The following is a 138,031-nucleotide window of genomic DNA, read 5'->3' as shown; positions in this document are numbered from 1 at the left end:
TGTGTTTTAGGCTACTGAGAGAGTCATCATGGATTATTTGATTATTCAGTTAAACTGGCCATAAATTTACCATAACCATAAAACCTTGGAGTTGTGATTGATAAACAGCTGACTTTCTCAGACCACATTGCTAAAACTGGCCGGTCCTATAGATTTTCTTTATTCAACATCAAGAAGATCAGGGCCTTTCTTTCAGGAAATGCTTCACAACTCCTTGTTCAAGCTCTTGTTTTGTCCAGGCTGGACTATTGCAAGCCAGTCTTCCTGCCAGTTCTATCAAACCTTTATAATTAATCCAGAACGCGGCAGCAAGATACATTTTTAATGAGCCGTCAACACTAGTGCTAGTTTCAAAAACATAACATTTTAAAGCATTATTATATTATATTATATTATATTATATTATATTATATTATATTATATTATATTATATTATATTATATTATATTATATTATATTATATTATATTATATTATATTATCATGCATGAGTAGTTAATGCACAATGTCCTCATTTTATTAAATTAGCATTCAAAACTTCTAATTATAATGTATATGAATGTAAAGGTAAAGTGTTGTTTGGTTCTGTAACTGGCCACTATATTTTTTAAATTCTTCACCATTTTTAAACCTTTTTGCCTCATTTTAAATGGTCCTGCGGTGTGAAAAATGACTTTTCAAGAGCACAAATATTTAATGTCTTCTCTCCGTTAATATTGACTCATAAAAGCTGCAGAATAATTATGCAAGAATTAAAGAAACACTGCTGTAGATGGACTATAACACGTCACACTGCAGGTGAAATACTCCCACGTGTATTTAATTTCGACAGCACACAATGACATTTACACACATAGAGTTTTAAAAATGGCGAGAATTACAGAAATAAAGTTTTGTAATAATATAAAAGTAAAAACAAAAACGGAACAGGCGCACGTACTAAGTGAAGCTGGCAGCATGAACAGAAGCTCAAGCTGTTTTCATGACTGACATTGACTGACTGTCTGAAGCTAAAGTGTGTGTGTGTGTGTGTGTGTGTGTGTGTGTGTGTGTGTGTGTGTGTGTGTGTGTGTGTGTGTGTGTGTGTGTGTGTGTGTGTGTGTGTGTGTGTGTGTTTTTGTGTGTGTGTTTGCACCACCTGCTCCCCTGATACCAGAAGAGCGTTTGCAGAGATGGAAAAGCTTGCTGCTGCACTGACACGTTTATATTTCTCCTGTCATCTGCTGGCAGAGGAGCACGAACACGTGGCGTCTTTTACTGAAATGACCTTAGTTTGCTAAATGACCGTGTGAGTGCATGCAGTTACCTGCCATTTAGCACACACTTTTGATTCGGTGTGACTTTCAGAGCATTAATTACATGCCATGACTATCTTTGTCTCGCGTAGCCAGACATTTGACTTTTCAGCATGAAGTCAGGTTCATACTGCAGATTATTCAGGTCGGGAACTGCCCGCATGCTGCTGTTTTGTTAGTTTCATGCCTTGAATTTGCTTCTGTGAGCATGCAACAACAAATTCATCTTTTAAATGTCTTTTCAAACCAACTAGTTCAGCTGATAATGGGTGAGTTTTAAAAATATAGAGGTCACGTGTTACAGTTGTCATTTTACTGCCAAAATTGGGAAGTTATTTCTCTTTATTTACTTTTTATTTTCTATTTTTTTTTTTTATTGTTATTGCTATTTCTAACAATCCAGACCTTTTTTTTTCCAGACCTGAGAAATGTGAGTTTATATCTTGCAATTGCAAGTTTGCATCAAGTTTACATTCTGACTTTGTTTCTCCAAGCTCTACGTACAGTATGCTCTTGTCTAAACTTAAAGGGGGAAAAAAATCAGGATTGTGAGATATGAACTATGAATTCTGAGAAAAAAATGGGCAGAATTGCGAGATGTAAATTCTGAATTCTGAGAAAAATGGCATAATTGTAAAATGTGAACTCTGAATTCTGAGGGGGAAAAAAAAGCAGGATTGCAAGATGTAAACTCCAAATTCAGAGGCAAAATGAACAATTACAAGATGTAAAATAATTCTGAGAATAAAAAAGTATCATAATTGAGAGATATAAACTCAGAATTCAGAAAAAAGTTAGAATTGTGAGATAAACTTGCAATTACGATTTTTTTACTTGCAAGACTTGTAAGATTGCAAGTAAAAAACTCACGATTTAAAAACAAAATTGAACATTTTCTATTTTTATTCCGTGGCTGAAATAAGCTTAAATAGTGATTAATAAGGATTAATTCACTGTAAAAAGTGATTTTTTGAACTTGTAAATAAAGATAGCATCAGTTAAGTAAATTTTACAAACAAATACTATTTTGTCTTTTTACTTCAAAATATCACGTTTAATTCAATAAGCTACTTGAGGTTTCGTTTTTATTTATTTTACTTAAATACATAAGTAAATTCAAATGGAACTGCCTAAGAAGAAATTTAAGTTAAAAAACTAAGTAAAAGTATATTTTACTTAGAACCGTTTGTTATATTTACAAGGATTGTTTAAGTAAATATCAAAGTTATGATCCCATATTTCCCATCATGCAGTGGGGCATGAATAATTAAAAATGTACACTGTTTATGGTTGCTTTTGTTGTTAGTTGTTTAGTTGTTTGTTGTTTGTTTTAGTAACATACTGTTTTGTGACACCTGGAGTTCATTTTCTACTCAAAATGACCCATTCATACTCAAACACTATTCACTGATTGTTACCGTCATTGTGTGTGGTGTACCAAGTATTGAGGTCTCTGTGTTCATTTAACTATTCATTTTGTTGAGTAGGCATATTATATTAAAAGGATAACAGCCTGTCTACATGCTTACTTGCATGTTTGCAAGTGAATCACATGCTGTAATAAAATGATGGTCTTCAAGTGTGGCCTTGTTAAAGTAAATTGTATAAACTTGCAGATTTTATTTAATTCAATGTTTGAGTTTTACTTAAAATATATGACTGCAAAAGAAGGAAAAATTTGTACACTTTTTTACAGTGATAAGCATTACATAATGTAAAATTTACAAACAAAGAGTCAACAAAATTAACTGGGAATTTCCAAGTAAACAACTTAAATATGTCTAATTAAACTTACTAATAATTATGTTTAGGCTTTGACTTGGCAAATGTTTGTAAATTTACTAGCCTTTTCTGAGTGAAAAAAATTTCCAAAGTTTTTTTAAGTAAATCCTACTCCACATTTTTTACAGTGTACAAAAGTCTTTCCAGTGAACTCAAATGGTGTGTTGAGAGGGTAACAAATGAACGATCTTATGACGTCGGAGATGTACCTGAAGACACATCAGCGTGCTAAAAGAAGCTCAAACAGGACAAACGAGAGCTGAATGAGATCACAAAACTAGAGCAGAAAGTGGAGCAAAAAGTAGAGCTATGCCACGACAAAGCCGAGCGCAGAATTCCCCGGCTGACCGCTTTCCCACTGAAGCGGCTTGACGAGAACGCTGACCATCAGCCTCGGAGACTAACACACCGCCGCGTGAGCTATCGCACGGCAGCTCTTGTGTTTTTCCTTGCGTTTGTCATATTTTCTGATTGAAATGCAATACTTCTTTTTGAGGTGCTGATTACGAAAATAGTGTCTGTTTTGCTCGAGCATGTCAGACTTTCTCACAAAATATAATGCATGGTTGTGGCATTTTTGCTTTTGATAATAATTTATGAAGTAAAGAAGTCTTGCATGCTCTTGAAAAAAAACCTGCCACAAACACACATGTCCCTCTGAGCAGATTATTTGTTCAGTTCTCACATTTTCATATTTATGACATAATTTTGTTAGAATTATGGCCAGTGACAGAAGAAATTGCAAACATGATCCAGATGTTTTCTGCAGCATCTGTGGCTGATTTAATACATCCATACAGTGACAGAAAATGACAGATGTTGTGAAAAAGTTTATTTATCTATAAACTTGTGTTAATGTAAAGTTCTTGGACATTAAATGGAATATTTAAACATATTTCCACTTAAATTATATATTTACAATACTTTAGAAAATGTTTGACATAGGACTGCATTTGTTTTAATGCACTTATCAAAACAACAAATGCTGTCAAGTCAAAAAAAATAAATTTATGTTTAATGCACTGTGTGGTCAAAACAACAAATATATACTGTATGTAGCCTAGCTTTAGTGCAAAAAAAACAAATAAATTTAAACATTTTTATTATTATTATTTTTTTTTTTTCTGTTTTTGTTCTATTTAATGCTATGACAGATTTCTCTATAACCCAGTCCTGCATCTTTACAAAACAAGAATTAAGAAGATTTTTTTTTTTTTTTTTTCATTTTTATATACATGTAAAATTAGAAAAATCTTCATTCTTGTTTTGTAAAGATGCAGGACTGGGTTATAGAGAAATCTGTCATAGCATTAAATAGAACAAAAGCATAAATTAAAATAGTAAATGCAACAAATTGGATTTATGCACCTGTCTGGAAAAAAAGCAAAATTATTTTTGCACAAAATCAAATCAAAGCAAAGAAAAAGACATTGAAACGTAACTGTTTGTGACAGTATAATGAGGCCATTTCTTGCTGCTCGGTAGAAACATCTTTTATTAAAAATATAGCAGTGTAGGAATGTCATATATTAGAAAACCATTATAAAATATTAAAATGCAATGAAAAACATGCAATATTAGGCTTGCAGGGAAGATGACTATGGTTTGAGTCAGTAATGTGATTTTTTTATAAATGTAAATGTGTACAGTATATTGGCGTGTTAATTTGTCTATGGAGGTTTTGTGCATTGATTATGTATCCAGCAAACCTAAAATTAGAAATTCCTAAAAGAAAATTATAAAATTCAAAATAAAAATATATCTAATTAAACTTAAACATATATAACTCCTTTAGGGAACTCAAACAGTTTTGTGGTGTTTAGAGTCTCTCCACAAGTGTTTTCAGTCTTTCTGTTCTCTTATCACTCTTGGGTTAATAGACCATAGATATAATGTGTTGTTTAATGGTCTGTTGGGATGTTTTGCAATATTTTCATTCTTTTCTTTATGATTTCTTGGCAGAACCTCACTAATTACTGCATGAAGTCATTTATGAGAAATGCTCATCAAAGCACAGACTGTTTTCGTAACCCTTCATTTGGTTTATTTGAGCGATCTGACATGCAATTACAGACTCATTTCAAAACATCCTATAGTGATCATTATTGTTTTGATCTGTTTTAATTATGTAAATGCATTAATGACGTGCTCTATCGATCTAAGCATAAAGCTTAAAGTCTTTAAACAGGTTGATATTTGACTCTTTCGTTTGTCAGAATCAGACGATAGCAATCTGAAGTCTGGCATCCTAATTAAATTGTTTCATCTCAGCAACATTTCTGATCAAATGCCTGTCAAATGATGATTCATGTTCTGGTCAATTAAACAACCACATGATCCATGAATTGACTCAGTCGAGTAATAAATGTGTGGAGATATAAGCTGAAGCACGGGGAAGCACGGTTCTGAAATTGAATCATGCAGTTGAAATATCGTAGGGAGTAATTTAATACAAGACTGAGACAAAGTTGTATCTGGGTCAGCAATGTGACAGTTTTTACTGGATCTGTTTATTTATTAAAAAAAAAAAACATTAAAATGCAACCCACTATAGACAGTGACTTGAATCCACATCTTTTACAATGAACACATTGGACCCTATTTTTTCTGCATTGCATTTGTTTTAATAAAATCTTTTTTTAATATATATTTTATTTTTTATTATTTAACTTATTTTGGTTGTAGCTAATTATGTTATGTAGTATTAAATTATTAAAATTACCATTGAAAAGTTTGGGGTCAGGATGATTTTTAAGTACTTAAATATTAAAGTTAATACTTTTATTCAGCAATGATGCATTTAATTGATCATAAGAAACAATAAATCCTTTACATAAAAAAAACCTTTCTATTTGTCTATTTATCACACTTCAGCATCAGTGTTTCTTCTGGACCTATTGATTTAATTAATAAAATACATTGAAATGCAATCCATACAGACAATGACTTAAATACATCTCATTTAGGATGGACATAATAAGGACCTTGAATAATATGTTGGAAGATTTTACAGGATTATTTAAGAGGACTTTGTCTCTGCTTTATTTATTTATTTACTGTGTTCAGCAGGACTCGATTTCTCATCGATCTTGTATTTCTTTTTTGTATTGATCTAAAATGGCAACCTTCTCAGAAAATGTCTCTAAAGAGTTTGTTCAGAACGTCTGTCTTGGCTTGGCTAAATAATTTGCGGACGGACAGAAGGTGTGGTGGATATTGACAGGTGTGAGTATTTTAGACCGAGCGTCTGTCCTTCACTTAGAGGCGTATTGATCGACTCGGCCTTCAAAGTCTTAAACGAACAAGCTAATGAAACGTTGACCTTTACGGGGAAAGGTCAGGAGAACAATGTGCGATCTAATGGTCAGACAGTCATTTAAACAGCTCAGAGATTTATTTTAATGTACAAAAACACCTTGTTTTTTATTTTTGCATTCTTAAATCTTCAGGTCATAGGTTGTAATATTTCTTGGAAAAACTATAATTACTTTTAACTGGAAAACCATTTAAACATCAAATACAACCACAGTAAGAACGAGAAATTCTGAAATACTGACTTGATGTTCTTTCTAGTTCAATGATAGACTGATTCTTGATTATATGATTAAACAAACAACATTTAGGCTTCTGTAACAATAATGCAATTTCTTTCTGTGAATTCTTTTCTGTGAATCTTAATTCAGGAACTTTTCTTAGCAAATACTGATATGCATTTGATTGTGATTAATTTAATTTATTGCATATCCCTTTATTTAATTTTTAAATACCTCTTTGATTTTTGATTTTAATTTATTTTATATTATTTTATTAAAATTAAAACTAATTTAGTGATGTAATTTTAAAATATTACAAACATAATTTATATATATATATACATATATTACACATAAAAACTAATTTAGTGATGTAATTTTAAAATATTACAAACATAATTTATATATATATATATATAAATAAACATAAAATGTTGGATCATGTATTTCAAGTAAACATTGTTCTTTTGAACTTTCTACTCGTCAAACAAATCCTAAACAAGATGTTTATCAGGTTTTTGACAACTGTTTTCAACATTTATAATAATCAGAAATGTTGGATCATGTGGAAGACTGGAGTAAATTCAGTTTTGATAACAGGAATAAATTACATTTTATAATACATTCATATAGAAAACAGCCATTTTAAATTATAATAATATTTCACAATTTTACTGTTTTTACAGTATTTTTAATCAAATAAATCCAGCCTTGGTGAGCAGAAGAAAAATTCTTATAGACCCCAGTCTTTTAAACTAGTGTTTTTGATGTGTTATTATAATATATAATAGTGACATGCACTTCAGTGATGTTTCAATGCCGATTATATGATTTTCCTGCTAAATATCACTATCCTGAAGCCTCTCAGTAAATCTGCAGCATGTCTTTGTAGTCATTCAAACACACAACAGTGTGTCCAGTGTGTGCAAGCAGCATTACATTAACATGCTTTAATCTGCTCCAGGCTTTTTGGAAACAAATCCAGCCAAAGCTTTAAAAGCCCAGCCCTTTATTCGCACTCGCTCTCTCACTCATATAGTCGAAAAGTCTTTAAGGAAGCCTCAAATGCTTAATCTGACAGATTTATTACAGAGCGTGTATACATAATTGTGCGTTTATTCCTGTATAAACCAGCAATTATTTGCAGGGCCACATTCATGACAGTCGGGATGTCAAATAACATCCTCGTGTCACGCAGAAAGACGTCAGCGTCAGAGAAACCCGCAGGCAGGAGGAAAAACACTAAGTGTTCACGGACAGCAAGTAGGACGCTTTGGACACTTTCCTTCCTGCATACAGTACATGTTGAATGGAATGACAAAACACAAGCAGGTGTTTAGTTCAGTTCTACATTCATTTCTTTCAGCATATGGTTTCTCTGATATATTCTCTTATTTATTCACACTTCTCACATTGTATTCTAGGTTTGCTTTACGTTCTCTGTTCATGTTCTCCTAATTGAATTCAAGCTTAACTGAACAAAGCGCAGATATCTGCAATCCTGGAGGCCCTGGACTCTTCCTGTGATAAAACATTGGCCTCCAGTTTTGAGTCCAGCTGTTGAGGAGAGATAAGACGTCATACAGAGAAAGTAATGCCCTGAAAGAGATAAAGCACCTGCGTTTAACCTTAAATTGACTGGGAACAGCATCTCTAACACATTTAACATCTGTAATGTGACACGTTTACGACTGCTTAGCAAATACAATGCCATTCAAAAAGTAAAAACTGATTTTATATATATATATATATATATATATAATATATATATATATATATATATATAATATATATATATATATATACAGTACTTTTTAGCTTTATATTAATGAAAGAATCCTAAAAAAAAATTGCTTTGTGATTTCCACAAACATAAATTACATTTTAAAATATATTTAAAAAGAAAACAGTACAATTTTAATAATATTTCATTGTTTTTACTGTATTTTTGATCAAATAAAAGCAGCCTCGGTGAGCATTAGATTTCTTCAAATCAAATAAAAAATAATTACAAAAAATGTTCAACCCTAAACTTTTGAACAGAGGTATGAATAGTCAAATAAACAAATAAAATACAATAAAAATTAAAGATTTTTTTTTTTTTTAATATATACTCTATTGTGGTGTGATTAACTGGTATTATTTTATGAAGTACAGGGTTTTCTTTCAGAGTTGGAGAGAGTTATTAAATTTTGCAGAAAGACTATAAAAGCAATTTGTTTTTTATAACATGCACTGATGAATTAAACATAATGAAACATTTATGTAAGTGGAGTCAGTATAGATGCACGTTGTTTAATATTAAAGGTGCTGTAAGAGACATTATGAATTTCTCTTTCCCACTAAATAAGACCCCGCCCACTCTCTCCAAGCCCCGCCCTCCACACGCACATCTAAATGACTGACAGCTGAAGAGCGTCTCAAAGTCTTCTGATTGGCTAAACATCCTGTGGTCAGATTGTGTCACAGATGTGATTCCTCACGACAAGTAGAGACAAGTCTGTGTGTTATTCCATAAGAACATGGCTTCCAGCATCTTTAATATGCCAAAGGGACACATACGCTTGACATACTGAGAAAACTCTGATTGCTGCGTAACCCCAAGATGAATATTCCCTCATTATTCTGTAGCATTTGTATGTAAAATGTCTGCTTTTATTATCCCTCGGCCTCTCAGCACCTCTGCCTCTCTCAGTGTTTTCATGGCTCCTGAAGCAAATTCAATTTATGTGCTAATTAGCCTGGACAACTTCAATTAAAGCATCAATTTGCGGCCATTTCCACTGCGAGAGCGCAAACAGCAGACTGAACACGACGGTCACATTCAGATCTCAAAGCGTCCTGTAACCATGAATCTGAATGATCAATATCAGATATTTCACATTGTGTAAACATATTCTGCAAGCATAAGCGATATCAGAGATGTATTCCTGTTTGCAGAGAGCTTGTTTCTGCTGGTCGGTTGCTCTTAAACATAAAGTCCTTTGTTTGTTTTGTTTCATGACTATGTCATTTCTTTCAATTAGAATTTAATGCCTTTTTTAATACTGCACCTTTAAGAGTTCTTTATGTAAATGACCTTTGATATGACTGGCTGAACACAAAGGTTTTTATGCTGCTTGGTCATTTTAGTATTATTCATATACTACCATAGTATTTATTTATTTATTTATTTATTTATTTATATTTTGAATAAGCATTTGTTTTATATTTTCAGTTTTCATTTTATTTTTAATTTGTTTTAATCATTTTTATTTCTACATAGGCTGATTTTTTATTTTTTTATTTTTTTTTAATCTAATATTTAGATTTCAACATTTCAAGTATTACATAATATGTGACCCTGGACCACAAAACCAGTCTTAAGTTGCACTTATATATATTTATATTATATATATTGTATATTTGTAGCAATAGCCAAAAATACATTGTATAGGTCAAAACCATCGATTTTCCTTTTATGCCAAAAATCATTAGGATATTAAGTAAAGATCATGTTCCATGAAGATATTTTGGAAATTTCCTACCGTAAATATATCAAAACTTCAGTTTTGATTAGTAATATGCATTGCTAATGACTTCATTTGGACAACTTTAAAGATGATTTTCTCAATATTTAGATTTTTTTGCACCCTAAGATTCCAGATTTTCAAATAGTTGTATCTCAGCCAAATATTGTCCTCCTAACAAACCATACATCAATGGAAAGCTTATTTATTCAGCTTTCAATTATGTATAAATGTCAATTTCGAAAAATGTACACTTAACACTGGTTTTGTGGTCACATATAGTAGTTTTAATACTTTTAGTAATTATCACAACGTGCTGAGAGTATAGAAAATCGAAAGATTTCAGAATGAATCAGTTTAACATCAACAAATCTTTCTGTTTCAAAAGATTTCTGAATATTACACTTTACAGAGAACATCAGCTTCTTATGTCTTGTGTTCAATTATATCTCTTTGCATGCATTTTTCTGATATTTTCTTATATATCTCTAGTTTTACAGCTGCTATAGTTCAGAGTGTTTGACCTAAGAGTACCAGGAACTAGGATGTTCTAATGAGGTTTATTTATAATCATGGGAGTATGGTTTTAAGAGATGCTAATACACTCTTTCCATTATGGACATTAGCATAGAAGCCTTGAAGTGTTTTTGCTGTGCTGTTGTCCTCCAAACAGACCTTTAGCTGGTAAACGTCTTATTGATAAATATGCATGTGGTGATCGAGGCTGAACAGTAAGAGATGATTGTACACTGCTCTCCTACACAGATGTTTACATGCTTAAATTGACATTTGCTGTTTTGGTTGTTTGTTTTTTCAGTTCGATAAATATGTATTTGAGTTCACCCTTTTCTGCCATCGATGCAAGGCCTCTGTTATAGCTGAAAGCTTGACAGATTGGAAAATGTGAGGCAAATCTGTCCCAAAGTAATACATACAAAATTTGTATAACCCTGAAAACTAGCACAATATAGAGCTAGTGGATATCTATTTTTTTTTTTTTTTTTTTTTTTGTTACTTTTTGAACACACTGTAGAACACATTCTTCTGATACCTGCCAGAAATAAAGTGTGCATGACATAGTTCTCATATTAAAGTCAAATTAAACTTAAACCAAAAATGTTTACTCAGAGTTTACCCAAAAATAACATTATGCTGAAAATGTGCTCATCCTCAGGCCATCAGAGATGTAGATGTGTTTGTTTCTTCATCAGATTTGGAGAAATGTATCATTTCATCACTTGCTCTCCAGTGGATCCTCTGCAGTGAATGGGTGCCGTCAGAATGAGAGTCCAAACAGCTGATAAAAACATCACAATAATCCACACCACTCCAGTCCATTAATATTAATATCTCGAGAGGCCAAAAGCTGTGTGCCTGTATGAAACAAATTCATCATTAAGACATTTTTAACTTCAAACTGTTGCTTCTGGCTAAATTATAACACTTTGTTATTCAGTGAAAAAGTCATCTGGTCTGAATCAGGAGAGAAATATGCACAGATCAAGCACTGTTTACAAGCCAAAACTGTTCTAAACAGCTCTAAACAAATATGTGGGTGGATTTTGATGTTTAAGGACAGGATGTTTACTGTGGGAAGATTTATTATGGATTATAGACTCATATTTTAGCCAGAAGTGATGGTTTAAAGTTATAACACATTATTGGTTCTTACACACATGCAGCTTTTGGCTTCACATGACATTAACTGATGGACTGGAGTGATGTGGATTATTGTGATGTTTTTATCAGCTGTTTGGACTCTCATTCTGACGGCACCCATTCACTGCAGAGCATCCGTTGCTGAGCAAGTGATGGAATGCTATTTCTCCAAATCTGTTCTGATGACGAAACAAACTTATGTACATCTTGGATGACCCGAGGGTGAGCGAACTCTCAGCAAATCTTCATTTTTGGATGAAGTATTGCTTTATCCTGCAGCTAGTTCAGTGCTGTCATCCAAACTCTCGTGTGTTTGACGTCTGTCGAGCTGGAGGGAGTGAATTCATTTGACTAAAGCTTCCACTGCTGTGATGTTTATGTGTCAACACTGCGCCAGTCATTTAGAGGACGTGGATGTCACAAATACAGCATGCTAAGCCTTATTAAATCATGCCCTGCCAACACACACACACACACACACACACACACACACACACACACACGCAAACAAGCAAATAAACCAGTCAATACACTGTCAGGCCAAAAACTCAATTAGAGGCAAATCATATAAATGCTCCTCTCATGTTTGTCTCTTCTACTCTCAGCTGACATAAACAAATGTACTTAAATGGCTTCCTTGTCATAAACAGAATTGTCATAATAAACTATCTTATATAATATCACTTAATCAGAATAAGGTTGTGTGATTTTACACTGTGATTTTGCTATACCGTCTGTATTATACAGATCAGCATGTGCAGCAATGCAGTATGGGGCATGAATATAAAATGCATCTAATGCATGGTCACAGGTGCGTGTATATCAGCTCCTTGAATGTGCATCATCCAGTTTTGAACAGAGTTTAAACTATACGTTTTATAATGTTAGTTTAGCTGTTTTGAGCTCAAGTGTTTCATAATATGAAGCTGGTTTTGCACCATCAGACTTCATTCATTTGTTGGGAATAATCAGATCTTTCAGTTTGTCCTTCAAGATCCAAACAAAAAGAGAATACAATTAATGAAACACTTATTAATTCACTGGATTAAACAAAAATAGACTTTTAGGACATGATTATTATTTTTTTCTTCAAAAATAGCTGTATTATGCAACTCAGACTCGTTGGAGATACATGCCAGTGGCAAAATTTCTGTAAAATATGTTGCTTTTTGTATGTTTTGCAACACTTTCAAAATGAAATGTCCAGTCAAAGGCTCTAAATGCCTTAAATGCCAGTTTATGTATTACATTACCATGTGCTAATGCCTATTTTCAGATAAGTGAATGAAATACTTTACCAATTAAAGGTAATTCTTCTTGAATGATTATTTTCTATTTTTATTGGGATCATCGTGAGCAAAAGATCAGATTATTCATAACAAATAGATGCTAATTTTCCAACCGTAAAACTAACATTATAACAGATAATGTGTTTATTCTTTCACATATTACTAATTTAAAGCAGCCCACTGAACACAGTATAAACTGAGTATCAGATTCACAACCGGTTGACACATTTCTACACACTTCATACGGCCGAACCAGCTCTAATACAGAGAGCTTTATAATGGAGTGTGTTTTTGTTGAGTGCATGTGAGTCTGAAAAGCTTTGGCTGAGTCTACTTTCGGTTCACATCTGTCATAATGGTGCTCCCTCAATCCCTACAGCTGGGACACACTCCAGAGACCTGCGGCGAAACACACACACACACACACACACACACACACACAAGAGAGTACAGTTCTCTTTATCCACTTTTGTGTGCGTCCCGGTAGAGTATAAAGCTGCTGTGTGTGTTTGAACCTCAGAGGGATGTGGCTTTGTTTGTCCCCTTTGACCTGGCAGTAATTCTACAGTACAAAACACTCTTTTAGCCCCCTGGATGGTAAATGCACTCAGCTGAAGTACTAGCTCATGTCATTCTAAAAGACGCTTGTGAGAGCAAAAATAGAGAGAGAAGGATGTTTGGTGTATTTAACAATTGCAACTTAATGTTGTTGTTGTTTTTTGCATCAGATTATTGTTTGAGTTCATGTCATGCACTAGGATTAGTGGAGAATAACAAGAGACCGGATTGATAAATCTCATAAGAACAAGTTAAATTTCACCCCAAACTTCCAAAGAAAAGCAAGTTTGCTTACTGTAAATTGAATCTACTGACAAAACAATCATCATGCACTGTTCAGTTTTGAGATTGTGGGCTGTTTTGCTTTTTTGTTCAAACTAGTGGAAAGAAAACATCCAAAGTACACATTTAAGTGTTTATTTTATTACTTTATCTATTTGCATCTGTAGATTTCGATTATCATATATATATATATATATTATGTATATGTGTGTGTGTGTGTGTGTGTGTGTGTGTGTGTGTGTGTGTGTGTGTGTGTGTGTGTGTGTGTGTGTGTGTATTATTAACTACCAAAATTACTAAATGGAAATAAATAAAAACTAAAATAATTTGAATCATTAAAAAAAAATCAAACCTTAATAGTAATATTAAAAAGAATAATAATAAAATGGCAAAAGCACTTTTCTAAAAATAAACCTAAAATTAAAATGAAAACATAAAAAATAAAAGCTGATTTAAAATATTAATAAAGACATAACCAATGCTAAAATGTTGGTTCTAATGTGATAATTAGGAAGATTTGCAGTTTAGTTTTAATACATGTTCTAATCCCTAAATCCTTAGATCCAGATGTTTAGTGGAATCGTTCTGCACAGTTTCTACTGACTCTCCATTTTTGAACATTTTCAATCAAAATCAAAAAATAAAAAAAAAACAAATAGCAATAAAAACAAAAAAACAAAAACATATCCGTTGGTACTTGTGTTTGTGGCCATGCTGCTTGTTTTTGGTAATCAGGCTCTTTGTATTGATGAGCTGTAATTGCTGGGAAACCTCATCTCGTTTAATTACCTTTGCATCAAACAGGAAACAGATGTTGAACACAGACAGAGAGGATGGAGACTCTGCTGATTGTGATTTTCTATATGCAAAACATAATTCCTTTTTTCTTCCTTTTGTTTCAGGTGTGATTTTGACATTTTGACATACTGAAAAGAAATATATTTTTTAAGCTGTTTGAAATATGTTTTACAATAAATTACTATTTCAGTCTGCTTCAGAAATGTCATGTTTAATTCAGTGTGTTCCCTGCTGTTTCTTTGTAATTATTTGTGAGATTCACTAGCAATTTCTTAAAAAAAAAAAAAAAAGTGAAAATTGTTTTCTACACCAATTTTTGGTGCATCTTCTTGGCTGAAATTATGGATAAAAATGCTTATGTTTCATCAATAACCTCACATTATACAGTGTGCATTAACACTGTTCTACTGTAAGCATGATTTGTGTGAGTACAGTGCTGACAGACTGTTGGCTGCGGCTGACCTTTAGCTCTCTGTGTCGGAGAGAGTCAGTCGCAGCGCATCACATCACATCAGTCGAGCCCACAGAAACACCGACTGCACATCCCAACACCATTAAACTCAGAGCACCTCTCAACCTGCCCTGAGTGAGCCGTCAGTCAGTCAGTGCTGCCACAGCCCTCGCTTGACCTTTATTACAGCCGCAGCCAGGAAACCAATACACAACGCTCTTCAGTCCATACACACTTCACACAGAGGGATTTATTCTAATGGGAGTTCTTTACCTGAACTTATATGCCATGTGTAAGATTATTAAGAAATGAGCATATGTTTTTATATATATATATATATATATATATATATATATATATATATATATATATATATATATATATATATATATATATATATATATATATATATATATATATATATTCAGCATTTCATATCTATCTCTCCATGCACAATATCTTCAATTTACAAGATTTTAAAGGCCATATAGCGAAGACCGAATTGGACACATGCTAAACGATTCATCTGTTATAATTTAATTAATTAATTAATTCAATGGAGAATATCACAGAGACTTGAGAATGGATTTGGATCAGTAAGAAACCACCTAGCAACCACAGAGCAATACCCTAGCAACAAAGTGTGTTTCTATATATATATATATATATACATATACTTACATACTGTACACACACCATGCGATGGTAAAATGTGACAACCAGATTGTGATATATATTTTGTATATGCAAAGGGACTGTGAAAAAAATGTAGAGAAAAACATTTTTTTTTAAAAAAATTGTAAAAAAAAAAAAAAAAAAAAAAAAAAAACAATACAAAAATAAGTTTTAAATAAAATAAATAGAATGATCAAAATAAAAAAAAAAAAATTATTGGTACAAATTGGGAAAATATACTTTTAAATTGTGTGATGGGGATCCCTTACTCGAGGATAATCATACTGTATTTGATGATATATGTAATATAAAAAATTGAAAACCAGTTTTATAATATCAATTTTACTGTTTTGAGCTTTGGTAAAGTGTTTCATGATGTGAAGCTTTTTTTAAATAGATTAATTTATTATTAATAATCTGATATCCAGGGTTACTAAAACTGAAACCATTTTTAAACCAAATGTTATCTGAAATAAAGTAAACGTTAACTGAAACAAACTGTTCCAGAGTAACATTTCTCATTTATATGTAGTTTAAACTTGAACTAAAAAAACTAAAAAAAAAAAAAAAAAAAAAAAAATATAAAAAAAAAAAAAAAAAATATACTAAAAAAAGAAATAAATAATAAAGTAAACAACAACAAAATCACTGAAACTGTCCCTAACATTAAAATGAACAGAAAATACATTAAAACATATTTAATATATATCAATATATCAATCTATATTAGTATCTCAGTGATACTAAATAACACTGAAATCAATCGCCGGAATTATTATCCAGTTATTTTTACATTCAGTTACCGTAAAATAAAACTCATACTGTGATAGATTTCTACTATGAAGGATAAAAGTCCAGAGCTGAAGTGATTGTTCCAGCATGGATTGAGACAGATGATTTTCTCCTTGTGTTTTGTCATGGACTCATTCAGCACATTGTAGAACTAACAGCATTATCCTCAGCTCACGCCTCTCAACAACTGATCCGAGTCATTGTACAACTCGACAACAGTGATGTCTGTTTGCTGCAGTAAGATGACTAATGGAGAGACTGTGCTGCTCAGATTTTACTCAGACACTCGCGCTCCATCAAACTATAATAGCAGTTAACAGTGAGGCGAAGCAGCTATGTTTCAGTCTCTGTGACAGTGGCTTTAAGGTCTAACATGTTGAATTCTCTCCTGACTCTTTCTTGGTGCGTTTGATGGACCGTCCTCACTGAGAAGCACCATCCATCTCTGCGGTTATCAGTGTATAACAGTCCTGTCTGCAGCTGCAATTATGAATTTATGCATTCATTTATGTATAACTGGATACAAGAGCGATGCAGCCTCACTCTAAAACATAGCATTTGTTTAGCTTTAGTTCTGCACTTTTGACTGAATGATTGACTGACTGAGAGATTGATGCAATTATGCATTTATGTATGCATTCAATTATTTATGCATTATTATTATTTAGTTTTTGTTTGTATATTTATGCATTTATGTATGCATTATTCCATAGATGTTTTTTTATAATTATTAATGCCTTTCTATTGGAGAAAATGCCCCTAGTATATGCATGTATGCAGTTATGTTTTTTTACAAGCACTACAGACTCAAATGAGAAGAACTAATGAGTCTCATTGCTTTAAAATTTGAACTAAGGACAATAAAAAGGTATTTACAGAGTTATTGCCGTATCAACCGCTGTTGATACTTTTATGTTATTATTGCATTAACACATCTAATTTGATCAAATGCATTTGAATATGTGAACCTTAACAGTGGCAGATCATGTTTGGAGAAACTAGGGTCAGAAGAAACTTCAACTCAGTGCAGACTGATAATTGAGGACTGCCTAATTTTGCTCTGTGTTGTGTCAGTCAGTCTGTGGCTTAACTGGTAGATGATGGTGCTAGAAACCCAAAGTCATGGTCCTGGGCTTGATTCCCAGAGAATGTTCGTACTGATACAATGTAATGCTTGAACAGGAGTCGCGCTGAATAAAAGTGCCTGCCAAGTGCACAAATGTAAATGTCACGCTGGCACTGCTTCTATCCTCATTAAGCGTGTGAGTCAGCCGTCAGCATGTGTAGGTTAAACTCCAGCAGCAGTTGGATGTGGATTGGCTGGCAGCAGGAGCGGACATGTGGTCTGCTCTCTCCAGAGCTCAGTGTTTAAACCCATTGTGAAGAGCACAAGCTGCAGCTCATCACGAGTCTCATGATTCCTCAACACGCTCAAGCATGCATTGCTCAATAATAATAAAATCATTTTGTTATTTAGTTCATTTTATTTATTTTTATATTAATTTTTAATCAACTGATTATCTTTTCATTGCACACCAAAATACATGTGTATGCCAATGCATACTATTAGTTTCAGACCTACTAAGTGCAAGGATGGTGATATTTTTGACCAGGATGAATTTCAGCACACCAGACTTCAGTCAGTCCCAGCAGTGTTGCCGGCTGTATTATACACAAGATGAGACTCAGTCACACTCTGGTTCAGACTCCATTTTGGTTCATGCCCCACGGGACGCCTGCAGAACGCAGCTGTAACTCTAGAGATGTGGGACAGAGGCAGCTTTTGAGGATACATCCCTCACTATTGTAGAAAAACCCTGGAGACCTGATGCATGAGTACAGAGCACACAATAAAGACCAGAGGAGTGCAGAATGATGCATTGCCTCAGACAGATACATTAAGAAAGAAGAAGTCGAAAGCAGAAGGGGAAGCTCATTATAATAATAATAATTATATATTAATAAATATAATAATTTCATGGATATCTGAATCAATTGCTGCACAATTATCTGTTATTGTGAAATAATATACTTTTACTGGCTGGTCTCTATATTAAGTCAACAGCATGTAAGGCATAATGATGTTTAACACAAACATATTATTTCAACTCATCCCTCCTTATCTTAAAAAAATGGAAAAGATAGAAATGGAGGTAATGTTGAGGCACATACAATGTAAGTAAAAGGGCAATTTTCTGAACAATTTTAAAGCAGAAATGTAAAGCCTATAAATTTATAAAAGCCCATAGAGTCCATAATCCATAATAATCCATCCCCTGTTGTCATTGTCACATCAAAATCCACGCACATATTTGTTTAGAACAGTTTTGGACTGTTTTCACTTATAAATGGTGCTTGATCTGTGCAGATTTGTCTCCTTGTGGATTATTGTGATCAAATTTTTAAAATGAATAATTTTGGAATAAATAAAATACATTTTGGTATAAAGAGGCCATCACATTGCTTTTTAACTCATATATGTATGTCTACTAAACCTTAAGCTATAGTAAGTCTCTATCTGGATGATCTTTTCTTTCAGCATTCCCCCACAACTCCTAATAGTTCCGGGAACAAGTGCACTGAATGGCTGGTTGCTGCTCTCTTTGGTAAAGTAGGGCATGTGAGAGCCTGGGGACGCGCAGGATTAATGCACTAATTCCATTCATGCACTATTCAAAACGGCAAAGGTGCTTTCATCAGTAATCTTCTGAGCAGAGCGGTGGCCCAAAACTCCCTCACATTATGCCGTATCATCACAATCCATCATTTCATGCTCACGGCCGCTGATAGGAGCCACTTCTCACAGCTCTTCACAGCTGAAGATGTTGTGGGACTTTATGTGGGCTTCCTGCTGGTCTTAGACACACCCGAGATCCTCCAGAGGACGTTCAGCGGTGTTATAGACCATGAAAGGGCTTTTATCCCTTTAGTGTTACCCTGGGTTTCATTTAGTAATAACTGTGTACAAGAACAGGACGTGCCGGGGAAAGTTACTTTTGCATTGCAGTATTGCGTTACTCCCTTTAAACAACTACTTAGTTACTTTTTATAGAAAGTAATATGTTACTTTACTTTTGTATTACTTTTTCTCATCTGGCCTGGACTGGTTTGTTTGCTTTTAATATAAAAAGTTATATTTTTGGCAAATATAAAGGGAGGAAATGTAAATTCATGTTTTCAAACAAACCTTTCAGCTGTGCTGCCATTCTGGATTGCATGAAGAATATGACGCAGGAGAAGAAAGTTCAACACAATAAAAAAAGAGAATGAAACAGAAATGTTATGTTTATTTAAAGTCATTTTTGGTTAATTCGTATGGTTATATTGGATCATCAAACGTCAGCAGCAAAGACATTGATTAATAAAATGGGATTAATTACAGAAAGGATATTTGTGCTATTTAACATTTTGCAGGTTTGGTTCATATTCTGAGTTTGCGTTTCACTGATTTTATTAATTTTGAAGAAAACTTGCATGCACAGTTTCATGCATGCACAAATTCTTAATTTAGTCAGTCATTTCCCTTTTGAAATATCTAAAATCCTTGCATTTTAGATAGCAATACTGAATAAAATATTAAGACTTTATATATTATATTCTGAAAATAAATGTATTTTGACTTATTTTAAGTGTAAACAATTTTTAAAAACAAGTGAAAATGTTATTATAATATTAACATACTGTAGTAAAGACACAGAAAACAAATTGCAATATCTTATGCATTGTTTCTTTTCAGATAAATGTATCTTGTTTATAGGAATTTTGTACTTTGATTGGAAACGAGTAAAATAGTTGTTTTGAAGAAAATGTGAGTGCTTGATATGGCAAATGTGGTTGCTAGGCAGTTGCTAGGGTGTTCTGGGTGGTTGCTAGGGTGTGGTTTTTTTTTCCCAGTTAATTGTTTGGTTAATATTTACCTTATGTTTGGTATATGTTTACTTTATTTTCACTTTTGCATTTGCACGTCTTTGTTGGTTACTGATAAATATGCAAAGCTAATGTCACACAGCTATACTGGATACTGGAGCATGGTTTGCAGGTGGACAAATTTCCCATGCAATGGATAAAACAACTATGAATGTGTCATTATGAAAGCCTTGTGATCAGCTCTGCATTGTGCAGTTGTGCTGTATATAGATCTGGTTGTTGAGACCTCGTCACCAGAGCTGAGTCACGCAGCAGGAAGATGCCGCCGATCCTGGGCTTTATTCTGCTTAGTCACTGCTGCTGTTAAACATGACAGACTAACATCCTCCTGATGCCATGTGACCAGAGATGGAGGTCTTTTCCTCTCTTTCTCTGCCCACGATCCTCTCCAACATTACTGATTTACGAGATCATAAACACTGCTGAAGGGAACCCAGCGACTCACAACTACAGGCAATTTGGTTGATTAAGAGTTGGCAGAGATGGATGGAAGTCAGCCAAAAACAACAGCACCACTATTTAATGAAATATTGACACAGCTTCAGAGAAGCATTGATCTTTGTTTGATGGCTACGGTACTTTGTTTAAAGTGCTTAACTGGTCTTTGAAATTAAAACAATTACTATTTATTAATTTTTGATTACTTTCATCCAGGGTGGTGGAAATATTTGGATATTTATCCATCATTTACAATCCACGCTAGCCTTAAAGGGATACTCCACCCTAAAATGAAAATTTTGTCATTAATCATTTACCTCCATGTCGTTCCGTTCGTCTTCGGAACACAATTTAAGATATTTTGGTTGAAAACCTGGAGGCTTGTGACTGTCCCATAGACTGCCAAGTAAATAACAGTGTCAAGGTCCAGGAAAGGTATGAAAGTCGTCAGAATACTCCATCTGCCATCAGACGTGCAATCTGGGTTATATGAAGTGACAGGAACACTTTTTGTAAGCGAAGAAAACAAAAATAACGACTTTATTCAATAATTCCTTTGTCAACAGTCTCCTCTGTGTCTCTCCATATCACCGTATGCTGTGTGTGCTCTTCTGTGTCATCCGCGCCACAAGGATGCGCTGTTTCTACTTGTTATATCTGTTTCTGAAGACGACTTTCATACCTTTTATGGACCTTGACACTGCTATTTACTTGGGAGTCTATGGGACAGTCTCAAGCCTCCCAGTTTTCATCCAAAATATCTTAAATTGTGTTCCAAAGAGGAACAAAGCTTTTATGGATTATTAACAACAACATGGTAATAAATTAATAACAAAATTTTCATTTTGGGGTGGAGTATCCCTTTAAAGGTCCACCCAAAAAATACAAATAATTAACTTCAATCTTGACCTTTTCTTTTCTATGTAGTCCGTATGACTCTATGCACTTTCATTATATGGAAAACATTATTTTTTTTTTTCATTTAGAATTTCTCTTCACAGATTTTGTCTTGAATATACATATAGATTGTTCACCCAAAAATGATCCTCTGTATCCTCTGCAATGAATGGGTGCCGTCAGAAGACACATTTTTATGTGCTATTTCTGAACTGTTCCGTTAAAAGCGAGCAGTCAGATATGCAGGTGCTGCATTTCATTTTTCAGTGGGACTCTGTGGGGTACTGTTTGTGCAGACCTGCTCCTGAACAATGATGTCCTCTGGGTTACGCTGTATTTGCTCTGAACACATGTGTGGACAGATACCACAAAACAACACGCTCACTGAATTCTCTGAGAAAATACTGCTCTTTACTAAACTAAGCATCAAAAACAGCTTATGAATCTAAAAGGTGTTTATGAAATCATGAGCATATTAGCATATGCCACATTTGCATATCAACACCTATTCAGTATTCAGCAAATTTTCCCGCCCTGACAGCTATGCTGTGTGAAGTCTTAAAGGTACAGTAACAGCCGGTTTCATTCAAGAAATTCATTTTGATTATAATAATATTTCACAATATTTAATTTTTTTACGGTTTTTTTTTTTATCAAATAAATGCAGCCTTGATGAGCAGAAGAGACTTTTTTTCAAAAACATTAAATAATCTACTGCCCCCAAAATCTTGAATGCTAGTGCAGCTTTCCAACACTGCTAATAATAATAATAATTCAGTTTTTGCTCATGCATATTAAGAATCAGTGTTTATACAGTCACGTTGTTGGATAATCGCTGTGTGGTGAATATGAAATTGCTATTTAATGATAATTGTTTATGATTCAGGCAGACTGTAGTTTGTGCTGATTTAACCACCGAGTCGCTCTATGACAGGAACCGCTATAATTGTCATAAATGTGTCCCTGTGCACCTTATGGCATCTACCGGGCTATGATAATTGAAAATAGCTGTGACCGTGCTGCTGGTTTCAATTATAATTTGGAAGCAGTAATTGTCTTTATTAGCTAGAAAGTCTTCAAGTGAGTTTATGCCACGATAAGGTGCTGAGAAGAACAAAGGCTCTTGGGATACTGGATAAATGGGATTGACCGCGAGGGAAGGATGACCCATATCTCTTCTGCCAGCCACGAATGCAGTCGAGGCCTTTAAACAGCATTAAATCAGCTCAGATGCAGCGGGACGATAGCAGGGCTGCCCGGCAGCACGTTTAGTGTACTGTGATCTCTGTAGGGTTTATATCTCAGCGGTCTGAGCTCACAGCTGCTTACAGTACAGTCTATATGAAGTATGCTGTACGCAGTTATTAGTCAGAGTGAAGTCTTCATCATTGGTAGGTCTTGTGTTGTTAGTGTTAGACTCATGAAGTGATGCTCAGTGTCATGTGATCCACACATCACTTTAAGCCAAAAAAAAACTTCTGAAAAATCCATGTGCATGCTGTGCTCTTTTGGTATTTCTGTGAATATTGAAAAGTTGCACTCTTAAAAAAAATAAAAAAATTTAAAAAAATAAAACACTGAATAAACATTTTGTTTAAAATACAAAAAATTAAATAAATAGTAATGATGTTGTGCAGAAGCAATTTGAAATTAGTTATCTAACAATCATATTCAAATATTCATACTGTGCTCATTTCTCCATGTGATAATAAGGAAATGTTTCAGTTTTTAATACTTAATAGCACTGCACAATTAATCGAAAAACTGAAATCACAATATGACTTACTATGATTATCAAATCACAAAGACTACAGTTTAATTAATTAAATAAATAATTGTGCTACTTGTTTTTAGTAATAGTAATAATAATAATTATTATTATATGGCTATAGAATAATAATTATTACTTTATTAGTAGTATTATTAGTATATTTTATATGGCTTTAAAATAATAATGATAATAAATATTATTATTATAGCCATATAAAATATATATTATCACTACACTACTAATAATAATAATATTTAGTATTATACTGATATATAATAACAAAATTGTGTTCAAATTATGCTGTCCTACAAACAACAAACCTGCAACAAAATCTGTTTTATTTATTACATTTTAAAAGCACAGTCACTATTTTATTTATTTGTTTGTTTGTTTGTTTTGTATTATTTCTAGAAAAATTCCAATCAGATGTTTTTTTTAAACATGCAGCCATGCTTTCTCATAAACCAGTTTAATAAGATATCTATGAATAATTCATTCATAGGGTGACATCCTGAAAACTTGCATGCATGACACATCAACTTCTGATTCAGCCAGTAGTGTGAGGTTTTTTTTATTTTATTTTATATTATTATTATTATTATTATTATTATTATTATTATTATTATTATTATTATTGTTATTATTGCATTACTTATTATTATCATTGCATTACTTTTTAATGTTTGTTTGTTTTTTTGTTTTTTTTTATTCATGTGGTCCAGAAACATTAACAACTGTTCTGCCCATGTAGGTTTGAATCCAGGTTGTGTTTTCTGATCAAAAAGGCTGAAAGAAAATTTATAAAAAAAATCAATAGGCTGTAATATGGTTGAGTGGCTGTTCTGGAGGGACAGAGACGATGTTTATCCATCTGACTTTGAGTTTAGAAAAGAGCCATCTGGTTTGGAATTAGAAATGATGAATAGTCGTATATGCTGTTAAAAATAGTTTTACATTAATACTAGCTTCACATTAATAGTCTCTGTCAGTAGGCTGATTCATTCTCCTCTGGTTTTGTCTTCCAGCTTAACCTGGAGTCAGTCTGATCTGGGCTTGTAGTGATCACATATAATCCCTTTAGAGACAGCAGAAGAGACCAAACAACATTTCAGCTCTTCATTTCATCTCTCTCCCTCTCATTCGTTTGCTTTTTTTCTTAAATGCTAGAGCTACTATTAATCTAAACCCGCCAGTCTGCAATATTCTCAGTCTTCTGTGACAGACTGACATGCATTCTAAATGAGATTACAGCAGAATATCTTCAGAGTAAATAGATATTTTCCTCTTTTGTATTCAGAATGCTGTTTATTCTTTATCCGAAGGAAATTTGAGAACATACTCTTAGATGTAATTTTGTGTCTATTCTCATCTATAAAGACCTTCGACCTACAGCATAAAATGGGTCAATAAGATTTTTGCATGCATTAAATTGATCAAAAGTCATTTATAATGTTACAAAAAATTGATGGTTTCCATAAAAATATGACGCAGCGCAACTGTTTTTAACATTGCTAATATTCAGAAATGTTTCTTGAGCAGCAAATCTGCATATTAGAATGATTTCTGAAGATCATGTGACACTGAAGACTGGAGTAATGATGCTGAAAATACAGATTTCATCACAGCAATCAATTATAGTTTAAAACAGTTTTAATAAAATGTAGCAATTTTACTGTATTTTTAATTAAATAAATGCAGCCTTGGTTCTTTCAAAAGCATGAAAGATTTTACCAACCCTAAACTTACGCGTCAATCAAAAGCCAGTTATACCAAAATAATAGACCAGCATGCAAAACTGATGAATGTGTGTAGAAGTCAGCAGTTCTTGATCAGGATATCTGAGCTGTGGGGTGAGAGAGATGAAATAAGACAGCCAGACAGACAGGATCGGCACAGCCGGCCAGGGTTGTATTATTTGTTCTTGTCCTATAGGTATCAGGATTTTGAACGCACCGCAGGCCAGGAACGACTCGACTGATATCTCTGCAGGCACCGGAGGCCAAATTACAGACCAGAACAAAGAGATTCTGGAGGGTGCGTGTGAGTCGGGCAGCAGCTTTGTGATTTATTCGTGATATAACTAGAGCCTTAAACAGGACAGAAGACAGAAGTGGGTCTGTTTCTCAATATATCGAGGGTCATAGAGAGACTGAAGGGCCACTTGTGGTTAATGGAGGTCAGGTGATCTATTAGGATCATTCAGGTTCTTTTTGCACCTGGAGGTGACAGCGGCTTGATCTTTGACCACAGGGCTAGAAGTGAGAGCTGGTTCTTATTTTAAAAGTTTTTTTTTAATGATATTTGGTCCTTTTAATGGTTCTTGTGTGTCTGCATTGATTCCAATGGAACATTATTCTCAAATAATCTGTTGGTGTTTGCTGTACTGTTACTGATTCATGTTTGATTGAATGTGATGAGAGAGAAAGGTTGGATGCCACATATCAGTTACTTTTTTTTATAAATTCTTGCAATTCAAAAATGAACATTTTGTCATAATTTATCTGTACAAACCTGTGTGATTTTAAATTTTTCTGCAGAACACAGATGAATCAATGCAACAATTTTTTTTTTACATTTCTTCCTCCGTTTTGTCATATTTCCAGTACAAATATTTAAACATTTTATATCAAGAAACATTTACTTTAGAAGTAAAATTACATAACATAAGCCTTAATATTTATCAAAATTAAGTGAGTTATGCTTAAAACAAGAGAAAAAAATGCTATTTGGGTAAAAAAAAAAACATTTGTTTTTTTCCTTTGGTAGATTTTTTTTTTTATTTTTTCTTGTTTTATGCTTAAGCTCACCTAATTTTGATTAATATTTAAAAAAGAAACAGAACTTAATATTTTGCTTTCCAAATAAATGTATCTTGACTTAATGTTTAGGTATTTGTACTGGAAAACAAAATTATTAGAAAATCACTCTTTACAGTCAATATACACATTAAATATACTTGTTATATATAATGGCACAAGGTGTGTGCACAAAATAAAACACCACACATTTTTCATAAGGATGTGAAATGGTTTGGGGGAGTAAATACTCATTTTTGGATGAATTATATGTGTAAATGCTGAGAGTTTTGTTGTAGTTAAGGGTGTTGCTCTTACTGAAATCCTCATCCATCCATCTTGAGATGTCAGTGAGGTTAGTGGGCTTCTCTTTCATAATTGCAAACATAGTGGCTCAATGTAGGTCTGATGTGTATGAAAGAACCCGAGAGAGGAGCCTAAACCCTAATAGCACTAGTTAAACCAAAAACCTCAGAGATCTGCTGGTTTAGAGACGGTGATCTGCTGCTAGTTCCGTGATAATTAGAACAAACGAATACAAAAAAGGTGGTTTTAGTCCTTCCAGAGCAGTTTAAATGGTCAGAATCTGACAATATCTGACATCTCTTAAGCTGAGCACAGATTCAGGACAGGTGTCACTGAACATCTGAAGCCTGAAGGCGCAGATTGTTTGCAGTTTATTTCAAGTTCAATAAAGCGCTGTATCCTGACGGAGCCGAGTAATGCATGTAGAAAGAAGTGAGTCGCTGAACTCTCACGCTTTTCTTGCCACTTTCAGACAAACAGGACCTTGCGGTTCTGCTTTAATAAATCAAGACGAACCCTTAAACATTTTCACAAGATGTGACAACTGTCATGAAATATTCAAATGCACTACATGCATATATGTGTGATCCTTTCAAAGATTCATTCTGTGGCCATTCATGGAAAGAAACCAGACCTTTTAATGGTTGCAAAAAATATATATATATATATTAAAATATAGATAGTATTTTTTCTCGCCGCTGCCGTCGTAGAGCATGGCCTTAAAACGTCAGAGCAGAGGCTGTGCTGTTCTCCACAGGGCTTCATGTTTGTAGCATGAACATGAGATCATCCATCATGCCACACACAGCAGGGCTGTTCAAGGCTTTAGAGAGCGGCGTTTTGAGCCCAACTCAACTAGAAACTTTCATCTGAAAACATGAACTCCTTTAGGGGACATCCTCAATGGGAAAAGTGGTGCATTAAAATGTAAATGACATATTATTTAAAAAATGCAAAGGTTTTTCCTTTAGTGCAAGGGTGTTTCCTCAGTAAGTTGATTTTTTTGAAGTTGTAAATAGGGATCATTGAAGTAGGTTTTATAATTAAAATACTGTTTCTATCTCTCTGCCACCAAAAAGTCATGCGTGTCATTTCTTTGTAATAATTTGTGAGATTTACTAGCAATTTCAGAGTTAAAATTCAAAGTAAATTAATCCTACACAAAATTGTTTTCAGTATAGTCTCTGGGATCCAGAAAGACTGGAAGCTGAAAGCAGAGAAATGACAAACAGCTTTCCAGCCCTGCTCGCTCTAGTCTCATTCAAGCAGACTAAAGAATCAACAAAGCGGATGCGAGAATAAAAATAGAAAATGCAGCAATTAAAGCAAGCTAGAAGCTGTGTGTGTGTGTGATGTCTTGCCTGCGATTGTCTTCTCACATTGACCCTGTAATCATTTTTGCATCCGTGACATAATTAAATCTGTGAAATGATTGATTGGATTAATTAGGAATGTAGTAAGAAGGCAATTATAAATTGGTAAGCAATTGTTTCTCTCTTCTGTCCGTGCATGTGTTATATTTGATGTATAAGTTGTGTTTGGAGTCTATTATGGCCTGATATGTTTCTCTTATCATTGCACACTTTTGTGTTTTGCTCTCATTCTTTAAAAGAAATGTTTGTCGGGTTACCTAGAAATGTGCTTAATGTGGTAACATCTAAAGTAACTGGTTGTATTTAATGTTGTTGAAAGATTGTGAAAATGTTTTTGAAAGAAGTCTCTTCTGCTCACCAAGGCTGCATGTATTTGATCAAAAATTGTGAAAAATAGTATTATTTAAAATAAGTGTTTTCTATGTGAATATATTGTCAAATGTAATTTATTTCTGTGATGCGCAGCTGTATTTTCAGCATCATTACTCCAGTCTTCAGTGTCACATGATCTTCAGAAATCATTCTAATATGCTGATTTGCTGCTCAAGGAACATTTCTGATTATTATCAATGTTGAAAACAGTTGTTTTGTTGAATATTTTAAATTTCAGGATTCTCTGATGAATAGAAAGTTCAAAAGAACAGCATTTATTTAAAATAGAAATCTTTTGTAACATTATAAATGTCTTTACTGTCACTTTAGATTTAATGTGTCCTTACTGAATAAAAGACCTGTATTTGGAACTTTTAAATGTGAACCACAAAAGTGTTTTCAGAAAGTATATCAAATTATTTTTTGTCATTGATGACAAGAAGTAGATCTCACAGCCATTGTTGTGTAGCGCAGCAGTTCACTGAAGTGAGAGTATGTGATTTTCATGTTTATTAATATTGTTTTGTATATAATCCCATGAATATGGATGGTTTTGGAGACTAATCTTCAGCACACAAACATGTATTTATTACTCAGACGCCATGTTGTCAGGTCATGAAACTTCACCCGTGAATCTTTAAAGGCATTGTGGTTTTGCATTAAATATGCATGAAGGTGAGCTCATAGATAAACCGGTAAATACTGACGAGATTGACATGATTGTATTCACATTACATATCCATAAAACATCCAACCCATCCCATGACAGCAGCATGTCTTTCAGGACAAACAATTCAGTCATTTCTGTATCAGTCACCTCATGAATATGATCTATATTTGTTCTGCATATGCTAATGACTTGCTTTGTTTTAACAGGAGATTTCACCTGCTGGTTTTGGCGCACAAAATTAGGATGACCTACAAATGTAAGTATGTTTTTAGTAACTCAGCACACCTTATATCATTGATATACTACTAAATGTTTTATAAAAAAAAAATTGGAGTTAGTTTTTATTGTTATATTTTCTGTTTTCGTTTGAATTTTTAGTTTAAATCTTTTTGTTAAAATCATTTTGTTGTATTTGTTTTAATATTTTCTGTGTGTGTGTGTGTGTGTGTGTGTGTGTGTGTATATATGTATATGTAATGTATATGTATGTATGTATATGTAAATATGTGTGTGTGTGTGTGTGTGTGTGTGTGTGTGTGTGTGTGTGTGTGTGTGTGTGTGTGTGTGTGTGTGTGTGTGTGTGTGTTATTTTTATTTAAGATACATTGGTGCTAGCAAAAAGAAAAGAAAAGTTTGATCAACAACTGTCTTTTGGTTGCCCTGAGTGAACTTTAAGCAGCTTTGGTTAAAAAGTTTTGCTGATCAGCATCTTCTGTCCTTTGCGTTCTCCTGAATGTCGTGTCCTCGGCTGATGGTGTACGCTCCATAGCACACGTTTGCATTAAAATTGTAAATTTCTACTTTAAAATTCAGATGCTGCTTATTAATTTCCACAGTGAGCACATTATGCAAACATGGCCTCTTTGAAAGAGCTCATTATTATCTCAATGAAATAATTGCTTTGACCTTGTATCGTATTACATCATTAAGCACTTGAGAAATAAATGAGCTTTTTGCTCAGTTGCTCAGTAAGATGATCCTCGTTTTAGTGTTTTATTTTTAATTTATTTTTTGAGAAACTGGTTTGTAAAAAGGAACCTTTTTATGCACAGTGTTGTGCACTAACTAATTAAAAGTAAGCACTTTTTTTTAAGTACAAATCCTGGTTTACATAATAAATAATAGTTTAGCACTCAAATACATTGCAAATATGGAAACACTGAATTGGATTTGTGCCGAATGAGATTAGGTAGACTGTTTGCTTTCAGTAAATCAGTTCATTTTGTATACTATACAATAATGTAGTTAACTAGCTTTAAAAGACAGGTTTTAGTAGATCAGTTTGTTCAGATGGTTCACTAAACTGATTCAAAAAACCTTTACTGATTCATATCTGAGTCATCACTCAATAGCGTTCCCAAAAGTCACTCTAAAAAAATCTAAAATGAAATGTATGTATATAAATGTAAAAAATAAACATTCAATTTATATAAAAATAAAAGATTATATATTATATATATATTTAAAAAATATATATAGATATATATAAGACCAAAAATATATATATTTAAAATAACCTAAAATGTACTTGTGGTAACATTTAAATATTCAAGACCAAAAATATTGTTGAAATATTATGTATTTGTCTATACTACAAAATTTGGGGTCATCCAGATTTTATCATGTTTTTGAACGTCTCTTATTTTACCAAGTCTGCATTTATTTGCTCAAAAATACAGTAAAACACGGTAATATTGTGAAATATTATTACAGTTAAAAGTTTATTTACATGTAATTTGTTTCTGTGATGCAAAGCTGAATTTTTAGCAGTCATTTGAAATAAAAATATGAAGATAATACATATTTAAATAAATATCTGTGCACATTGTATTAATAAATACTGACATTCATATAAACATATGCATAAATACTGTTGTTTTAATTGCTGCTTGATTAAATGTTTTTATTTTCACTGTGTTCATAGTTCATGCTGACACCCTACTTGATAATCTTAAAAATATTGCCCACTGTTAAAAAACTTTGTATAATTTTTGTTAGTAGCTTTTCATGCACCTACTTTATCAAAGGATAACTACTAGTAAAAAATAAATAAAATTAAAAAAACACACAAACAAACACACACACACACACACACACACACCCTGTGGTGCAGATGCAGAGATATGCTTCATGCACAGAGCAAGCATGCTGTAATTAAAGGATTTCATGCTGATTTTGACATTTTGTTCCAACATTAAAGGAGGAAGACGTTTTTTCAGCATCTTTGCACAGACCTGGTCACACTCGATCAGTCTCATGTCAGAGAAGCAGAAGAATATAGAAAGCAAAAGCAGTCTGTCTGGTTATTAGGAGAGCAGTACACATTTTCTAGTCTGCAAGAAACGCTTCACTTGAAGTAGATAATGAGCTAATAACACATTTGACCATCTCTGACACCGTGTTCTTACCAGGCGATAAAATCTCTGAGTTAATGAGTTTTTGTTTTAGACCAGCACAGGTTATTGGTCAGTCGCTTTCTAATTTCAGTGGCGTTGCTTTGGCTTGCTTCAGCTTGTGTTGTTCTCGCTCGTGTGAATGTATATGAAATATCAAATATGCTCTGATTGGCTGTGAATGTTTTACAGATGTAGCTGTAAGCGTGTGGCCTCCTCATGTAACTGTGTATTACTGTTGTGTTAATGTTTGTGTGTGAGAGAGAGCTGTGGAAATAGGGTAAAAGCAGCACTGCAGAATGTAATTAGGGCAAGGTTATTGTGAGACTTTCTCAGGGACACACACTGATACCACCCACCTTCAGCTGAACACAACCTCTACTCACACACATATTGTGTGGGGACATTCCATAGACATGATGGATTTTATACTGTACAAACTGTATTTTCTATCCCTTTACCTTAAACCTACCCCTCACACAAAACTTTCTGTTATTTTAGATTTTTTTAAAAATTCATTCTGGATGATTTGGTGTCTACTTTACAACATCAGACTATTATGTCCCGCACTCACACACACACAAAAACACACTGTGAACACACACACACAAACAAACACACACAGTTACAGTTCTTGTTCGAGCCTCTCATCACATTCAATCACAGATCTTTTCATACGGTCTCATCTCAGTCAATCAGAGATACATTCAATCCACCCACCTACACCCACATCCATCCATCTATCCAACCAACCTATCCATCCATCTATCTATCCATCTATCTATCTATCTATCTATCTATCTATCTATCTATCTATCTATCTATCTATCTATCCATCATCTATCTATCTATCTATCTATCTATCTATCTATCTATCTATCTATCGATCATCTATCTATCTATCTATCTATCTATCTATCTATTTATCTATCTATCTATCGTTCTGTCGTTCTATCATTCTATCATTCAATCATCTATCTATCTATCTATCTATCTATCTATCTATCTATCTATCTATCTATCTATCTATCTATCTATCATTCTGTCGCTCTAGCATTCTTTCATTCTATGTATCTATCGTTCTATCTATCGTTCTGTCACTCTATCATTCTATCTACCAACCATCTATCTATCTATCTATCTATCTATCTATCGTTTTATCTATCTATCTATCTATCTATCTATCTATCTATCTATCTATCTATCTATCTATCTATCTATCTATCTATCATCGATCATCGATCATCTATCTATCTATCTATCTATCTATCTATCTATCTATCTATCTATCTATCTATCTATGTGTCTGTCTGTCAGGTTTTTTGTGATGATGATGATGATGGAATCTTAATGTTCTTGTCTCATATCGATGGATAGATGGAGTCTGGGGGAAAGCGAGTGAGAGAAAGTGAGAAAGAGGTGTGAGGGCGATTTTGTGTGTGTGTGTGTGTGTGTGAGTGGGGTGGTGAGGGGAACAGATGGTTTCCTCAGTCTGACTGAGATGTTTCTCTGGCAAATCAAATTGTTTTTTTTTTTTTTTTTTTTTTTTTTTTTTTTTTTGTGTGTTCAATCCCGATGAAGAAAAGTGTTCTGTTGAGGGTCATTTGCACAACCTGTGATCAGGATCTATCTAAGAATGGCTTTTTCCGGCACCAAAAACAGCAGATGATGGAACACATTGACACTTCAATCCCGATGAAGAAAAGTGTTCTGCATGTTTTGAGACAGATGTAGAAACTTGACTTCATATAATGAATTTAAATTCAGACATCTCAACATGACTTCAGTGTCCAAACACAATTTGACGTCACTGTATTTGTATTTAGATGTGAAAATAGATACTTGTCACTGCATGTCTGACTTTCTTTTACATCTTCATCTTCGCCGTCTTCCTCTAGGACAGTTTTGCTTTGATTTGAGGTGCTCCAGCACCATGTTTTGCCTCTTGGCACCCCCTGCTGTCAGAATGAGTGAGCAGCTGTTCTCAGGCCCTTTGGATAAAAAGAAGAAGCAGAGACCTGCTGTTGCGTATTTAAAAAAACTGAGTGTTGCATTTTACCTGTGCAGTGTGTGTGTGTGTTGCATCAGAGCCCACCTGTGCTAAACACACCTCACACTCCACAGCAGATGGTGACGCTCAACCAACAAGTCTGAAAAATATGGCCTGTAGACTAGAGTTAAACATTCACACTAACAATCTGTGACACTGTTTTAATTCTCCGGTGAACAGAGGTGTGTGTTTGACAGCAGCATCACAATAATTCATGTTTACTGGAGTCGGAGCTGAACACAGATGGGATGAACAACACATGATCAGAAACACACACAGATCAATGCACAGGGCATACTTCACTCCAAAACCAAAGGAGAACAAATAGAGAATCAGATTTTGCATAAAGAAATTTGGACATTGGGACATTTTTTTCATGCACTTTTTCCCATTTCCTTCTTTTCTTCAACACAAAATGAATAAATTATTATTATTATTATTATTATTATTATTAAATTGTGAAGTGTTTATAGATTATGGTATTATGTAGATATTTTAAAATCTATTGTTCTATTTCTATATTACAGTTTTTACTAAGGCTTCATTATCATATAATAATAATGCAAAAAAAACTTTACGAAGTTAAAATCATCCTTTTCATTTGGCAATTATTATTATTATTATTATTTTTTCAGAAATGAATCATGTGAGATTTACACTTGTAATTGGTCTATATCATCTTGAGGTGGTTATGTCAACAACAAAATAATAATAATAATAAAATTGGATTCATTTAATTGTTCAGCAGATATAAATTTTAGATGGCTCACAGTAACTTAAATAAATGCTAGTAAAACCTGACATTTGACAACACAAATGTCTGGTTGTAGGTCTGATTCTAAACTTAATCTAAATTTAACTAATCTTCTAAATCTAAATGATTAAACTGTGTTTTGATATTAACCACCAAATCTATTGTATCCACAGCTTCAGCAGACAATTTGGTCATTTTCTCCACTTTTCAAAAACTACACTGAAAAAAAGAAAACATTTAGTGTATGTTTGGTGTTGGTTTTCACATTAGAAATTACATTGAATAACATTCACAGCAACACTGAATTAAACATGAATTTTTAAGTAGAAAGACTGAATTGTATGTTCTTGTAAAACATGCTTCAGTAATTTTAATCCTGTCTTATTTACAACTGTAAAAATTAATTTTTTCCATTGTACCTAATAATGTTGCATGCAGACTAATGCCTAATATTTATTTTTTGTTTCAAGTATGTTTATGTAATTTTTCTTCTTTACATATTTTTCTATGCATGACAGTATTTTTTTTTTGCAGTGTAAGTGTGTGTGTTTTGCATGAAGCAGCACACAGTTTCATGTTAAGCTCTTTTATTTTCGTGGTCTTCTGAGATTTAGTGACCTTTTCTCTGCTGTTCGATCATCTGCGGCTCCCGTGGTTGTTTTTCAGATGAAATCACGTCCCTCTCACAGGAAACATGTTGCTTTGTTTGTGTGTCCCGCTGATGGGCGGCTCTGCTTCCACGGTCACGTCTTTGTTTTTCTGTCTCTCTCGTGTCTCCTGCTGTCTGTGCCGATCGCTGTCTCTGGCTGCTCTGAGACTGAGACAGGACTCAGGTCTGTGTGAAGTTAAAGCCGGTCTCCTGAAAGCAGGTTTAGCAGGAGCGTGAGCAGGTGACGAGTGGCACAGACGGTCTGGGCAATCAAGCGGTTCAATCCGATTTACCTCCATGAAGCCCGTCTGTGAGCGCAATCCTGGCATGTGATGAGAGAGAGAGAGAGAGAGAGAGAGAGAGAGAGAGATGGCTTTTGGAAAAATTGTGTCACGTGTCGTATCACAATCATTGTGATTGCTAAAGGAAGAATAACAATCAAAATGGACACTAAATGATTAAAGTAAGACTTCTATCTTATAAGAGAACATGTACCCTTCTAAAAATAAATCAAGTTTTAAACATAAATCAAAAATTTATTACGGTTTATATTTAAAACAAAACAAATAATCAGACATGCTTAGAAAAATAAACTTAATCCCATGCATATTCTCTCAAAATAAGTCTTATTATTTCAAACAGTTTTGCTTTTCGAGTAACTTCGTCTTATTTTAACAATGTTTATATATTTTAGTGAAACATAAGGACAAAAAGTAAAGAAAAAACACAAATCACATTGAATATCTTGATTGTTTCTTCTAGACAGCAATGAGATTAAATTGAGAGAAATTTTGAATTCTCCTCCTCAGATGTTTCTCCCTTTAATTTCATAATGAGATAACGTTATTATTCAAATAATTTATTATAACTTAATTTATTTATTTATTCATTTGTTTGTTTATGTTAAAGTAATGCAAAATTCTGTGCTTAATTGTAAAAATTAAATATGTGAAATATGACCTTTCTTCATAAGATTCAACAATAATTAAACAAAAGTAGGCCTAGTCATCAATAGAAGATCCCCACATTGATATTAGCATGGTTTGTGTGTGTGTGTGTGTGTGTGTGTGTGTGTGTGTGTGTGTGTGTGTGTGTGTGTGTGTTGTGTGTGTGTGTGTGTGTGTTTATATGACAGGTGGTAGAAGGGTTTCTGGGTCAGTAATAAATGCTGAACACATGCTGTTCATTCTCTCTTTTTTTATTTGCTTTATTAGTCATTTAAAAGTGGTTTGAGAAACAGGAGCCTGTGTTCCAGCACCGTGTGTGTGTGTGTGTGTGTGTGTGTGTGTGTGTGTGTGTGTGTGTGTGTGTGTGTGTGTGTGTGTGTGTGTGTGTGTGTGCTGATAGGAAAATGGCAAAGTGCAATGCAAATTTTGCTTGTCAAGTAGACATGCTTCTGTCATGTAAAGAATTATGTACAGCTTTCCGTTAATCATGCGTGTCATTCTGTGTGAGAATTTCCATGACTGAAAACGTCATGCTAGTCTGTCACACAAGACGAATAATGTTTGAATGATAAAAACACCCAGTAACCACAAATTCTATAAAATATCTTATAAATTTTAACTTCAAAAAAGTTGAACTGCAAAAAAGTCTTTCTTACTCAATATTTGTCTAGTTTTCCTGTAGAAAAAAAAAAATTAAGATGCACTTACTTTTTTCTGAAACGTGTTAAAATTAAGTAAGCTAAAACTAAAAAAAAATAAATTAATTAATTAATTCAGATGGAAAACAAGTTTATTTTTACCCCATTGGAATTTTTTCAAGACTTATGTGAATTTTGCTTCTCAGGTAAATACATTTCTATTTAAGAATGTTTAAATATTTGTCCTGGAAAACAAGACAACAAATCAAAATAAAAAGAAATTGATTGTAAATTTCACAAATAAATGTAAATTCAAAGAAAAAAAGTCAGAATTGTTTGATATTTTAGTATTAGTTAATAAAAATACAACTGTTCATTGTTCTCATATAAGCTCAGGTCCATTAAATAATATTAAGATACAACTTTTATTTTAATAATGTATAAAGTAAATGTTGAAATGCACATGAAGACTAATATGAAGATTAATAAATGCTTAAGGAGTATTTTTAGTTCGAGTTAACTGATCAAACCATGAACAAATGAAACCTTAATGTTTAAACATGCTCTAATAATCTTTCTTTGATTGCGACTTCACTTTTTCTCCTGCTGTTCTCCAGGGTTTCTGTTTCTTCCCGGTGGGCTCATGCTCCTGATCTAGGGTGGGGGGGCATCGCCCCGTTCTGCCATGAAAGGCTACACCCCCCAGCGCACCCGTTACCTGTCCAACTGCGAGCCGCCCCGTTCTCCCAGTCCCCGGGACCCTCTGTACCCCCCCTCCGATAGCTCCCCGCGACCCTGTCCAGCACTGCCCACGTTTCTCTCCCCCAGCAGCCATGGACGAGCATTGACGGACAGCCCGTCTCCCTCACTCCACACCACTTTCCCCGTCGCACCGACTGCCTGATGCCCGCTCCTCAACAGCAGATGTCCTCCAGCAGAACCTTCCCACCCGGATCCACTACAAACTCCTCGCACTTCGATCAGGGCGACTCGGGTCCTGCGGCACGACAGATAGGGGATCGGGGGAATCAGCCACCACGGACGCTGGGACGTCTATGTCCATGGGAATGGGTCTCGGAGTGGGACGGACCGCCATGATCACCAGCGGATCCGCAACTATATCAGGTAAGAAACATAGGACTGCCTTGAGAAACTTTCATAAAAAGTTACAGATGCATGCAGCTAAACATCATAAAAGTTAATGCAAAATTGCATAACAAAACAAAACTTGTCTAACTTTCTAAATTGGTTCTTTTTTCATAGTTTAAGCATAAATTTAATGAGGTTTATGTTTAAAACGAACAAAAAAAGTTTTTTTTATGTTTTTTTTTTTAATGAAGTCTCTTCTGCTCATCAAGACTGCATTTATTTGATCAAAATACGGGAAAAACAGTAATATTTTAAAATATTATTACAGTTGAATAAACTGTTTTCTATGTGGATATATTGTAAAATGCAATTTATTCCTGTGATCAAAGCTGTATTTTCAGCATCATTACTCCAGTCTTCAGTGTCACATGATCTTCAGAAATCATTCTAATATGATGATTTGCTGCTCAATTAACATTTCTGATTATTAGCAATGTTGAAAACTACGGAAGAGGATTAGGGCCAAGTAATAATAAAAAAATAAAACCATCTCGAGATTAAAGTCATTATATTGCGAGATTAAACTTGTTAAATTTCGAGAAAAAAACTCGGTAAATTCGAGAAAAAAAAGTCGAAAATACAATCTTGAGAATAAACTCATTAAATTTCGAGAAAAAGTCGTTGTGTTTCGAGAAAAAAATCTCGTTAAATTTTGTGAGAAAAATAGTCGAAATAACAGCCGTGAGAAAAACTCTCATTAAATTTTGAGAATAAAGTCGTTGTGTTTTCGAAGAAAACAAACCCTCGTTTAATTTCGAGAAAAATATTCAGAAAATAATCATGAGAAATAAACTAAATTTTAGAGAAAAAGTCGTTGTGTTTCGAGAAAATAATTAGTAAAAAAATGAAATGTAGAAATCACGCATTCGATCGGTGTGTTCATTGCATAGCCTATAGAGGGACATGGTGTTGGATCACTTAGTCAAGCTATATTTTAGACTTTCTTTCAGTAACAAAGAAATACTATCAACTTTAGCTAATATGACACAATAATAATTAGCACAACGACTTTTTGAAAGAGAATTTGCAAGCAGGCTAGGTCTTTTTAGAAGAAAAAAAATCACTCCAATTTGCGCGATGTAGGCTACTCGCTTTTGTCCAACATGAAATGACAACCAGAGGACCAAATGCAAGGTTATCGATGGATTCACCCAAATGCACTCTGGCACTTGGACTCAGCTATGATGAAATTAAAACCGTACGGCAGTGCATTAATGGCGTGTAATGTAATGAGATTATTCTCAAGTATTGTATTTCGACTTTTCTTTCTCGAAATTTACTACGAGTTTTTTTCTCGAAAACACTACGGCATTGTATGTCTCGATATTTGTATGAGTTTATTCTCAAGATTGTATTTCGACTTGTTTCGAATTTTCACGAGTTTTTTTCCGAAACACAAAGACTTATTCTCGATATTTGAAGAGTTTATTCTCAAGATTGTATTTCGACTTTTCTCGAAATTTAACGAGGTTTAATCTCGAAAACACAAACGACTTTATCTCGATATTTTAATGAGTTTAATCTCAAGATTGTATTTCGACTTTTTTTTCTCGAAATTTTACGAGTTTAATCTCTCAAAACACAACGACTTTATTCTCGATGATTTAATGAGTTTATTCTCAAGATTGTATTTCGACTTTTTTTTTTTCTCGAAAGTAATGAGTTTATAATCTCGCAATATAATGACTTTAATCCTGAGATGGTTTTTTTTTTTATTATAACAAAGCCATAATCCTCTTCCGTAGAAAACAGTTGTGCTGACAAATATTTTTGTGGAAACCGTGATACATTTTATTTTTCAGGATTCTTTGATGAATAGAAAGTTAGAAAAGAACAGCATTTATTATAAATAGAAATCTTTGGTAACATTATAAGTGTCTTTACAGTCACATTTGATGAATGAATCTTACTGACTTCAGACTTCTGAATGGTGGCGTATATTCTCTCAAAATAAGTTATTATCTTAGACATTATGTAACTTTATGTTAATGATGTTTAGATATAATAATTATATTTATTATAATTATTTTTTGCTTTGTTTCCCATGGAACACATAAGATGTTTATATAATGTCCACACTGCTTTAGAGGCTGTTGAACTCCAAAAATCAATCAATCAATCAATCAAATAAATAAATAAATAAATTACAGCCATCTATATGACTCATGAATGCCATATGAAAGTCATTAAATAGAATGTTAATTCTCAAATTTAATTTACGACTTTCAAACTTTGCACTTTGTAAAATATTTTAATTGATTTGTGAGTGACGTCAAACCTGGTATGCCACATCTTCTGCAAAACATTAAATTTTGCATGAAATTTGCACTACTTATGTTGATTCTAGTGTAATAATATAGATAAAGAGGAGGTTTGTAATGGAATAGCAGTCCTTTCTTTTAACCTAACCTTTTATTTATTTATATTTACAGTCGAAAAGAAGTGTTTAAGTATGTCTAATAGTATCCTAATGTGACTACTCGAAAAGGTTCAAAAGTTTAACATTTTTTAAAGGCCAAATAGCAACTGGATAAATTAATTACAATTTATGTGAATAAGATTTAGGGTTTTCACACTGAATTTTGACATTCCTTCGGATTCTGAGTCTTTCCTGTTTGACCCTCCTGCTCTTTTGGCATTTAGGGGCAGGAAAGATGAACCGGTTGCCACCTAACCTCCTGGACCAGTTCGAGAAACAGCTGCCAGGTCAACAGGACGGCTTCAGCACGTTACAGTTCCATCGAAGCACCGCGGTGACGACGACCAAACAGCAGCAACAGCAGCGGACCGACAGTCCAGGAAAAATACGCTACTTTGTTCACTCCGTCCAGAAACTGTTCGCTAAATCCCAGTCGATGGAAAACTCTGCCATCAAGGGAAACATGAACGGCCGCAACAGCAGATCATCGAGCAGTGATGACAAACACCATCGGAGCAAAAGCAAAGACCGGGTGAAGAGCGAAGGAGCGGCCAAACGGAGGCCACGATCCAATATGTCCGGATACTGGAGTTCTGATGATTTGGACAGTGATATTAGTAACTATAGGAACCCGATGGCCATGATGACTTTGGGTCGTCAAGCGGTGGGATCCGGACCGGGGCCGGACGGACAGGTGGCATCCAGGTACTTCATGCAGGGCTACAGCACCATGAGCGAGCACACGCTCAAATCCTCGAAGAGTAACAGTGACCTGAAGCACCAGGGGCTCCCTGCACTCCCGGGACCTGGCGGCGGTGGAGGTGGTGGGGGGGTCGGAGGAAGCCGAGGACCGATATTTGACGGGAACTTTGGTAAAGGGGGACCCTGGTCCACGCTTACGTTAGGACCCACCAGACAGGTGTGCCAGAAGGGCTCGGCCACGCTGGATCGCACCCTGCTGAAGTCCAAATCTGTCCAGCAGGATCTGGGCTGCCACTTCCTGCAGGTGCGCGGGAGGGTGAGTGCATGAATAAAACACGGTTATTGTGTTCTGACCGATAAAAATGTCTTTGTACTCTTTTAAATCAAAGTTGCGACTCTTGTTGCAGTCTCCGCTATTTGTGACCCTGGAGCACAAAAGCAGTCATAAGTAGCACAGGTATATTTGTAGCAAAAGCCAACCTCAACATTGTATGGGTCAAAATGATCCATTTTTCCTTTATGCCAAAAATCATTAGGATATTAAGTAAAGTAAATTTCCTACTGTAAATATATCAAACCTGTAAATAAATCAAAACAACATGACCATCATGTACAGTAGTTTAGGTGACTGGAATATTTTTGTCTTGTTTTTCATTACAAACATCTAGACCAAGACATATAAGAAGATATTTAAGACATAAGAAGCAGAATTACAAGTTATTAAGTCTCGTTCTCTGATGTAAACATGTTTCTTTCTGAATTAAGTTTATATTTCTGATCCCGCTGGAAGATATTTTTTGCTTGATTTAAGCACAAACTCATTTATGTGTGATAGAGTTTGTACTAGACTTTTTTCTACTAGATTTTTGAATTGTTCTTCACACTAAGAAAAAAACTAAAAGGTTCACTAAATCTTTCTTTAACCAAAAAAAATTTTCTCCAACAACACCACCACTAAAAAAAAAACCCTTGTAACCAACATTTATATATAATCTTGTCTTCAAAAAATAAGAACAGCAGTGCAGTGTCTGATGTTTGTTCAGATGCCGTCCACCGGTGACTGGATGGGGACTCTGGGCCGAAGCGGGCCCATGGGCGAGATCCCCTGTAGGCGGATGCGTAGCGGCAGTTACGTCAAAGCCATGGGCGACCTTGAGGATAGCGACGACTCTGACGGGAGTCCCAAACCCTCACCGAAAAGCACCGCGCGGAGGCAGAGCTACTTACGCGCAACACAGCAATCACTAAGTGACCAGTTCCCCTCAAGAAAGTAAGTCAACACATATGATTAATACATGCACATATTATGTTTCTGTTCATTATTAAAACAAAACCCACATATGCACAACCGCAGTGACACGTTTCTGTGCAGAAGGCTGCAGATACATTAGGGTACAAACACAGAAACACTCACTGGTGGTCTGTCAGGACGCCAGAGACCCCGTCTGAGGTGTGAGCTCGATTCTTTCATGCCTTCTGGATCGGGATGAGTTTATCGGTGTTGATTCTCTCTCACAGATGCATCAGAATCCAGCTGTGCTTGTTCATCTGCTAGATTAAGCACAGCTGGTCTTTCTCCCCTGCATATGCTGAGCCTCGCACCAGCTTTCTGCTGCTCACATGTAGAGAAACACATCGTATCTCTTGAACAGTTGCTATTTTGCTGACATGAAATGTACATTTGTATTATCCATCACTTGTGATTTTTTTCAACAGGTATCTGGTACAGATCAGATCAGATTGTGTTATATAATTGCAAAAACACACTCAAAAAAAGTTGTTTTTGCATCCAATTTGTTGTACTTTTAAATGTGTTTCTAAATCAAATCTGACGTCAAAGGCTCATTCAAACAGTGATGGTGTTTAGTAAAAATTGCAAAGTATTTGTTACATTTGTTGTGCTGCCTTTTTGTTGATGCTGATTTAAATATAATGACTGTGTCTGGTCAGAACGAATCTCATTACTTTATGACAGTGCAACATTATTTTAGTAAAACTAAATCATTTATTACTACATTATTTATATATGCGTTTTCAATTGTTATTTTAAGTTTAATTTTTCATCATTTATTTTCATTATTCATTTCTTTTTTTTCAGTTTTAATCATTTTAGTATTTAAACTTATTCAAGTTAGTTGCCAAGTCCATATTTCTAACAGTGTTTCTTTAACAATAATAAAACACTAAACCACTCTACAAACAGGCCTGATTTTTTTAGTGCAGTTCCATATATTAATCTTTTGGTTTTGTGAAGAAATATGGCATGGACATGTTTTCTTCAGATCGACCCTAACACTTTCCTCTCCTAACCCTGATTGTTTAGACTATGTTCACAATGGTATACTAGCTTATTGCTTACTGAATACAGTGCACTATTACACAATACACTATTTTCTGATTAATATTTTTATTAATAGAAAATGATTTATTTTATTTTTTTTAATTAAAAAAAATACAAAACTAAGAATATTGTTGTCCCATTATGGTACATGCAAGTAGCATGTACTTAAATTTCATGTGAATTAAAAAATAGATTTTAAAAATCTGAACATTTGCATATTGCACACAGTATACTTGTGCTGAAATGGTAAAAGCAGTATGTTAGTACGCTGTTCTGAACATAGCGTATTTCTCTCGCTGTGTGTTTATAAGTTTCCCTTCTTTAATGACTCAAACGTCTTGGTTTGAAGCCCCACCTCTTCTGTTTTAAGCACCGCCGTCTTTCTGCACTGTAAGCTCCTCCCCGTCTCACCTGTAACCCTGCCTCTCTCCAGCCGTCTGCTGGACTACTCGATGCTGCAGGGGGATCTGGAGGCTCTCTGGTCCCCCCTCCACAGCATCAGCACCCTGCAGCAGATCGGACGCTCTGTCAGGTCAGTGCAGTGAGGAGAAATCTGTCCGGCTGACCGCAGCTCCTCACTGACCGCACAAAGGAGTCGTCGCACCAGCGCTGCTTTCCTCAACTCCTCTCAAATTAGGAGTGCTGACTGAAAATCGGTTTATCATTGGCCATGAAAAAGTTCTCCTACTCTGAGATGTTTAGTCTGAGGTGGTTTTCTCCATACAGCACAGATCTGATGTTTTGGTTTTGCTTGCATTGCATCATTGCAGACAAGTGGATTGTGATTGGAGAGAGAGAGAGAGAGAGAGAGAGAGAGAGAGAGAGAGAGAGAGAGAGAGAGAAAGCCTCCTCAGCTCTTGTAATGCTCTTCCTAACTGCTATAAGAGCTCTGATTGGAGGCTGAATGGAAACGGTACTTTGCTGATTGGTCATTAGCTGTGCTGCTTCAGTCTGATTGGACAGTCAAACTGTTTGTGAGACTGTGTTTTTCATTTTAGAGCAGCAGTTTTCAGATCTCCTGTGTTCACCAGACTAATGACACAAATCAGTTATGATGAGGGATGGATGATGAAAAGATTCATTTTTGAGCAAAAAACTGGAAAGATAATACATTTCCTAACAAGTAAATGTTTCTTCAGTAGTTTTGTTGCAGCTACAACTTCCTTTTGCTTTTTGTGCAGTAGACCAGGGGTTTTCAATCTTATAGATGCCACGGGCCCCCCAAACATGATCAATATAAAAAATCAATTAAATTTTTATATATGAAGACCCAATTTATACTGTTAAAAATGAATATCATAATCATAACTATTTTCTCATTATAGTGCTATACACTTAGATGTATTATTTATTTACTTTATTTATTCATTTTAATCTAATTTCTGTTTATTTCATCAAACCTCATTTTTATTTTTATTTGATCTTATTTATATTTATTTATTGTAATCTTTTTATTCTTGTATGTATATTTTTATATTTTAAAAAATATTGTAATCTTTTATTATTTATTTTTACACTGCTTTCTCTTTCTCTTTTTTATTTTTAATTTTATTTTTAATTTGTTTAAAAAAAAAATTATTTCACCTGTATTTTATTAATTCATTAAAACTTATATATTTTTTCATATTTTTTTTTTTATCTTGCATTTGTGTTCCATTTATTTTGTTTATCTTTTATTCCATTTACTTTTATCTATTTATTTTTTTTTTTACACTTTTTTTAATACCATAAACATTTTCACTGACCCACCTCCCCCCCACCCCCTTGTGGCCCCTGGGGGTCCCCGGGCCCCAGTTTGAAAACCCCTGCAGTAGCCTATAGAGCGCTTGAGCTGCTTGTGGCCATTCTCTCATCTCCCACCTCTTCTCTTCTCTCTGTGACCCCTGTCCCCTTCCTGTCCTCAGCTGTCTTCCTTCTCTGCGAGAGTACTCTGGGAATCGCAGTCTGGATAACCTGGACTGCATCGGAGGCAGCTCTCCGTTCCCAAACTGGGATGATGACGACTTCAGTCAGGGCTGCAGCACGCTGGGACGCGGCAGCTGCATCAGTCAGGTCAGACCCCTCATGACCTTTGAGTTCACTATAGGACACGACCGGCAGATGAGGATGAAGATGCATAATATGCATTGTGACATAGTCTTTCTGATAAATAACTTAAGAAATGGGCTGATGTATCAGTGTGTCACTCATGACCTTTGAGATTATACATGGTCCATTACAGCTCACAGAGCTTAGAGAAATGCATCAGCTCAAAGACTAATTGGTAATTAAACTGACATGCTTTGCTCGGTTTCCACATTTCCTGTATGAATGCATTAATGCAGTTTTAATCTAATTATGTTTATATCTGTGTTTTGATAGTACGAATGCTGTATTTGAATGCCCTACCACATTTTCTGGTGTGCACTAAAATATGTATCACAAAATGCAATGCATAAGACTTTCCTTTCCATTTCCAGTGTGACAAATGAACCTGAAGTAATTACAGCTTTTCTCGCTTTTTTTGACACTCATTATTTGATCAGACTGCCAGTTGTTGAAACCTTTTTACCCAACAATCAATGATTATGCAACTACCCGAGTGGCCAAATGTTTGGACTTTTATCCTCACCAGGGCTGCATTTATTTGATCAAAAATACAGTAAAATTGTGAAATATTCATGCAATTTAAATTCACTGTTTTCTATGTAAATATATGACAAAATGTCATTTATTGCTGTGATCAAAGCTCAATTTTCAGCATCATTACCCCAGTCTTCAGTGATCCTTCAGAAATCATTCTAATATGCTGATTTGCTGCTCAGTTATTAATAATTGAGAGAAATAGAAAGTTAATTGTATTTAAAAATGCATGTGAAAGTTTAATTTGAAATAGTTTTTTCGTAACATTCTAAATGTCCTTTCCTGTCATATTGTGTCACTTATTGTAAGTTTAATGCATACTTGCTGATTAATAGTATTTCTTTTCTTTCTTTTTGTATCACGGTTTCTCTTCTATAAAAAATATTTGTCAGCACAAATGTTTTCAACATTGATAATAATCAGAAAGGTTTCTTGAGCAGCGAATCAGCATATTAGAATGATTTCTGAAGATCATGTGACACTGAAGACTGGAGTAATGATGCTGAAAAGCACAGAAATTAATTACAGTTTAACAGATATTCACATAGAAAATGGTTACTTGAAATTGCAATAATAGTTCACAAGTTTTACTGTGTTTTTGATCAAATAAATGCAGCTTTGGTGAGCAGAAGAGACTTTAAAAAACTTTTGATTATCTTTATTATTCCGGTCTTTTGGCAGCCAGTGTGTATATAATGCATAGTGCTCTGTATTCAGTAATGTCATTCTGAATGTAGCCATGCACCCGTCGCTGTTCTTTCTCAATCATGTCAGTCCACATCAGCCGTCACTGTGTTAGCAGGTGCGAGACATGGAGCTGAGCCAGCACTATGGAGACGAGCTGGAGGACATGCATCCTCGCTCCCGCTGCAGCGAACCTCCTGACATGCCCATGCCCACATGCTTCCGCTCCCGCAGCCATAGTTACCTTCGTGCCATTCAGGCCGGCTGTTCTCAAGACGACGACACGGCCTCGATGGATTCTGATTCACCGCCGCCCACGACCACGACGACCGTACGCACCTACAGCAACAGCACCGGTGAGTACAGACCAGCAGAGCCAGTCTGACCAGTGCTCAGAGAATAAAGAGAAGAAAACAGCTCTGGTGTGTTTCTGCTACAAAAACATTTTAAAAAGAAATGCATATCAAGATTTGATGGTGTTGCTCATTGTCTTGTCCAAACAGAGTTCATTTTCCCTGTTTAAAATTCAAATAAAGGAGTCATGCTGTTGATCTAATGACACAAAATAAGCTGAAGTGCAATAAAGTTCAAAACCAGTCATTCAAAAGCATTTTTATTATCACCAAACCAAATATTTATAAAATTAGGAAACCAATACACACACACACAAATAAATATTTCCAATAATAATTTCTAGATACACACAAACAAAAATAATATAAATAAGATTCACATAATAAAAGAAACAATTAACACAAACCTATTTCATTATTTATTTTTTATTATTATTATTATTATGGATATATACATAAGAATTTATTAATAATTTCTTTTAAATAATGATTGATTTTATTTTATTTCATTATTTATTTTTTATTATTATTATTATTATTTTACAAAAAAATTAAAATTCTCCCTTTACCCCCTTGACATATAATTTATAAATTTTTTTTACAAGAGGCACTGTCTCCCTTGACCCCCTGGACATATAATTTATAATTGTTGTGTTTTTGTTGTGATTTTTTATTTTTTTATTTTTACTTATGCACAAATATATATACAAATATTTTATTTGTTTTATTTTGTTTTATGTTATTTTTCTGCTTATAATTTGACCAAACAGTAGTAATTTTCTTTGCAAATTCCTGCATAGCCTACTTAAGAAGAGAGAGAGAGAGAGCGAGAGAGAGAGAAAGACCCGCCCCCTCTCCATTTCATTCACTACTATCCTCAAAAAGGGGCGGGCCCTAGTATTTGCGTCACACACTTAAGCGGGGCGGATCTATCGGTCTCTTGTCCAATCGCTTGCACGCAAAACAGTGACTGACAGCTCGTTTGTCCACTAATGATTTCCGACGTGATGTTTCCTACAACAATACTCCGCTGCATGTCACGAAGGCGTTTCCACACGGTTCTTTCTTTCCGCGACGTGGACGCTCTTATGATGATGGTGATGATGTTGTGTTAATATAAATCTCAGTATATGAGCGAAACAGCGACGAGTTGAGCATCCTTTCCAGCGCGAGAGCAGGTGAGAATCAGATACTGCTGTTCACGTGATGCGGACCGACATTAACGCACATTTATGATTTATACACTCACTCACGTGTGGATTTTGCTTTACTATTGTGTTCTTTAAGATGGCAAACGTCTTTTTAAAAGATATGTGATGTCCAGTGATTGTACTGATTGGTTATAATAATAATAAGTCTTATTATTTATTAAATTAATCATAATATTTTATTCTGATAACCAGTTTCTAATGACTTATTTCTGAGTTGTTTTTATGCAGGCTGATTATATATATATATATATATATATATATATATATATATATATATATATATATCTATATATATATATATATTATTTTTTTTTTTTTTTTTAAATGTATGACACACTTATGCACTCTCACTCTCACACACACCCTTTAAATGCAGTGCAATGATCCAGTTTCAGTTTCCAAAGGGAAGTATCATCTTTAATGGGACTTGAGACTTCTGTAGAGCAGATGAACTTGACCGCCCTGTCAGACAGGAGCACACACTGTGTTTATGATTACAGCGTGAAGAGGTTTTACATTACACACATCGCTCTTGTTAAAGGTGTGGCTTTGCGTTTAATTGCTGTGCATTGCTCTGAAACAGGTTCATTCATCTGATAACAGGCCTTAGAGAAAATGACAGGTTGTGTATTATAGACACAGAGGCTTCTGTTATTTTATGCACTCTTATATTTCTTTCAGATGTTTGAAGGGCATCTAGCGCTCTCTTGATGTCTGGCTCTTGTGTAATGCTTTGTACTGTGCTGTATTAAATGACAAAAGACATTCAGAGTGAGTTTTGTCAGTGCAGTGGTTGGATAAACAGTCGGCCAGCTCCCAGGATGTTTGTACTAAAACAGTATAACAATGCATAGTTTTTTCCATAATGACCGACTTGCATTGAGCATATTTCACCTGAATCATGGCATGGAGCTTAACATGTTACGGCACTGCTTCAGCTCCATGTTTTGAAACACAAACTGTTCCATTCGTGGAAATCGATAGATAAGGATGAGATTCCCATGGGCATCAGCTTCCAAGACTTTTTCCTGCACTTACAGGCAAGTTTTTAATGGATCTGCTCAATTATTTAACTTTCTCCCTCTAAGCTCAAAGCTCTAGTGTTGGAGAGCTTTATGCAGCATTAATGTCATACTGAATTAATGTTTCTGTAGATATGATTTCTCTAGCTGCAATTCCAGGTTGTAGTCTTTGTGTTAAAGTCAACATGAAATCTAAACCATCCTTACTGTTGACTTTAAGCGCACAAAAGCACATTCTCTGCCGCTTGGTCTGATTGTTTATGACTTCAAAACGGTGGATATGATCTCCTCTCATGGCTTTGTTTGCATGGCTGCTGTTGCTATAGTCCTTCTCTTTGGGGTTTTACAGCATTTAAACATCAGCAGTGTTTAGAAGTAGCTGACGCATGCTGCTTTCTTGGAAAGTGTCTCAAGAAACGCTGGGAGGAAAATAAGCTCATTTTAAGGAGTAGTTCACCACAAAATGAAGATTCTGTCATTATATGCTCATCCTCATGAAATGCTAAATCCAAACTGCTATTTTCTGTGCCTTATGAAAAGGGAAAAATCTTCCCGGCAGCTTTTGTAGAATAAACAAAAACACCAGAAAACAACCTTAAAATGTTTAGTTTTCAGAGAAGCCAAGCCTTTAAAGGGATAGTTCACCCAAACAGTGTCCTTCATCGTTTACTCACCCTCAAGTCTTACCAAACCCAGATGAGTTTCTTTCTTCTGATAAACATAAAAGAAGACATTTTGTAGATATTTTGCAATGGAAGTCAACAAGGAAATCAAGGATCAACATGAGTGTGATTAAATGACAGCAAAATGTTCATTTTTGGGAGAACTATCCCTTTAACCTCTTATGATCTTTATGATATTTCATAAGTCGATTAGATTTTGAAGCTGTGTCTGAGGTGGGGAACACACACCTAGATGAACCGTCAGCGGAATAAACTAAGTATCATCAGCGGAAAAAAGCCTGTAATTAGGGCTTTTATTAGTTACACAACCTTCATCACACCCAGAATCAGTGAACTAACTAGCACACCCATGTCCTAGAATGTAAAATGGCAAAATAATGTGAGATTTCTCAGGTCAGAAGGGTTGGGATTTTGCTCGGTTTTGCTTCATTTAACCTCAAGGAGGTTATAAACGCTTTATGAAAGAGTTTTAGATCACAGAAAGCTGGATGAAGGGCCGTTCCTGTTGCTAATCATTTAATTAGTTCAGATTCTTGTCTGGATTATGGGAATGAATGCATTTAATGTGTATTGGGTTTATCAAGCTAACTCTTCTATACAAGGGTGTAGATTTGCTTTTGACATTATTATTATTACCTTTATTTAACCAGAATAAAACTCATTGAGATTAAAAATCTCTTTTCCAAGAGCGTCCTGGCCAAGACAGGCAGCAGCACAATTAACAAGATTACAAACATAAAAACATATAACATATAACATCAACATATAACAATTTGTACAAGTAATAAATAATTATAAAGTCATAAGAAATCAGGATTTCACATATTATCGCAAGCAATAAGCAACAGCAAGGATCGACCGTCATAACTGAGTCAGTCATAACATCTACAGCCAATGAAACTGGCTCCTTAAGATTCAGGACATTTTGCAGCTGATTCCAAGTGCAGGGGGCCGCATACTTGAGCGCCCCTTTTCCCAATTCGGTCCGGACTTGAGGGACAGATAATAATAATAAGTCCTCAGAACGAAGACAATATCTTCCTGTACTTTTCTTTTCGATATAAGATTGGAGGTATGGGGGGAAGTAGACCAAGAATTGCCTTATAGATAAAAATTTACCCAATGATTAAGTCTACGGGTGGGACAATGCAGACCAACCAACCCAATCATACAAAGAAACAGTGATGAGTAAGTGCTCTAAAGTTTGTGATAAACCTAAGAGCTCCATGATAAACAGTATCCAACAGTTTCAAGCTTGTGATGGAAGCATTCATGTATATAACATCGCCATAGTCCAGAACTGACAAGAAAGTGGCAGCAACAAGCCTCCTTTTGGCCTCAAAGGAAAAACATGACTTGTTTCTAAAAATAAAAACCAATTTCAACTTTAGTTTTTTTACCAACCTGTTGAATGTGAGGTTTAAAAGAAAGTGAATCATCAATTAGGATACCAAGATACTTGAATTGAGATACAGACTCAATCTCGGAGCCCTGAGAAGTAGTGATGGGTAGAAGGTTCCTAGACTTTGATTTTGCATTTGAGAACAACATAAGTTTTGTTTTGTCGTCATTCAAAACAAGTTTTAAATCGAACAAGGTACGTTGTACAGTATCAAAAGCAAGTTGAAGCTGACAAAGAGCTTGGTTTAGAGTTGATGCAGAGCAGTATATCACAGTATCATCAGCATAAAAATGAAAGTTTGCGTTGGAGACATTTTGATCAAGATTGTTGATATATAAAATAAATAGAAGTGGTCCCAGCACTGACCCCTGGGGCACACCCTTGGATATACTAAGAGGACTTGAAGTGAGACCATCTGCCTGTACGCACTGGGATCTACCTGATAGATAGTTGTCAAACCAGCAAACTGTATGTTCTGACAACCCGACACTGAGAAGTCTTTGTTTTAATATTACATGATCCACAGTATCAAAAGCCTTCGATAGGTCAATGAAGAGAGCAGCGCAATATTGTTTTTTATCTAAAGAGCCAATAAAATCATTTACTACTTTTAGGGCTGCTGTAGTTGTGCTGTGTTTTTTACGAAAACCTGATTGAAAATTAGACAGAATATTGTTGATAGTTAGAAACTCTTTCAATTGTTCATTCACCAGAGTTTCCATAACCTTGGCCAGGACAGACAGTTCCGATATGGGTCTATAGTTCTTTAAAACAGTCTGGTCGCCTCCTTTTAACAGAGGAAAAACAAATGCGGATTTCCATATAAGTGGAATTTCATTTGTATCCAGAGAAAGATTAAAAAGATAAGTCAAAGGCGGTGCAATAAAATTGACGGGGACATAAGAGAACCACAGAGAACCATGATTTGTACATCCAGTTGAACAACATTAAGTTAAAGTTAAAGCCTGTCCGCAGCGACTCTGGAGGCTGTTCCAAATCCTGCTGCACCACAGAGTGCCACTCACATAGTTTACCAGAAAATCTCCTTATATTTGTCCCAAATTATTGTTAATGTGCATAATGACTTCATCCTAGGCTGGAAGATTGTGTATCACGCACCTTTCAGCACAACATTTGTCTGTTCTTAGGCTTTATATAGAGAGATAATAATAGCTATAGATCACGCCTTCTCTTTCCGTTTGCTCTTTTATCAAACACCGTATTTCTCATCGACGCAAGTTTGTTCATTCCTGAAGTGAGCTTTTATATGAACTGTTTTAGATGTTTACAGTTTGTCTCGTGGACTGTAGCTTTGCTGTTTTTGTGTCATGCAAGACTTTCACATGCGTTGTCAAATATGTCACATCGCATCTGTTTCATCACGCACTATGCCAAATAACATCTTAACCGTGCTAAATGTTCTAATGGTTTTTGTTCGTCATGGGAAAGTTTCCATATTTTGCACATTTCCCACACTAAAGGCCAAATCCACATAATGACCCAATCCTTACAGATTCCAGCGGCGCTCCGATTTAAAGCTCATATTCCACCGAAGGTTCATTCCACTTGAGTAAGCAACTAAAACAATGACCCTGATTGTTTTTACATCAGCTGCATTTATTAACTTTAGTCTACACAAAGCTTCTTATTTCTGTCTTACGGGATTTGTGTTGTTTGCTGCTGTATTACTAGTCAGGACTTTTCCTAATCATTTCCAAAGAAAAGTAAAAGCATCTAGAATATTCAACAAAACATAACAAGCTCATTTGGAGAGATTGTTTTTAGGAATAGATGTCATTACGGGTTAAAATGTTGTTTTTTCCCTTCATAAAGACCATGTTTGATCTAGTTTCATTGTACAGTAAAAGAACATAATGGAAGTGAACTGAGCTACATCACCGTTTAAAGTCTATCTGATGTGGCATTCAGTTTGCATCGAACAAACCTCAGAAGAATTAGAAGCTCTGTGGCTGTAGAGGTTATTTATGCCAAGATGCTGCATTAGCAGTGATTGCTTATTACCACAATACATCTGCCATATTGGAAAGGTCAAGATCCATGAACATAAATTAAGAGCAACAGCCAGCAACAGTCCCGTACGTCAGATTTTCATAAGATTTGGTTTGTCATAAACGTCACGCGTGCAGTTCTGTATATTGAAAACTCATGCAAAATCAAACAAGAGTCGGTGAGACGCTCTAGTAAAATAATCTGGTGAAAACCTTGACATCACAACCAAACTAAGCATGCTTATGAGGTCACATGACAACAACAGGCTTCGTCTAGACCTGGAATGTGACTGACAGCATGTGTGTCACAGACATGAGCGGAATGTTGGAGTGATGATGTCACAGTGGTGTTTTGTCTTCTGCGCTATGCAACAGTAAGAATCACTTCTGAATCACATACTGATACTGGCGTTGTCTGATTCACACTGCCTTCACTTTGACAGGATTTATGTAATTACAAGATGACTAACATGAGCTGTTCACATCCTCAGACTCGTTTCTATGGCAATGTTCATCAGAATACTAAAATGAGTCGTGTGGCTTTGTTGATGATAGCGGAACACTTAATCACTCATTAATACATGTCTTTATGCTCTCGCAAAATACTAGAAGACGTGCATCAGGTTATTGGCTAAACAAATATTTACATACATACGTACACTCTATCTATCTATCAGTCTGTCTGTCTGTCTGTCTATCTATCTATCTATCTATATTATTTTTGCATTAACACATTATCATGATAAGTAAGCAAGTTTTCCAAAAAAAACAAACAAAACAAAAACATCATTAATGAACTCGGATGTTTTACTTTAAACATTTTTGTAATTGTTGTTATTCTCAATGTTCATTGTTTTTATATTCTCATAAACGTAATATAGTATTTTTACTGAATGCAAAATAAGATTTCTGTAATTTCAAAATATTGTGTATTTATTGTGCTTTTACACTTGAAATATGACTTGAGCTGCATCTTCCTAAAAGCGTCGTAAGCCTTAACAGATTTCGGAGACATTTGGTGCCATATGCAGGGAAATGCAGTTGCTTTTACATGTTAATGTTTATTTATTTAAAATGATTTATTTTAGTTATTTTATTTAATTTTAAAAGTTTGAAATAAAGATTTATTTCTCATCCGAAACTTTGACATAACACAGCATAAGAGGAATTAGTACACACACAAAAAAAAGATCCATTGAATTTACAAAAAAAAAAAAATTAAGGTAAGTGGTTGCAATCAATTTATTTTAGCTACATTTAAATAAACAAATGTAGTTAATTAACTTTCAATTTTTTTATTTTTTATTTTTTTATTAAATGTAGCTAAAATAAATTGTATGCAACCACTTACTTTAAAAAAAATTAGTATAATTTTTTTTCTGTGTAATGGCTAATGGGATCGATCTGCACTTCCTAATTGAAAACTATCATCATAGAGAGCTTTCCATCCAAAGTTTAAAGTGTTTTCTTCTTAATGTTCTTAAGGAAAGTTGTGCTTTGCTTCTAGAATATGTTTTTGAGTTGGGTTTCGCACAAAGAACTGGTCATTAACAAGACCCTCTCCGCTTTAGAGTTGTTCAGCGTGTTATTAACATTCCCTCACGACTCAGTAAATGTCTCGTTTCATTCACAGTGCATTGCATTCGCGCAAGCAAGCCTCTGCTCTTCAGAAACCCGGGATTTCTAGCCTAATGAATGATTTATGCAGAGTCTTTCCACAGGCGATCTAGGATGCTGACACAGACATTACAGCAGCTGCTCCAAACAGAGCCGTAAAAATACACCAGCTGCATCTAATGCAGATTTCATAATGGCCCTCTTACTGTTGAATTCCAGCAAATGAAAGCTTTCTGAACTGCTCTTTCAGACAGTCTGTGAAGGCGCAGATGTGAATACTGAAGAGAACGAAGGATTATTTTGATCGTGGCCACACCTGAATGCTAAAGTCAGACAGGATGGCTCACACACACCCCACCAGTGTTGACTCAGCTAATGGCACAGTCGCTTCACTATTTAAAATGTGGATCTGAGAAATCCAGCTCTTAGATACTAAGGCATGCAAACAGATATTTGTTGGTGGCCTTTAGCTAGTCATATTACATTCCCGCCTTAATCACAAACACGCATACCAATCATTGTTTGCAGAAGATCTTTCCACCTGACGATTTATGTATGTTGAGAGAACATGTCTGTCATTTGCTTTTTGCTTTGCAAGTGATTTATTGTCCTCTGGTTGTCTGTGTGATCAAACGGTGCTGAACATTTATGCTGCTTCCTGATTCACATCATAAATAGTATTCAAAATTAGAATTACTTTGTATGTTGAAGTGCAGATGCATGCACACTCTTAACGGCTGATATTGCCCATGATCCGTTGCACATAGTACGAGGATTCGATTAGAACTACAAACACAAATAAAAAGAACTACAAATATGGCAGATATGTGAGGCCGATGGTTAAACAGAGGTTTAGATGAGGGTGTAAATGGCAAAGATGCAGTTATGAAGAAGTATTACAGTATGTCCCAAAGCTTGCCTACTATACACACTCAGAAGTATGTACTTTTTCTGCGCAAAGAGTACATACTTTTAGGGCGCAATATAAGTAAGCGAATTGGGATGCAGCAGTTGCATTTAACATCACTTTTTTCCAATGCAGAGAAAAATTTTACCTCTGTACTATGTGTCACTTCATTCGGAAATAATTAATGTGAGCCAGACAGAATGCATGTAAAACAATATCTACTTTAATAATTGGCATTTGGTTAAAATGATCCAATAACCCACTAGGCATAAGTTGTTTTAGAAGGAGCGTGTGTTATTTGGATTAGAGATTCTTTAGAAGAACTTGCCCTGATGATGCATCTCTAAATGTATCCCCTTTAATGCAGTAAATGAACAAGCTGAGCTCAGCAATCGACTAGTTAAACATCTTCCCCTTTGTACATTCAGGAACTGATGCTGACTCATCAGTTTTAACATGAATGCATGCATGCAAATCAGCTTTTGTCCGTATGTTTGCGAATGTCTTTGAGAGTTTGCTCTGGGCTTATGAGCTGTCATGAGAGATCATTTAACGTACAGCTGCACTAAATGTGTTTGGAGTCTCAGTATGGCTTCGTCATTTTAAGAAAGGAAAGTTTATTATTATACCATTTATTATGCTGGATCTTCTGAATTTTTGTGTCTAGTGACAGCATGTAGTTTCTGCGTCATATTTTGAGTGTGAAACATACATGCGGCTCTGACGCTCAGATTTACGACACACGCAGGATTCCTGTGGGCTTGTTATGTTTGCCATCATTTCCGTCTGCCAGCTCCACCCTGTGAACTCACACTGAGACACACACACACTGGGGTTACAGTAATGGGCAAAATAAAATCTTCTCTGTATTTTTCCTCTCCTTTAGCTTGCTTCCCAATCTAGTTATCAGATAAACCTCCCATTGTATATTACGAATATTGTTGGCGGATTGCTTTTGTTACTCTTTTGTAAGCCACTTTGGAGAAATGCATCTGCTTAGTGCATAATGTAAATGCAGTCCACTTTAAATCTCTCTCCATCTTGATTTAAATCCAGTAACCCATTAACAACTGCTAATACAATCAATTCTGTAAATAATTAAATTAATGAGGTCAAATACTCTTATGCACTAAACTGCAGCAGGATCTGTATGTCAGATATTTTAGTGTGTTTGTGAATCTTTCTTTACAACTCTGATATATTTTATTATCTAATGCAGTGACATTCAGAGATTTTAGCGTGGCTTTGGAGTCCAGATACATTTCGGGGCCGCTGTGGGGCTGGAAAAACAACTGTGTTGTTGGAAAGAAAGGTCGCAGGCTGTGTTGACGTCACTGCCATCATAAACACGGACAAAACACACACACACACACACACACACACACAGACACATGTACATGCTGAGAGCTGTGAGAACCAGACCAGACTATAGCTGAGAATTAGTGCTAGTTGTTAATAGTATAGAATTATTATTGTTGTTGTTGTTGCCAGCAGCTTTTGACTTTGCTCAGCAATCTTTGCTTTTGCAGATTTGTGTGTTTCGGTCAGTTTTAATATTCAATTATATATATATATATATATATATGCATATGCATACTCTTGTCTGAATTTTAATTTATATTTATGAATTTACAGGGAATTTAAATATATTTTCTAAATGTATTATTGAACCTTTTCAGCAGCAATTTTTTCATTTTGAAGCAATGCATAGCATCAGAATAAATTTGTTACCAAAGCAAGACATCAACATTATTAAAAAAATAAAAGACAATAATTGTTTGTATATATTTGATTGTAGTTGTTTTTAAGATGTTCATGTATATTATGTATTCATTGTTGTAGCCTAACCGTCATTTAGTTATTGTGTCACACAGCGTTGTGCATATAAATTTTGAAAAAAAAAAGAAGTTTTATATGTAAAATTCTATTCATATGTGTATTCTGACAATTAATTTGAATTTATGATTTTATATGTATTAAAAAAAATTAAGTCACTCTTTATAGTACTAGAACCAAATTTAACAAACCTTTTATGGAAATTCATTTTGAAGCATCAAAACAAAAATTAAAATTAATTTGTGAACATTTAGAACAAATTTTAAATTCATACATATTTAATCATGATTATTAAGTATGCATTTCAAATATTATTTTAAAAATAATAATTATATATATATTTTTATATATGCTATGATCGCTGTTATATATATTATATATATAAGATATATATATATATATATATATATATATAGTATATATATTAAGAGATAATATAGTTATTATATAGTATATATAATTATAATAAGATATATTAAGCTGTATAAGAGGAATATATTCATTATGTATGTATGTTATACAGTATATTCATCGCTGTAGTCTAATGATCATTTAGTTATTATTATGTTAAACAGGGCTGTGTTGTGCATATAAATTCCAGATATACTAAGTATCGGTGTGTGTGTACTTGCATACGTTATATATATAAAATAAACATCACGTCAACCGCCGAAGTGATTTCATGTCTTGCATGCTAAGTTTGAATGACGTGTCAGATGTCTCCTCACTCTAATGTTTTATGTTTCTTTCTCTCCATGTCTGCAGTCTCCACATGTATGACCTCCTGTAAGAGGGTGGCTCCGCCTCCTGTTCCCCCTCGAACCACCTCCAAACCCTTCATCTCCGTCACCGTGCAGAGCAGCACCGAGTCTGCGCAGGACTGCTACCCCGACCGCAAGAGCGAGGTCAACAGCCAATCAGGACGCAGCAACTCCTCCGACAGCCTCGACAGCCTGGCCAAAGGGTCACGACCCCAGCTTCCTGTAGCGCCGCCCCGTGAACCCCAGATCCCGGCGGCCGTGGTCATCTCTCCCAACCCGCTCCGAGAGTCCCATCATGAGCAGCTGAAGGGGGAGGCGCTCGCTGCGGACGAACCCCCTGTAGACCCCGTCCCGAGACGGAAACTCTCCTCCATTGGGATTCAAGTGAGTTTATTGAGCTCAGGCTGTCACACACTTGAATATGAGTGGATTTTAGAGTTGCATACCTTCGATAAAGGGGTCGTATGACTAGGGGTGGGTATCGTTTGAATTTGATCAATTCCGATTGTTATCGATTCCCAAAAACATATATTTTATTGGATTGTACTCTTTTTTTAATGTAAATAGACAATGGTTTTATTCAGAGGTGTTTCCAACGGATTTATTTAGAAATGTATCACCAGAATGTGTTTTAGAATTTTTGTCTGAATGTCTTTTATAAGCTTTTGTGTACGAACAGCATGTAACTCCAAAGATGAAGGAAAACATGAAATCGCATCACATGACCCCTTTAAGTTGAGTGCTGATATTTCACTGCTGTTTGTAGGTGGACTGCATTCAGGAAATCCAGGCTAAAGTAGAGACGCCACCGCTGGCCAGATTCCAGTCGATCGGAGTTCAAGTGGAGGACGGCTGGACGTGAGTTTGTTTCACTTCCTGTTTCTCGCTCACTGTATAATAAACCTCGTCTCAGAAACAGAACTCAGCTGTAAACAGACACTCTTTCAGCAGCCTTGGCTTGGTACTGGAAGTATTTTTCCTCATTTAGTTTTTCTGTAATCTTTTTAGAAGATTCATCAATAAAAAGAGTCTTGAACCAAACCAACCAGCTCTGTTATTGAAAATCAGAACAAAAAACTGTGTAAGACTATAGGGAAACAATGCAATAACATTATTGTAATAACAATGCAATTATTATATACATATGTACATATCAGTAGGATTTTTTTTTACAAGAAAATGATACTTTATTCACCAAAGAAGCATTAAATTGACCCAAATGACAGTAAAGGCATTTGTAATTAAATTGTAATATAATTATACAAAAGTTTTCTATTTCAAAGAAATGTTGTTCTTTTGAACTTTCTGTTCATCTCAGTTTCCACAAAAATATTAAACAAATGGTTTTCAACAAGCCTTGCTATCACAGAAATGAATTACAATTTAAAATATATTAATATTTCACAATATTACTGATATTTACTGTACTTTTAATCAAATAAATACAGCCTCAGTGAGCATTTGGTGAACATTTTTTAAAAATCTTCAAACGTTTTTAACAATTAAATGATTTTGAACAATATTTAAATAATATTTCAATAACTGCGTTTTTTATTGTTACATTTAATTCAATTATCAAAAACATTAAATCATTTAAAAAATGTATTTTGTCAAGTTTAAAAGTTTTTTATATTAATAAATTAATGAAGTAGTATTCTAAGTGTAGCAGACTGAAAGCATTAGAGAATCAACTCAACATCTTGTAAAGGTCCCGCTTGATTAAACACTGTCTTTAATTTTGTCTCATTGAATCTGATGTCAAACACAGATCTGCACGCAGTTCATACCAACATCTCTGGCCTGTGAAGATGCCAGAATCCTGAGCCAAGCTGTACTCGCTCGATAGGGCACATATTTTCATGCTCCAGCTCTAATATGGCCTAGTTTCTGCTGTTTAGTGCAGCGTTAAACAGAATCTAATGGGAGACTGTGTGTAGTTTAGAAAGTCTGGAGTTAGACGCGTAATTGATATAAGTGACGTCATTTGACTCATAACTCTCTCTCTCTCTGTGTTGATTGGGAAGCAGCACTAAGTGTGTGTGTGTGTGTGTGTGAATTTGGCTGTGAGCAGCAGCAGTGTGTGTGTTAGTTTCAGCCGCTCCAGTAGTATGGGCCTCTCGGCAAGAGACGGACTCAGACACACAAGATCTCTCGCTCACATCCCTGACGTTCCCGTCCAACTCCAAACACACCGAGAAGAAAGTCATGGTCAACAGCGCCAGCCAATCGGTGGACTCGCCTCCGCAGCTCTCCCTCGACAACGGTAACCATGACAACGACGTGGCGGTGACGACCAGCGGCCCCTCCCGACAGATCCTGACCAATCGCTCGACCACACAGAGCAGCTCCTCGTCCTTCTCCGAGAGTCTGGATCCGGCCCTCGACCCGTCCTCGCTGCCGCCGCCCGAGCCCTGGCTGGAGAGCGGGAACGGGACGGGGAACGGGGGCCCCGCCCAGCCGCTGACGGGGTCCACAGGGGCCACGGCGTGCCGGCGGGACGGTCACTGGTTCCTGAAGCTCCTGCAGGCCGAGACGGGCCGGATGGAGGGCTGGTGCAGTCAGATGGAGAAAGAGACCAAAGAGCACCAGCTCTCAGAGGAGGGTAAGACCGCATCTCTGGTCCTTGCTGTGTTCTGGTGGACTAGAGATCGTAGGGTGGCAAGACCCTGAATGGTCTCACATATGTGACCCTGGACCATAAAACCAGTCATAAGGGTTAATTTTTTAAAATTGAAATTTAAGATAAATTTGAGATACAACTATTTGAAAATCTGGAATCTGAGGGTTTAAAAAAGTCTGATGTTTTAAGAGAAGTCTCTTCTGCTCAACAAGGCTGCTTTTTTTTCTACAGTAAAAAATACACAGAAGGGGGTCTAAAAAATGGCCAACGAATTTTATTTTACTAACTTATTAATTTTAAGTCAAATTGTGATTTGTTGGTATAATGTCTGCTAGAATGTTAATAAAAATTTCAGTGTGTTAAGTAAATATTTTTAAATTGTCGTTTTGTAATTGATTTTTTCTTTTAAAAGCAAGACAATACAGTAAAAAGCACATTTTAGCTATTTAATTTATGCAATCATGTAAAACATTGGCAAAATTCATTTTGTTCGGCTTCGGCCAAGAATTTTCATTTTGGTGCATCCCTAATACATATATTGTACTATATTAATATTCTAAATGTTAGATCAAGAACCTAATAAAAATGACAAAAGCACACAATAAAATGAATAAAACTTAAGCTAAATTAAAAAGGAAAACTGAATGTATTAATATACTAAATATTAGATGAAAAACGTAAAAGACTTAACCAAAAAAAATTAAACTTAGAAGTGTTACTGAAAAAATAATTTTGTTGAAGTACTATAATTAGTAAAACAGAAAGAAAAAGAAAAAAATGAATTCAAGCTAAATAGAAGTGTGAAAAAATGAAAATAACTAAAAACTCAAAATATAGAAATAGGAGCCAATTTAAAATATTAACAAAAACAACAGCAGTATATAAAATGACTCCAGTAACACTGCTGTGGGTGATTTCAGCAGGTTTGTGATTTCATTAGTGAGTTCATTAGTTAGACCTTTTGAAGTGGCACACAGGCTTTGATTTCTCTTAATGAATGAAACAAAATGCCTCATTAATTAGGTTAATTACATGTGTTCTGAGCAGCTCTAGGGTTTCTACCATTCTTCACAGTCTCTGTTTATCTGTTAAATACGCCCGGTTCAGTTCATAAGTTTTCCTTTCTGCCAAACACTTACAGATCTCTGCTCTCTCTCTCTCTTTCACCCTCTCTCTCTCTCTCTCTCTATGTGTGTGTCCTCTCTCTCTCTCTGTCTCTCTCTCTCTGTCTCTCTCTCTCTCTCTCTCTCTGTAGTTTCTGGGGAAGGTCCGTCTCTAAGTCGTGGGCTGCGCTCAGCTGCTCATGTCCCAGAAGTTCCAGCAGTTCAGAGGCTTGTGTGAACAAAACCTGGTAGGTCAACGACAGCAGTTCAAGCTCAGAATGCTCCTGTGTTGTTTATTCAGTCAGTGAAACACCGAGTAAGTCTCATCACACGCTTCCAGTGGACAAAATGATTCATTTTTCAGTTGTTCGGTTGCACACATTCCTCAAAAATATCTCTTGTGAGGCTCTTTAAAAGTTCTGTATTTCAGTCTGTTTTTGTACATCAACTCAAATACAGCATGTGTTCTGACTAAAGTTCAGCATTAGTTCTCGAATCAGCTTCTATGAGCAGCAGATCTTGAGATGTGTCGCCCCCTTGTGGACAACTGAAGATACACTCGTGTGAAATGCTATTCCATGTTAAATAGATTTGTGTTTCCCTGTCTGTTCAGAATGTGAACGCAAACCCGAGACCCACGGCTCAAGATCTGGCCGGGTTTTGGGATCTTCTTCAGCTCTCAATAGAAGACATCAGCCTCAAGTTTGACGAGCTTTATCATCTCAAATCAAACGACTGGAAGCTGGAAGGAGACTCGCCAGAGAAGCAGGTACAAACACAGCTAATGATATAAATATAGAAATAAATGCCAGAGATGCCGTGCAGATTATAAACTGTCATGTGCGAACTGTAAATGTACTAGACATTCACACTCATAACAGTGTTGTTTTAGTATTATTTATGGTGTTTGTTAGTATTTGGAATTAGCTTTTATTTTTATAGATTCAGTTTTTTAGTCTTTTTTTTTAAATCCCTTTTTAGCTCGATTTTATTTTTTTTATTTTAATGTTTTAGTAATTATTATAATACATCAACTTAAACTTCTATTTCAGTAACAGTTTTATTTTAGTTTAAGTTTTAGTAATTTTGTCCTGTGCTTGTGACTTTTTTTTTATATAGATATATTTCTGCTTATCTTTAATTTACACTAACAGTCAAAAGTTTGGAATCATTAAGATATTTTAATGTTTTTGAAGGACATCTCTTCACCAAGGCTGCATTTATTTGACTAAAAATGCAGTAACGATAAGTTAAGTATTATTGTGGAATATTATTGCTGTTTAAAAGAATGCTTTTCTACTGTAATGTATTTTCAAATGTAATGTTTTGCTGTGATCAAAGCTGAATTTTCAGCATCATTACTCCAGTCTTCAGTGTCACTTCAGAAATCAGAAATCATTCTAATATGCTGATATACTTTGTAATTATTGTCAATTATCATTGCTGCTCAGTTAATAATAATAGTGGTTTTTATATCAATGTTGAAAACAGTTTTTGCTGCTCCGAAACTGTGATGCATTTTATTTTTCTGGATACTTTGGTGAATAGAAAGTTTGAAAGAATAGCATTTCTTTTAAATAGGCATTTTTGTAACAGTCTATTTCGGTCAATTTAATGCATTCTTGCTGAATAAACTTTTTTGTTTTTTTTTTTCTAGTAATTGTAATACTTTTAATAACTTATTTTCAGTTAGTTGCCAAGTTTAAGTTGAAGTTTTGCATCTAACATTTATTAGGGATGCACCGATATGAAAAATTTGTCCGATACCGATAACCGATAATTTTATTTTTATTTATTTTTTTATTTGAAAGCCGATAACTGATATGTTGGCCGATTAATCTATATCCAAATTTTGAGAGCCTGATTACAAAAAAGGTCTCATCATTAAAAGCCACATCCCAAACACTTCAACATAAGCAGCCTAGTTTGAACAGTGTACGTTTTAAAAATAGTTTTACTCACCCATTACCAAATTTCATCATAAAAAGTCTTACAAATAAATAACATTATGCATAAATAATGCAAACAAGTCATCTCAAGTCATCTGTTTCTGAACTAAATAATGCATTATTTATCACCTTTAAGATATCGGCCAAATTTTTTTATGGGGCCGATACCGATAACAGGAAAAATTGTGCATTTATCGGCCGATACGGATATGGTGGCTGATATATCGTGCATCCCTAATGTTTATATTTGATTTTCTTTCAGCTTTATTTCCGTTACCAAAAATTCTTCTGAATATTTTTGGTTTTAGTGAACAGTAGGGGTGTAACGGTACACGAACGTTTTGTTTACAAGCCGTTTTAATTACATCTTTTGGCATTTGCCGGATGTCTCATAGGTCACACAAAACCGACTCATGCATTTTTGCTTAATAAAGGTGAAGACCCTACTCAATGCATGCTTTGCAAGATTCCCCTTTCTGTTAAACATATATTTTATCGGACTGTCCAGCTTTTAATGTATGTAGAAAATTCTTATATAAAGTGAATTTAGTTTAATTTTGCCAGAAAAAGTTTTAGAATTTTGAATCATATGTTAATGTAAAAAATCTTGTGTAATATAACTTGTGTTTGTTTGTTTATTTGCTGTTTTTTATTGTATTTGTTATACTTGTATTTATTTTTTTTTGCCACGAAAATAGCCGAAGATGCTGACATGGCATTAAATAAAAATATACTACTACTACTAATCACATCTTTCTGCGAGTGAAACACTTGATTGTGTGATTACACGAGGCAAGAGATGTTCATTCATGTTTATTTCACATTAAAACTAGTAGTAAAGAGGAAGGGATGATCACACACACCGAATACGTGTACCGTTATACCTCTGACTCCAGTACATGAATGCATTAAGAGCCAGTTTCTTATGGTTTGTGTCTCCCCGTCTCTGATCTTTCCGGTTGTGTGACGTTCAGGAGAACCAGAAACAGGCTCCTCCGGTGCCCAAGAAGCCTGGGAAGACTAAAGCGGCCCTGGGCCGAGAGAAGAGCAACGACACGGTGGACAAACAGAGACAGGAGGCTCGCAAGCGGCTCATGGCGGCCAAGAGAGCGCAGTCCATCAAGCAGAACTCGGCCACCGAGAGCGCCGACAGCATCGAGATCTACGTCCCCGAGGCGCAGACACGGCTCTGAGGAGACGCACGAGATGCACAGCAAACACGCTCAAGGGCTCCGGCGTCACACACAGCACCAAAAGCTGCTTTTGTCTTTTGACGGCGTCGTTTAATACACAGAGGTGAGAGAGTGGGACGGAAACCACGCAGTGCGAACAGACTGCCAAGGAAAACCTCACTACCAATCTCATTAGTTTCAATGGATAATATTATCATTGATATGATCATTAATATCGGACTGCTATTGATTATGATTATTGTTCTAGATTGTTTTAATTATTCTAATATTTTGGATAAGAGCTCCTGTATCGTAGAAAGACGCCCGCCGCTCTCGTGAAATCCACGTCTTCCTGTTACACGCTTCGCTTTCTGTTCTTCTTCCTCTCTTCCTTCACCAGAGACGCTCCTAGACTTTTGCTAACAGTTCGGATCGATGGAAGCGATAGAAACGTCTGTGAACGTCGCACCAGCCGCTGCTTGATAAACAGATGCAGTGTGTTTCAGGGCAGGCAGGTGGCGCTCTAGAAATCATGTGTCGTGGCTCCATCTCAGGTCCTGAAGTCTCAAAGTTGTCCAGTTCTCATGAGTTTAAACCGGTTTTCGATTGTTATTTCTGCTTTGCTTTAAGGAAAGCAACCTAACCTAATGTTTTATTGAATGAAGTGCCTGTGGGTAACTTTAAGACCCTTGTAGCAATATCAAAGAAATTATAATATCACAATTTAATCAGCACTCCCTAAAACACATAGTGTTTTAAACTTAAAATGTAAAGAGCTAAATATGATTCTTCATTCCTTTCCATCGTCCAGTTTCTCTTTCAAACTGCACAAATCTGCATTTATGGCTCCTCATCATGTCCTGTTAGTTTCAAATATAGTATTGAATATGACTAGATAAAGCAGACTCTTCTGTAACTGAAAGTCTTTACTGGGAATTTTCACAAATACAGAGAATTACAAAAACAGATTTGATGTGGTTCAATTTGGACTTGATGCAATGTTTTTTGTTTTTGTTTTTTTAATTAAAGAAGGTGGTTAGGTTTGTTTTGAAAGTATCTGATAAAACTGCAAAATAAGAAATCATACCTAAATATTCTAATATTAATGCATTTTATTAATTTCATCCTTTATATATTTCATGTGACTTAATCTGATTTGTCCACTACAAACTCACTGCTTGTTTCTTACTGCTCTTTCCATGCACTACCATTAACAGGTTTGGGGTAGGTTAGATTTTGTATGTTTTAAAAGTCTCTTGTTCTCACCAAGGCTGCATTTATTTGATAAAAAAAAAAAAAGTAAAATTGTGAAATATTATTACACTTTAAAATATCTGTTTTCTATGTGAATATCTGTTCAAATATAATTTATTTCTGTGATTAAAGCATAATTTCTCCAGTCTTCAGTGTCACATGATCTTCAGAAATCATTCTAATATACTGATTTGCTGCTGAAGAAACATTTCTGATTATTATCAATGTTGAATACAGTTGTGCTGCACAATATTTTGGTGGAAACTTGTGATGCATTTTATGTTTCAGGATTCACAGACGAACAGAAAGTTCAAAAGAACAGCATTTACTACAAAAAAAAAACCTTTACAACAACATAAAATCAATTCATTTCACTTTCTATAAAAACATCGCATCCTTGATGAATACAAATTTACATTTTTTTAAATCTTACTGACCCCAAACTTATAACTTTATACTTTTTTTCCATCACATACATTGTCATGAACTCGTGAACTGTTGCAGCTCTGCATTCAGTGACTAATGTCCCCAAACTGCCGCTGATTGGCTGCTATTGTGTGTCATCCGGCCTCTGATGGTGTGAAATGCATCTCTTCAGTCTGAAGCCTCTCCCAGTCGTTCGCTCCATTCGGTGTTGGTTTGAGTCGTTGACGCCTGCTGAATGTCTCAGTCCTCTCACATTCAGCCTGCAAACGTCTGACAGCCACAGATAAACCAGAATAATGGATCAGGATCATGTGCAGGAGTATCTGATACTCATATCCTGTGTAACTCAAGGCTCAGATCAGATGAACACCACTCCTCTAATGTGGGAAACCTGATTTAGTAATGTTTTTACCAGCCTTTGGTACTATTTCCCCGATTAAATCTGCAGAGATAAGCACAAAAATTCTACCAATATGTATCAATAGAATTTAAATAAAAATAATTTGTATAAATTCTATATTTCATGGTGTTTATACATCATGATAGTTAATACCTTTATTTTAAAATAATTTTATTTATTAACGAATTACAGTACATTTTGTAGGAAGAAACATGTAAAACTGCATTAGAGTAATGAATAAATATGAAAAGAATGGGCATTTTTAAATTAAACATCCAAATGCATTAAAGCGACTGATCTGAATTTTTTTTTTTTTTTAATGAGCATGGTCAAAATATGCATGTTCAAAACCCTTTACATCCAATATTTTATTTTATTTATTTATTTTATTTTATTTTCATGAGCAGTTGTTCACCAAATGTATCATTTTGAGTCTTGAATTATCACATACTGATGCATTTTCTGTATCTACACAGCATCAGTTCAGTAAGCAGATGTTTTATGGTTGTAGTTTGAGATGCTGAAGCGTCTCAGATGGAAACAGACACGATAGTTTTAAGCACAGAGAAATACAGACAAATCAACCAACACCAATGTTTGCAAACATATGCATTCATCTATTTTATTTGACTATTTGCTCTATAGGGACCATGCTATGATCTTTTTTTTTTTTTTTTTTTTTGCATCATTGTATCAGTTGAATGTCTTTAAATTGTTGACCTGTGTTTTTCACTGTCTGGTGTTTCAGTGTTGTGAAACTGATTTTCACATCATTCATTTCCGGCTGTATGTTCACATGTGATCTCGATCATGTTTGTGGGCTTCCCTGAGGATGTGGATCACAGGAACCCCGTTCGTCTCCTCAGCACAGCTGGATCTGGAGCGGCAGATGCGTTTCGGAGAAACTCTCATTTGCAGCACAGGGATTTGTGTTCTGCGCCTCTCTGTTCATGCTGCTTGGACACTAGATAAACTCTTTTATACACCTGTTCAGTGACACAACAGCGGTCGAACCCTCTCTGACCTGACGGGACGCTCTCTCTTTCTTCAGATGTTTTACCAGTTTTTGGGGGTCGTCAAACAATAAATCATCTAAATGCAAGAGTTTGTAGCAACAAGAATTAAGATTATTATTATTATTATTATAAAGATTGATAATCAATATTTTATGAAACAAGCACATATTTTACTGACTATGGTTTGTTCAATATGTCTAATGCTATATAAAGTTTAGGCTGTGTATGTCAGGGTCTTTTGTTTAGTAAGAAATACAGTAAATCCGAGTTAAGTTCAAATGTGTTTGTTACTCTTAATTCTTTCTTCCCACCCTCCTCATTAAAATTCTAAAAAAAAACAACAACACACATTTCCAATGTGATCTCAGCCTTTTGAAACCCATTTTTCTCCATCTGCAAAGAACATTTCAGGTCTGAATGTCACACACTGAGTGGTTAGGAAGCTGTAGCTGCAGAAGTGAAATATGAGCAGTTCTTGTCAGAGTTTAGAGTTGTTGTTGTTCTCTGTGACTGTGAACTGCACATTCCTGCATGTGAAAGAGTGAGATTTGCCACAGGCATTGAGAAAATACATCACAAATCTGATCTGTATGCAAACAGACACTGAACCATTTCCTACAAAATACTGCATTTATGAAAAGAGCTTTTTATTCCAGTGGGCCTTAATGTTCAGACAATGTTGGCAAAGTTACACTTTGTAAAAAACATTTTGTTGCATGTCCTTTCATGGTCCATATATGACATGGATATATTTGAACTTTAGATCTTTTAGGTTCAACAGGTGTGAGATGTGCAGGTTATAACAGTTCAGACTCAAACACACCTACAGAAATTCATCTGTATGAACATTTTCCCTTGTAGCGTACACAGCTTATTGATATCGGACAGAAAGATTATTATAATATTATAACAAAATAAAATAATTTTAACAAAATAAAAAGTGCTAACTTAACCACAATTCAAATTTCTATTAAAGCTAACATAATACTAACCAAAAATGGGTGGAAGATAAAAACAGAAAAAAATATTATAATTAGACTATATATATATATATATATAGTAATATATATATAATGTATTTTTAAATAATTGTAAATTACAATATAGATTTAGATTGTATAAAATATAGTTATTTTATATATTATAAATATAGTTATATAGCTAAACTTTTTATCAAGACAGTAAATACTTATATTTTATTTATATTTTTATAGAATTTTTATGACAAATATAATATTTTTTATGAAACATTTTATTTGCAAAAATGAAATCAGTTAAAACAATAATAAATATGTGCATATAAAGTGTCTAATGCATAAAGAGTCAGATATATCAATATGCAAAACATGATTAAAAAAAAGCAGCTTCTAAAAATATTTGTTAGAATAGCACACGTATAAAACACATTATTGAAGGAGAAATTCATACAACAACAAAAAAACATTAAAAGGAAAGTTTAAATGTGCTTCGATTTTGGAAACGTCACTAGATTACTTCTCCTATTTAAAAGTCTGGAAGACTGAAAGGAGTTTCCAAGCATGGAAATCTGGACTGCAAATCTAAAATGTAGCTCTTAAAATAAACTCTCACAAGTGTTTGAGTTGTGAGTTTTGAATGAAAGAGTGATGACACACAGATGTGGGGCCCTTATTGGCCCCTAGAGCGTGGAGGAGGGACCTGGAGCCTGTCATTGAGGGACGGACGGAGGGAGAGACCAAGAGAGTTTGCTGGAGCTGCAGGTAAACGGATGTCATGAAACACTAATGACTAATGAGCAGATCCACTGATTACTGCAGCTTCTCCTCTGATCGGACTCGGCGCAGCTGGCGCGCGCGCGCGTGCGTGAGGAACACAATCTCCGTCTGACGAGGACCCGCGTTTGCACACCAGCAACTTCCAACACATTTTTTTTTTACTTCCAGCATCCAGGATGAAGCCCAACAAAAGAGGTGAGAATCGCTGACAGATGCGGGATGTTGCGCGTTTAGCGTCTGATCGCACGCTGTCCGTCTGCACGTAGTCTATAAGCGAGCGAGCGTGGCGTGATTTTCAGTCTGAACGCGTGAAACGCAGATGTGCTTCTGATTCTGGCCTTTCGTAAAGCAGCTGATCCACGCGTTTGTTTGTGTTTTTACGCGTTCAGACTCATTTCTGAAGGGCCTTCGGCGTCGGAAAGCGAATCTTCGCCGCTTTTTTGACGTCCACGCGTTTCTTACATTGTATCATTGTGAGCTGATGACGTCAGCGCGCGTTTGTTTGTTTGTTTGGGGAATGGTTTTTTTTTTTTCGCGCGTCTGCGGCCCGTTTGTGTATTCGCGTCTGCAAACAGACTTTAGTTTGATGGCTCTTGTATTTTGTTTGAATTGTACGCGTTTTCTAATAATCAGCGTTACAGTAAATGACGTTGAAGATGTGGGGGTTTGTACGCAAGTACGTGGCCCTCGTGTTTGTTTGGAACTACAGATACACTTTGTATGCGTTTCTATCAGCGTGCAACATGAAAATAAGAAAGGGGGAAGTCACGTCTTGAATGTGGCGTTCATTCAGTCGTTTTGTTGCACTGATTTTATGTTAGATAATCATGTGCATGAACTAACAGTTGTGTAGGCTAATCGAGAAAAATAAAATCACACGAAATTCAGAATGGAACATTTTCCTCTTATTTTATTCCAGTTTAATTAGTTTTACATTTGCCATCTTTTCGTTTCATGTAATAATCTGTAATGCAGCTCTGTGTTACATCATTGATCCACTACCTCAAGAAACACAGGTTTTCATTTGTCACAAACATTGAAGAAACCCGCCTACTGATACAAATGATACATGGGATGCATTTGCAGACTGGAGCATGAATGTCCTGAGGACACACACACACACACAATCTGCTTTGTTAAAGTGGGTCTCAGGAACTCCCACATTTTTAGCGGCTCTCTAAGGCTTCAGGTTTCAGCAGGAGAAAGAAACTCTGAGCTGCTGGAGTGTGTCTGATTCACAGTTTAGCTATCACACAGAAACAAATGCATGCTTTTCCAAGAACTATGCTGTCTGCCGTTTCTGTCAGAGATGAGGTATTTAGGGCAATACTGTGATTGTTGCTTTGATAAAAAGGTGGAAACTTGGTATTATCACTGTACAAAAATGCAGCTTCTTACATAGTTTGGAGGAGATCTTGTAATGCAGTTAACAATAATTGTAATAATCGAGTGACACTGTTATGTGCAATGAGTTAAAATCTCTTGGTGTGTTTTTGAGAATTTAATTTAAGATGCTTGTCAAGAGTTTATCGGCCTAGTCTAAACAGGCATTGACTTCAGTTTTGGGTCTATTTATTTATTTATTTTTTAATGTTATGCGTTCTTTCAATTTGGTGGTAATAAGTATGTGATCAGATCCTCAAAGGTAAATGTTTTAGAAGCATGTTCCCTTCAGCAATGGTTACAGTTACGTAATGTTAATGGTCGTATTCAGAATCAAATGCATGGATTATACTGGTGATAATGATTATCTTAATAATCAGCAGTTAGTGCTTTCATGATAATGTTCATTGCAAATTTAAAACGCTTGATTGGACCACCTGTAAAGCTCAATAGTGCACTAGATAAGCTTCATTTCCCTCTGGTTTGTGAGCGTCAAGATGGGGGTAGGAGACACTGTAATGGTGAAGGTGTGAATGGAGGAGCAGTTCAGACTCAATAGTGTTTTGATGTGTAAATGGAGTGCAGTCAAGAGGATTTATCTGTGGGACACTTTTAAATGACAGACTGAGACAATTCAGTCGTAAGATAAGACCTGATTCTCTATTTCAGTTGCATGAGTTAAATTGCATTGATGAAATGGAAGCATTGCATTGTAGGATACAGTATTGCATGCGGCGTGCTCTTCTTGTAGTGCATTTTTCCAAATTCAGAAGATCCTCTAGTTGTTATGCATGCAAAAATGTGCATGCTTTGCATAGTGTACACATTTGTGGCATTTTAAACTTTTTGTGAGTTGTGACCTAACCTAAATCACTTTCATTCCTTTGTCATGTATGCTGTTTTGAGACCAATAGTTCTGTTCTGTTGTCATCTTCATCTCAGCATTTGAGGAGGACCAGAACGGAGACACTGAGTTTTCTGCCATGTCAGACAGCGACCCGTGTGAAGACGACACTTACCCTCTCAACCTGTCCACCAGCAGCAGAAGAAGCGGGTCTGCAGCCAAACGCCGCCGTCGAGGAAACCTCCCTAAAGAATCCGTTCAGGTTCTGAGGGAATGGCTGTACGAGCATCGCTTCAATGCTTATCCATCAGAGCAGGAGAAGCTGAGCCTGTCTGGACAGACGCATCTCTCTGTGTCACAGGTGAGGCATGACACTATTGTTCAGTGCTGCATTCAACATTAGACCTAAATCTGAACAAAATGTCCTTTACTTGCCTTCATGTTTCAAAGCAGTGTGTGATTTTTTTTTTTTTTTTTTTTTTTTTTTTTTTTTTTTCTCTTCTTCATGCAATTACAATGAAACTGAAGTTTTCAAGCTCAAAAGACAAAATTACCATGGAAGTATCAAATGTGATCTCAGCAAGACCTAAAACTTCAGAAATAAAATAAATAAATTTAAGTTTCATCATAACTGCATGGAAAATATTGTCCTGGTTTGAAACATGCCATATTCCAGCTCTAAAGGTAGAATTATCATATTTTAAGCTTATTTAGACTTAAATTTGAAAATAGTCCTTTACTCACCTTCATGTTGTTTCAAACTCTATGACCCATTTTCCATGCAATTACAATAAAGGTAAAACTTAGAAGTTTGGATACAAAAGTATCAAACTTAAAAAAAAAAAAAAAAAATATTTACTCAAGTTGCAATATTTTCCACGCAAATACAATGAAACTTGAGTTTTTAAGCTCAAAATGCAAAATTCTCATACATTTTAATCTTTTTTCTTTTTACTTAAAAATTGTTCTTCACTCACCTCCATGTTGTTTCAAACTCATATGACAGTTTTCCACACAATTTACAATGAAGTATTCAAGCTGTCAAAAGTCTGCAAAATTACCATCAAAGTAGTCTAAATTTAAGTGAAAAATGTAGACTTAAATTTGAAAATTGTCCTTCATTTCAAATCAGTGCAATATTTCCATGCAATAACAGTGAAACAAAAGCTTTCAAGCTCAAAAGAATGCAAACTTGCCAAAAAGTATCAGAAATGTAAACTTGGTCTTAAATTTTGTTCTGTTCTTCACAACTTTTTTGTTTTCAGAATATAGTACATAGGTTAATGTTAATTGTTAATTTGGTTATGGATGTCAGTTTTTGTCTAAGTGAGCATGTTTTTTTCCAGATAAGCTTCAAAGTGGACCAGAGTCGAAAGTCTTGTTAATCATCAAATTCAGTTTAACCAATGTTCTTTTTCCAATATTATATATATTTTATATCTTTGATGTGTTATTACATTTGGCTGTAATGTTCAAAGACTAAGACTTTCCCACACAGTCTGCGCTGTGTTTTGTCCTTGACCGAGAGCTGCGGTGTTGTCAGAGAGCAGGAATGCGGGCGGCGAGGCCTGTGCTGCATGTTTCCTCTGGTCTCCATTAGAGCCAGCTGTCTGTCTTACACAGCATGCAGTTCACTGCTGCACCGACAGGAGGCACCACTTAAAGATTCAAAAAATGCATGTTCTTTTTTTTGTTGTGGCTCTTTTGTTCCTGTAGCACGAAATACTAAGGACATTATCTCCAATGCAATGCCTCCTTTAAATTGCACTTTTCTTTAATGTTATATTAATGGTATTAAACATGTATAAATTGCTAGTTAATATTTTTTAATTGTGAAACAGTCAGTTATCAGTTTCTGTAATTTAAATTTGTAAAGCATTTGTTAATGCTTTTTCTCTTTGCTCCTCTAACAATCCTGGAACATTTGGAAATATCAGGAAATTTCAAGTGGGTTCTCCATTCCTGGAAAAATCTGGGGAATTCATAAAATATATTTAGTTTGTTTCTAGTTAGTCTGGATGGTTTTTGTTTTTGTTTTGTTTTTTTGGCTAGAAATGGCAGGTTTTGTCAGTGTGATTCTTTTATAAATATTTTATTTTTTATCCCATAACCAGTTACACAAATGACTAAATACTAACTAAACTTCACAATACACATTGTTTTGCTGCTTGACAGAAAATCATGATGTTAATGTTTGTAATATCTTAATATCTTCATGGCTCATAGTCACATTCAGTGGATTACTTCTGGGCGATAATATAGTTTACATTTTGTGATGATTCAAGCTATTTTACTATTTGTTATATTGCATTCAAGTAGGACATACTTGTATACAGACTTTATATAAAGAGCTGCGTGATAACATTTTCTGACAATACAAGCGATCAAGCAGTTGAGATTTGCTCTAGTATACTGTATGTATGTGGGTAAGCTTTATATAATGTGATCAGTCCCATCTAAAGTCTTTCATCTTTTTTTGTAGATCTGTAACTGGTTCATAAACGCCCGCCGGAGGCTCCTGCCGGACCTGCTCAGGAAAGATGGCAAAGACCCCACTCAGTTTACAATGTCACGGCGCACTAGCAAACCAGACAGATCCGCCTCCCCGGAATGCCCCGCCTCTTCGACCCGCCCCTCTGTTATTTGCCCCGCCCCCACTTTGGACTTGAGGCTGTTGGGTAACACTGCGACGGCAATTTTGGCCGGAGCCGGTTGCTTGCCATCATCAGGAAACCAAGATGGCATTCAGGCTCTGATGCAGCTGGACACTCGAGGTCTGCTGAGACGGGAAGGACTAACTGGAGACCAGTACCTGACGACCATCCCGCTTGCTTCTACCTTTGTCCCAACCCTGGGAGCGGTGAGCCCGACTGGGGTCCTGTTCAACACGCCTCCGCCTACCCCACCAGAGCTTTGCCCTCAAGATTTCAGTGATCTGAAGCTTCTGGTGGACGCGGCCCTGCAGCGAGCGGCCGAGCAAGAAATCAGTCTGCAGAAAGAACAAACGATGCAGCAGCAACCAAGCGAAAGTTCAAGAGCGATCGTCCAGAATGGCAATTCGGAGACGCCTTCAAGGGACGAGTCCAATGCTGCACCGAGCTTAATGGAGAACGCAGTATTGCCAGTGTCGGTTCCAGTCATGAGCCATGCTTTTCCAGGCCTTCCCGTCGATCTGAGCACGGCCGGTGTCTCCGATGCGGAATCTGGAAGCTTTGCGTCTTCTGGGATGTGGAGCGTCCGACAACCCGGTCCTCCTGCGAATGTGGTATCGCATACATGGGTTTCGCAGTACACGCGTAATACGGAAGCGGTTAACTAAAAACTCAAGCAGACCAACTCACTTTAGACTCTTGAGCAGATGTAAACCTGCCTCCCCAAATGGTTGTCATGGATATCACTTCAGGAGATTCCGGAGTGAAGCTTCTCTACACCACAATATATTTTTGAAGACATTTTAAAAACGTTTACCTTTTTAACTACATGAAGTTTATGGGCATGCATAAAATGCTCTTTGTAAAAGAATCAAGCATTTCAGACTCTGGGATCTTCGAGACCAGTTGAAGGTCATTTCAGGCGGAAATATTTCCATGTGCAAACACCAGCAAACTCCAAGCCTGTGCAACTCAGGTTTACAGCAAAGAGATTTTCATTAAAAAGTTTGTAATTGAAGTGACCTTGCATTGTTTTCGATAAAGAAGCTCCACATATAGTTGCTCTTGCCTGTTTGCATCAGTATATCCACGTATAGCATGTGTGCATGCTTTACTTCTGTGAGATCTGTGAATGCAAAAACCAGCATGCATTGTTAAAAATGATCAGAGATTAGCGACCAAAAATGCTCTCTTGGGTTTAATACTTTGCTCTGAATTTGCCTGAAAGCCACTGCTTACGAAGCCTCTACTTCTACAACCTCAGCTTTGAAAGTCTTTCCCAATAGTGTTTGTCATATTTCCTGCACTTTATAGTCTCGTTGTTATGCTAGGACCGTCTGTTTGGTCTCAGAATAAGATCCGAGCGCTCTCTCGTGTGCCGTGACGTGCGTCTGTCAGGAAATGGATCGTACTGCAGAGGTCATCCCTCACGTCTCGTGTCTGTCTGAGATGCGGGAGGGAGGTCGTCTCATTAATATTCTTCACTTCTCATGTAACGTGATCGTAGGGCTGTAGCTTTATTTTTACTGAAATGATTATTGTTCTGACAGTATTGTTTGGGTATGTAGATGATCAGCATTAATTACTGTGTTTAGCATATCTCAATGTAGAGGGAGACATCATATGGATGTGTTAATGAGTCTGAGCGAATTTATTCGGAAGACTGAAAATGTTTGGGAGTTTTTTTACGATAAAGGAGTTTTGTGCATTTCCAAGATGAATTTAAAGTCTGCTCGTACCTCTCTGAGATTAACTCAAGTGCTTCTTTCTCTCTCTGAATCTGTGAATGTATCTAGAGAACTAACAAATATTATTTAGAAACCATCTTTCCAGTGTTTTTATGAGCTATTTCCTCTGTCTCTTTCTCTTTTTGGACACTAGAGATCCTAGATGCATTATGATTTTATGCTTGTAGTTTCAATGAAACGGAGAACGTGTACAGATAGTCAGATTCATCTTTATAACCTTTAAGTATTTTTATAAAGCGGTTCACATTATTTCAATTTATTTTCTCATGAACATTTCATAATTCGGATTAGTTTGCTAAGGTAAGTTCTCATTGAGGTCAGTGCAAAGCGTAGAGTTCACGTTCTGTAGTACTGTACATGTTTCTTCTTGTTGTTTTTCAGTACATCTCAGGTTTGTTTTCATTTGACCTTTCCTTCTTAGGTTTGAGTCGTTTTAATTTCCTTCTCTGACATCAAAAGGGAGTTTTTAATTCTATTCTAGAAGGTGCATCTTTTTTTTTTTATAGCCATGTTTGAGCTGATTATGAGAAACCGTCTGTCATACTGTAGCATCACAAAATGTATTACAGATCTAATTAACTAACACTTCAAAACCACTGTGATCATTCGGTTCGTTACTGGAACAGTGATAGGTACTGGAAGTAACTCTATATTTTTCATATAATATACTCTATTTTTTCACCTCTTCAGAAAGACCGATATTAATATTCCTGGAACTGTATTATTGATGTTCTTATTTCAAAAAGGGTTTTCTAGATGTCAATGTGAAACATGTAAATATCATTCAGGTTTTTGTCTGGCATAGACCTGTTTTGATTGTGTATGCATCAAATATGCGTAGCTCTCTCCTGTACGACCAAATACATGGATTTTGTTTAATGATCGTGTGTGTGTATGTATAACTGAGGACAGTAAAACTGGCATTTGTGCCTTACCTGCTTCCTTAGAAAACCACCTTTGGACTAGTCTGTGCAATATCTGCCTTAAGATTTTATTTGATGTCCTTTTGTACAAGCATTACAGAGAAATAAAGCTTCGTTTTTCATAGATTTGTAGTATTGGAAATTGCTTTATTTTACAGAGCAAATGTCCAGAAATGAGTACTGTTTGTTGACTTATGCATGCACAGAAATGATTCTGAGAATTCGCTGTAGTTTGAGTATATTTCAGTATAAAATGCTTCATGTTCATATGATGGTTGACTTCATGTCATATTCACAGGGTTTAATGGGAAAATACAAATGGCAGTACCACCAAAAAAAAAATCAACATATCCCAAAAGTCTGTGTCTCTGAGTTAACAGCAAAAAGACCATTTCTAAAAGTTAACAGGAGAATGAAGGTGAAAATGAAGGTGACCTTAAGGAATCTGTCATTCTGTACTTCCATTAATGACTTTCTATAATGACTTAAAAATACCCATATGATATCTGATAATATTGCTCAGTGAGGGGGAGATACTGATAATCCTTTTAAATGCACATGTAGAAATAAGCTTTTCTCTAGGTTTATGGCATCTCCAATGTAGTGGTTTCATTTCTGCGTTGCACAGATTCCGAACTCAAAATATGTCCCGCTGCAGAGTACATTGCTTTATACTGTAGTCCCCCAAAAAAACACAAAATACACACTGCACAGATCTTTAGCAATGCAACCTGGTTATATAGAATGCATTTAGAGGAAAAAAAATACTTTGCTGATGTGTTTGTAATGTGCTGTGCATCTGCGGCTGATGCTCTCTGATCATCTACATGTCATCTTTGTCTTTGGCCCCATGTTTGAGAATCCGGGTGAATTCGCCATAGTTAAAGTTGCCCTTTTTGTCAATGGGAGCCTCTCTGAAGAGCTCGTCCACCTCTTCATCTGTGAAACGATCTCCCATGGTGGTCAGCAGCTCTCGCAGGTGGTCTTCGTGAATGAAACCTGTGCAGATGAGAATCAAACACGCAGCTAGAGCAGTTCATTCGTTTAATATGTAGATCAAGAGGTATGAAACTGCCTCTGAATATCCATATCTTTTACTTGCTGAATAAAGTTCTAAAATTCCAATGTATAACCTATATATAGTACTGATGTAGCTTAAAGGGATGGTTCACCTTCAGTTGGTCCCCACTGACTTGCGCAGTGTTTTTTTTTTTCATACTATAGAAGTCAATGGGGACCAGCAACTGAAGGTGAACTGTCCCTTTAAGTCATATACTATACACTCTTAAAAATAAAGGTTCCTAAAGCAGGTTTTCACAGTGATGCCATAGAAGAACCAGGTTTGGTTCCCCAAAGAACCTTTCAGTGAACAGTTCTTAAAAGAACTATTTTCTCTTAGTGTGAAGAACATTTTAATAATCTAAAGAACCTTTTGTGGAATGAAACCATTGATGCCAAAAAAAAAACTAAATTTTTAAGAGTGTATAAGCATCTAGAATATAGAATTAAAGGGTATTTATTTCTTATAAGTCCTGAATTTATATTTGCATTACCTTTTCATTTGATTGTTTTCTGTATTTATTATTGTAACTTTTTACATTTTTATTCATTTTTATGGGTTATATTATTTTTATATTTATCTATTCCTACAAATGTATTTCTATATTTATTTGCCAAATAAATGCACGTATTAATAAATATCGAAAGAAATACATGTGGAAATAAATAACTATTGAACATGAATGCGCAAATAAATATGAAAAAAAAGTTAAATACAGAAAATAAATAAAAAATTATAATAAATAAATGGTATTTGTTTTATAAAGTCATATATTGCTGTTTTTTTTTTTTTGTTTGTTTGTTTTTTGTTTTTTACTTTTGCAGGTTTGGGCCTTCATACTACTTTCTGTGAAGGTCAGACTCTTGATATTAAGGCAGTTTTTGTTTTACCGGATCCTTCCTCGTCGAAGCAGGCGAAAGCGTTCCTGATGACATCCTCCGGGTCGGTTCCGTTGAGCCGTTCTCCAAACATAGTGAGGACATGGTGAAGTTTTGATGGGCCCCGGAGCTTCACTCATCATGCCCTCCAGATAATCATCAGACGGGTTCTTCCCTGAGCACAGGTACCACACACACCGAAGCAAAGGTCAGTATTTGATATTGAAGTCTATTATTATCTCTGACAGACTCACCCAAAGAGGCCAGCATGTCATGGAGATCCTCTTTATCGATGAATCCATCTCGGTTCTGGTCGATCATGTTGAAGGCCTCCTTGAACTCCTGGATCTGTGACTGGTCAAACATGGCAAACACATTTGAAGTGGCTCTCTGTGGCCTCTTCTTAGTGGTCTTTCCCTTCGCTCGCTTGCTGGACATGATGACGGTGTTTCAGGTCTGGAAAGAGCATGGGTTGATTAATGCTTCTGCAATTACAGGGTGCTCCGTAGATGTGCATGGATTAAGACTGGGGATGGTGTATTTTTGTAGGCCGAGACCTTGAAAGGAGTTCACAAAAATGTTGCCTGAAAAAAAGGTTTGTGTTTAACACAAGCTCAAGATATGTTCAAATTTTAAATACACCCTTGTGATTCTTTTAAAGCCTTTTTCTTGTCTTGTGAAGCAGAGTAATTATTAAAAGTTACCTGATCTTTAATAATGTTCTCAAAACAGAGTTTGATTGCAAGGATTTATAGACAGACCTAAAGTCACTTATTTAAGATGTGCCCTCTTTTAACGATTAAGAATTAGTTAGCAGTCACTCTTTTCTATCTCTAGTCAGCTTTGATCTAGAAAACATTTTATAAACAGAGTAGATTCACTGAAGGCCAATAAAGTGAGGAGCATCAGAGATGATGTTACAGACGGTTTCAGTTTCTGAGCCCAGCGTAAACAACACATTTCTCAACCATCTGTTTCAAAACACATTAAACATTTACGAATACGTCATTCATTATGAATGTGTAATTAATGTCATTCAGTCCATCTAGATGACCACAGCTAGCTACAGTCATTTTCATATCTGTGTTTTTATTGCTCGTGTATTCATAGCTTCTCAATATCTGCTCAATAAAGTAAGCAAATGCTGTGGAATGATCCGTTTATTCCTTCTATAGCCGTCCTGGTCTGTATGCTCAGTGTGTTTATATCACGTTAATCTTTCACTGAACAAGAAACCTATGCAGCACTAAAATGTCTATTATGAATATGGATAAAATTGTATGCATATCCTATAATTGCTTCCTCATTTTTGAGTATAATGCTGTGTTTTAAACTCTCTGACTGCATTATTCCTGTGCTGTGTGTTTCGTGAGTATGAAGCAGGACCAGTATTTCTGTAACAGATCAACTAACTCTGTGTGTGTGTGTGTGTGTGTGTTGACCACATCACCAGATCACAATGTCCAGCTCCACCACAGGATTAAATGTAGGAATTTAGGACCAGATGCCTGAAGGACATCAAATGCTCATCATCCAGCAGGACATTTCCATGCACTCATTTATGTACGTCATAATATATTGGATAACAATAAAACTATATATATATATATATATATATTCCATTTTAAACTTCTGGTAAAACCACATTATTTATGACATTTATTTGAATGGGTTAAACATGTTTAAATATCATTTCAAAAGTTGATCTATATGAAATATTCGTGAAATTTAATTAGATAAATTGGGTTAAACTTGGGTTTAAATATTTGTTGATACACTTTTGTTTTTCTTTGTCATCAGTGTTACTTTCTATCCTGTTTTTCTTTTCTTGTTTAAAGGAAATTACATCATGGCGGTAAAACAGGAGCAAAGACATCATCAGTAAGTATTATCCATGGATTTGATTTGGTTTGTGTCTCTCAAAAACACCCATCCTTTTTTAAAAACGCAAACCAACATTTTGAAAAGGTGGTTAAAATATGAAAATGAACTTTAAGTGGACGTCCTAACTTTAGCACTTATGAATAGCCATAAACGACCAAACACTGGCACGTTTTCCCACATTTGTTTGTTGCCTCTGAAGTTGGTTTGGCACACACTCAGAATTCCTCAGTGGCTCTTTTCAGAGAGACATTAGCAAACTATCCAATCGTTTTGCTTCACTAAAACTGCAGTGATGATTAACAACGGTAAAGTTTCACCTCCTCTGAATAAAAAATCTAAAACAAAGGTACTTTATCCCTATAGTCACTCTCTTGATTTCTGTTAATGAGTTGCTTCTACTGTTTCAGCTTGTGTTCTCCAGCCAGTGGTTACGTCACGGGTCTCACCTCTGACTTTTGACCTCAACGGCACACAAAAAAAGCCAAAAGCTCTTTTCCAGATGAAGCAATTATGGCCAAACTACATGCAAAGTAACTCAAGAGTTTCTTTCAAGATTTGTATCCTCATGAGGACACACTCCTATAACAGTGAACCGCACTAAAAACAAAGAAAAAACTAAAACAAAGCCCTAAAATGTCCATCAGATCCTTTTCTCGGCATTATGAGCGATGATCCTGGATCAGTTTTAGCTCCGTAACTCCAACATACGTCACCAGCTCCATCCAGATCTTTCCTCAGTATCCCATATTCATACAAAGCTTCTGTGGAAAGCCTTTATAAGTCGTTATAGCACATAAAACCAAACCAGAGCACAAGGAGACATCATAACTCACCTCTGCTGCAGCTGATGGATTGTGCTGTCCACTGGACTGTGTCTCTGTGCTGGAAAGTAAGACCGTCTGCTACACTTTCGGGACACAAAAGTTTCTCCACAGCATCAGCTTGAGAAATGTGTCCCTCCCATTTTACTTTCGGCCAATCAGAGGTCTCCGTTCTCCCAAACAGAGCCCGCCCACAGCAGGGATTTAGCCATATAAGGGCAAGGAATGTTGAGGCTGTGTCTGTGTACGACACACAGAGAGTGAGATACTCAGAGGAGTCGACATGAAATGACAGGAAAAGAGATAAGCTGCCTTATTTAGAGAAAACTGGCCTCACATCTGTGTGTGTGTGTGTGTGTGTGTGTGTGTGTGTGTGTGTGTGTGTGTGTGTGTGGGATGGATGGATGCGTTTGTGTTCATTCCACAAAACCACAGATGAGTTTTCTCAGCATAATTTAGCAGTACAGGGGTTTTCAATCTTATATATTCCACAGACCCCTAAACATAAGGGGAACCCATCCTAAACCTTAAGCTATATATTTTTTATGTGTAAAGACCCAGATTATACTAACTTAAATGTGTATACTGTATACTATACCAATTTAAAATATTATTATAAAATATTATTGTAACATTAAAATATGAATTTATAATAGGATTTTTTTATTATCATTATTTTTAATTTTTTATTTGTTAGTTTTATCAAATATTTATTCATTTATTATTTTGTTTATTTTTTATTTACACTGTTTTTTTTTTTTACTCCAAAGTTGTTGTTTTTTCTAATCCTAGTTTAATAAGCCCTGGTTTAGTACATCATTGAATAGACCGTGATCTTAAAAAAGCTACTGAAACTCCACCAATCTTCATAACAGAGATCTGTTCTATCCTACATTATTAGATAACTCTGTTGATATTAAATACTCTCAATTTTGTGCATGCCAGCACTTTAGTTATTATCTTCCATGGCCATGAAGTGTGACATGATCCAGGAACCAAACAAGAGAGAGAGTTATTATTATTGTTATGGACATTATTATATTACTGTTCTTGGAATAGGCCTCTTTCCATCATTAAAGCTGGAATTGTTTACTGTTTCCAAAGTGTCTCTTTACACAGTGTCAAAACACTTAAAACTACGATAACTGAGCATAAACACAATTACATTTTTTAATGTTATTTATTTATTATAATTTTTTTATGTAATGCTTGAAAAACACATTTGCTAGAATGCACATTGTTAACATTCACAGTGATAAATACACAGTCGCTGCAAGGTCATGATTTGATTGACATCAAGTGTTTTGCCAAATCATTTAAAATAAAAGTAATTGCTAGTATGTTCCCACAAATTATTCCAGAACAATGTGCAATTTAACAGGTATCATGCAGAAATAATGTGTGTGTGTGTGTGTGTGTGCATATACACACACACACATACACACATATATACAGGTGCATCTCAAAAAATGTAAACATCGTAAAAAAAAAATTGTTAATTATTTTAAAAAGTGAAACTTTCATATATTCTAGATTCATTGCATGTGAAGTAAAACGTTTCAAAAGTGGTTTGTTTTAATTTTGATTACAACTCATTAAGTCAAAAGTCAGCTTTGCTTGACAACATTCTCATCCCTGTTGTTTGTGCACCTTTTCCTACCCAGTTTCTTCCTTCCAGTCAACTTTGCATTTAATATGCTTTGATACAGCACTCTGTGCACAGCCAGCCCTTTCATTAATGACCTTCTGTGACTTACCCTCTTTATGGAGGTTGACAATGATTGTCTTCTGGACCACTACCATGTCAGCAGTCTTCCTCATCATTTTGGTTTCAAAGAACAAGAGATACCCAAAATTTATACTGCAGTGATGGTCATTTAATGAAACTCAAATATAAATATTTTAATATTTTTGACTTTCATGAGCTGTAATCTCTAATCATCAAACATTTATTTTGAAATGTTTTACTTTATATGCAATGAATCTAAAATATATGAAAGTTTCACTTTTTGAAATAAGTTCCAAAAAATAACTTTTACGCATATTCTATTTTTTAGATGCACCTGTGTGTGTGTGTGTGTCTGTGTGTGTGTGTGTGTATGTATATATATAATATATTTATATATCTAGATATATATATATATATATATATTTATATATTTATATAATGTATATAACGTATAGAACTTTAACTATATATGGGTTATTTATTTCAAGATTGATTATTTAGTACGTGCTGGCTTTTATTTTTTATTTATTTTAGAATTATTATTATTAATGATTAAATAACAAACATAAATGCAAAAAAGAGAACCCAATAAATGAACATTACACAGTCTCCCTCTAGCGGTGCTTCACTGAAACCTGAGGAACACAAACACACGTCAACAGAGGCGCGCGGAAAGAGGGCGTGTCCTGAAGCGAGTCCCAGCTTGTCATTGGTTGTCATATGATTGACGTGCTGACGTGGGCGTGAGCGGAAGTTTGTAATGAATCGCTGTTGTGTTTGAGGTAAGAACAGTCGCATTAACTTCAGAATTTCACCTTTTTTTTAAATTGTTAAATGTGTTTGTTTATCAGTTGGTTTGTTCTTCAGCTCAAACGAGTGTTTAGTGTTTGTAAAGAGCTGCGTTGTGTTTCTGTTCACTGAAGAGTGTAACTATATTCTGGTTAGATTGTTACACTAAGCTTTAGTGTTTAAAGTTACAATGTATAAACACAATGAAGAAATCGTTTTATGTTTAAACAAACCCCATAAACGAGGGTTTTGTAGGCAAACTGCTAACACTGTTTGTAAACTGTATAGCTTTGATGCTGGACGATGGACAAAAACAACACATTTGCATTATTGATCTTTTTTTTCTCTGGAAGTCATAGATTTGTTCAGTTTTTACTGTTCAGTTGATTTTTATAGAATCAGCAGAGTTTCCTTCTGTTAAACATTCCAAATGTTGCTTTTTCTCTCATGTTTAATAAGATTTTTATATTAATTATGATAATATAATGTAATTATATTTTGATAATAAAATTATATAAAAAATTGATAAAAAATGACCGTAAAGGCATTTATATCTTATAAAAAAAAAGATAAAATAATAAAAAAAAAAAAAAAAAAAAAAGAATATATATATATCATATATATATATATATATATATATATAATATATATCTTTTTTTTTTCTTCAAATAAATGCTGTTGTTTTGAATTTTCTATTCGTCAAATAATCTTGGGGAAAAAAAGTGTCTCACGGTTTCCACAAAAATAGTTTTCAACACTGATAATAGTCAGAATTTATTTTTATTTATTTTTTTTCCAAAAGCAAATCTGCGTATTAGCATGATTTCTGAAGGATCATGTGACGCTGAAGACAAATTTATTTTACAGTACATTCACATAGAAAACACTTATTTTAAATTGTATTAATATTTCAGAATTTTACTGTTTTTTTATTGTATTTTTAATCAAATAAATGCAGCCTTAATGAACAAAAGAGACTTCGTTCGAAATCATTAAAAACACTTTGTGAATGGTATTTAATTTTTTTAGTTTTAGTCAAACAGATTGACACACTGGACTTATGTTATGCTTAATTAAAATGAGTTTTAAACACAAATAGAAATGACTGAGTTGTAGAAATGCTGAAATGAGACAGATTTTGAGGTATATGTTAATGAATTCTGTCTTGTTTAGAGGTCATAAGGTCATGAAGATGATTGACAGACACTTACTCACGTGTGATGGTCAGCGTTGACATCGGTACAGAGTTGAGTTGAGTCAAGATTAATATGATGTTGAACAGAAGCTTCATCGACGTGAATTTAGAGCATCGTCCGACAGAATTAGAGCCGGTTTTGTTCTCTCTCTCTCTCTCTCTCTCTCTCTCTCTCAAACACACACAATAGCAGATGAAAACAATAGCTGAGCCTGTTACAAACTGCTGGCACGGCTTTCATGCTGTGTGTGTGTGTGTGTGTGTGTGTGTGTTGTTTTCATGTTTAGCTGGTTTTATGTTGGAATAATAGTTTTGAATGCTGCGTGTGCAGTCAGATCACAGTGTTTGTCTGATTTTTGGACGTGTGATGTGTTACAGATGGTGTGTGTGTGTGTGTGTGTGAGAGAGAGAGAGAGAGAGAGAGATCAGTTGAATGTACTGGGTCTCTCTCTAAATCACCAGCATCACCTTCTTTGTTCGTTTCACACTCCGCAGAATAAGGGACTGAATGCAAGTGTAACAGGCTCTGGATGTGGATAGTGTAGTTAGTCCAGATAGTTAGCGGTTAACTCAGCTCTAGGATGAAGGAGGTTTTTACTCCTCGATGGCAGCTGAAGGCTGGAGGGTTCCAGGTTTTAAAGGGCTTCATCATCGTCATTGTAATCTTGTGTCACTCTGGGTAGGTGCTCCTCATGGATCATCAGAGCAGGAGAATTTCCTCCGTTTGAGAAATGATCATGCACTTTTTAACCCTGTAAAGCCTGCTGTGTCACATTTGATGCACAAAGGCCTCTAAATCATCATCAGCATGATCCAAACTCTGCTGATAAACATGTCACTCACAGTCTACTCTATGCCTTCTGGTGTCTAATTGATAGTTTAGACTTTTTAGAAAGGAAAAGTCTTTTAGTTTGATTGTACAAAAGTCCTTCTTCAGATTGTGCTTCATGTGCCTTTTTGCCATCAAAGTAAACGTAAGAATAACTTTTAGTAGTATTTCGAGATGAACACATACTGGACTGGATTTTTTTAGAAAAATCATAAATATCAAATATGATCATCAGGAAGGTTTATTTGTTCATCCCTCAATCATTGCATCGCGTTATGTTTCGATCATCACACCAAGCGCTCAAATATGATCTTACTGAAACATATAATTAAATATAGTTATTGAGTGACGACTGATATTTCTATCATTTTATGTAAGTATCTGCGATACTGTTGATTGCATTGATTTACATTACAAGCATCAGAATTTCATCATATTAATATCATCATTTTTGCACAGTTTGGGCCTCTGAATAAAAAGGTGTCATATTTTCACTATATCAGACTATCTGAGACCTAAAGTGATGTATCAAAATATGATAATCAACAAAAACACTTATGCAAACTTCTTTTAATTAAGATTTTTGTCTGACTTTTATTTGACGTGTCGGGCTTTACAGGGTTAAATGTGTTTGTGGCGGTAAAGGTAAGGTGGTAATTTCAGTAATTTTAAGTATACAGTTTTTATAAGGCTATGATTTAGACCTTTTAATGCAAGAAATCTCTTTAACCCCTTAACTGTCACTCACATTTTTAAACATAGACTTGTAAAATGCACGAGCCAAACTTACATTTTTATAATTCACGAACGAAAACATTTTGTAACATGATATTGATGTACCATTTTCATGGTAATGCAATGTCTGATTTTAAAAATGGGTTTCAAAGGATGAATTTTGAGATTTTAAGTTTTCAGTTGATATATAATTTCTGATTATTTCTAAAGTGTTTTAGAGAAAAAGGCAACGAACAAGTCAGAACTCCTGTTATGATGTAGATTTTTGAGTGTGCACTTTTTTCATAAATTAAACTTTACTTTTACTTTTTTTTACTTAATTACTTTTCCTACATAATTTTTAACAAAAAACATGGGTTAAAATGTGTTTGTGGCGGTAAACGTAAGGTGGTAAAGTAATTTTAAGTATACACTTTTTTATAAGCCTATGATTTAGAGCTTTTAATGCAAGAAATCTCTTTAAGTTGATATATTGTTAGACCACTGTGAGCTTGAATGAAGAAGGAGAGGTTTCAACTGGTTAAGGTGTTTCTTAATGTCAACAAAACATCAAATCATATTTCACGCTATTAACCTTCTCCTTAATTCCTGGACTGATCTTATTGTGAATGATTCTAAAGAAAAATAACTTACTCCACTAATACAGTCCTACACCAAAGAGATCTTAGTCTGTTAACACACCTGGCAATATTGCGTAACATGCATTTGTCAGATTTATATTGTCAAAATCCAGTTTTACAAATGTTGGCAATGTAGTTTTTGGCACGGCTTCAAATCTGGCAGCATGTCATGATGATGTCTGACTTTTTCTCCGTGTGTGAAGGTCACAGTTGTCCTTTAAGACAAAAAGGAAAAACACGATCTAAACTGCACATTTGTGTTCTCTGTCTCTTGTTCTTCAGTCCCAGACCATGAACTACGTGGGTCAGCTGGCCGAGACGGTGTATGTGACCGTGAAGGAGCTGTATCGCGGTCTGAACCCGGCCACGCTCACCGGCGGCATCGACGTCATCGTGGTTCGTCAGCCTGATGGCAGCTACCAGTGCTCACCGTTTCACGTCCGCTTCGGGAAACTCGGAGTGCTGCGCTCCAAAGAGAAAGAGTGGTGAGGTGGACGTTTGTTAGACTGGAGTTACCTGCCGTCAGCCGCTAGTTATTAGTGCAAGCTGGATGTTATGTGACAGCTGTTCTGAACATCTGCGTGATGGGTTAGTTAAAGCTGTCATGCTTGTCTAACAGAAGTTCCTCTTTCTCAGAACTAACCAAACTTAAACACCAGACTGCTGATCTTGCTAACAGGAAATATTTATCAGGACGTGCATGTGCTTTCAGAAATGTGTCAAAAACACAGCTACCACATTTTGTCAGAATGAAAATGACTAACACAATTAAAAAAAAAAATAAAAATTGTCACGTTTTTTTTTTTTTTAAATTTAACAGAAGTGTAAATCAATTTAACTTTAATTTAATTAATTATTTTACAGCAATGGCAGTCACACTATCATTTAACAGCTGTGGAATTTTAACTTGATTAAACTTGACTTTAGTTAATTTATTTTCATTTTACAGCAAATATACGTTTTCACTCAACAGCAATTGCATTTCACGTAACTTGTAAAATAATATTGATAAATGAAATTATGCATTGCATTAAATTTGCTGTCAAATGTTGAGTTAAAATTCCACTGCTGTTAAATAAAAATAGGACTGGCAAAAAAAATTGCTGTAAAATAAAAAGTAATAAGATTTAAAATGGTAAATTTAATAAAATTTAATTAAAGTAAAATTAAGTTAAATACAATTCCATTGCTGTTAAATGAAAACTTGACTAAATAAAATTTTTTAATTTCATATTAATTTAATGCCAGTTATAATGTCATTCAACAGCAATTGCATGTCATTTAGCTTAGTTAGATTTAAATAAATAATACATAATTTAACAGTGTATTTCTTTAAAGGCTTGGAATTTCATTTAATCATAATTGAACATAATTTAATTAAGCATTTTATTTTACAACAAATTAAATGCACATTTAATGCAACATTCTACTCTCTCTGACCATTAGAATTAAACTTTATTTCTTTTTTGCCCTTTAAAGCCTCCTTTATGTAACAGCCTTCTGTGTACAGAATATCCGCTGATATGTAAATGATTGCATACATATGTTAATGAGCTTGTGGATAATGAATGAGTCTTGAGTATTTCTACATAGCACATCTTTTTTTTTTTTTCAACGTGTAAGGAAAATCTTATTTTGCTCATTAATTGTTTGGTTTTTAAGAAGTTGTATTTCTAACCCAGCAAGCCTAAGACATGCAGCTCCTGGTTCAGCTCATGTAACCGCTGTACTCGTCCATCACAGGTGGATATTGAGGTCAATGGAGAGCCGGTGAGCCTGCATATGAAGCTGGGAGATAACGGAGAGGCGTTCTTCGTGAAGGAGAACGAGGATTTTGAGGTCTGTCTGGCTGACTGTGAGTTCTCCAGTGTCTCCTGTGATGTTCTGCTGTGGTTTTCACCATACTCTCTCTGTGTCCGTCTCAGACGCGGGTTCCCGCTCACCTCTGCACCTCTCCAATCCCCACCGATGTCCCAGAAGTGTCCGAGGTGACCGAGTCTCCCTCCAGCATCACGTCCTCCTCCAGCCGCCGCAAAAAGCGCCGCAGGAAGCGAGCGCGTTCAGACACGCATCTGCGAGAGGAGGCCAGTTCCTCCTCAGACGAGAAAGAAAGCCTAGATCAAGATTTCCTAAAGGAAGAGTCACCTTTGGCTGCAAGGTTAACTCAAGTTATTGTACATTCACTTGTCCAGAAATGTCTGAGGTTGTCTGATCAGTGTAAGATTGTTGGCTGCTTATTTCATGAAGCTCTAGGGTGCACCAGCGGTGCATAAGTTAAAAATTATACACTACAAGGAATTATTTTTGCATTGCACCATTAAAACTAGTTGAAACATAACCCTGCATGCCTCGGACTGGGAGTAACGGTTGGATTAAATAGCAGACTGACTGAATAATGCTATTAAACTTGACAAACTTCAATCCTTTAGACAATCCTTTACACTTGTTTACATTTTACGTGAATAAATTACTTTGTTAGCAACACTTCAGCACACAACCAACCCAAGCACCACACCTCTGTGTGCATGTCATATAAAATCAAACTTAAATGTCATTTCTGATAATTGCTTGGTATCAGTATTTTATTGATCCTTTATAATTTCAATTACAGTTTTTGAATGTTATTCACATATAAAATAGCTATAATGTACTGTATATCAGTGGAAACATATTTTTATCATGAGTTGCATGAGGCAAAGGAAGTTAGAATCAAGGAAAAAACTTCAGTTCACTACATTCCAAAACAACTTCTACTCATTTCATTGAAATCACTGATGATAAATGTTGTATTGTGTGACTAAGCATTACTGTTCATAGAGTGTGCAACCTACTAGATATATTCTGCGTGAACAGATGGTGCAACTAAATTATACACTGTGTGACATGTAATTTTACAGTAAAATACTGGTAAATTTACTGGCAATCTTATAATTTACAGTGAAAAACACATTTTTTCTCTGTGACGTTTGCATTTGATGGTTTTTCATTGAAATAATGTGCATTTGTTTTTACTGCCAATGTAAATTTAATCAGTGAAACTTAAAATGTTGCTACCGTATTTTACAGTACAGTTCTGGTAACCACGGCTACTGCTATTTTGAATAATAAATGTCAAATGACAAATGAATTTTTTATTTATTTATTTATTTTTATTTTTTTAAGTGTACTGACTGGACATTACGTTCCATTTTAAAGGGATAGTTCACACACACACACACACACACACACACACACACACACAAAAAAAAAATTGGTCATAATTTACTCACCCTCATGTTGTTCCACACCTGAATGAGTTTCTGCTGAACACAAAGGAAGATATTTTGAAGAATGTGGGTAAGCAAGCAGTTGACGGTAACCATTGACTTCAATAGTAGGAAAAAAAATACTATGGTTAATGGCTACCATCAACTGTTTGCTTACCCACATTCTTCAAAATATCTTCTTTTGTGTTCAACGAAAGACAGGGTTTGGAACGTGAGGGTGAGTAAATGATGATAAAATGTTAATTTTTGAGTGAACTATCCCTTTATAGTGTGAACTTATGAACGGCTGGTGAAGCCTTGCCCAGGACACTGATGATTTGTGTTTTTGCTCTCTTCAGTAAGTCTGTGTACTACTCGCTGACAGAGGAACCCTACGAGGAACCGTCTGTAGCTCAGAGCAGAGACGTTCATCCTCACTCTGACGGAGAGTGTTCTGTTAATGAGAGGTAGTTATGTATCCTTAAACCGGCCCCTATGTTATCTCTCTGTTCATATCATGGATATCTGAATGGAAACTCTGCTTACGTGTGTTGTCTCTGTCTGTAGTGTGTTCTTCAGCCGTCCCTCCTCTCCTAAGAGTGATTCAGAGTTGTGTAAGCCGCAGGAGTCTCTAGGGCCTCAGATGCAGTGGAACTGGGGCGCTTTTCCCAAGGTACCGTGCTGCTTCAACTACTGCATGCATACAGCTCTCAGAGTCCAGAATGCTCCCAAACCAAGTGAGCTGCCTACCTAGGCAGTATTTTTAGACATCATATGTCCACTCTGAACAAGGCTGTTATAAAAGTAGATTACTACATTTTCTGAAGAATGTTTGATTGCATGTGCAAAACTCACTGTCTGACGTGAAAAAGTAGAGCAGGGCAATATAGCTAAAAAATGCATTACAATATAATGTTTCATATCGTATCAGTTTTCAACACTGATAATAATCAGAAATGTTTCTTGAGCAGCAAATCAGCATATTAGAATGATTTCTGAAGATCATGTGACACTGAAGACTGGAGTAATGATGCTGAATAAATTAAATTTACAAAATATTGCAATAGAAAACGTATTTTAAATAGTAATAATATTTCACAATATTACTGTTTTACCTTGTTAAATAAATGCAGGTTTGGTGAGCAGAAGAGAATTCTTTCAAAATCATTAAAAAAAAAAAAAATCTTACCGACCCCAAACTTTTTTACATTAGTGAGGTTTCATTTCATTAGGATGCTGCCTTATAAGTGCACAACGCAGCTGACTCAGTGGTTCTTGTGTTTGTGTAGGTGTGTCAGGCGGAGAGGGATGAATCTGATTCGCTGCGAGACCCGCCCATCATGCCCTCTGACCACTCCCACTTCCGCACAATCCTTCGACAAGCGTCCATTGACGTGGAGAGCACCGACTCTACAGCGACGGTGACCGTAGTGAGACCCGAACCTCAGATCGGAAGGACCAGCCCTGTTTCATCTTCGATTAACACACAACTGGACGTCAAGGTCACCGAAACGCATCTAGTGACCTTTCAGTCCACAGACGACTCCTTAACCGTCAGCAGCACAGACCAGCACACTCAGACGTGTAATATAACCCGCTCTACTAACACAATGCACGGGACCAGCGCTGTCAGCAGTGCAGCTGGTTCAGACGCCGTGGCTCATGCAGGAAGCCAAGAAACCTGGGATGAGAATAATGTCTCGTTCACATCCGAAATCCAAAACATCACATTCGGAGAGACTGAATCCAATACGGTTTTAGAAGCAGAAACAGAGGTAGACTCGGCGGACGCAATCACTGCTTTACCAAAACACCAGAGCTCTGTGGGAGACTCAGAGGAGGGGGCGGGACTAGAGACTTCACAGACCAATCAGAGTGCAGACGGTGCTGGAGTGACACCAGCTCTGGAGCCCATCCTCAAATCAGAGGATTCGATGCTTCTCGAGTCCTCGAAAACAGCAGACCCTCAGGACAAGAGGAAAGGTAGCGGATTACGTTTGTACTTATTCCAGTGCACTGATTCGGGGATTGAAAATGATTCATTTCACCTGAACTGTACGTGTTGTTTTTTTCTAGTCAAGCGGAGTCATCATTTGGGACCCTCTGATATCTATCTAGATGACCTCTCCACTCTTGACCCTGAAGCTGCTGCCCTCTATTTTCCAAAGAGGTTAGAAGCTTTATTAGCCAAGATGCTTAACCCATTTCTTATAAATAAATTAAACCAAAAAATATATATTTTTTTTGCTTTTTGACACAATAAAGAAATGATTGTAAGACTACAACAATAAAAAATATCAAATTCATTGAGTTTATTATTATTTTTAATAGCAAAAATAATAATAAAAATGAAATCTACTTAAAATAAATATATATATATATATATATATATATATATATATATATATATATATATATATATATATATATATATATATATATATAGATATATATATATTTTTTTTTTTTTTTTTTTTTTCTGACAATAAATAAAATGGTTGTAGCACTACAGCAATGAAAATATAATATTCATTGAGTATTATTATTATTATTATTATTATTATTATTATTAATAATAGCAAATATTTTTTATTGTTTTATCTATGATTTTTGATGCAATAAATTATCGTAGGACTACAGCAATAAAGTCTATTAAATAAATTAACCAAACAAACGCTATCATTTATTATTATTGCTATTATTATGTTTTTATGTGTTTTATATTTTTCCAAAGTTCTTTTGTGATCTTTATGATCACAAATATTTTTTTCATCTTTGTTTTTGCAGAAAAAATACACAATAAAAGAATTGATTGTAAGACTATAACAATAAAAAATATAAAATTCATTGAGTTTATTATTATTATTAATAGCAAAAATAATAATAAAAATGAAATCTGCTTAAAATAAATATATTTTATTGTTTTGTTTTGTTTTTTGACACAATAAATAAATGGTTGTAGCACTACAGCAATGAAAATATAATTATTATTATTATTAATAATAGCAACTATTTTTTAATTGTTTTATCTATGATTTTTGATCCAATAAATTATTGTATACAGCGATCAAATCTATTAAATAAAACAAAATCTATCATTTATTATTATTATTATTGCTATTATTATGTTTTTATGTGTTTTATATTTATGCAAAGTTGTTTTGGGATCTTTATGTTCACAAATATTTTTGCATCTTTGTTTTTGCGTTATGATTGTTAATCTGCATATGAGAACGAATGGCTGTAATTATCCAAACACTACATTAAATAAGTTTCTTCACCCAACAACAGTATTCACAGGCATTAGGAGTCCAAAGTTAGAAGTTAGAGGTTAGTTTTATTATTATTAATATATAATAAATAAATAGAAAACAGAATAGAAAAAGAGTAGAGCAAGCTCGTGTCAGAGACCTAAACAAGTAGTTAGTAAAAGAATAGAGTGCAAGTCTAAAAGGGGGGTTTATTTATTTATTTTTCCTGCAGTTGTGGCTGATTGCTGTACTGTTATCTTAAACATAGAAATAGAAATGTCCAGACGTTTGTCCAGGAGTTTAATTCCTGTCCCTCCCTCCGTGTTTCCAGTGAGACTGAGTCGCCGGATCCGTCTCCTCCCTCGGGTCAGCCGTCTCCTCAGTCACTGGGCAGCGCTAACGCAGACAGCGGCACTGAATATCTGTCCGACTCCACCACAGACTCGCTGGACGTGACCATGTCTCTGTGTGGGAGAGGAGACATCAGTCAGATCAGTAAAGGTAACCTATAAACCTCAACCACGTTCACTCATGAGTCACCACATCCACATTCTTTTTATCTCCTCCCACATCTAAATCTCTATTTATCTACACCCAAAAAGAAACCCATTTTCTATTTTATATATATATATATATCTTTTCTATATGTACTGCGTTAAGCTAACTGAGACTTGTCATAGCACTTGTATATCATTGCTCTTTTTTTGATTTTTAATTGCTTCTATTTTCATCATTTATAAGTCGCTGTATGACTAAATGTAAGTCTCTGGGGTATATTTGTAGCAATAGCCAACAATACATTGTATGGGTCCAAATTATAAATTTTTCTTTTATGCCAAAATCAATAGGATATTAAGTAAAGATCTTGTTCCATGAAGATTTTTTGTAAATTTCCTACTGTAAATATATCAAAACGTAATTTTTGATTAGTAATAGGCATTGCTAAGAAATTCATTTGAACAACTTTAAAGGTGATTTTCTCAATATTTAGATTTTTTTGCACCCTCATATCAAATAAACTCAAATAGTTGTATCTCAGACAAATACTGTCCTCCTAACAAACCACACATCAATGGAAAGCTTGTTTATTTATTTATTGATGTATAAATCTCAGTTTTTAAAAAAATCACCCTTATGACTGGTTTTGTAGCCGAGGGTCACATATATAGAACATCAAATATATTACGATTAGCTGTGATTTTGTTGTTTCATGCAGCATTTTATATTCAGTGAGGACAGAAAAAATATTTAAGATGATATCTTTAGCTTTTCCTTTTTTTTTCTCGTGTGTTGCAGAGAAGTTCATGGAGCATCTTGTCAAGTATCAAGACTTTGTCAGCAACCCTGGAATTATTGAAGACCCAAACCTTGTCATCTGCATCAACTCAAAGTGAGCATGTGTTTTATTCATTCATTAAAAGCAGTCTGTAGTACAACAATGTTCAGTCGTGATCACATTAAACAGTTCTTAGTAGGGCTCTAAGTTGAATTTTTAATCTAATTAATTACATTTAGCTGTGAAAATACCCCCAAAGATCATCTAATGCTATGTTTGTGTTAAAGTATTAGAGTAGACATTACAAAAATATCTTAATAAATATTTGATTTGATTCAACATAAAATTTACGTTTAGGCTACAAATGGCCCAACATATTTTTTTTTTTTCATTTATGGAGTTGTTGCCCTGCATCATATTTGTCAACATTTGGTTTCAGATGTGGCTCATCCAATCAGATTTTACAGCCAGAGCTTGGTCATTTTATCACATATGCACTCTGATAATATTATGATATTGTTCAGCTTTGTGGTCATTTTGTTTCAGATATTATAACTGGGCTGTGGCGGCGCCGATGATTCTGTCAGTTCAGGCTTTCCAGAAGACTTTACCAAAGGTAGGTCGGGACAGAGATCTTTGTTTACCGCTTCAATGACTAACTGTTCAGAGATAACGGCTTGTTTTTCTGTTGTAGAGCACCATTGAGCAGCTAGTCAAAGATAAGATGCCTAAAAAGTCTGGCCGCTGGTGGTTCTCCTGGAGGAGGAAAGATCGGAACAATGCTGCGGTGAAAACTCAATCTAACAGTACAGAAATTATTGTTAACTCATGAAAGGAGCAACGCTATTGTGTGATGTTTTTCTCATGTTAGGGAAGCCAGAAGTCAGACGCAGAGGGGAATCAGTTTGAAGCATCGGCCGCGATCACTGGACACTCTTCACTGAAGTAAGACAAGTGTTTGCATGCATGCAAAACATGAGGCACGCAGTGTTTTTCCTTATTATAAAGTTTGACAGAAATAATTCAGAAGGTTGTCACAGGTCATGCACCAGCACAAACCACCAACAGTGCACAAAAATGTGTTGGAGATGTCCAAGATATGAGACAAAAAATAATGCAAAGAAAAAAAACAAAAGCAGCTAAGTTAAGAACCTAACTTCATGCGTCCACGCCAGCAGGTGTCAGTATAAAGAACAAATCTACAAGACAAATAAGAGCAAACTAAACAAAAGTAGCACTTCAGATTGAATGCATGTGTGCACCAGATCTTAAAGTTTGTGTTGTCTCCGCTCTAAATCTCATGCAACCTGTCAGGGACTTTTTATAACATTGCATAAATGTGTAAGCTTGTTCTGAAAGCAGCCTCTCCTTCTCAGAGAGCACTTGACCATTGACTTGTTAAACATGATGAAAGTCAGTTTTGTCAAGACTCTTGGTATCCATGAATTTCTGTGTTTGTTTCTGTGTATGCAGGAGTTCTGTTGAGCTCTCGAGTGATGAGGATGTCTCTGTGAGGAAGAACAGTGAAGCCATGAACACAGCGCAGTGCATCAGTCAGATGTACCGCAAATCTCTCCGGCTGACCTCGGACCAGATCGTAAGAATCTCATCATCATCTGTGTGTGTCATAGAGATTAGTCAAAGCAAGTGCAAGACCTTCTAAATAAATATTAGTATTAAATAAATAAATATTAAATAAATAAATAAATATTATTTCTTATTTATTTTATTATTTTGAGGTAAAATTGAACTAGTCATGTTGTCGACCGTTTTTTTCCCACGTCTAGTTCAGTTTTACCTCAAAATAAATAAATATGAAATCATATTTATTTATTTATTTATTTATTTATTTATTTAATGAAATAATATTAATGTTTTATTAATATTACTTTTTTATAATTTATTTTTATTAATATTTTAATATTCAACTTTTTTAAAAGTCACAATTACATTTTTTTGTACTGGTAGTTACATTTAAAAAAAAATTCAATTACATTTTCAATTACATGCATTTTTTTTTTAAACATTTTTTTCAATTTTACCTCAAAATAAATAAATAAGAAATCATATTTATTTATTTATTTAATGAAATAATATTAATGTTTTATTAATATTACTTTTTTAATAATTTATTTTTATTAATGTTTTAATATTCAGCTTTTTTTTAAAGTCACAATTACATTTGTTTTTTTCATCCACAAAAACTTGTTTCCACCTTGGAATAAATAAATATGTTTTTTTATTTTATACAATTCATACTCTAACCTCACATTACATAACATTTCATAATAATTGTCAGAATAAAAATAAAAAAAATCCATAATTATCAGATGAAAATCAAAGAACTGAGAAAAAACCATATAAAACCTTTTATAATTCCATATTATGCCATGATGGAAATTTTTATAATAATGATAATTTAGGTTGAAAATATGATTCATGTGATTAAAATGTCAAATAAAATAAAAAAATCTATAAATAAATAATTAACCACAAAATCAAAAGAAAGACATAATATTTTGCATTTAGATAACGAAGCTTGATAATATTAATGAAGATTAATATGAATTGTAATTGTTGTATTACAGTGGTGAGAATCTTTTGCATTACTCAGTGCTCTCAGATGTAGGCTGCGTTATTGAAATACTACGTGTACAGCTACCTATTGATGCTATGGGCTGTATGAATGTCTGATACTTTCTGTGTGTGGCAGGAGAGTCTGAATCTGCGTGAAGGAGCTAATACGGTTGTGTTCAGTGTGACCACACAGTATCAGGGCACCTGCCGCTGTGAAGCCACCATTTACCTGTGGAGCTACGACGACAAGATCATCATCTCAGACATCGATGGGACCATCACCAAGCGAGTCTCTCTGAATCACTGCAGGATTTTAGTCACTATCTGTGACATCAGGCTGACAGTTGTTCACTTTTCTCTCTGCGTCAGGTCGGATGCTCTGGGGCACATCTTACCGCAGCTGGGGAAGGACTGGACCCATCACGGCATCGCCAAACTATATCACAAAATACATCAGTAAGAAACAAGTTCACAACTTTCTGATTTAACGAAACACTTGTTGTTCACTATAAATATGTGCAATTTTTTATATTTAGTTTTGACAGATACAGAAACCGTTTTAAGCAGCAGCAATACAAACACAGGTGTCATAAACCATTATTATATACAGTACAGGTCAAAAGTTTGGAAACATTACTATTTTTAATGTTTTTGAAAGAAGTTTCTTCTGCTCATCAAGCCTGCATTTATTTGATCAAAAATACAGATTTTTTTTTTTAATATTGTGATATATTATAACAACTTAAAATAATTGTTTTTAAATTTATTATACTTTAAATTATCATTTATTTCTGTGATGCAAAGCTGAATTTTAAGGATCATTATCACATGATCCTTTAGAAATCATTCTAATATGATGATTCATTATCAAAGTTGGAAACAGTTCCGCTGCTTAAATATTTTTTCAGAAAACATGTGATACTTTTATAGGATACTTTGATGAATAAAAAAAAAAAAAAAAAAAGAAAGGTATGTTTTTAAAAATATAAATATTTTGTAATAACAATATACACTACTGGTCAGTAATTTGGGGTCAGTAATTTTTCTTTCTTTCTTTTTTTTAATAAAATCAATAGTTTTATTCAGCAAGGATGTGTTAAATTGATAAAAAGTGATAGTAAAGAAAATATATTATTAGAATATATATTATTAGAATTTTTTTTTTGATTTTGATTAAATGCAGTTCTTTTTAACCTTTATTCATCAAATATATTAGACAGCAGAACTGTTTCCAACACTCATAATAAATCAGAATATTAGAATGATTTCTAAATGATCATGTGATAGACTGGATGTTACATGTGACACTGAAGGCTGGAGTAATGATGCTGAAAATTCAGCTCTGCATCACAGGAATAAATTATTTTTTTAAGTATATTCAAATAGAAAAACTATTATTTTAAGTTGTAATAATATTTCACAATATTACTGTTTTTTCTGTATTTTTGATCAAATAAATGCAGGCTTGATGAGCAGAAGAGACTTCTTTCAAAAACATTAAAAATAGTAATGTTTCCAAAGTTCTGACCTGTACTGAGTATATATATTTTTTACCTGAGATGCACTAAAAATAAGGGGATGTCATTTGTTTATTTACAATTATTGCTGTTAATTGCATATCTGTATTTGCTGACAAAGTCTAACATGCATCACGACAGGCTTATGTTGCATCACGTCTTGCTATTTTATTTTTAACGTGTTAAAACTTAATGCATCTTAAGACATCTGGTCTATTCTGTTCTGACCTGTTTAGCTGTTTTTGAATATGCGATAGATTTAATAGATTTTTTGACAGCCCTGTTAATACTTTTATTAATCCAGGATGCATTAAATTGATCAAAAGCAGCAGTAAAGACATTTATAATGTGACAAGAGATTTCTATTTCAAATAAATGCTGTTCTTTTGAACTTTCTGTGAATCCCAAAAAATTAAATGTGTCAATTTCCACAAAAGCACAGCTGTTCTCAACATTGATATATGAATAATCAGAAATGTTTCTTGAGCAGCAAATCAGCATATTAGAATGATTTCTGAAGAATCATGTGACACTGAAGACTGTAAAAATGCAGCTTTGCGCACAGGAATAAATTACATTTTAACAGATATTCACATAGAAAAGATTTGGTTTAAATTGTAATAATATTTCACTGTTTTTACTGTATTTCTAATCAAATAAATGCAGCCTCAGTGAGCAGAAGAGACCTCTTTCATTTAAAAACATCACAGTTTTACTGAACCCCAAGCGTTTGAATGGTAGTTTATTTAAGAATCATTTATGATTGTGTTCCTCTCTTGCAGGAATGGTTATAAGTTCCTGTACTGTTCGGCTCGAGCTATAGGCATGGCAGACATCACTAAGGGTTATCTGCAGTGGGTGAATGATCGAGGAACGGTTCTACCCAAAGGACCGGTGCTGCTGGCCCCCAGCAGCCTGTTCTCAGCCTTACACAGGTGAACACAGACAGATCACAGCGGCCTCCGTTACTTACTGCTTGGAGTGGTTGCTAGGGTACCAGAGGTGGTTGCTAGGGTGTTACTATGCAGTTGCTGACTGTACTGAGGTTAGGGTTGGGTTAGGGGATAGAAAATATTGTTTGGTCATTACAAACGTAATAAAAGTCTATGGACAAAAAAGTCTATCGACAATTCATAGAAACAAACGTCTGAGAGTGTGTGTCTGTGTGTGTGTGTGTGTGTGTGTGTGTGTGTGTGTGTGTGTGTGTGTGTTCTCAGGGAGGTGATTGAGAAGAAGCCGGAGGGGGTTAAGATCGCCTGTCTCACTGATATCAGAGATCTGTTCAGTCCCGTCACGCAGCCCTTCTACGCCGCCTTCGGCAACAGAACTAACGTGAGCTTTCCTTCGGCGTTACAAACGTGTGCAGTTGTGCATCTCTTAGGAATCATGGGAAGGCCTGACTGTATTCTGTGCTTCTGTGTGTAGGATGCATATGCGTACAAGGAGGTGGGTGTCCCTGAGACTCACATCTTCACCGTGAACCCCAGAGGAGAACTCATACAAGAAAAGACCAAAGGAAACAAGTCCTCGTAAGTCACAACACGTGCATCTGTCAAACGTTTGGAATAATTCATCGTTGTTGTTTTTTATGTTTTTCTCTGCTTATCAAAGCTGCATTTATTTAATCAAAAAATACAGTAGAATCAGTGATATTGTGAAATATTATTACAATTTAAAACAGACGTGAATATCTGTTAAAATATAATTTATTCCTGTGATCAAAGCTGTATTTTCAGCATCATTACTCCAGTATTCAGTGTCACATGATCTTCAGAAATCATGAAAATATGATGATTTGCTGCTCAAGAAACATTTCTGATTATTATCAATGATGAAAACAGTTGTGCTGCACAATATTTTTGTGAAAACCACATTTTTGTTTTATTTTTCAGGCTTTACTGTTACTTTTGATTAATTTAAGGTGTGCTTGAAAAAAAGCACCTTTTTTTTATTTTTTTTTTTTTTTTTTTTTTTTTTATAAACATTGATGATAATCAGAAATGTTTCTGGAGTAATAATGCTAAAAAATCATCTTTGATCACTGGAATAAATTACATTTCACAATATAATCACATAGAAAAACTGTTTTCTTTTTATTGTAATTGTAATTATATTTCACAGCATTACTGTTTTAACTGTATTTTTGTTAATGCTGTCAAACCATTAATCACAATTTCAAAATAGGTTTTTGTTTACATAATATATGTGTGTGTGCTGTGTATATTTATAACATGTATATATAAATACACACACATACAGTATATATATTGAACATATTTACACATCTTTGCATGTATATATATATTTATATTAATATAAATTATATAAATGTATTCAATATGTAAACATAGCATACTTTTCTTAAATATAAACATGCATGGGTGTGTATTTATACATACATAATAAATATACACAACACACAGATATTTTATGTAAACAAAAATGTATTTTGGATGCGATTAGTTGTTTGACAGCACGATTATTTGGTTAAATAAATGCAGCTTTGTTGAGCAGAAGAGACTTCTTTCAAAAACATTAAAAACTTAGTTATTCCAAACTTTTGCCAGTAGTGTCTATACAGTATATACACAATCAAACTTACTTATCTTTATGCTCCTTTGTACATTTATGCATTTTTTACATTTATGCATTTTAGCAGACCCTTTTATCCGAAGCGACTTACAGTGCATTCAGGCGAACATTTTTTACCTAACATGAAAAAAAAAATGAAAGTTACTACCTCTATGTTCATTAATAATATCCACGAATTTAAAAACAACAAGCGAAATGCAGTTGTTTGAGGTTGATGTGTGTGTTTCAGATACTCTCATCTCAGCGAGCTGGTGGATCACGTCTTCCCCTTCCTCTGTAAAGACCCTGCGTCCTCCTTCGACTGTCCCGAGTTCAGCCATTTCTCCTTCTGGAGAGAGCCGCTGCCTCCGACTCACCCCCATCACCTGATCTAGACACGGCTTCAGCTCCACACCGATCATCTGCTCAGCTCAGCATTTCTTCTCATTTATCAGTGCGTTTACAAAACCGGAGACACACACACACACACACACATGCAAACACGCACAATCCGACACAAACACATGATATCTGGGTGGAGAATGTGCAGTGATGATACCATGACACTACACTGAGCATCAGAGAAGCTCTTTGGACCCACAGATAAACACAAACACATTAAACCGAGTGCCTTCGGACGAACCTGTGCACTGTGACTGTAGTACAGGTCTGGGGCTCTCATGAATGTAGGTTCTCTGCCAAATAATGGCCGTTTCTAGGGGCTTTTCTATTATTGTGTTCTTTTTAAATACTTTTTTACAATTGCTGGTTACTGTAAAAGTGTGGGTTTGTTTTATCAGCAAATACTTTATACAGCTGAATTGTTTTATTTATTTTGAACATTCGAATGCAGCTAAAACAAAGACAGTCTCTATATATTTGGCTTCTGTTTAGTGTATTTAAAAGAACATTGAAACAATAAAAGAATCACTTTAAATGTCACCTGACTGGACTTTTTTAGACGTCTAGTTAGAGGCGTTTCCTAAAGTAAGCATCGCTTGCGCGTTCATTAAATCCTGATGTTGTGGTTCTCATGCTGCTCTAATAATATATTGAATAATATATGCTCATATTAGTGTTATTTTTAGTTAGGTACACATCTGACATTTTGAGCAACATGTAATTTTAAAATATTGTTAAAATACATGTTATAAATGTATTGTTATATAAAATATAGATTTTTTTGTTCAAGAGTACATTAACACTGAAATCATTATAAAAACAACAATAATAAACTCCATTAAAGATCAAAGTTCCCACATAGAATTTTTAAAAAGTATTATTTTTTTATGTTGATGATAACTGGCCAAAATATGTTGAAAATATTTAGCTTATTAATATTTATGTTTATATTTGTATTATTGGCCATACATTTAACACTCTAATAAAATATTTAACAAATTGTCTTAAGTAAGCGATATATTTTTCTAAACTTTTTTTTATCTTTAAAAACATTTTTTTTGTTAAATGGGGCTTTTAGTAGACTACTAATGGAGATTGTTGTTGTTTTATTATTTTTATTTTATTAATATTTTATATTATGAATGTTTTACACACATACATACGTGTGTGTGTGTGTGTGTGTGTGTGTGTGTGTGTGTGTGACCCTTGAGCACAAATATTATATTTATAGAAATAGCCATGGGTCAAAATTATTGATTTTTCTTTTATGCCAAAAATAATAAAGATCATGTTCCATAGATATATTTAGTAAATTTCCTACCATAATAAAAAATGTTAAAGCTTAATTTTTGATTAGTAATATGCATTGATAAGGACTTAATTTGGACAAATTTAAAGGTGATTTTCTCAATATTTAGATTTTTTTGCACCCTCAGATTCCAGATTTTCAAATAGCTGTATCTCAGCCAAATATTGTCCTATCATAACAAACGCATATTTATTCAGCTTTCAAATCTCAGATTCGAAAAATGTACCCTTATGACTGGTTTTGTGGTCCAGGGTCACACACACACACACACACACAGAGATATTTTTTTTTTTTCTCAGTTTGTTATAAGTATCATTACCAATTGTATTAATTTTATAAAATATAAAATTAATAATTATACTAACTGTATAAGTACCAAAGTACCAATCGGCTGTTTGTTCATCGTGCGTGATCACGTACATCATCATCATCATCATCATCATCATCATCACTCTTGTCTGTGTGAGTGAATGGCGCGCGTGAAGCTCCATCAGGAAGCAGCAGAGAGTGTTTAAATCAATAAAGGTGTGTATATATGGCTGTAAATGCAGATATGCTGCTCCTTCGACTCTCATGACACACTTAGATGAACTCTAACTCGTGTTTCAGCAGCACTCAGTCTCTCTCTGAGTGTCATCAGGAGGAACAGTGCAGGTACGTGCACTACACACATCTTTCAGAAACGAGCAGTTATGAGACATTATTGTGACGTTCACTGAATCTATAAACGATCCGAACTGATCCAGTGATTAACAATAATAACACGAAACTCTGCACCAAAACCCCTGAAGCGGTAACGGGTCTGCGTCGCGTCTGCTTTGATTCACGTGAAAGTATAACATCGTGTTGCAGTTATGAGTGTAAACCACAGACTGAATAAACACAGCTCTGCGTGCGTCTGCGTCGAGTTCCAGAGACACCCACGGGTTTATGATGAAAATGGCTGCACATGAACAGCAAAAAGCGCCATGCACGTCTTTCTGAAAGGATTTCTCTGCTGTTCTACACGCGATTAACAGCAGAGCGAGATCTGTGTCGTGAAAGCGAGAGGTAGGCGTGGCTTAGCGGTTCAGCGGGCAGCCGGTTGATAGAAGAAGGTGTCGAGTTCTGATCACAAAACACAAAACCAGTCATGAGGGTCAATTTTGTGAAATTGAGAGTTATAAATCATCTGAAAGCTGAATAAATAATCTCTCCATTGATGTATGGTTTGTTAAGATAGGACAATATTTGGCAGAGATACAACTATTTGTAAATCTGAGGGTGCAAAAACATCAAAATATTGGGAAAATCACATTTAAAGTTGTTCTAATTAATTCTTAGCAATGCATATTATTAATCAGAAATTATATTTACGGTAGGAAATTAACAAAGTATCTTCATGGAACATGATCTTTACTTAATATCCTAATGATTTTTGGCATAAAAGAAAAATTAATAATTTTGACCCATATAATGTATTTTTGGCTGTTGCTACAAATATACCCCAGAGACTCAAGACTGGTTTTGTGCTCCAGGGACACAGATGATGTATATTTACATATAAAAATAAAATATAATTTTGTTTTGAATGCATCATATCAACAATATTGATGATTATTAATATATTAAACTCATTTCTGAAGCCCCTCTCTACTACAGAGAGGAAAAAAAAAACATTGTTGTGAGAAAAAAAAATAGAACAAACTTAAGACATAAATTATGATATAAAAAGATGGCATTTTAAGAAAACAGTTATGACAAAATGTTTGACCTTTAATGTCATTTTTTATTACAATTCATAATTTAAACGTTTTTGTCTCATAATTATCTCAGAATTTTAAGTTTATTTCATAATTTAGTATTTACCTAATAACTATTAGTAATCTCAAAATTTCTCCATTTTGTCACATTTATGACTTTTTATATCGTAATTATGATTTTTATCTCATTTTGTCTTTCTATCTCAAAATGTCAACTTTTTATCTTATAATTATGACTATCTATTAATTGTGTGGTTTCATAACTTTTTGTCTCATAATTACAACAATTTTGAGAATTCTTTTGTAATAATTATGACATTTTCAAAATTATGATTTCTTAGGTTAATCATTGTGATGTGAAATGTTATGATGTAACTTGTGACATAAAAAGTCAAAATTGTCAGGCAACACATAATTATGACACATTTAAACTTTTTATCTAATAATTGTGACTATTTATCTCAGAATTTCTGATTTTATGTCATAATTGTAACTTCCACGCCACAATTTCGACTAATAATATCATAATTATAACTTTTCATCTCATAATGTTGGCTATTTTGTGTGATAACTGACAGAATGTAAACGTTTTAATCTCATTATTATGACTCTGATGCCATGTTTGGTGGAAATGGGCTTCTGTGCAATCCTGTTTTTCCATATTGATATTTTATCAGATTGCATGAAGCCAGAGGAGCACTGATGTGTTCTTCTCTCTGTCTGTACTGCACAGTCACCATGGCACACGGCTCTCCTGACGGCTGTTTGGACTCAGAGCTCACCTGTCCCATCTGTCTCCATCTCTTCCTCGACCCGGTCACTCTCCCCTGTGCTCACAGTTTCTGTCTGGTTTGTCTGGAGACGCCGGAGAGGGACAACACTTCTGGGTTTGATCAAGTACTTTGCTGCCCAGTGTGTGGACAGGAACATCTGAGCCCGGAGTCCCTGCCGAGAAACATCAAACTGAAACAGATAGTGGAGAACTACAAAACCAGCAGCATCAGTGAGCTTCAGTCCAGTGCAATCAATGACCAGACGTCTCCAGAAGACGCTGAAGTGTGCACCTCAACAGATTCTGGGAAAAGCTCTCTGCTGGAGAGTGAAGCCGGTGAACGGAGCTCTAGACTGAATCCGGTCATCTCTAGTCTTCAAGAAAAGCTGGCTCTCGTAGATGATCTGGCGAGTAAGGAGGAGGCCAGAGAGGCTGCGGTGCGAGCAGCGCACGCGGATCTGAGGAACGATGTGAGCGGCGTCCTGGAGGAGATCTCAGCGCTGGTGAAGAGCTACAGCACGACTGCTCTGAAGCTCCTGGAGGCCGAGTTGAGACCCAGAGAAGATGCTGTTGGGAAGAGAGCGCGAATGCTGTCCGAGCTCCAGAAGGAGCTGAGATCCGCCGAACTCCAGGTCAACGCGTTAACGGACGAGACGGACGACGCTTGTCTTAGTGATGGCATCCGAGACGTCGAGAGCCGGGTTTCCGGCGTGACCCTGGAGCCTCCGCAGGACTCCTCCGGCGCTCTGGAGTTATCCAGCGGTTTGAAGGAAGTCTGTGAGAAGATCGAGCGCCAAAACACCCAACTCCGTCTCGGACTCGGATCCGCTCAGCGGGCGCTACGCGTCGTTCTCAACCCATCCGAGGTCACCTTCGACCCGGACACCATCCATCCCAACCTGGTGTTGTCCGAAAACCTCAAAACGGTGAGTTTCAGCGCTGCCAAGCAGCCGTATCCGGCCAGCTCTCAGAGGTTCTCCAGTTTCTTCCAGGCTTTGAGCTCCCAGAGCTTCGTCCGAGGAGAACACCTCTGGGACTTCCAGGCTGAGGGCTGTGCCTGGGTTCTGGCCGTGTGTTACGGGGAGCTGCCCAGATCTGGTTCCGGGAGCGGTCTGGAGAGCAGCGCTGGATCCTGGTGCCTCATGTACTGTGATAACCTTCTGAGGGCGTACGAGAAAGGAAAGGACACGCCGCTTAGACGCACGCCGTCTCTGAAGAGAATGGAGATACGCCTCAGCTTTAGCTCCGGCACTTTAGCGTTTTACAGCGTCAGCGATCTGAGTGGAGATAAAACTCACCTGCACACTTTTAAAGTCGGCTTCGCGCAGCCGGTGTATCTGGCTGTGAGGATGATGTCCGGTCAACCCAAAGCACACATCACTGTCAGCTAGTGAGTGAAGAAACCACTCGATTCTGACCGTATGCATCGAATGCTAAAGTTAATACATAGACCTTATTCATCCGTTCTTCTCCTGTTGTCGTAATGTTACGATGCAATACATCATTAATGTTCACTCACGCACTGAATGCATTATTCTACAATAGCTTGTCACATGCATTATGTTTGCAGTGTTTAATTTGATCATATAAAGTCCCTCAGTTCACGTGTGTTGTGTGTTCAGTCGGTTTAATGCATGTGATGTTGCTTTTAAGCATGTGACATTTGTTTAACTTCAGTAACACAAGACCACATGACATTTAAAACATTTCTAATTCTGTTTCTATGCTGTGCTTTTCTTTTAAAGTGTGTATTAAAACTTGTTTCTGTCTAAATTTAAATAAACAGTGGAATCTACCTTTTTTTCTAAATACTGCATTATACTGTACTATTTATTGTATAAATATTGTATCGTTTTTTATTTTTTCTAAACTCCAAAGTTTTTATTTTAATATTTGTCTTTTATTTTGAAGGGTTGTCTACATGGCTGCCATAGACTTCGGAAGGGCAAATAGGCTTTTATTTTGAAGTGTTGCCTACAAGAGCGGTCCTCAGTGTGCTTTTTGTTATAAATTTAAATTTTAATATATATATATATATATATATATATAGATATGTGTGTGTGTGTGTGTGTGTGTGTGTGTGTGTGTGTGTGTGTGTGTGTGTGTGTGTGTGTGTGTGTAATAGATAGATAGATAGATAGATAGATAGATAGATAGATAGATAAAGCATACATGTGTATTCGTTTTATTAATACGATTTAAATGTAAGTAATATGACAATTGCAAATCAAAGCAATATCAACACATATAAATAAAATATAAGTGCATGAAATGAAAATTAAGCTACAGTACAGCATAAGCTATCAAAGTAGCAATTCAATTTACACAAATATGTTCAGTGGTTTCTTTTGAGTCTTTTATTATGAAAGGTTTCATAGGTGGCGGCCATCTTTGACACGGTGACGCGTTCAGGACGCATCAGTTTCATTCCGGCTGTAAACAACAAGCCACCGAAGCACCGAGGAAAGTTATTATGCCTCAGCTAATAACTTCTGATCACGTTACTACAGAAGCGCCCCGGCTCTGATCTGAGATCATCGGCAGGTAAAGGTGAGCTGTGTTTTTGAGGTGTATCAGCTGATATATCCGCGCGCTGTGTGTGAAACGTCACGTGACGCTGTACAGTATACCTCTCGCTCGTGCAGTAAACACACACAGAAGGTTCTGGTTCTCTGATGCTGTGTGTGTGTGTGTGTGGTGTCTGATCACATTAATGTGTGAGTGTGTTATGTAACGTGCATCTGTGTAAATACACACACATTCCAGCGGAGAAACTTTGTTACGATTCATACATTCCGATCTCTTACAAAACGTATTATAATTATTATTATTTTTTTAATAAATGAATGGATTTGAAAATGTGTGTGATGGCTGATTTAATCCAGTCAGTAAACTGTCAAAGTGGGGTTGTTATTTTAATATTATTTATATGTACTTTTACAGCGTTTATTAATATTTTAATTAGTGTTTATTTTTTATGAATTTCACTTTTTTAGTAATTATTATTATTATTAGTTTTTTTTCTTCAAATATTTCAGTCTACCTTTAATTTATTTTTATTTCCGTTTTAGTAATTTTAATACTAAAACGTATTTTTTGCCAAGGCAACATTTCTCATTTTTAAATGTTAAAGTTCTTTACATGTTTATTTGTTTTATATTGACGCAGCTGTGAATCTAATCTTCTGCATTTTTTATGGTGAACTCCTAGAAATCTGTGCTTTACATGCAGATGTGTTGCTGGTGTGTTCTGTATGTTTGTATATCATATATGAGGGAGTGTTGTGTTTTGCAGAGGTTTAATCCAGAATGCTGGAGACCGTGACTGATGCAGGAAGTTTGCTCCGTTATGCCAACACCAGTGTGTTTCCCACCGCCGACAACAGCTCCGAGTTCATCCCTGACCATGAGAACAACATCACCAAACCACACAGATGCCTGCAGATCCTGTACGACGACATCGGACGCTCCAGGTACGGCCGCTCACTGTCTGTGGACACACCCTGGAGCACAACTTCCTCTCCTTGTCTTTTTAAAATCATAACTCAGCAAATGATGTAGAAAGTAAAACAGCAGGTCTGTTGTTTTTGGGTTATCTGTTGTATTTTGTAAGAAAAACATTTTCAAACCTCACCAAAAATGAACAGTATTCTTATGGAGCTTTGACAAAATAATATTATCATTATTACTGTAATTTTTTGTATTGAATTACCATCGAAAGTTTAGTGTCAGTGAGATGTTTTTACGAGAAAACATCCGAGGCTGCATTTATTGGATCAAAGTAAGTAAAAACATTAATATTGTGAAATATTGTTACAATTTCAGATAACTGTTTTTTGATGTTTGTTGGAAGTTTATTTATTGAATAAAGCTTAAAATTGAACTTCATTGACTGCAGGTGCCACATATGTGTGCTAGTGTAAACATATGAACGTTTATACATTTATATCTCTTTGTTTTTATGAAGAGAACTTGTTGAAGAGGAAAATTAGCCTCAAACCTAATTTTTTATTATTATAATTTTTTTTTTATTTCAATTTTTTTTATTTAGATATATTAGCTTTTTTTAATCTTTTTTATTTTTTAGATATTTTAGCTTTTTTTAATCTTTTTTGTTTAGATATTTTAGCTTTTTAATCTTTTTTTTAGATATTTTAGCTTTTTTAAACTTTTTTTTTTTTTAGATATTGTAGCTTTTGAAATTTTTTTTTTTAGATATTTTAGCTTTTTTTAATCTTTTTTTTTTTTTTTTAGATATTTTAGCTTTTTAAAAAAAAATTGTAGATATTTTAGCTTTTTTAAAATCTTTCTTTTTTTTTTTTTCTTTTTTTTCAGTTTTAAGACTTCAGCTTAAACTTTGTGTTTTGGTTCCCAGGAGGTGTTTATGTGGATAAATAGGTGCTTTCCATCACAGCACAAAAAGTTGAATTTCCAGTTTTAGTTTGTGTGTTTAGTTTTAGTTTTCAATGTGTGTGTGTGTGTGTGTGTGGTCTAGTATTGCAGTAATAAACGGCTGGTTTCTGTGCTGTTTAATCTAAACATGTTTAATGAATGTCTCGGCGCTAAAGCCTCTGTTTTGGTCTGATTCGTAACTCTTCGTCTCTGTTTGTCCGTCAGGGTTCGTTACTGGGACGTGATGCTGCTCGTCCCAAACGTGGCTTTCCTAATCTTCCTGATGTGGAAGCTTCCTTCTGCTCGCGCTAAGATCCGTCTGACCTCCAGCCCTATATTCGTGGCGTTTTACATCCTGGTAAGCAGCAGAGCGTCCGGCGTGAGCTGCAGGTTTGCATGCTGTGGCTTGTCTGTTTTCTGCTCAGGTCTGCTGTAATGTCTCTGTCTCTCGTGCTGCTCAGGTGTTCGTGGTGGCTGCTGTAGGAATCACACGTGCCATCGTCTCCATGACCGTCAGCACATCCAGCGCCGCCACACTCATAGACAAGGTGAAAACACACACAAAACATCTCAGTCAGGACTTCACACTGACTTCTGTCAATCTTGAATTAATTATGGTGATATAAGCCAAATCTGCATCTGAAAGCACGACTAACAACATGCAAGACATGACTTATTCCTATATGTTACTATATATTTACTGTATTTGACATACTACAGTTCAAAAGATTATCCTGTGAGAACCTTTGTGCATTGAAATGATCAAAATGTTACAAAAGACTTTGATTTCAAATAAATGCTGTTCATTTGCATGTAGCATTTATTTAATTACAATAGCGTGACCGATGGATCATTGATAGTCGGAGCAGGAACATATCTGTTCACATCTGTTCTGGGATGTATGAGGTGTTGCTGTGATGAACGCAGTGCTGTAATGATGTTGTGAATTCATCAGTGATTTCTGTGTGTTCACAGGTGCTCTGGGAAATCACGAGGTTCTTCTTATTGGCTATTGAGCTGAGCGTGGTCATACTCGGACTGGCGTTTTTGGTACGTTCCTGCACTGCGTTCGTTTCGGATCTCAAATGTGATTCCGTTTCTTATAAAAAACACATTTTTCAAAAGGGTGAAAATGTAATGTTAGTATCATTAACCTATCACAGTATATTTAATTTAATTTGCTTTTATTTTTATATTTTGTTTATCATTTTAATTTTAAGTTTCACTAATTAAATTAAGTTCTTTTAGATTTCTATTTAGCTTTATTTCAGTTTTAGTCATTTTAGTACTTAAACGTATTAATTTGAGTGAGTTGCCAAACCAGCATTCTCAACATTTTAATTTTAATTGTTTTTTTTTTTTTTTGGTCTAATATTTTACATTTAAATTTTATTCCAGCTGTATGCTTTTTTAAATGTTTTTTAAGTAATGCATTAGTTTAGGAATAGTGATAATTGGTCCTTAAAATATTATTATTATTATTTATTTAATTTTTTTGCAGTTTTAGTTAACAACACCTCAACACTAGTGACAGTGATTTCCATGTTTTCTAAATGTACCTGTTGCTCTGCAGTGAGAGCCCATGAAAACAAAGGGTCTTTTAGTGTGTGCTGGGCTTGCTGTTAAAGTGTGTTGTTTGTGATTGTGTTCGCTCAGGCCATCTGGAGAGCAAGTCCAGCATCAAGCGTGTGTTGGCCATCACTGCGGTGCTGTCTCTGGCCTACTCCATCACACAGGTGTGTTACACAGCAGCCGTTCATTACACATCTATATACATTCATTACAGCAGAAATTGTTTGTCTTTGAGTTGGATGTTAATTCAGAAACGGCTCTGATGAATTCAAACTGATAAGCAAAATGCAGTGTCTCTTGCTCTCTTTCTCAGGGGACTCTAGAGATTCGTTTCCCGGACAAACATCTCTCCGCCAAAGACTTCAACATCTACGGCCACGGCGGGCGACACTTCTGGTTGGCCAGTTCCTGTTTCTTTTTCCTGGTATCTAATCAAAGACTTCTCCTTTCTTATGAAACCATATTGTGTTTATATATTGAATTATTAATGTTTAATCCTGCATTTTAGGTGTATTCCCTGATAGTCATCCTAACTAAAACTCCAGTCAGAGAGCGGATCTCGTTACCATGTGAGTGAACGCAGTGTTCATCATGTAGCAAGCTTTCAGATGATGATGATGATGATGATGATGATGATGTGTCTCTGGTTCTCGTGCCGCAGCGAAGAGGAGTTTTTACGTGTACGCTGCCATCCTGTCGCTGCTCAATCTGGTTCAGGGTTTGGGAAGCGCGCTGCTGTGTGCCGACATCATCGAAGGCCTGTGGTGAGGATTCATCTCTGTCTGGCAAAAGTGGAAAAAAAAAATTATACTAAAATGTTTTTGTAATAAATTTATTTTGTGCTAAGTAGTGTCGTCAAGCGATTAATCGCATCCAGCATAAAAGTTTTTGTTTAAATAATATAGTATGTTTGTACATAAAATAGTGCTTATATTTATATACACATAATAAATAAACACAGTACACGTACTTGTATTATGTAAACAAAAACGTTTATTTTGGATGCGATTAATCGCGATTAATCGTTTGACGGCACTAGTGCTAAGTATACTACAAAAATATTTACGTATTGCACTTTTAGTATACTTAACTGGTACACTTGTAGTGTACTACAAGTGTACCAGTTAAGTATACTAAAAGTGCAATACAACTAATTTAGTGCTTAACGCACTTTAATTGTGCAGAAATAGTGCTGAACTAAAGATATACTGAAGTATATATTGACTGATTACACTAAAGTGGAACTATTGCAAGGATACTTGAGGCACACTTTAAATATCTTGCATTTAAAGACTGATATTATACAGACAGAGGTCATACACTCCTTATTAGTTGGGATATTAAAACACATTTTAGGCATAATATTAAGAAATGTGCATTGTGCATTAAAGAAATACTCCAAATAAAGTTGAATTGTATGTTTTAATTGAGATGTTAATGGATTTGAAGTATACTTAGTATGGAAACATGTATTTTAAATAAATTATGGCATAGGTTTATTTATTTATTTATTACTAGGGTATACTATTGGAGCAGTTAACAGAAATTCTAGTGTTAGATAATGCAATTTCTAATTTTTAAAATATATTTTATATTAACATTTTGTGATTTTAACAATGAATCTCATCTTTATTTCTGCTATAGCAAGTATTTGGCGAAGCGTCCTGCTCTTTAGACTAAAAGAGGCATATAGAAAAAGCCCAAAAATAATTTAATTTAATTTAATTGTTTTTAATATATTATTATAATACATATAATATGCATTGTCTTATTTGCATAAAACGTGAGTGAAAAGTTTGAGACATTAATTTCTTTGGTTTGCTACAATAATATTCGAGATACTAAAATCTTTACTAAAAAAAAAAAAAAAAAAAACTTAAATATTTCTCATTAATTTTATATCATGATTTTTATTTATTTGACCTTTTTCAGAATGCTACAAATGAATTCTCTCTCAATTGAAATGGATGGCAGATTATCCGTCTGGTTTCAAACTGAGTTTTTCTGTTCCTCTGTGTGTCTGCAGCTGTGTGGATGTGACCACATTCCTGTACTTTTCCGTCTTCGCTCCTCTGATCTATGTGACGTTCCTCAAAGGATTCTTCGGGTATGTAGATGCACCTCTAGACTCAGTCCTGTCTGCAGGAGGATCTGTGTTCACAGAGCAGATGAACAGCATATACAGAATATTTTTAACTCCGGCTTCAGAAGCAGTCATGCGTTACCTCATGGGGAAGTTCTATACGTCATAAAATACTCTTTATTTCAAAAGAGCAACAGAAATGCTGTTGTCTGTTATAAAACTGCACTAAACACCACCTTAAAGACATTTCTGCTCTCAGCAAATGTGGCCAACCATCATATTATTATTATTATACAAGCTTTTACTCGTTCTAGTGGACGTCCTTTCTGTTTGGATAGTTTTAAATATCATTTTTATGACTGCTTTAGATGTGGATATATTGTAAAACATTTGTTCCACAAAAGAAAAAAAACATGCTTTGGTAAATGATAGTTATGACATACAAAGTTGCAATTATAATCATAATTATGAGATAAAAAGCAGCAATTTTGACATAAATGCCAGCATTGAGGTGAAAAGACAGAAGTGAAAACTGACATAAAAGATCTACAATTGTTTTTTGTCATAATTATGACTTGAATGTAGATCTCATAATTGTCTTATTTATCTCATTACATTGGAAGTGTATTTCTGCCTCTTAAAAAACATCATAATTATGAGACGAGTCCTGATTATGACCAAAAAAATAACTTATGAGATACTAAGTTATAATTATGAGAGACTAAGAGACTAATTATGACCTGAAAGTGATTTTTTTTTATCATTTTATTTATGTCAGAATTAAACGTTTTTCTAATAATTTTGACTCATGATTACATTACATAATAATTTTATTTCTGAATATGGTTGAAAAGGGCTTCCATAAGAGTCACATTTATTCTAATATGAAACATTTCTGATTATCATCAATGTTTTTGTGAAAAGCGTGATGCATTTTATTTTTCGTAATTCACCGATGAACAGAAAGCTTAAAAACAGCATTTATTTGAAATCGATTCAATTCAGTGCATCCTCGATGAACAGAAGCGTTATTTTCCACCTGATCTGTTTGATGAGAAAACCATCAGCTGCGTCCACTCTGAACTATAGCTACAGTGATTCAGTGTTCATGCACAAGATCATTTTTCATTCGTCTCTCTTCAGCTCCGAGCCCAAAATCCTCTTCTCCTACAAGTCACAAATCGATGAGCCGGAAGACTCGGACGTGCACCTGCCCAACACCTCGTCCTCGGGCCTGGGCCGGAAGGATCTGGATCACGGCTCGTACTCCAGCACGCAGATCGACGGCTCCGGGGCGTACCTGGACGACGTGGTGTCGGGGCCCTTCAGCGGAGCACACAGCATCAACAGCATGGACAGCGACCGCTGGAGGGCCCTCAACGCCTGAACACAGCTCCAGAAACACTGTCCCAGCCGGCGCTGTTATTAGAGGTCCATTTCATTTGTGTTCCATGAATCAGCATTCCTTGTGTGACACCAGTGTGCTCGGATCTGTCCGCAGGGAGCTCTATTGGACTTTGTGATGCACATAATCAAATATATTTCTCGATCACCATTAGATGATTTCATATATCATGCTACTGATACGAGTTAAATATCTGCTTGTGTTTCTGATGCTCGTTTTCTGCTGTTAAGACTGATTTGGCTCGTTTGCTTGCTAATTTGAAGTCTTAGGGAACCCTGTAATCTACTTTGGCTCTGTTCAAGGCCCACTGTATGCTTCACGTGGGCGGAGCGTTCATCTAGAAATTTGCCAAAACATTTATTTCTCCGCCGCCATCTCATAGGTTTTCAAAGTTTTTTCTTTGGGATTTTATTTATTTTAGTTTTCTGGTGGGTTTTGTTTGAGCTGTCAGCTCGTTAGACCTGGGTTCGGTTCTTAAAGTGAAAGCTTAAATGGTGATTTTGACCTTTGTTCGTCTTTCTGATTGATAAAGGCGTGTCTTCGTGTCATTCTGTGTGGGAGGAAGAGAAGAAAAAGGACTTTACTGGGAGTGCACAGAAAACAATCTTGAATTAAATGATCTGGCCTGAGTAAAATGCTTGTTTCTTATCACTTATTTCTCTTTTTTTGTTGTTTAAATATGATTTGAACATGGAGAGAAGATGTTTTATGATTAAACTATGTATTTAGAGATGTTTGTGGATTATTATTATTGCACAACAGTGGATTTTAAAGGCCTTTGATGTTGAAGTTTTAATTTTTTGCAGTGAAATGCAACTGTAAATGAGTTGTAATATAATCTAAAAATTCAGTGCAAATTTTGACTCAAGCTTTGCTCTGCATGTTTATTTCATTTTTTGTTATTGATATTGCAGCCTGTTATTCGAAGCATAGTCTCAAAGATATTTTGTTTTGTTTTTTTTCTTCACTGTAATGCTTTGTTAAAGATCAGGGTAGTCTCTAGATTAAATGTTATAAAGCAGAAAATAAGAAACCATTTTAGTCAGATGAACACTGCACCAAAGTCCAGCAGAGAGACTTTATTCTGAGACACACGGACAACCGAGGACTTTTATTTTGGAACATGCTTCCAGTGACGTGAGTGAAGTGATTTTCAAAAGCAGGAACTCTCGTCAACTTCAACGGATGTGGATCATTTACAATTTGCAGCTTTTTATCTTATAATCTTATTTTACCTTATAATTACTAAAATAACTATTTCTTTTACATTTGAACATTCTAGATAAATTGTTTCCACTCTGTGACTTGTCCTTTCATTTATGTTTTATATCAAAAATGCTTCGCACGCTGTCATCACGTGACGTTTTATTGAACGTCACCGTTTTAACGTTACCGTGTGGAGGAAATAAATGTCACAAAAATGTACCGTAAGAAATAAAAACAGAAAATCTGAATAGATAAAATAAGATTTACTATTTTTTTTTACATGAAAAAAAACAATAAGAGAAAAATAAAAGGCAAATTAAATAAAATTGTATTATTACTATTTGCCGACCATTGCATTCAAATAAAATAATAATAAAAAAACTACCATTAAAATTTACCTTAAAAATAATAAATTAGTAACATAACGTGCATTTGTCAAGTTCTATTTATTATAATATCTCACTACAAAAAAAAAAGATTTGTTTTCAAACAAATAAGAACATAAATTAAGCAAGCAAGCAAACAATTAAAACATTAAAAATATATATATGTGCTCCTGTAACTCAAGTGGTAGAGCATTGCGTTACAAAGCGCAAGGTTGCGGGTTTGATTCCCCGGGAGGAAAAACATGATAGGTAAAAATTGATAGCCTGAATGCACTGTAAGTCGCTTTGGATAAAAGCGTCTGCTAAATGCATAAATTTTAATTTAATTTAATATATTTTCCGTTTTTTTCTCCTGCGGCCTCAATGTGACGTCAGTGTATGGCATAGAACTGCATTTCCCAAAGTGCATTTCGCGTGTCACGTGATGCGTGATAACCAGTAATAGAGTGTTTGACGGATTTATGCGCACGTAGCGGGACACAGTGACCCTGAAGTCCTTCGGGGAGATTTTATTTCTCTTTTTGGGTTGTTTCGGGTTGTTTCTGTGGCTGATGGGGGCCGCGGACAGCAAGAGCAATCTGTGTCGTACGGACTCGATGAACAGGACAATGTCACGGTCATCCACGGGGTCAAGGTGGACAGAAAACACATCTGCAACCTCACACACAGAGCAATAATCATGTCCTGTGAGACACTCCTGTACCTCTACGAGATTTGATGGCATATTCTGTTGTAACTGTGCTCTTATGAGCAGAAGTCTGTTGTAACCGTCACTCTTCTGAACTTGAGCGGCTCTGAGAAAGTGAAAGTGACGTCATCAGCTGATATGATAGTCTTTCACTGTTTTCGTTGATTCATATGCGATAAAAAGATGAAATGTGCTCATGTTTATCCTCGTGTCTTGTTTGCTGGGATCTAATGTGCTGTGAAATATAAACCTGTACAGTATCTGCTCTCACTCAAGGTCAACGACACAAAACTGGGTGTTATCTATTTATTTATTATTATTCATTTTTGTTTTGAGAGCTGCAATATTTATTTGGTCGTATACTTTTTTTTTTTTTGTAATTTGTCTGAATTTATATACCCAGATGAAAAAGGTAATAATCATATCTCATTTGATTGTATTGTTAATGCGAGTGTGTCTGTGCTCTCAGTTGTCTGTGGTGATGTTCTTCAGCGGATGCGGGAGTCTGGACCATCATCATCATCATCATCATCATCACCCGGAGCAGAGAGTGCCAAACCTGCACCAGGTACGCTGTTTCTGCTCCTCTCCTCAGCAGCACTCGGTTACACCTCTCAATCACATCTCTGTGATATGCTGATATTTCAGGGCCGTCCAGATCAGCTGCAGAGACACAGGAGGAGCTCAGAAGACGGTCAGTGTGTTACATATTTATCAGTATTTCTGAAGACAGTCTCTGACATAATAACTATTGCAACTCTGTTAAAAATCAGTAAATTGTTTGGTAACACTATTTTTTTTTTTCGATATTTGTTCTGTGATTTTTGTATTTTTTTAATAGTTTTAATTCATGTTTCACGCTTGGAAAGAGTATTACATAAGACTACCACAGCTGTATGGCAAAGGTAATTCAAATAAAAATTTAATTAGTTATTGTCTTATTATGCATTACAAAGATAACAAAGAAGCGCCACTACAATCAAGGCTATTACTTATTCAACATACCAGTTCTTAGAGGTTTTCAATGGTCATCAAATTAGGGTGTGGTGTGGGAGCTCCATCAATGTGTGGTGTCTGGCGATGTGTAACTCCGCGGGTGGATGAAGTGCCGTTGTGTGTGTGCGCGCCAGTCTTCGTGGTGGTGTGTATGGTCTCAAACCCAGTGCAAGTGTCTATGTGGTGTGTGATGTGGAACATGTGGTGTGTCTGTCAAGAGATGAAAGTGTTATTTGTGCAACATGCTCCGTGTGTGCGCGCAGTGTGTGTGCGCGCGGTGTGTGTGTGTGTGTGTGTGTCCTCTGTGTGTGTGTGTTGGTGTGTCTCTGTCTGTGTGTGTTGTCTGTGTGTGGGTTTGTCTCTGTCCTCTGTCTGTCTGTGTGTGTGTGTGTGGTGTGGTGGGTGTGGTTTGTGTTAGTGTGTGTGTGTCGTCAGGCTGTGTGTGTGTGTGTGTGTGTGTGTCTCTGTGTGTCTCTGTCTGTCTGTCTGTGTGTGTGTCTGTCTGTGTGTATCTCTGTCTGTCTGTGTGTGTGTGTGTGTGTGTGTCTGTCTGTGTGTGTGTGTGTGTGTCTGCTGTGTTGTGTGAGTGTGTGTGTGTGTGTGTCTGTGTGTGTGTCTCTGTCTGTGTGTGTGTGTGTGTGTGTGTCTCTGGTCTGTGTGTGTGTGGTGTGTGTGTGTGTATGTGAAAGAGTGTGTGTGTCTTGTTGTGTTTGTGTTTGTGTGTGTGCGTGTGTGTGCGTTGTGTTTGTGTGTGTGTGTGGTGTTGTGTGTTAGGTGTGTCTGTCCTGTCTGTCCTGTCGGTGTGTGTGTGTGTGTGTGTGTGTGGTGTGTGTGTGTGTGTGTGTGGTGTGTGTGTCTCTGTCTGAGTGTGTGAGTGGAGTTGTGTCTGTCTGTTAGTGTGTGTGTGTGTGTGTGTGTGTGTGTGTGTGAGTGAGGTTGTGTGTGTGTGAGTGTGTGTGAGGTGTCTGTGTTGTGTGTCTCTGTCATGTGTGTGTGTGAGTGTGTGTGTGTGTGTCCTCCTGTCTGTGTGTGTGGGTGTGTGTGTGGTGAGTTGTCTGTCTGTTAGTGTGTGTTGTGGAGTGTGTGTAATGTCCCTGTTAGGTGTGTTGTGTTGTGTGTGTGTGTGTGTGTGTGTGTTTTCTGTCTGTTAGTGTGTGTAGTCCTGTCTGTGTGTGTGTGTTGTCGTGGTCTGTGTGTGTGTGTGTGCGTGTGTGTTGTGTGTGTGGTCTCTGTCCTGTGTGTGTGTGTGTGTGTGTGTGTGTGTGTCTTCTCCTGTGTGTCGTGGTGTGTGTGTGTGTGTGGTGTGTGTGTGGTGTGTGTGTTTGTCTCTGTGTGTGTGTGTGTTTCTCTGTGTGTGTGTCTGTGTGTGCCTCTGTTTGTTTGTGTGTGTGTCTCTGTGTGTCTCTATCTGAGTGTGTGTAGTGAGTGTGTCTGATCTGTTAGTGTGTCGTGTGTGTGTGTGTGGTGTGTGTGTGTGCTGTGTGAGTGTGTGTGTGGTCTGTCTGTGTGTGTGTGTGGTTGTGTGGTGTGTGTGGTCTGTCCGTGTTTGTGTGTGTGTGTCTCTCTTGTCTGGTGTGGTGTTGTGTGGTGTGTGTCTATCTCTGAGTGTGTGTGTGTGGGTGTTGTGTGTGTGGTCCTCTCTGTCTTGAGTGTGTGTGTGAGTGAGTGTTGTCTGTTCTGTTTAGTGGTGTGTCTGTGTGTGTGGTGTGTGTGTGTGTGTGTGTGTGTGTGTGTGTTGTGTGTGTGGTGTGTGATGTGGTGGATGTGTGTGTGTGTTGTATGTTGTGAGTGGTGTGCTCGATTGTGTGAACTTGTCTGTAGTGTGTTCTGGCGGTTAGTGTTAGTGTGTGCTCGTGTTATTGTGTGTGTGTGAGTGTGATGTGAGTGGTGTGTCTGTCTTGGTTGCTGTGTGTGTGTGTTGTGTGGTGTGTGCAGTGTGTGTGTCTGTCCGTGTTGTGTAGTGGTGTGTGTGTGTTGTCTCTGTCGGGTGGTGTTGGGTGTGTGTGTGTGTCTTCTCTGTGTGTGTGTGTGTGTGGGTGTGTGTCGTCTGGCCTGAGTGTGTTGTGTGAGTGGTGAGTGTGTCTGTCTTGATGTGAGTAGTGTCCTGTCTGTGTGTGTGAGTGTTGTGTGTTGGTGTGTGGCCTCTTCTTGTGTGTGTTGGTGTGTGTGTCGCCGCCTGTGCTGTGTGTGTGTGTGCTGGTGTGTGTGGGTGTCTGTCCTGCTTAGTGGTGCGTGTGTGTGTGCGTGTGTGTGTGTGTCTGTTCTGGTGTGTGTGTTGTGTGTGTGTTTGTGTGGTGTGTGTGTGTGTCTGGTCGTCGGGTGTGTGTGTGTTTGTTTGTGGTGTGTGTGTCTCTGGTCTGTCTGAGTGTGTTCTGTGTGTGTGTGTGTGTGTTGTAATTTTACTGTAGTTTTGTATTATTTTTTAACTGCAATGCATTAAAATTTTACTGTAGTTTTGTATTATTTTTTAACTGCAATGCATTAAAGTGTGTGTGGTGTGTGTCTGTCTTGTCTGTTCTGTCTGTGTGTGTGTGTGGTGTGTGTGTGTGTGTGTTAGGAGGTCCGGTTTAGGGGATAGATAATATAATTCCAACCTGAATAGAAAATTCTAATGTAAAGTTATATACAATGTCTTCACTAACTCACGTTATGATAGCATCCACACGAACGATTTGTGTTCCGAGTGTGCATGTGTTTGCCGCTGTTAGGTTCGATTCGTTGAGCGGGCGTCTTCTGTCTTGGAAGAGTTGGCCCTGATTCAGCGGTAGAGAGAGAGAGAATGGCAGGAGATTGATGATGAACCCAGCGGCGCTGCTAGAGACAGCAACGACCCGGACATAGGAACTACGACAAAACACACAACACGTGTCGAGACCCACCAACACACACACCACACACACACAACTCACACCACACACCGGACACACACACACACCATCACACACACACACACACCACATCTACACCACAACTCACCTCAACACACACAGACACAACACACACCCATCTTGGACACTGTCGTGTCTGTCCTTCTCTAACATACAGCTGAGCATCTTTTAACATGCCTCCTTTACTTTGACAAGCATGATTCCTCATTTTACAAAATAATATTTTAATAATGAAGAACTTTCATTTGCAAGCATACTCTCACAGATTTTTTGTTGGTTTGGTCTTCGTCAAATATTTAGTTTTGTAATTCAATGAAATGAGGCAGTCTATGTAGTTTTCTGATCAGTTGACTCTGCAGGCTCCTCTGAACTCACATTTTGCATGCTTCAGTGCTTAATTCACATACATGACCCTGGAGCACAAAAGCAGTCTTACGTCTCTGGGGGCAGATTTGTAGCCAGTACGCCCCACCCATAATCTACATTGTCGTATGTGGTTCCGTCCTAACAATTAATAATTTTTTTTCTTTTATTGGCCAAAATCACAAGTATATTATGTATATTAGATCAGGTTGTATACGATGCATGTTCCATGAAGATATTTGTTGTGAAATTTCCTACCTGCTAAATATATCTAAACTTAATTTTTGATTAGTTAAATAGGCCATGAAGACCATCTTTATCTGAGCTCAACAACTTTATAAGATGAATTTTGGACGTTTTCCGCATTCTCAGTATTAGATTTTTTTTTGTGTTTTTGCACCCTATCGAGTCCTGAGTTTTTCATATATAGTGTAGCCTCGCATCCCAAATATTGTCCCTCGCTAACACAACCATAGTAACCTCATCTAGCTCAACCCCAAGTGGTGTGAATCACTGGAGATTTTCGTGATTTTCAGCTTATTTATTTGAAAATTGGCACCTCAGATGGCAGCAGGGGTGTCTTGCTTTAGGCTCTTGCTGTTAGAGGCCCTATGAGTCCTCATTTAATACAGCGTGTCATTGTAACGTTACACCAGCTCAAGCTTTGTAATAGATACCTACTACGTTGTATACTGGCGTGGGAAAGCTTCATAAGTGCCTTGCGACACCTGATCATGACTGCATATCTTTATATTCTTCGGTGCTGCTCTATCTCGTCTAGCGCGTCTCGTTCTAAATCGGGCAGTTTTCTGCGTTTCCGTCAGCTGGTCGTGGCGTTTCCGTCGCTCGACAACTTCTCATGGAATGTCCTACGGGGGCATGGGGGGAAGTGGAAAACACTAAATAGGTGGTGAATACCCGCATTTGTTGGCACGCGGCTGATTATCTCGTATATAACATCTACGAAACTAGTGTAAAGAGAGCTTGCTGTGTGTAGCGATGCTACAGACAATCCCCAGAGGCAACTGTTGAACACCGTCGTTAAAATCTTAATTGGATACTGAGATTAAGAGGATAAATTAATTGTGGCAACTTGTTTTTCAGTCTTGGTCGATGTGATTAGTAAATACAGTGGTGACGACACCTGTCTCTCGCATCCACTGACTGGTCCTTGCGCCGCGTAATGTTTCCGAGTCCTTGTGCTCCGCTGCTCTCCGTGACTCGTTTTGCGCCAGCCGGATGGCGTGGAGTGTTCGGGTAGACGCAGAAGCACTGGTCGTTTGCTGTGAAATCCTCGGTTTTTATTGTAGTTTTTTATGTGTCAGGGCTTCTTAGTGCTGGGTGTGCAGTGAGGACTCCAAACACAGCCGGTCTTCTTCATCACAGACACTTTAAAGGCACATGAAACTGTGTTCACAGCCCAGGATACTAGAGTAGGATACTATTTAACGAGATACCGATCATTGGGACTCGATTTCTATATGTGATGAACTGATTGGATGGTTGAAAAGTGTCTCTAATGACTGATTAAACTCTGATTACAATAAAGAGGGTCGATTTCTCTAAAAAGTGTTTCCATTTTAGTATTTTATACAGATTTTAGCTAATATTTTGTTCAAGTTTAAATACTTTGTTAATATGCTTTAATTGTTTTATAATATTTCTTTATGGCTTTAATTTTAGGTTCAGAAATCGTTAGTATTTCAGCATTTCTTTTATTTCATTTACAATAGACATTTTTAATAGTTTGTTAACAAGTAACAATGTAGTGTCAAACATGATTAGATGTGTTACATTTTTGATGAAGATGATAAAAAAAAAAATTCATGTAACTTTAAAGCTGCTAGCCATATAATCAATCACACATAATGTGAATGAATTAAGTTTATCATTGTGTGTGTTGTGGGTGTTTGTTATTGCTTCTCTGTACGTCTTGCAAATGTTTTAGTTCATATTTATTTCTCCCAGACCTTGTGTCTTTTTCATTCCGTCCCTCATCATACTTTGTTTTTTGCGTTATTGTACTGTCTGTTAAGTCTGTCATCATCACGGAAAGCTCATTTCTTTCTCCCTGGCTAATCTCAGCAGTATCAGTGAGTTTGGTGATTGATGTGCATGGTGTTTCTGTCTCTCGCATGCTGCTGCTGCGCTCTTTCTGTTGTGAATGGCTGCGCTAAACTGCCGTTTCCATCATTTATCAGGTACATCAGAGGCATCAGATCTGCATCTACCATGTTTGAAAAGCCATCAAGGGCTTTGTGTCGAACTGCGACACGTGACGTTGAGCAGGTTATTTCGGTTGTCTCTATCAGGCCCGACAGCTGAAGAAGAAAAGAATATGAACTGAAACATCTGGAGCAGTTTTACAAGGAGCAGCTACAACTGACGGAGAAGAAGGTGTGTGACACGCTTCCTCAACGAACCACGTTTTAGATTTGAAGCGCTGATTTGACTCATTTATGAACCTCTTTTTCATTGCTAGAAATAAAACGTGTCCAGTTTTTTAACAGGTTTTATTTTGGCTATATTTGTGCTTTATTATAGTGCTTCAGGCTAAGACGGTTTTTGTTTTCTCTGATGTGTTCACATTCATTTTAAATATAGTTGGTGTGTCTGCATTTATTAATACATCTAGTTTGCATAAATGCGATAACATTGAGGTTTTATGATGATTACGCGGCTTCATCTGAACCGCGGCGCTCTCATGTCAACGTATCAACAACTCCGTCATGCTTCTTCTGATGAGCGATACGCCACTTAAGTGTGTGTGTGTGTGTGTGTGTGTGTAGTGTGTGTGTGTGTGACCGATACGGAGAGATAAGCTGTGGTTGCAGTCCAAAATGTGTGATTTTAATGCTTTTGAAAGTTTTGTTAGAATCATTTTCTTACCAGCGCATAGGACTGAAAAAGCGAGAGAGAGCAGACACAAACCACTGCAACAGAAGGCCAGAAATAACATGAATTTTTGGAGATCTAAAGAAAAAACCATGGATTATAAAAACGATAGAAAACTAAGTATTATAGTAACTTCACATCAAAAGAAATGTGAAAATATGATCTTATAAGCCGTAAGTATACGGTCCGTTGCCATAAAAACCGCACATTTATTCCAATTCTGTAAAACTTAATTGATTTAAAAGGCATCAGATGGCCTCGACAGCTTCTGTCCACTCTTAGCAGATTCCCTCTCGATGTGAAAGGACTCTGATTGATCAGAAAGGGTTTTAGATGTTCAGAAATCAGTTATTATATTATATTATATTATCTATTATATTATCTTATTTATATTATAGTTATATTATATTATATTATTATATTATGAAAGAAAAAAGACTATTTTATGACCCTAAGCTAAGAGTTTTCTGTATTATGACATCATATTCATGACCCACGTAAAACTTTATAATAATAAAAAATATATTAGATTGATACTGTATTATATAACATTGTATTATTATAATTAATATATATAATAATAATGAATCATTAATATAATTATTATTATAGTTAATCGTAAAAAAAGAATGTAACAATTGTGAAGAACATCATCTTTATGGTTCTAAAAACAGGTTTTAATTTATTTTTGCAAAATCTTTTTTTCATTGTTGATTTTGGTGTGAAGCATGAGCTCAAAACAAACTTCATCGACCGCTCAATATGGGGCGGGGGGACAAATTCTGACTCAATCAACTTGGTAGTGAAACACAACTTCGAGGCACTCGATTATCCTGTTTGTACAACCTCCTGGCAGACAAAGATGTGTCCCAAGAAAACCTGCTGAAAACAGTCATTATTTTGTGTAATTTAATTTGGTGACGCTATAGTGTACATTAGTTTTACACACACACACACACACACACACACACACCACACACACCACACACCACACACTCCTCCATCCCTGAAGTCTTTTCTCTTTCTGTCTCCTGCTCTATTGAGGTGAGACCTTTAATCGGCTCTCGTCTGTCATGTGTGGGTGTATACTGCTGCAGACTGTGTGTGTGATGCTTTAAATGACATTTTTAGAGATTCAAGCCTACACACACTAATCTGAAAACGCTTTGGGTTAAACTCTCAGAGAGAAATCCTGAGCGTGAGCGACAGAGGCATCACACACACACACACACACACACACACACCACACACACACACACAGGAACAAAGATCCTGATCCCACTGCTTTTCTCATCTTCTGCATGTCCTGTTCTTCACTCTTCACACTGTAATCTAATATTCATGTCCTTCATTTTTAAAAAGAGTTTGTGCTTTTCACTCTGGTCACGCCTTGGCAAGAATAAATCGACTCTGCTGCTTCATGTTATCAGATCAGACTGATATCTGCTCCATCTAAAAGGACTTAACCTAGACATACAGGTCTAATTTCATTCATTCTTCTTCATTATTTTTTTCACATCACGTTAAATGATAATGTAATCTAGTATTTTCCTCTGATGCTGCATGTAACAAACAAAAAGTAAAAGACAACTGTAAAACATTTTTCAAAGTAATATAAATATAACAGATTATCAGTACGTTTTACTGATAATACTTTTTGCAGTCTTTCTGTTTGAAGATTTCATGTTTAGTTGAAGTGTTCCTTGCTGTTTCTTTGTAGCTAATTTGTAGAGTTTTGTTTGTTTCGTACATCAAGTGTTCCTATTCAATAGGCTGCAAAAGTACAATTCACTGCCGTTTCCTGCTGAAATCAACCCTAGAGGCAGTTAAACACCATGCCTTTTATTTCCTTTGTAACAGGAATCATGACTTACAGAGCAGATTTTCCTTCGTAAAGACTTATTTTTTGCTTGGTTGCATGCTCAGCACACCTCATATAACCTCAAAACACTTTTAACCACGATGCTGATTTGTAACCTAATATATTTTGATGTTTTGCAGTCACATAAACAGCGCCATATGTATGGATTTTCTGATGCAGTAAGCTTGCTCGGTGGCGCACCTCTGGTACCAGCATTGTGTTTGTGATGCAATGTGATCCGTACGAGATCCTGTGAAACACGAGTCCTAATTTAAAAGAGCGCAGACATGTAGAAGCATGATTAAATGGCACTGCGTTTTTTAATCTTTCATATGCTCTTAACACTGTCGGACAGGGTTGAATGTAGGAGCAATACATTACTTTTTCAAATGCATTAAGAGCATTAACCGTTTAGGCGCCACTCACCAGACATTTCATTTCCAATTGCTGCAATGTATCTTGCAAGCATCTTGCAATTGTGAGTTTTCTGTCTCAAAAGTCGACTTTTTTCTTGCAATTCAGAGATATAAACTCATTGCAGATATAAACTTGTCAAAGAGTTAAACAGAAGGTGAGATAAAAAGTTTGCATTTACGTACTTTTCGATTTTTTTATTTGTGATTATAACCCAAATTCTGTTAGGGAAAAAACTCCAGAATTGCAAGCGTGAGAAATATAATTTAAAAACAATAAAAACAGCTGATTTTTGTTCTGTTTCCACCTTTAAATGATTTGAGGGAGTTTATGGCATGTGTTTTGCTTAAATTTGCACATTCCCACCCGAACAGCATACACACATCTGCTCCAGCTGTGCGGTCAGTGGATTCAGAAAGAGAAACAAATCAAGCGACATACACAATATAAAGCTGTGAGCGTTCTTCACTTTTACGGAGGTGATGCCTCGCGCACAAGAACAACAGATCCCAGCAAAAGAAACAGGGATTACACATCACATGATTACCGCTTCATTAGAGTCTGTATAATCATGTTTTAATGAAGTGCGAGAAACGAGAGAACGACGCCGGAGAATCAAAAGATTGAGCGAGTGAGAGAGAAAGCGGGCGGAGAAACGTTAGTCTCTCCAACATTATCTGAGGTTTACCTGATGTGCTGTTTTGTCCCATGAGACTCTTACCCCCTCTGAGAGAGGAGTCATGGGATCCCAGTGGCAGCAACTGTGAAACCGCACGTCGCTTATTAGAGGTGTTTGATAAGACATTCATCATTACTTACTCCTCACCCCAAAAAGTAATCACTCGCACGTGTCCTCTCAACCTGATGATTTATGATCTGCTTTTTTTGTCCCTCTTGTGTCTTCTACCTCTTGGCTTCGGGTAATTGTAGATTTAATAAGATATAGGGAGTCTAATTACTCCAGCTGCTGCGTGATGATACAGACTGTTAGATGGTAAAGTACACTGAGGGATTAATAATCAGCTGTACGCGTAATTGGTTGTTGTGTCCTTTCTGGATCTAGAACAGCTTCAGTAGCTGAAGGAACGAGCAGATATTGCACTGAGAAAACTCATCGCGTGGGCACGTATGTGTCACACTTCGCTTCATCTTGGAATGTCGTTCCTCCCTGACCAGTCCTTTTAATAATGTCAGTCAAAATAACATTGCTAAACAGTCATAATTTAGGTTGTCAATGTATTTGTCATCACCTCTAACTTATAATCTTTTATTGTGATACGGTATAACGCTTTAGGCGGACGTCTCCGCCAAGTCCATTTCTGAACTGTGTTAGTTTAGTGGTATGGTGGTATGCTATTAATTTATAATCGTTACTGTTAATTATATCTATGAGTCTATATCGATAGTTATAGATTTTTGTTTTTTGGGGGGGGGGGGGGGGGTGGGGGGGGGGGGGGGGGGGGGGGGGGGGGGGGGGAGGGGGGGGGAGGGGGGGGGGGGGTGGGGGGTGGGGGGGGGGGGGGGGGGGGTGGGGGGCAGGGGGGGGGGGGGGGGGGGGGGGGGGTGGGGGGGGGGGGGGGGGTGGGGGAGGGGGGGGGGGGGGGGGGGGGGGGGGGGGGGGGGGGGGGGGAGGGGGGGGGAGGGTGGGGGGGTCTTTTTTTTTCAGAGAGGCGCTATTATTTATGGTATATATAATATATATATATTTAATATTATATATTAATATATATACTATATCGGGTATATATATATATCTATATTCAGATGTGTTCAGTTTTTGTATTGTTGGTGGGTGGTTTTGATGAAAAAATTTAAAAAATCCAAGTTTATTAGGCTTTCTCTAATCTTGATATATTTGTTTTAATTTTTTTTATTTTTTTTAGTTTTAGTTATTGCCGTACATCAGTCCAACTAAATGACAATTATAAACTTTGCCTTGACAGCTAGCTGAAATAAGTAAAAATGAAATAGAATTTATAATTTAATTCAATTTCAGTTAACTTTCTTTCAAATCATAACAAAAGTCATTTTTTTAAAGGGGTCAGCTCATGGTGGGGGGTAAAAAAGAACAGTATTGGTTGTATTTGTGGTATGAAATGTGTTTATGCAGTTTAAAGTTCAAAAAACACATTATTTTTTCACAAAGCTCATCCAGTCCTGAAAAAGGGAGGTGGTGCTCTGATTGGCCAGCTATCCAGTGCGTTGTTATTGACCGAATGCCTCAAGTGTGTGACGGAAATGTTACGCCCACTCACCATACTTGCTGATGCTGAGACACACAGCTCCCGCCTGCGCTGCTCGATCACATCCCATCTCCCGTTCTCTTTTAACAGTTCAGTTCAATGTACTGTTTTAGAGTAAGGCCGATATAACGCAGGATACTGGTTTATTTCCGCAGTCAGACGGAAGTGTTAATGAGCACGTTTATACAACCGAATAACTAACTTCACTAATTTTGTGGATTAGTGTGATACTGGAGATGCGAACCGTTTTCAACGATTCAGATAGCATTTGGGGAACTGACTGTTCTATCGAATCTTCACTGATAAGATCCGTTAAAGAGAAAAATTTGTTTAGCTGATCCGGACATCACTAGACGAGCCAGAAACAAATAAAACTACTACAAATGAGGGCATTTGTTGCCGATCCAGTGGGGACCAATAATTCCTGATTATAATTGATTAGTATACTGTCCTTTTGAAGCGTTTGTGTTGCGTACCCCACTGCGTAAACAAAAACCATGGTCCTGCATTTGTGATCTGAGGAAAAACAACAACAAGCCTACCTACTGCTTCTTCAAACCCCTTTCGCATTTGAATCATCTACAAATTATTTAATATAAAAAACATACTTAGCAGGCTGTGAGTCCGAAGCGCCGACTGTCCTTGCAAAGTCTGAAGCACCTCACTCTTTAAATGAAACAGTGCCAACAGACGCACTGCCAGGACTACTGGTTCAGGAAACAGTCCTCATTCCTCCATAAATGTGCTAGCACACATCTGAATATGTGGGTTGGAACCCGTGCCGGAAAAGTGTTGAAATACAACTTAACCAACCGATTTCTAGTCGTGTCTCTTTTGGAAGAACAAACAAGTAGTTTTTCGCTTCACAACAAAGCACACACACACTCCACAACAGGTGAAGGATAATAAAAGTCCACGATCTTCGTTCTTTGCGTGAACATTTGGGTGGCGTTAAACAATCTTCCACACAGTGACGTAAGAGAGATGGGGCGTGTTAGAATGAGTTGTTTTGTAGGGGGCTGGGTGGTTGACTCTTTTAAACTTTTATAAAGAATTCTCTTGGAATTTGAAACTTGTAGTTTTTACCAACTTTTACAGATCTTCTTCATGCACCAAGAGCTTTGTATACACTCCAAAGATAAAGGAAAATTCTGAAATTCACCTCATATGAAACCATCATTTAAGGATTTAGTTGTTAGTTTTAACCATGACAACCACTTAGCCTTAATCTCTGAGCAGGGTGTATAGTTTAGTGTTTATTTAGATACTGGTGTATATAATGTTTTTTGACATCAGTTTGTATTGTTTATATTTTTCCTTTTAGGTTAAGTTTAAGTATCATTTTGGTAATTGTGCTTTTGTTATTTTTATTAGTTGGTTTATTTTTGTAATAAATAAAAACAAAAGCAAGTAAATTATCTACACATTTAATTTTCTTATTTCGTTTTTGTCATTTTAGTATTTCAACTTAGTTTTTTTTAGCTTTAGTTTGTTCATGCTAATATTTAATTATTTGAGTACCCCTGCAGATAGTTTAGTTAACATCTGCCAACATTGTTTTTTGTTTTTCAATTAAAACTAATGGCAGTCGTTGTGTTTTGTGAATGTTTAAGTGAGATCAGCCGTGTTCATTTAAGAAAAGCAAGCGAATCCGGTGGTCCATCACATATGTATTATTTTAGCATAGATGTTGAGTAGCAGAATCATTTCTCTGGTAAAAGTTTATCTGAGGGCAGACAGATGCATTGAGTGAGAGTGATGATCTCTCAGAATGAGAGCTGTGTGATGTAATGTTTCTGCGCTGCTGTGTTTTGTAATTGTGGTAATTGCCGTGTAAATGCCCATAAACTCACCAAATAAAACGTTTACCGACGTCTCACTCGGTTGTCCGAGGGCTTGAGAGATGTGCTGACAGAGCTAGAAAATACTGATGCTGCCTTAATTAAATTTAATATTCCTCCATACACATTTCTGAGCGTTTATTGCATGTGTGATTGGTTTTAGAGAAGTGAACAGAAAGCAGAGATCACTATTTGAACCAAAGCAAGAATACATTATGATATCTTTTCCCCCTCTCACTCTGAATTTGCATGATAAGTGTGGCAGAAAATGCTTCTGGGTCTTGGGACTGTTAACAGAAGTATTTGACGTGTCTTGTGTATTTGCTGAACGAGATGCAGCTGAACTTGAATGAAGTCGGATCTCTCTTTGTGTGTGTGTTTCTGCCGAACGCTGATTCTATCGACAGACTGCACACCATGGTGGCACGAGCAGCAGGCGCTTGAAGCCAGGAGGCCACTGTTAGTGAGTACAAGATGTTAGTCTTATTTCAGTAGCAGACTATTATGGTTTTTAAAAACAACACAATTATTTTTTTTATTTCAATATTAATTCATTATTTTCCTATTTTAAGTTTTGGTTTTAAAATGTAGTTAACTTTTTTAAAGTATTTTTAACATTAAGTTTTTTTGTTATTTTATTGTCCTTTTTATAGGTTTATTAATTTTATTAGTATTTTTTTATTAGTCTATATAATTTTTAATTTTAGTTTTCGATTTAGTTACTTCAGTACCTAAATTTTTAAATAAATTAAAAATGAGAAACATTGCCTTGGCAACATGGCTAAAATTTTTTTTTTTTATAAAGTAAAAATAAGAAAACATTTTATTTATTTTTGTTAATGGATATTTTTTTAGGGTTTTTATTTTTATTTAATGTTAAGCTTTCAATCTTTTACTGTACTAGGTATAAACGCCTGGGTCGACTAGATTAATTAACATTTTAACCTTTAACGACTCATTTTTGTATTTAAAAGAGAATTGCGACACAGACCTGTCTACGCACTATGAGCAGCCTGACTTTATCTCTGCACGATCATCTTTGTCATTTGTTTGTGAGAAAGGTACATACAGATGCAAATTCCTCTGTAGGGGCCCTAGATGGCAGGACTATGACTTTTTTTCCCCTTTAGTTCTTAGATAAGTGTCTCTCAGTCTTTGCACCTGTGAATATGTTTTGTGTTCTTGAGCTGGTGTTTTAACACAGTTTTGAAGCTGATTCCTGTTTTAGTTGATTAGCAGTATAGAGGCATAGAAACTTGATGTCTTCATGCGTGAGTGTAAGTCTCCCCCCACTGTTTAGTGAAGCCTATGCTGTCGATGAAAGGTGTGTGTTGTGTGTGTGTGTGTTTGTTTGTGTGTGTGGTGTGTGTGTGTGTACTCAGGCATGTCGTAAGGTGAGTCCCCGTCTGCGCTGAGCTGGCAGTCGGCAGGTGTTGATCTGCTACAGACAGAAACCCACAGCAGACGCTGCGCTGCTCACAGCTGGCCAACGACTCGATCATACTGTATCAACAACCTCCACGAAGGATACGTGTGGGGTCTGTCTGTGCTTTTTATCAGAGATGCATGATATTGGCATATTAATTTTTTATTATTATTATTATTATTATTTTTATATGTTATAACTGTATATACATTAAAGGGACAGTCACATCAACCAGTCTTTAATTGGTTAAAAAAAAAAATAATATAACTCAAATTTTGCGCAGTCTTATTTAACAAAATATATTTTTGTACTATTATATAGCATTTAGTAATATTCTGAATTTATTAATATATATATATTATAGTATATATTATACTTATAATATTGTATATATTCTCGTATATTTATTTATTATATATATATTTCTATTACTTTTTCAGAGTAGTTATGTAACATTTTTTTTTCAGATTTTAATATATCTTATAATTTAATAATTTTTGTTTTAATACATTTTATTTTTTTCTGTTTATGTTTAAGACCAAATGAGTTTTTGTACGTATTTTAGATCGTAATACACAGGTGTAATTAATCACAATTGTAATGTATATTTTAAACGATGGACGAACTGTTTTGTACTTTTTAAGGTTAAACCAGGAAATAGGAAAAGAGTTAACTGTCTGAAATGTAAGAAGACTCGAACCTGAGGATAGTGGACGATTGACTGCTATATTTGCGTCTCATCGGGACCCATCGCCTGATAAACAAAACAAAATGATAATACTGGAATGATAGTTATATTTCTTCTCTGCAATTGTTGTAACGAAGAGCGAGTTTCATTTTAAAAACAATGCCAGGGTCTTTTCCCTCTGCAGGAAATAAGGAAGCAGGCGTCCCCTTCTCTGCACTCTGTGTTTCTTCATCTGGTGTGTGTGTTGTTGTGTGTGTGGTGTTGTGTGTGTGTGGTGTGTGTGTGTGGGTGTGTGTTGTGTTTGTGTGTGTGATGGCAGAAGCTTATAATCACCAACTCATTTTAATTCGGATCATTCATGCATCTCACCACAGCCAGTCCGTAACAACACAGCTTTAATTAGAGATGATTTGTGTGTGTGTGTGTGTGATGGTGTGTGTGTGTGTGAAGCCTGGGGCGCTGGAACTGTATGCCAGCTAGATCGGGCACACTAGCCCCGTGCTACTGAAGTGAAAACACAGTGCTAATGAAAGACATTTACATTCGAAAGAATGACTAACAGCTGAAGACTGAACCCCGACCCTCTCCCATACCACCGTCCTACTCTGATTCAGATGTAGATAGTATCTGTCGTCGTTAGTTGAGTATAACAACTAAAAAACAACAAAGAAAGCCTAATTTTGGCCGTTTTTGAGAACACCTGAAATAAAAGTTCAAAAGTCATGAAATCAAAAACAATTATAAAAGCATACAAAGTATTAAATTATGTGAGCAAGTCCTAATTATTACATTTCTCATTTACATTTTGTTTTAAAATTTTTCTATCAAATTTTGATCTTTCACTAATAATTCGACTTCATAATTAGCTATTTTTTTTAATTTCAATTATTTGTATCGCATAATTCAAGCTTTTTTTATCCGAATTACTTTTAAATTGTCTTAACTTAAAATTGTATCTCATAATGAGTTTTTTTGTACTCACTGAAATTCAACCAATTTATGTCATACTTATATTATGACTTCTATAGCATTTGCAGATTTTGCTCTCTGATGGGACTTTTGATCTCAATCATAATTTGCAACACAAGGAAAATCAGTTACTATATTTTATCATCTCATAATTTTCTGGCTTTATGACCTCTCATCTCATATTTTGAATATGTATAGTTTTTATTGATACGATTTTATCGCCCATAATATGACTTATATCACATCTCTGTTATTTCCTGGTAGTCTGCCATAAAATTGACCATTTCATATTGTAGACTTTATACGTCATTGTATTATTTCACAGAAGGCAGGATTTCTTAGTTCTTATGTGGCAGCAGAAGAAGTTGGGCCTTTTCCACAGAACAGAGCCAGAGGACCATCAGATACCACAGACCCAAAACCAAAACCATTCACACTGATGGCCACCATGTTTTTTTTGTTTACTGGCAACAACTGCAGCGAAAATGTTACACAACGCAAGCTTATTTGTATTGTTGTTGCAGGCTGTTTTGTTGGCGCCAGTGGGCGGGGTTGATTGCATCAATTGTCAGACTGTCAAAAACCACTTTACTGGAAAAAGGTGTGGAAGAAAAAGAACCACACAAACTCAAAACACCAGACGCGGCTTTGGAAACAGACTCCTCAGCTGTTAGAGATCTCGATCCTCGCTGCGCTGGTTGATTTGACAAGAGCCGCTGACTATCGAATGGGAAACTGTGTCAGTGATCAGGACGATCCTGCGATCATAGTCTTGCAAGCTGTTGTGATGGATTCAGATTGATGCAGTGACAGCCTTGTTTCCCCTCCAGAACTGGATATATCCGGGAGACTAATGTGGTCATATCTCTGAGTACAGCACATGTCGACAGTCCGGGCGACACTACATATATTTAAGACTTTCATCGCTGAAGCCGCATGATACGGTCTGAAGTATAAATATGTGGCCCTATAGAAGTTGCCCTCGTTCTGGATATTTCCTATGTAGTTGCCGTCTAAGACACCGACCACTGTCAACAGAAGAGAGTACTGATGCCACCTTTAAGACGGCTCCATATGACTTGATTGTCAGTTTTTCCTTATCTGGCTTGGAGTGTTACATAGCTCTTGGTGCATTATTGAAGGAACTGCGCAACGCACCGAACTGAAGTCGTAAAGCTGGCCAGATAGGAATAATTCTCGCACATCACCACAAGAGATATGCCGGTCCCCCGGCGCTCAAAAACCGTACTGGACTCGTCCACGCCCTCCTAAAACAACGGCTAAACGGCTCGTCCGAACACTAAACCCATACACGCCCGCAACGTCTCTAGGCATGTTTGGGAAGATTTTTGCATAATGCTAGCCCAGCATGTTCACGTCAAAGAGAAGAACGGGTGTCACTTTATTACTCTTTCTCCCTTGGTGTAGTGGTGTTGATGGTTGTCCGACCGGCGACCAGCCACGCTGCCATGGTCCTGTATACCCGAGGTATGCTATGTTGTAGCATTACATCTTCGTTGAATAGAGAAACTACATTTGTTGTTGTGCCTTCCCAAAGAAGAAACGACAAGAGAGAACTCAGTTTATATCACGGGTAATATGTTGGGTTATACTAATGTTAATGCCCGCCGGTCGCCACTCACATAAAACTATATCTCTCTCTATATATATCTTAATAATCTTTTATCTCTTTTGCTCACCAGTATCAAAAATAGAGTAAAATAAATAAGTAGAAGATCAATAAGTCATGGCAACATATTTTTTTCCCCATTACTTTAACTTAATCAAAATAATTGAACCAATTTCAACTTTATTTTGCGTTATGCAAGGTTCAGTTTTATTTATTATTTTTAATATCTGTTTTCTATGTGAATTTATTGTAAAATGTAATTTATTGCTGTGAAGCAAAGCTGAGTTTTCAGCATCATTACTGCAGTCTTCAGTGTCTCATTTCTGTCGTCGTACTGTGTAATGTTTTTGGAGCCAGTGTCTCTTATTACTGTATTGTGTCTAAATATCCTCTGAGTGAGTCCCATCATCTGTGCGGGACAGTAATAAAGAGAGAGTGTGTGTGTGAATGTGTGTGTGTGTGTGTGTGTGTGTGAATGCTGCTCATTGATGAATCTGCGGGTCGGGTCATTAATCTGCAGGACGAGGATGAGGACAGGAGGAAGGTGGTTAGAGGTTCCTGATGCCCGCGGCGCTGCTCTGCTCAGGCTGGCATCTTCATTTTACGCTTCTTTGGCTTGATTGGGGCGCTGTGTTCCAGCTGTGGCTGTTTCTCTGTGCTGTCGGCTGAGGATTGAAGATGTGCGGCTTTGTTCCAACATCAGTGTCTACCTCGAGCAAACTGAAGCACAGCGTTAAACTCAGACGCTGGCTTTACCGTTCAAATCATCTTTCTCTGAGAGATTAATGTAGTGTATAATGTAGTTTACTGCATTCATTTAGCATGAATATATTCCCAAACATTAAAAACTCCATAAAAAAAAAAAAAAAGCAGCTAAAAAATGGTCTTAAGTCAGTTATTTCTATCTTTTGCTGTAGTGTGTCAGTAGGAAATATCAGTTTACTTTCCCAAACATTCATTTTGCCATTAACTGTAATAATAAGTGCAATAGCTACAAATTAATTCAATATAAATCTGTTTCAGAGTGAAGTGCGGCACTGTGTTCATTTACACACGAGCAGCTCATGATGCGGTTATTTCTGCGGCTCGGTTCTCTGTTAATAAATCTCCATCTGCTCTGAGTTTGACTTGCATCTGACAAAACAAGCAGAACATCTTTTACAGAATGTGTAAACTGGCTGTTGGCAGCAAAAGAGAAGACTGGAAGAATCTCTGCAGTTTTACATCGAAATAAAATGTTTAAAAATGAAGGAATTAAGACAGCATATTTTTGCCCCATGTTTTCAGCATCAGGAACGACTGTGAATTCTGACAATAAGAG

At 35.8% G+C, this 138,031-nt stretch overlaps 5 protein-coding genes, 2 long non-coding RNA genes and 1 pseudogene across 13 annotated transcripts; 7 read left to right on the top strand and 1 right to left on the bottom strand.

Annotated features, from left to right (window-relative positions):
- The first annotated feature begins 29,308 nt into the window (after positions 1-29,308).
- LOC109053416 lies at positions 29,309-66,097 on the top strand (annotated as a pseudogene).
- Positions 66,098-69,889: 3,792 nt separating this feature from the next.
- On the top strand, positions 69,890-77,687 carry LOC109053405 (homeobox protein TGIF2-like). The gene is made up of 3 exons (XM_019070799.2): positions 69,890-70,209; positions 72,340-72,602; positions 74,724-77,687. The coding sequence occupies exons 1-3, from the start codon at positions 70,191-70,193 to the stop codon at positions 75,558-75,560; spliced, it is 1,119 nt and encodes a 372-aa protein (XP_018926344.1). The 5' UTR covers positions 69,890-70,190; the 3' UTR covers positions 75,561-77,687.
- Positions 77,688-78,216: 529 nt separating this feature from the next.
- On the bottom strand, positions 78,217-82,376 carry LOC109053407 (myosin regulatory light polypeptide 9). The gene is given in 5 exon segments (XM_019070800.2): positions 78,217-78,562; positions 79,514-79,625; positions 79,627-79,676; positions 79,756-79,957; positions 82,219-82,376. Coding segments are annotated over 4 exon segments (522 nt in total). The 5' UTR covers positions 79,940-79,957; positions 82,219-82,376; the 3' UTR covers positions 78,217-78,386.
- LOC122137626 lies at positions 80,952-81,844 on the top strand. Its single transcript, XR_006154977.1, has 2 exons — positions 80,952-81,064; positions 81,340-81,844. It is a non-coding gene; the product is annotated as an uncharacterized LOC122137626 (long non-coding RNA).
- Positions 82,377-84,585: 2,209 nt separating the features above from the next.
- LOC109053415 (phosphatidate phosphatase LPIN3-like) lies at positions 84,586-103,482 on the top strand. The gene is made up of 20 exons (XM_042725208.1): positions 84,586-84,717; positions 88,386-88,588; positions 89,786-89,942; positions 90,029-90,261; positions 91,708-91,815; positions 91,916-92,021; positions 92,638-93,331; positions 93,425-93,518; positions 94,931-95,100; positions 95,896-95,989; positions 96,422-96,491; positions 96,570-96,662; positions 96,747-96,820; positions 97,349-97,472; positions 98,589-98,737; positions 98,822-98,908; positions 100,752-100,904; positions 101,187-101,301; positions 101,395-101,498; positions 102,791-103,482. The coding sequence occupies exons 2-20, from the start codon at positions 88,395-88,397 to the stop codon at positions 102,933-102,935; spliced, it is 2,964 nt and encodes a 987-aa protein (XP_042581142.1). The 5' UTR covers positions 84,586-84,717; positions 88,386-88,394; the 3' UTR covers positions 102,936-103,482.
- A 1,175-nt stretch (positions 103,483-104,657) lies between these two features.
- On the top strand, positions 104,658-108,590 carry LOC109053183 (E3 ubiquitin-protein ligase TRIM39-like). Of its 6 annotated transcripts, none has more exons than XM_042725297.1 (3): positions 104,665-104,776; positions 104,864-104,905; positions 106,727-108,589. In XM_042725297.1, the coding sequence occupies exon 3, from the start codon at positions 106,732-106,734 to the stop codon at positions 108,154-108,156; it is 1,425 nt and encodes a 474-aa protein (XP_042581231.1). In that variant the 5' UTR covers positions 104,665-104,776; positions 104,864-104,905; positions 106,727-106,731; the 3' UTR covers positions 108,157-108,589. The 6 variants fall into 6 exon arrangements, with proteins under 6 accessions (XP_042581233.1, XP_042581231.1, XP_042581229.1 ...); XM_042725295.1 differs by having other exon boundaries at positions 104,667-104,776; positions 106,671-108,589; XM_042725298.1 differs by having other exon boundaries at positions 104,670-104,776; positions 104,861-104,905.
- A 514-nt stretch (positions 108,591-109,104) lies between these two features.
- LOC109053181 (transmembrane protein adipocyte-associated 1 homolog) lies at positions 109,105-116,946 on the top strand. 2 transcript variants are annotated; one of them, XM_042725303.1, is made up of 12 exons: positions 109,117-109,315; positions 110,060-110,237; positions 111,382-111,514; positions 111,618-111,704; positions 112,132-112,203; positions 112,812-112,892; positions 113,042-113,152; positions 113,237-113,297; positions 113,390-113,492; positions 114,755-114,835; positions 115,955-116,242; positions 116,749-116,946. In XM_042725303.1, the coding sequence occupies exons 2-11, from the start codon at positions 110,074-110,076 to the stop codon at positions 116,196-116,198; spliced, it is 1,137 nt and encodes a 378-aa protein (XP_042581237.1). In that variant the 5' UTR covers positions 109,117-109,315; positions 110,060-110,073; the 3' UTR covers positions 116,199-116,242; positions 116,749-116,946. The 2 variants fall into 2 exon arrangements, with proteins under 2 accessions (XP_042581238.1, XP_042581237.1); XM_042725304.1 differs by lacking the exon at positions 116,749-116,946 and having other exon boundaries at positions 109,105-109,309; positions 115,955-116,301.
- A 1,269-nt stretch (positions 116,947-118,215) lies between these two features.
- Positions 118,216-119,288, top strand: LOC122137623. The gene is made up of 3 exons (XR_006154973.1): positions 118,216-118,442; positions 118,966-119,064; positions 119,145-119,288. It is a non-coding gene; the product is annotated as an uncharacterized LOC122137623 (long non-coding RNA).
- The last annotated feature ends 18,743 nt before the right edge of the window (positions 119,289-138,031 follow it).

This window comes from Cyprinus carpio, chromosome B6, assembly GCF_018340385.1.
Source record: "Cyprinus carpio isolate SPL01 chromosome B6, ASM1834038v1, whole genome shotgun sequence".
Classification (NCBI taxonomy): Eukaryota; Metazoa; Chordata; class Actinopteri; order Cypriniformes; family Cyprinidae; genus Cyprinus; species Cyprinus carpio.
The sequence above is the reverse complement of the archived record's forward strand: the minus strand, read 5'-3'. Positions and strand labels throughout refer to the sequence as shown.

Coding starts and splice junctions, on each gene's coding strand:
- LOC109053405 (XM_019070799.2), top strand. Junction 72,603..74,723: donor CGCATCTCTCTGTGTCACAG/GTGAGGCATGAC, acceptor CTTTTTTTGTAG/ATCTGTAACTGGTTCATAAA.
- LOC109053415 (XM_042725208.1), top strand. CDS start 88,395: ATGAACTACGTGGGTCAGCTGGCCGAGACGGTGTATGTGACCGTGAAG. Junction 91,816..91,915: donor GAGTGTTCTGTTAATGAGAG/GTAGTTATGTAT, acceptor CTCTGTCTGTAG/TGTGTTCTTCAGCCGTCCCT. Junction 97,473..98,588: donor GGCTGACCTCGGACCAGATC/GTAAGAATCTCA, acceptor TGTGTGTGGCAG/GAGAGTCTGAATCTGCGTGA.
- LOC109053183 (XM_042725294.1), top strand. CDS start 104,838: ATGAACTCTAACTCGTGTTTCAGCAGCACTCAGTCTCTCTCTGAGTGT. Junction 104,906..106,670: donor CATCAGGAGGAACAGTGCAG/GTACGTGCACTA, acceptor ATATTTTATCAG/ATTGCATGAAGCCAGAGGAG.
- LOC109053181 (XM_042725303.1), top strand. CDS start 110,074: ATGCTGGAGACCGTGACTGATGCAGGAAGTTTGCTCCGTTATGCCAAC. Junction 111,515..111,617: donor TCGTGGCGTTTTACATCCTG/GTAAGCAGCAGA, acceptor CGTGCTGCTCAG/GTGTTCGTGGTGGCTGCTGT. Junction 113,298..113,389: donor AGAGCGGATCTCGTTACCAT/GTGAGTGAACGC, acceptor CTCGTGCCGCAG/CGAAGAGGAGTTTTTACGTG.